This window comes from Varanus komodoensis, unplaced genomic scaffold (assembly GCF_004798865.1).
Source record: "Varanus komodoensis strain SLA01 unplaced genomic scaffold, ASM479886v1 scaffold126, whole genome shotgun sequence".
Classification (NCBI taxonomy): domain Eukaryota; kingdom Metazoa; phylum Chordata; class Lepidosauria; order Squamata; family Varanidae; genus Varanus; species Varanus komodoensis.
This window is the reverse complement of record NW_025335363.1, coordinates 1-112,275: the sequence shown is the minus strand read 5'-3', so window position 1 is coordinate 112,275 and position 112,275 is coordinate 1. Positions and strand designations below refer to the sequence as shown.

General features: G+C 46.2%; 6 protein-coding genes across 17 annotated transcripts; 4 read left to right on the top strand and 2 right to left on the bottom strand.

Moving 5' to 3' along the window:
- The first annotated feature begins 4,026 nt into the window (after positions 1 to 4,026).
- LPCAT4 (lysophosphatidylcholine acyltransferase 4) lies at positions 4,027 to 26,977 on the top strand. 3 transcript variants are annotated; one of them, XM_044422373.1, is made up of 14 exons: positions 4,033 to 4,199; positions 15,984 to 16,126; positions 16,245 to 16,465; positions 18,187 to 18,299; positions 18,404 to 18,464; positions 19,176 to 19,234; positions 19,889 to 19,923; positions 20,042 to 20,096; positions 20,503 to 20,585; positions 21,792 to 21,917; positions 22,821 to 22,962; positions 24,096 to 24,194; positions 25,621 to 25,774; positions 26,418 to 26,977. In XM_044422373.1, exons 1-14 carry the CDS (start codon positions 4,101 to 4,103, stop codon positions 26,573 to 26,575), a joined length of 1,548 nt encoding a protein of 515 aa, XP_044278308.1. In that variant the 5' UTR covers positions 4,033 to 4,100; the 3' UTR covers positions 26,576 to 26,977. The 3 variants fall into 3 exon arrangements, with proteins under 3 accessions (XP_044278309.1, XP_044278308.1, XP_044278310.1); XM_044422374.1 differs by lacking the exon at positions 26,418 to 26,977 and having other exon boundaries at positions 4,027 to 4,199; positions 24,286 to 25,757; XM_044422375.1 differs by lacking the exon at positions 4,033 to 4,199 and having other exon boundaries at positions 15,999 to 16,126; positions 16,250 to 16,465; positions 26,418 to 26,974.
- A 1,138-nt stretch (positions 26,978 to 28,115) lies between these two features.
- Positions 28,116 to 38,627, bottom strand: NUTM1 (NUT midline carcinoma family member 1). Its single transcript, XM_044422370.1, has 6 exons — positions 38,523 to 38,627; positions 34,184 to 34,312; positions 33,918 to 34,051; positions 33,278 to 33,567; positions 32,061 to 32,177; positions 28,116 to 30,767 (listed from the first exon to the last, which is right to left on the bottom strand). Exons 1-6 carry the CDS (start codon positions 38,534 to 38,536, stop codon positions 28,374 to 28,376), a joined length of 3,078 nt encoding a protein of 1,025 aa, XP_044278305.1. The 5' UTR covers positions 38,537 to 38,627; the 3' UTR covers positions 28,116 to 28,373.
- A 1,439-nt stretch (positions 38,628 to 40,066) lies between these two features.
- Positions 40,067 to 42,731, top strand: NOP10 (NOP10 ribonucleoprotein). Its single transcript, XM_044422418.1, has 2 exons — positions 40,067 to 40,222; positions 42,345 to 42,731. Exons 1-2 carry the CDS (start codon positions 40,169 to 40,171, stop codon positions 42,483 to 42,485), a joined length of 195 nt encoding a protein of 64 aa, XP_044278353.1. The 5' UTR covers positions 40,067 to 40,168; the 3' UTR covers positions 42,486 to 42,731.
- Positions 42,732 to 46,083: 3,352 nt separating this feature from the next.
- On the top strand, positions 46,084 to 82,373 carry SLC12A6 (solute carrier family 12 member 6). Of its 7 annotated transcripts, XM_044422348.1 has the most exons (26): positions 46,110 to 46,207; positions 46,991 to 48,061; positions 66,438 to 66,482; positions 69,828 to 69,922; positions 70,590 to 70,721; positions 71,154 to 71,300; positions 71,870 to 71,924; positions 72,448 to 72,578; positions 72,769 to 73,010; positions 73,423 to 73,637; positions 73,800 to 73,958; positions 74,352 to 74,450; positions 74,625 to 74,682; positions 75,185 to 75,359; positions 75,461 to 75,579; positions 75,654 to 75,752; positions 76,067 to 76,186; positions 76,787 to 76,891; positions 77,113 to 77,281; positions 78,350 to 78,545; positions 78,628 to 78,797; positions 78,927 to 79,058; positions 79,530 to 79,637; positions 79,734 to 79,918; positions 80,521 to 80,654; positions 80,765 to 82,373. In XM_044422348.1, exons 2-26 carry the CDS (start codon positions 47,815 to 47,817, stop codon positions 80,854 to 80,856), a joined length of 3,429 nt encoding a protein of 1,142 aa, XP_044278283.1. In that variant the 5' UTR covers positions 46,110 to 46,207; positions 46,991 to 47,814; the 3' UTR covers positions 80,857 to 82,373. The 7 variants fall into 7 exon arrangements, with proteins under 7 accessions (XP_044278286.1, XP_044278285.1, XP_044278281.1 ...); XM_044422350.1 differs by having other exon boundaries at positions 46,093 to 46,207; positions 47,925 to 48,061; positions 79,530 to 79,918; XM_044422346.1 differs by having other exon boundaries at positions 46,100 to 46,207; positions 47,815 to 48,061; positions 79,530 to 79,918.
- Positions 82,374 to 83,232: 859 nt separating this feature from the next.
- Positions 83,233 to 87,911, bottom strand: EMC4 (ER membrane protein complex subunit 4). 3 transcript variants are annotated; one of them, XM_044422355.1, is made up of 6 exons: positions 87,813 to 87,911; positions 85,752 to 85,843; positions 85,525 to 85,639; positions 85,221 to 85,374; positions 83,907 to 84,067; positions 83,233 to 83,552 (listed from the first exon to the last, which is right to left on the bottom strand). In XM_044422355.1, exons 2-6 carry the CDS (start codon positions 85,835 to 85,837, stop codon positions 83,517 to 83,519), a joined length of 552 nt encoding a protein of 183 aa, XP_044278290.1. In that variant the 5' UTR covers positions 85,838 to 85,843; positions 87,813 to 87,911; the 3' UTR covers positions 83,233 to 83,516. The 3 variants fall into 3 exon arrangements, with proteins under 3 accessions (XP_044278290.1, XP_044278288.1, XP_044278289.1); XM_044422353.1 differs by lacking the exon at positions 87,813 to 87,911 and adding an exon at positions 87,621 to 87,709; XM_044422354.1 differs by lacking the exon at positions 87,813 to 87,911 and adding an exon at positions 87,380 to 87,428.
- A 97-nt stretch (positions 87,912 to 88,008) lies between these two features.
- On the top strand, positions 88,009 to 95,407 carry SDR39U1 (short chain dehydrogenase/reductase family 39U member 1). 2 transcript variants are annotated; one of them, XM_044422417.1, is made up of 7 exons: positions 88,009 to 88,092; positions 89,749 to 89,855; positions 90,279 to 90,361; positions 92,321 to 92,442; positions 93,289 to 93,432; positions 94,190 to 94,647; positions 94,829 to 95,407. In XM_044422417.1, the coding sequence occupies exons 1-6, from the start codon at positions 88,077 to 88,079 to the stop codon at positions 94,609 to 94,611; spliced, it is 894 nt and encodes a 297-aa protein (XP_044278352.1). In that variant the 5' UTR covers positions 88,009 to 88,076; the 3' UTR covers positions 94,612 to 94,647; positions 94,829 to 95,407. The 2 variants fall into 2 exon arrangements, with proteins under 2 accessions (XP_044278352.1, XP_044278351.1); XM_044422416.1 differs by lacking the exon at positions 94,829 to 95,407 and having other exon boundaries at positions 94,190 to 94,760.
- Positions 95,408 to 112,275: the final 16,868 nt, after the last annotated feature.

Genomic DNA, 112,275 nt, shown 5'->3' with positions numbered 1-112,275 from the left:
GGGGTGTGCACCAGGGTAGGGTTAGGGTTAGAAAAACGTGGTGTCCTGGCATGATTTTGATGGTTGGAATGTGTTTAGAATGGGCAGAAATGATGAGCTGGCGGAAAAAGCTACTAAAAGAAGGCTTTTTCAAAATTGCCCTCTTTTCAATGGAACTTTAGCCCTATATTAGGGTTAGGGGTGTGCACCAGGGTAGGGTTAGGGTTAGAAAAACGTGGTGTCCTGGCATGATTTTGATGGTTGGAATGTGTTTAGAATGGGGAGAAATGTTGAGGTGTGCAGAAAAAGCTACTCAAGGAAGGTTTTTTTTCAAAATCGCCCTTTTCAATGGTATATTACTCCCTTATTAGGGTTAGGGGAATGCACCAGGATAGGGTCAGGTCAGTGATTGCAAACCTATGGCACACGTGCCACAGCAGATATGCAGTGCTCTCTCTGTTAGCACGTGAACCAAGTCACCCCAGCACAGCCCCAGCAGCCGAGCATCAGATAACGGCGCACATAGGGGCCATGCACAGGCTAGGAAAGGAGTATCAGTGCCAGTCGATGACGTCATGAGCCGCAACTCATTAGCCGCGACTCGTCCGAGCTTTCGCATGACCAGTCAGTGCCCTGCCAAGGATATATTTATATTTGCTAGGCCTGGCTGTGAGGTGTTTTTTCTAAATGAAAACCTCAGTTTTCAGGTTTTATTGTAGCGTTGGCCCTTTGCCATAAGTGAGTGTGGGGTTGCAGTTTGGGCACTTGGTCTCTAAGAGGTTTGCCATCACTGACCTAGCCCAGCCCCTCATGCAGTACAGGAATATGCAGCAGTGTAGATGACAGACGGCTGGCCCACCTCTGCTGAAATACGGGGCCACCTCCCAAGGCATTCCCCATTCAAGGGGTCATACCATTAGGACGTTGGTCTGAATCTTTAATGGAAAACTCTTCCCTAGCTTTTCCACATGGTTCTGTCCTGTGAACAAGCCATGGCAGGGGCCGGATGGTCCATTCAGCCCCTGCTGTGGTTAGAAGGTTACACCTCAGTGGTAGTCCTAAACAGGCAAAAACTGAGGGGAATCCATGAGGGGTGGGGTAGCTTGTGGATTTCATTAAAGGCCTCACTTCTAATCTTCCAAACCGAACCAAGGGAAAATAAGAACCAGATGTCCAACTCTTTGCAGTGGTTTGTCTCTACACTGAAAAGGAGGCTCGCAACCAGCCTAAAATTTCAGGAGGGCGGGCTGCCAAAAAAGGTAACGGGCCAGTTCATCGGTTCTGCAGGCCTTTTAAAGGCAAATTTGTAACTTAGAAATCAATCAATCTATAAATAAAAGGAGAGACACAAAAATGTAGGTGGGACAGCCCACCTCTGTCTACCCTGGTTACATACTGCTCAGAAGATCAAAAACATGGGATTGAAACCACAAATGGGATCTGAAAACAAATGGCGGGGGACATCCATCTTGCTAAACATGCATCTCTTCGTTTGAAGGAGGTGAGTGGAGGAAATGGAGCCATTCCATCGGCCCTGCGGCAGACCACCCCCAGGCAGGACCCCTCCCTCGGATGCCTCCACCGCTGGCCCTTCCAGAAGGCTCCAGCAGGAGGAGACGCAAGGATAGGAAGGGCATTTCAGCCAGCCCTGCTAAAAAGATTTTTTTTTTTGTCCCTCTTCCTTCCCCATTCCTTCTTCCTTGTCATGTCCCTTTCAGATTGCAAGCCTGTGGCAAGAAACTGTCCTAATGGATTGTGTGCTTGATTCCCTGAGATACTTTTTGGCTAAGGAGCAGTATAAAAATACTTCTCATAAATGAATAATTTCAAATAATGAAATGTTCCTGCCAACTATTCTTCGGCTTCACTGAGCTGGTTCATTCTGCCCTGTGTCTGTGTCTGTGTTTTTGGGAAAGGGATTATTCTTTAAAAAATATTTGCTGTTCTTCTACCCATACATGCACCCCTCCTTGCCATGCAAAAATACTGATAGACCCCCCTCTTCGTTTCTCTGTGGAAATTGTTTCTGTTCATACTTAAACCCAAGTTCATGCTGGTATTACGTATGTCTGAAATCGGTCTCTTCACTGTGGTTACCAACACAGAAATAAGATTTACTCTGCTGGACCAGACGATAACATCTAGGCCAGGATTATATTTCAATCAGGGATCCTTTGGCAGAACTGAAGATGTGCTACATTGTTATGAAAACGGCAGTTTTTCACCTGAGGATAAACTTTTGCTCATGTATCATGAACAAGCCATTCTTCATGAATTACCCACCACCAAATCAGTATTTTTTACTCATTGTGTGAGTCGTCTTGGGAAGAGGGAGAGACTTTCACATTGAGGCTGGAAGGGTAAATATTAATGTTTGTCCTTGTGAAATTTATTTTTGTTATAAAGGGCACTGCAATCTCTCTTACCTGCAGAGTAACTTTTGCTGACCACACAGCTGTTTTGCAAATCTGACCAAATTTGGACTGAGTCATATGTTTTTCAGCAAATTTGAATCAAGACCACAATCCTGTGGGCACCTATGGAGGTTTACACAGAATAAAAGGCTTACAACTTCCTGCCTATACTTCCATAAAGAAGCAAATTAGTAACTTTCAAACAAAAGGTGTCTTGTGCTGCACCTTGTTGTTGTTGTTGTTAGTCGTGAAGTTGTGTCCTACCCATCGCGACCCCATGGACAACATTCCTCCAGGCCTTCCTGTCCTCCTCTATCCCCCGGAGTCCACTCAAGCTCATGCCGACTGCTTCAGTGACTCCATCCAGCCACCTCATCCTCTGCCATTCCCTTCTTCTTTTGCCATCTATTGTTTTTACACATCTATTGTCTTTTACACAGATCAAAGAACTGCCTTTGCGCTGTTTACACAGATCAACAAAATCGGCAAAGGAGTTTATACTGGATGCTCTGTGCAGGCAGGGACTTTTATTGGCTTCCAGGAACTGGCTTGGAGGTCAGGTGGTGCTGCATAAGTAATACTGTTTTTCCTTGCTTCTAGCCCTCATGATGAGGGTGGTGCTGTGCTGAGGCCGGGTTGCAGTCATGCAACCTCTATAACCTTCTCTCGCTCTCTGTGCATGTTGATCCACTGCAGTTCTCTAAGCACTGCAGAAATGACCCATGCTGGGACATCAAGCTCTTTCTTTCTCCCACCTCTGGTGTATGCCAGGGGTTGTAGGCCTTCGTGCCCTCCAGAATTGCATAGGATTACACCCTGAATCCTACTAACTTCTTGTGGGTTTCCCACCCCTCAGCTATGCGGGGGCACTAGCCCAAACATTTGGAAGGTCATGAGCCCCCCCCCCCGCCGTTGTGTTGGTCTAATCTAGGGGTTAACCGGTACATTTGGGGTTCTGGATGACGCTGTCTAAGGAAAGAACAAGCGAGCCAGCTCAGGTCGTCTTCTGAAAGCTGAGGACCTGGGCTTTCCTGAGTCACCAAACGCTTCGGCTGCCTCGCATCACACATCCGCGGTCTCTGCACCGTAGCGCCCAAAGCAGCCTTTCCCGAAGTATAAAGAAGGGGAAGGCGTCAAAGACTGCAGTGCGAGCGAACGGGAAGGCGGGGAGGAGGCGGGGCGGGGGGAGGAAGGCAGACGGGACGACGTGATCTAGAAAGGCTTCGTGAGGTTTTGTGGTTGCTCGTCTGATGAATCGATTAGTTAACGCATTACCGGCGCATCCCTTCCTGCCGGCGGAGAGATGCAGGCAGCCGAGGCGGGGCGGGGGGAATGACTTGACGCCGGCGGGGGGCGCAGCTCGCCGCCTTCTCGCCTTCGCCTGCTCCCTCCTCCTCCATCCGGTCCCTCCAAACCGAAAGTCCGTCCCCTGCTCCGTGTCGCCGTGACGACCGCGCCGTGGGCCCGCCTCCCCTGCCTCGCATCTTGGCTCCCTCCCGCCGCGGTCCGGAGCCGGGGCGCCCGTCCAGCCGCGGCTCCATCCACAGCTCCGCAGCCCCGCCGCCCGCCCGCCCATCCATCCGTCCATCCATCCCCGCATCCCTCCTTCCGTGCTCTCCGCCGCTCCTCCGCGCCCACCGCCTGGGCTCCGGCCTTGGGGATCAGTCCCAGGCTGGAAGAGGGGCAGCCTGGAAGGGGGGGACGGCCATGGAGGGGGGCTCGAGCCGGGCGGGCCCGGAGGGGGACACCGCGGCCCCCAACCCCTTCGTCCACGAGCTGCGCCTCAGCCGCCTGCAGAAAGCCAAGGTGAGCCACCGCCTGCGCCGGGGGGGCGGCGGCAGGATGGGGCGGGCGCAGAGGGGCGCACGGGGCGCCGGAGGGTCGCCCGCGGGTGCTCTTCGAGTCTCCTTGAAATCGGGGGCGACTGCCCGGGGGACGCGGCGGCGGCGGCGCTTTGGCGTGCGCACGGCGCAAGGAGCGCGTCATTGGAGCGGGGCAGGAGGGTCGCCACCTGGTTATGGGGCTTTCCGCGAAGAGGGGGGTGCTTGGGGGGCGGTGGTCGACGGCGCCCTGGCGGGGTTGGCTGATCTCGGGGCGTGGAGGGAGTGTCTGGACGGACTCCCAGGATGCCTGCAGGCGCCCTGGACGGGCCTGGGCGGGCTGCCCTTGGCGAGCGGCGGACCCATGGGGAGGGTCCGGGGGCCGCGAGATGCAGGAGGCGCTCCGCGTCGGATTCCCGAATCCTGCTATTAGGCCATTCCATTTCAGGCTGCAATGCCGGACGGGGGTTGATTAATCGCTTATCTGGGGTGGGGGGAGCGTGGTAACCCTGTTTTCGTTGGGCCTGCTCGGGTCTTCCCGAAGTGGGAAGGCATTCACTGGGTTGACTGGGAGAATGCGACTGGGAGGTGCTTCAGGGAGTAAAAGCTGATGAGGAGGGTGCAGATATATTGATTTATTAGCACCCCATCTTTCTTGCCCACCCCCAAAAAGTTGCATTGTAGGCAGCTTGCGATTGCACAACAAGCTTAGTGGAGAGGGCAGCCCATCCCTCCCAGGGTAGCAGGGGGTGCGCCCCACATGTTCGAGTCCTGGGGGGTGCCCCATCAGTACCTTCCAGGTGGCTGGATTGCTCTGGGGCATGTCCTCAGGGCCCCTGGGCTCGCTTGGCTGGACTTCTTCACATCTGAGGGGTGCTGGAGGTTGGGTGACCTCTGGGATTCCAAAGAGCAAATGGAGTTTCGGTGCAGCCCCTCTGGAGAAGGATGTCTTAAAAGATATGGGATTAAATGGCCAGGGTAACACTGAGGTCTTTGAGAATATGGGGCACCAAAAGGAAGATAGGATTTGTGACCTACAGAATTTTACCAAAGGTTTGGGGCAGGACATATTTGAAGGAGGGGCAGGACAAGCCGGGTTGGGAAGGGGAGGGTGTGCAGTGGAGGTGGAGTGTTTCCAGATTTATAGGGCCAGGAAGGGCCAGGGGTTCTGTGGGGGCTGCTGCAGCCTATTGTGGGTGATGATGTGGTTCTCCTTAGTGAAGGTCTTGGAAGGTTTTCAGCAGGGCTAGCTTTTCAAGCAAAGGCACAGTGGCTTGGAAAGCACAGACGATAGGAAGCCCATGGGACAAATACGGGGTGCAGCACGGAGGGAGGTCTTTCGAGACGGGGAGGGGAGAAGACAGGCAAATGACTCTCCACCGCTTTTGCTTTAGCCATGCGGCAGTGCGGTGGTGCGGGGCGGGGGGGGGGGGGGGCAGGGAAGCAGGCCGAGCAGGAAGTCAAAGGCCTGTGGGACCAAACTGAGCTAGCTGCCTTTCCAGGTCCCCTGGATATGTTTGGTTCTAGCCAGAGGCTGCAGGAAAAGAAAGCCTCGGGGTTAGAAGGCAGGTGAAAATTGGACCAGACAGGAGCCGTAGAGGATCACTTTTTTCTCAGTGGCTTCCACCACTTGATTCCATCTTCCTTCTCTTTCCTCCGGACTGCAACTGTGTTTGGTTTTGCAGTCTCTCTACTGGCAACAAAAGGGAACTAAGAGCCCTAGGCAGGAAAAATTGCCCCCAGTCTTATGCCTTCTCCTTTGTATTTAAGCCCGCACCACCCTCCCTTGCAATATCTCCATTATTCTGTTAGAGTCCGTCTCCCCCGCCCCCACCCTGCAGCGAGGCTGGTGCTAAATATTCCTATTTGTATTTGTCAGCGGAACCAATTTAAGCTCTGTGTTTATTTCCCACTGCTGGGAACAGGAGACTGGAGAGACGGTTGTTGCCAAAGGCTGATCAACAACTGTATTTATACATTCCTGCGTCTCTTGTACCTGACTATACTAGGAACAGGGAAAAGAGAGAAGATGCCAGCCACGTGTGTGGCATTCTGCAAAGTATGAGAAGACAGATCCCTGCCCTGAGGAGCAAACTATCTAGAAAAGTGCAATGCATGGAAAATAGCAGAAAGTACTAGCTCCCTGGGGGCTGGCAAAGGGGGCACAGAGCTCTGCCCGTCCCCTGCTGGTCTGCTGCGTTTCTACTCAGGCCTGGAGGAGAAAGAGGCTCACATCCCTTTTGTAGCTCCTCTGGTTTCTGTGTTAGGCCCAGAGGAGGCATGGAATACTCTGTCCTGCCTCTACCACTCCCCCACTTGTCTTTATGTAATCCCATAAGGGGCACCAAGCACTCTGTCCTGCCTCTACTAGTCTGCAGGTAATCCCTGGTCACCAATGGCGACCAGGTGAGTGCTTTTAATACAAGTCTAGGTTAAATGTTATTTCGGCAAACTCTGGATTAGTTGCAGTCAGCTGTGTTGGAGCGTCACTCCTAGCATCCCTCTGGCAGCATGGACAATGTTCAGCAATGGTGGCGTTGAGATCAAAGACCCCTGGAAGGTTGAGGGAAGCAGGGCTAAGCCGTGGGAGTGGGGGTTGATTTTGAAGAAAGGCATATTGGGACTGGAAAGTTCATGTTGTGCCTGGTGTGGAGAGAAAGAAATTACTTGGCTCTCCCAAACTATTTTGTCACCTGGTGAAAATGAAGGGCAGCCAGGCTGGGAGAAGTTACTGGATTTACACCTTCACAGAAGACCATATGGCCAGTTGCATATACACTAAGCCGTGCATTGCTGACTTCTGGCTCGTTGTTGCTTCTAAATGCGTCCCCGTAAACAAACCATGGTTGGCTAACTAGCTGTTAGCCACAAATAAACCCCATGGATTCCTGGCATACGAAGTTTGTCTTGTTTAAACCTTAGCTGTCCTCATTATTGGAAGCTATCAGCATGGCTTATCTCAGCCTCCGTCGTGTTGCTGAAATGGTGGCGCCCAGCAAGAGCATTCTGAAAATGAAACTGCTCCCAAGGCCTGCAAAAGGAGTGAGACAAACCAGAAACAGGAACAACAACCAGGGATTCGTTTGCTCATCTGCAAGACAAATAATGGCTAATGCAGTAAACCCTTGTTAACATAAATCATGGTTTAGGATTATGGTGAAGATTGCTGGTTTGTTTTTGGGATTCACACTGTTAAAAGGAAGGGATACCGATTCATGGAGTAAGGCCAATTGACAGCTCTTAGCTAGTGCCCTAAATGGAGCCTCTGTGTCCAGGAGCAGTCTATCTCTGGATGCCACTTGCAGAGGAAACAAACAAAAAGGAAGGCTACAGATTTCCTGCTTGCTTGTGAGCTTCTCAGAAAGCATCTGGGTGGGCCACTGTTGGAAACAGGATGCTGGTCTCCATGGGGTATCAGCCCATTGCCTGATCCAACTTCTGACATTCTTAATGGCCTGGGAGAATGAATTTCTGGCTCCCTGTCTTCCGAAAGCTTGTGACATGGTTTAATTTCCAAAATGGGTGGATGCCAGGACGCAGATCTGTCTGGAAGGCATACAGTGTGACCTAGAAGGTCTGTATCTAAATCCTCAATCTCTCAGGCTTTGTTTGCAACACTGCTCAGCAAGGGAGGTTGGCAGGATGGATGAACTGAAATGAGCCATTTAATTCCTGGTTCAGCTCACTACCGTGATTATCATTTGTATTGGGTTTCTGCTTGAAACTTCAAATTCCTCCTTTTTTTTAAAAAAAAAAAGTGATGCATAATTCTTGGTTGGTCTAAAACATGCTAATTTACTGAATATGCAAAAGAATTTCTTTCTATTGGAGCTTCTTTCACTTCTCTTCTATTCCTTGCATTGTACTAATTCCTGTCCCGCATCCGTGTAACACTTGGAACCTTTTGTTGCTTACAGCCAGGATGTGGGGGACAGCTACTTGCAGTTATTTCTTTTGTAACAACTCTGAAAACAGAAATAAGGGCAGTGCTCTTAGTTTGCAGAAAACAGAAAGGAACCACCCTGTTTGCTGACCGAGAACTGAGGCAAACTGTAGACCTTGGAGAGTTAAAGAACATAACCACAGGAGCATATAAAAGTTTATCCTGAGAATGATTGCATCTCCTGAATTCAGAGTTACTTATGAAAACATCGCAAGTTCCTAGCCCTCAGGATGCAAGCCTATAACAAGGGGACGTCTTGTGCCATATCTGCCATGCTTAACTTTACAAAGATTTGTCTTGGATCCTAAGATAAGTTAAGGAAGTCCATTGAAGGAAATTTTCCTATCCTTTCCCCAACTCTGCAGAAAACAGCAACCATTCCCAAGCCTATCCAGGGGATTCAAGGGGCTTGAAATATTGCAGGATGAGAGGGAATTGCTGATGGGAGAGGATACAGGAAACCGAACTTCCTTATCATGGGATCTAAGCCAACCTTGTGCCTTTCTGACTTGTTTGGACTACAACTCCCAGGATTTCTGGTTGATGGCCCATCTGGATAGGAATTCTGGAAGTTGCGGTCCAAATGCCTCTGAAGGCCACCAGGCTGAGGAAGGCTGATCTAAGCCATCTCTCTCCTGGTTCTTTATTAACACATGAGAGACAACCGTTAACTCAGTGGCTTGGTTGGGACATACATTTCCCAACTTCCCTAAGCAGAGAATGAACTCCTCCTCCATTGCCACTTGCCACGTCTCCTCCTCCTCCTCTGTTGTCTCCTCCAGTCCCTACTACATCCGAAATAAGCTAGCTGTGTTGCAGTCCTGTGAGTAAGCACCCATGGACTTCAGCAGGGCTTCTGAAATGACATGCATAGGAAGAGGCCGAGTAATTCACTCCTACCTACTCCTGACGCTTGCCCTGCTTGCTTGAGATTAGGCGTGCTGGTCATGGTAAGTGAGACTCCAAAGGCTTGTATTTGGGGTGCTACTTACAAGTGCTGCTGAGTGATTTAGTCTTGCTTGCTTCTGATAGGCTTGAAATCAGTATGGAACCCATTTCGACAGCCTAGTTTGCCTGTGGCCCCATCCACAAGTGGAATGCAAACCCTCAGACCTTTTCCAGATTGGAATTTGGCTGCTGGACAGGAAAAGGTTCTCCATCTGTACTCCTGCTCTCTTGGATCGTGAGCCCTGATTGTCTTTATTTACATATCTTCTTGTAGACCACGGGCAGCAAATCCAATTCTCCTTGGGGAGTTTTGCTATGAGCTGAGAAGTTACCAGGAGAACCCTAGCCATCCAGTTCAGGGTCCTGTACCATGGCCAGCCACATGCCTCTGGGAAGCCCACAAGCTGGGCACAAGGGCAACTACCCTGTTGGTTCAGAGCACTTACTATTCCATGGTAGACTGCCTCCAGAATTGGAGGCTCTACATAACCCCCATAACTAGCACTCACTGATAAATCCATTCTCCGTGAATCTACCTAATTTCCCTTGGAACCAGCCAATGATCATCACTCCATTGTGCGGTGATGGGTTGCATAAGCCAATGGCTGCATGGGTTTATTTTGATCTGATCCAGATCACCGGCCAGTCGGTTCCATCAGTGGACCGGAAGTGATTCTGTTATGAGAAAGAGAGCGGAATCTCTTTAATGAGAGCTCTTCATTTTTCTTCTTCCAGTCATGAAACTGGAAGGGGAAAGAGGAAAAACACACACCCAAAATGTTATCGCAAAGGCATGAGAAAGGTCAAAACAGTTCAGCTCTCACCCTTTTGACCTCCTTGCAATTCAAACAGAAATGGGATCCCTGCTTTGATTTCCCCGCCCAACTCTCATAGTTTGCTTCTGTCTCTGAGCAAAACAGAGCAAAAAACACAAGAGGAAGCCAAGGGTTGTGTAGCTCCAGGGCTCATGAAGGGACACCTTTATTTGCTGTTGGAGAGAAGCTGCACAAGTCAGAGTTTTCACATTGCAGGTTTAGAGATCCAGGATAACTGGGTCAAAAGTATTCTGCTGTAGCTGTGCCATCTTTTTCCCTTAAGGGTTCTTCCTGCTCACCCCAGTGGAGGGGAAAAAAGGTAGAAGTGATGAGCAGACACTGGAGAGCTAGAAGTGGAAGGTGATAAAAGCTGGAGACCCCCACCTCCACTCTAGTTCGAACTCTGTGTGAAGCAATGTGGCTGTGCCATAGAAGCATCATCTGCAACCACACGCCGTGCAAAGCAAGACCATCCCTGCTTGAATCGCTTAATATGAGCATGAACCGAGTGTACCGTGTAGAGCACAACTCAGAATCCTTTGCGGTGCTCAAGCCCTTGTGGCAAGATGGCTTCTCAGAGGAAAAGTCCAAAGGAGGCTTGTTGCATCGCAGGCCTGGGGACTGTCTCCGGGGCTCCAGCCGTGTCCTGAGGCCCTCCTTTGGGACGCATGAATGGCTCGCCCCTGTTTGCCAATCTTCCAGGGCACAATTAAGGTCCCCACTCTGACAACAGTGGTAGAGCTAAGGTACAAGTCCTTGTAAATTATCTGAAATTTATCTAAATTATCCCACTTGATCTGAAAGAGGGAGTGTGGGGTGGGGATGAAACGTTGTACGACCACGGCTCTTCTCCTTTGCTGCCCCAACTTGCTCTTCGTGGTCCCACGAAGGCCTTCCTGACCCATGTGCCAAGACACACTAGGCCCCAGTGAGGAGTCTGTTCATTGCATAATGGAAGAGCCTTAAGTGCTCGCTTATGGAGGAGGTTACCTGTTGCATTTCTGAATGAGTCTGCAGTTTGACCTTGCCAGCAGCCTCTCAGGGGCAAATCATCGTACTGCACCTGGACCAGGGGCGATTGAATCAGTCGTTCGCTCCCAAGTGCCCTGTGAGAGGAGTCTGCCTATGGGCAGCCTGGCTGGGCCTCCCCTCTGTGCTTGTCTCCTGGGTCCTCGAAATCCTACTCAGAACAGTGACTCATACAGAGACTGACAGGAGGCCCTCAGCTGAGAGTGGTTCATTGTTTCTCTTCCTACTGCAAAAGAAAATCTTTGTGGGGGTTGCTCAGTGAGCCTCTCATTGTGAGAGGTACAGGGCACTGAGAGTGGGAATTTTTTCTTTTTCAAATCTGATCTCCCTCCCACTTCTGACATCCTGGAAACACATTTCCACCTACTATGTTTTGAAGCATGCTCGCACTCGCTCGCTCGCTCGCTCGCTCTCTCTCTCTCTCTCTCTCTCACACACACACACACACACACACACACACACAGAGCAGATTCTATGCAGCTCTTTTTGCACCTTGTGCTGAAGTCCGCAGCAGGGTTGAGTTTTTTTGTGCGGGGAAGCCAACCTGTTAAAACAGCATCATTCCAAATCCACCCTTTCTAGATCCCCACACTTTCCCTTCATCCTTAAATCCTCTGTCTTGGTTGCTGATTTCTCCTTCCTTTCCTCTCACAAATAGTTCAGCAAACTCCAGGCCATAGGGTTACTAGAGGTCAATGCCTCTTGTTCACTGGAGTATTTATGGCAAGAGAGGCCCAGAAGGGGAGTCCCAAGTGGGACCAGTTCTTTCCTGCAAGCCAGGAATTCCAGCAACACGGAGAAGGCCTGTTCAGGGCTGGCCCTGGTCTGGTGTCACTGTCTCTGTTGGAAAAAGAACTGGAGTTGCTACTGTTCTGGCCTCCGAGAATTAGCCCAATTGTTTTAAAGCGGACCAGGAAGCACTGAAGAGTGAAACGGATTCATCAATCCAAGCTAGGGATGGCTCAGGAAAATTCATTTGGATTGCATTTTAATGTGAACAGATCTTCTGCACCCTTTCAGAATTAGCGCATTGACACAGCTCCTCTTTGGTTTTTGTGGGTTTTTCTGAAATCTGCAATATGGTTTCCTGGTTGGGAAAATGTGTGTTCAAATTGCACGCTAGTGGATGCAGGTGAAGCACTGAAAGAGAAGTATGTTAGGGGAAAAGGCTCACAGGAATGCAGGGATGGGGCAAATGGTGTGAAAAATCCTACGGATTGCCATGTGGGGGCTTTTAAAAAGCACAAATTGATGTGGAAACAGGATGGAACAAATGGATGCTTAGAAGAAATGAGAATGCTTTAGAAAAAGAAACAGGTTTGCACTGAGCCTGATGAATGGCTAGGGCAAATTTTAATTGTCGAGCCATAAGTGTTTCCCCTGCCTCTTTATTTTTGAAGTTCTTTTGAGATGTGCAGATTAATGCTGAAGAGAGCAAAAGATCACAAGGTCATCATGCTGTTGGTCTTAGAGTCAGAACCAAGTGCAGGGTCCGTCCCCAGTGAGGATTAGGACCATGGAGAGGGCTGTGGGAGGGGGTTTAACCCTTTGACCCTCTTGCTATGGTCCCAGTCCAGATAGGGGCAGGGCTGGTTGTTTGCTTCCAGAGGAAAGCTTCCTTTGGTGCACACACAGGCATGTTTGATCTGGCGGGTACTCCAATGGAGAGCAGGAAGGGAGAAAAGTCCCATTTGGACTGCAGCCTTACACGTAAATTTCAGTATTTCACACTGTGTTGCTCATGCTGTTGCTAACTACATGAAGCTTCTCACTTTTATTTATTACATTTATCATGCCTTTTTTTTTTTCAAGGAACTTACATAATTTCCCTCCTCCTCTCCACTTTACTTTCACAACAACCACCCTGTGAGGTAGGTTGGGCTGAGAGTCTGTGACTGGCCCAAAGTCACCTAGTGAGCTCCATGGCTGAGCTGGGACTAGAACCCAGAACCCCTGAGCCTCAGTCCTGCATGCCTAACCACTACACCACACTGCTACATGCACACTAGCATCAACTGCATATATTCTAATCCAGGCTTTTTAGGAAGAAATAGCCTCTCCTGCGGACAAAGGTAGCAGTCCGCTCTCAGTGACAAAAGTGTCCATGGGCACACACGTGCTCTCTGGGTGCCTCCGCACTGGGGTGCCGCACCCGGATCCGAGATGCTCATGTGTGGAATGCGCTTCCCAGAGAGGTCTACCTGGCGCCGTTGTTATTTGCTTTTCGGCGCCAGGCCAAGACCTTTTTATTTAAACGTCATTTTAATTGTTGAATTTATTTATTGGTTTTATATTTTTGCCGAGATGTCTCCAGACTTTTTGTATTTTTATATATTCATATTGTTATTTATTTGCATTGGAAGCCGCCCTGAGGCTTTTGCGAATGAGGCGGCATATAAGTGTTCCGAATGAATGAATGAATGAATGAATGAACGAACGAACGTGTCTGGACAAGGGAGCTGCGTTCTTCCTGTCCACAGAGTGGCCCAGAATTCTGCCCATGCTGGGCAGGAAGAATGAGGTTTGTCCACAAGTTACCTAACATAATGATACATCTTCTTAAGTGCAATGCAAAAAAACATGCTATTATCTTATTTGCCTTAAGGCAGAGGTGGGGCTGGCAATGTTTTTTCTCTCTTCCTGTTCAGGGCTACATTCCCTGGAGTTAGAATCTAGTGGAGCTCCGGGCAGGTGGTGGACAGAATCTGGCTCTCTTTCTGTCCCTTCTCTCTCTTTCTGGCACCCCATTCTCTCTCTCTCTCTCCCTCCCCCCACCCCCCGCTTTTCCCTGCCTAGTGGGCTGCCAGGGGTATGAACCGCCTGCATGAAAATGACTTATGAAATTAGGATGAGATCAGCATGCCATGTAGGGGTCAAAGTGTATGGCTGCAAAGATGGCGAATAAAAGAGCAGATAATGAATGAGGCAAGACAAACAAGGTTAGGATTGATGTGTCAGAATCCAGCAGAATTTGAATTTGCTGGTTTTTCAGGGTGGGTGAAACCCCATCTGTGAGGTTGAGACACACCTGCATCCTGGGATTGTCCTTCTTGTCAGCAAACACTGACACCTGGCCAAGCGGAGGAAGAATTGAAATCCATCACCAGATTCTGATGGATTGCAGCAAGGACTGCTGACAACCAGGCCAGCGATAATCTAGGATGTGTCCTGGCAGATGCTGGCCTGCCGCCTGGGCTGTAATCCGGGTAAATCGGGGCTGGTGGTTCCCCGAGCAGCACATGTGATTTGTCTAACTTGGGACCAACTGTCCAGCTAGGCTGGATGTCAGAATGTGAGATATTATTAGACGTCATTTCATCTGACACTCTGAATGCAGAAGGCCTGCAAGGGAAAACCATTATGACTTTGTTACTGGGAGGCCCTGGCCTGAGCTGGGCGAGTGTAGCACCCCTGGGTGCTGACTGCAGCCTGGTAGTTGTCTGTTGGTACGTATCACCTTGGGTTCCCCACCTGCCCATTCCTCTGGCTGCTGGCTTGTGTTAGGTGTGGAGAATCGCCATCTTCCCTTGCCTCTTCCCCAGTCTATGAGTGTAAAGTGCCTTGGAAAGGATGATCCAAGAACTTGCAGCAGGGTGGGGGCAGGGGGGGCTCTGTTTCCAGTCCTGCAGCAAAAGCAGAGACCCAGTATAAGAACCGGCCTGGGTCTGGGGAGGGAGTTGGATGCTGGGAAATGATGTAGCCAGGCATGTGACTCATATCGGTCGGTAACCCCAGCTTGGTACCAGGTTAACCACAGAACCCCACCTGGCCCAAGCCTTGAATGTCACGGCCATTTTCCGTGATGCTGATAGGATGGTGCTGGAGGAACCAGAGCTGGAAGGAATTAGTATGATTCCCTCAAGTCTCAGGGAATCCACAAGGGAGCTACAACAAATAACACCTTGCAGGTGCTGCAAAAAACAGCTCAGGGCCAACCTCCACCATTAACCCCTGCATACCCAGCCAGATGTATATACGGCTGAGATAATCTATGCAGGGACTCTGGAGCAAAGGGAGACCCCACTTCCTGGGTAGCATGTAAAAATTCTAAGTTGCTTATCCTGCCGAAATATTCTCCTGGAATTGGTTGCAGGACCAAAGAACTGCACTGTTTTAAGAAAAGTTGGGTGCATGTTTATATTTCTTCAGTATTTTGGTGATCCATCCTTTCTTCGATTTTGGAATGGGGGGAAGCTGACAAATAAGATAACCATAAAATATAGGTGACAGCTGATTTTAAATGAGCAAATGGGTCCGGCTCCGCCTGGACTGGAATAGCATCTATTTTTTATTATTTATTTAAAACTTTTCTAAATAGCCCATACTTAGATGTCTCAGGATGGTTTACAAATTAATTCTAAAAACAGAAATAAAAACAGAAATAAAAAAGAAATAAAAATAACAGTTACCCAGCATCCAGTGTTATGGACTGAGTGGGAGGGGAAACAACCAGCATGGGCTGCCAAGAGATGATATATCCAAGTAGTGCTCCAGCCTCTTTCCTTCCTTCACCCTCCGGAAATTTAGCACAACATTGCAAAGCTTTTAAGCAAGCAAATGCAGCTGTTAGTTGGACCCCTTTCGCCTCCCATGTCTGAGTGGATCTACACCACCAGCGCCCCTAGACACAGGCCCTGCCATGGCTTGCTGCAGGAGGATGGGCTATGCCACACCATTCCCTGGGGTGGGGGTGTCCGTCTCCCAGCCAGGGAGAGCACTCTAAGCCTACCCCTTGGCCTTCTACCCCCGCCCCCACCCCGGCATCTACTCTTTTTCAAATCATGCACATGAACATTGACGCCAGAACTTTGCAACAGGCCCGGCCGATACTATCAGTCACCGCGTCACCCATTGGCCCCTTTTAATAAGCAGAGCCGGCCCCTTGACTCCCCACTTAGGACACTGGTGTGGCATCTCCTTGGGACACGAGGCTCAGCTCCGATGACCTGGCATCTCCACAACATTCGCATGTCATCTCCTCGATTGTCCTGAAAAGCAAACCATGACGCCCCTCCCACTGGGTTTGTGCTTGCAGTTCTACGTGCTGGGGGTGGTCTTGGCCCCGATCCGTGTCGCCCTGGCCTTTGTGGTCCTGTTCCTCATCTGGCCCTTTGCGCTGCTCCAGGTAGTGGGCCTGCAGGAAGAGACGCTGCAGGAGCCGTTCTCTGGGTGGAGGAAGTAAGTATTGGCTACTTCCCCGCGGGTCCCCCTTGCCCTTTCGGAACGGCACCTCTGGTCCTCCTGACACCCCTTCTGCTTTGTCCCCTCACCCTTCTCCATGCCCCCCCATCTTCAGCACAGTTTCCCACAGCTCAGTGTACGTGCTCAGCCGCCTGATGTTCTTCCTGCTTGGTTTCATGCGGATACGGGTGCGGGGACAGCGGGCATCGCGGCTTGAAGCGCCCATCCTGGTGGCAGCGCCTCACTCAACCTTCTTCGACCCGATCATCCTGCTGCCCTGCGACCTGCCCAAGGTGGTCTCTCGCACCGAGAACCTCCATGTGCCGGTCATTGGGGGTGAGTGGACCTGGCCCAGCCATGGACAGAGGGGAAGGTGGATGTGAGCTGGGACGGGATCGTGTTGTGAACCTTTCAGAGGGTTGCCCCGAACAGGAGGGCAAAGAAGACTCCAAGTGGCGTTGTGCTTGTGCATCAAAGCTATGTGTGAAAGTGCAAATTCAGACATCTTCACCGTTCCTTAAACAGAAGCGCTAGGCATCTCCCCATGGTGGGGGTGACTGATCTGGGTACACATACAGTGCTGCCTCCCAATGGGCAACTTTGAGGCCCTTCTCTTCTCTCCCTCACAGTTTGTTTGACTTGAAGACAAACTTGCACTAAGCAGTTCATCAAATATAGCAGTGGTTTTCAACCATTCCACAGCTGGGGATCAGCGAAAACAGGAGAGTGGCCTCAGGGACTGCTGAGGCAGAAACAAAAAGCACTATACACATCATACAATAGTCTGTGTATTAGTTTCCAAACACAACTACCCCGCCCCGCAAAAAAAATAAAAAATGAAATTCTTCAAAACAACCAGAAACTGAGCAACAAAAAATGCCAGCAAAAGAACAAAATACTGCAATCAGTGTGGAGTGGCTCCCAGCTGGTTCCCACTGAGCCGTCTCTCCCCGCTCTGGCCCCCACTGGCGGCACTGGTGCACCCTGTGTGAATACGATGCTGAGCGAGGAAAAGGTGATGGAGCACAGCCAGCCCCCATGCTGGTCCGCGGTGAGCGGAATGTGGCCCTCAATGGACTGGGAGGAAACCTCCCGCAGACTGGCACCAGTCCATGGACCAGTGGCTGAAAACCACTGAAATAGAGGACTGTCTTATGCAGCCTGTTCTCAGTCAATAGAACACCTGGAGAGCTGAGCAGCCATTGCTCCTGCTCTCTGCTTGTGGCAAGAATCTCACCCTTTTTTGTTACGAAAACCCAGCATTGCTAGAGTTATAGGAGGATTGGGACCGCTGCACTTGGGTGGGGAGGAGGATGCTTCCCCGCTCCACCCAAATTCTTCATGCACTCTTGCCATCATCTGTATGGTGTTGTAAAAAGAGAGGCCAGTGGAGACCCTTTGAGCCCCCTGCATTGTGGCAGCAGGGTGGGGGGCAGAATGTCAGGACACAAGTGGGAATTGGGTGGCAAAAGGTTTAATCCTCCCCTCCCAGGACATGGTGGGTCTGATCCAAATTGGACTGTGCACATTTACTCTGGAGTAAAAATGAGAGCGAGCTTGAGAGGAGGGCAAATAATGTAGTGTGCTGTTTCATCCAAAGGCAGCTTTGGGTGCCCATTGATTTAATTCCCGATTTTCAGAATTCCAGGGGGCTTTTTGTAGCAGGGTACTTTATTAAAGTTTGTGCCCAGACTTTAATTTCAGCAAAACAGGTGCTTGGGAGGGAAAGGTCTGGGAAACCAAACTGTCTTCCTGGTCTTCAAAAAAGCAGGGAAGCTGCAAGAGAAGATGACCATAGGCTTGGGACCTCTGGTTGTCCTTTGCTGGGAAGTAGGACTGTGAATGTGATGAGCTTCTGGCTGGAGGCTCTCCTTAAGTTCCTCGGAAGTGCTCCTGCCAGTTGCCAGGGTTCAGACATGCACAACAGAGCAGATTTAGGAAAGGTTTCCAAGGCCAGCCATGCTGTGGAGGGGCTGGCCAGTGATGACTCAGAAACGCTCGTGTGATCCTCCTTGCTTCCCTTTCCCATCCCTGAGATTTGCCCATCTCTCCTTCAGCCCTGCTGAGGTTCAACCAGGCTATCCTGGTCTCCCGCCATGACCCGGCCTCTCGCAAGAAGGTGGTGGAGGAAGTGAAGAAACGGGCCACTTCCCAGGGAAAATGGCCACAGGTAAGGTCTGGGGACTCCCCAAACAATTGAGTCACCTTGGGTTAATATTGTGGAGCTCCTGAGCGCTTCCTTATCCTCTTTGTTTCCCCTTCTGTCCTTGCCAGGTCCTTTTTTTCCCAGAGGGAACCTGCTCAAATAAAAAAGCCTTACTCAAGTTTAAACCAGGTAAAAAAGAACAAGTCTGGTCAGAGGGGGTGGGTGGAGGTGAAGATTTACCTGTAAACAGAACTAGGTGGGAGGACCTTTGAGCTGAGAGGCAAGATCTGCTTTTTCCCTACATCACTTCTCCACCACTTTTATTTCTGTAATGTCAATATTCCCCTACTGGCTTTTCTCTTCCTCTTTAAATAGGTTACCCGCCTTTTCCTCCTCCTCTCGAAAAAATTCTTCAAGTGACTCACATTTATCTTTTTATAGTGTACGTGTTGCTATTTAAACACTTCAGAAAGCCATTATATCAGTCGCATAAGCCATTGACATAATAGCTTTCTGAAGCACTTAAAGTAGCAACACACAGAGCATGAGCAAGGTATACATACCAGCCATTGACATAATGGCTAGGCAATGAGCTCAGTCCATCATGAAAAGGAGGGTGGTGGTGGTGGTGCCACCCTTTATGATTGACAGAAGAGGCCAGCCAATCAGTGTTGTATGCAGCATGCTCTGAGAAGTGGGTACATCCCTTTGCAGTTGACCAAATGGTCCAGCCAATTAGCGTTGCACAAATCCAATTCCTGCCCATCACTGGAAGAACAGGCCAAAACACTGAGAGTCTCCTGCCACAATGGGCTCACCCCTAGAACTACATTGGATCTGAACACAGCCTGGATTCACCGTCAGCAATGCATCTCAGGGGTGTGTTTTCTGTGTCTACAGGTGCCTTCATATCTGGCGTCCCTGTCCAGCCAGTCCTCATTCGATACCCTAATTCTCTGGTGAGTTATGTTATGAATGTTATGAGAGGGCCACAGCCCAGCAGGTGGAGCATATGCCTTTCATGTAATAGGTTCCAGGCTCAGTCCTCAGCATCCCCAGGTGGGTGTGGGAAAGACCCCCCATCTGAAACACCAGAGAGCCACTGACAATGAGTGTAGGCTTGAGTGGACCCAGCAGGAGTCCAATCCAGCCAGCCTGGGATTCCCCAGAGGGCAGCAGTCCCTCCTCCCAGCTTCTTCCCCCAGCTGCTGGGCGGATTCCTGGCTTTGGTGCAGCTTTTTCCTTCATTCTAAAAGATAAGCCTTTCCTAGGGTTTTGTTATTAGCAGAAAGAAGTTCAAGCTAAAAGATGGCAGTGTGTTTTGTGTGCTCTTCCTGTTCCCTTTTGACCATGTCCCTGCGTGCTTCCCTAAAAATTCAATTTGGTCCTTGGGCTAGAGGAAATTTGATGGCCCCAGTGTAGGCAGCACTAGGACTAGGTGGATCAGTGGACTAGCTTCACGCAAGGCAGGTTCCGAGGTTCTTAAGAGCAGGGATGGGAAGGCGACTGAAAACTCAGCTTCTCTTCTGCCCATGGACACACACACAGCTTTGCACCTGCTTTGGGGGTCATGCAACCCCCTAAACGTCACTGAGGGTCTCTTTCCTTTGCAGGATTCAACAACCTGGGCATGGCGAGGACCTGGAGTGTGAGTTCTTGACAGTGGGGTGGATGAATTAGCAGCATGGTGTTGCACACATTCATTTGGGGTTGTTGCGCTCATTGGGTGTGTAGCCGGAACATCTCCTTCTGCTTATCCTTTTCAGGTTAAAAGTCATCTGGTTAACCGCATCTCAACCCTGTACTACTGTGGAAGTGGAGGTAAAGACAACAGCAACAACTTCTACTGGGGGTGGGGGATGAGGCGTTTTGTACCACAGATCTTCTTCTGCCATGCTTTTCCATGCAAGTACCAAGCCATTCAAACTTTGCAGGATTCAGTTTTCTGCTAGCCTCCTGCTCCACTTTCTGAGTGTGGGAGGATCTGCAGTAACTTCTGAGCCTCCCTCCTTGCTACCTGTGTCCTATAACTCAGTCTCCCCCAGCCTGGCCTCCCCCAAATATTGTAGGCTCTGACTCCCATCAGCCTCGGCCAGCATGGCCAAGTGTTGGAATCCTGGGAGTTGTAGTCCACAATATCTAAAGCTTACCTGGATGGGTGAAGGCCCAACCTTACAACAAACTACTTCTCTTTGATCCAATTTGTTATGCTTCTTGCCCTTTCCAGTTCCTCCCAGTTTATCAGCCCAGTCCTGAAGAGGCGGAGAATCCCACACTATATGCTAACAATGTCCAGAAAGTAATGGCCAAGTAAGTGTAAAATGGTGAGAGGTTTTGGTGGGGAAAAAAGGGAGTTGAAGGTGGGCTGAGGCCTATATGATGGAAGATGTGTAGGATGTATTGTATGGGGCAGCCTGATTCAAAAGAGCCAGGCCTTCAGACCGATCCCATCAAGCCAAGCTGGTGGTTGTGGGCAGCATTGCTGGGCATCCCTTGATGCCCACCTTCCAGCAAGTGGTACCAGCATTGCTTTTTTCCTCTTTGTTGCTACTGTTTGCTTTTTTTCTTCCTCTGGGGTGCAGATTCAGTGCGGAGGGAAAGGTTGAGTGGGTGGAGGCAGTGAGGCTGAGAAAGAGGAGGATCATCTCTGGTTAAAAGGTGCCAGAGCTGCTGCAGGACTACAGGTTAATGTGGAGGCTTTGAGAAGGTGGAGCAGAAGCAACGTGACACAGACTTGCAGACTACCAAAGGAAATGACCAGGCAGCTCTTAGTATTTATGCCAGCCGGGCCCAAAAGAGAAACTTCAGTCTAACTGGGTTCAGACAGCATGGTAACTCACATTCAAGGCTTGAGCATGGGTTGAGTGGGTTGTTGAGCATGGGTTCTCATGTGGTCTGCTCCCAGCTGTGCTGACAAGCCATGGTTTGTTAAGAATGAACAGCCCAGGAAGAGAACCCATGTTGGCTTGTAAGCAGACAACCTGACAAGCCGTTGTGGTTTTTTACCATTGTTGGTATGTTATATGGTCCAAACACAGGATCGTGGTTTCCACCATACTGGCATGCAACGACCAGGGTTCCCCTGGAATACAGCACCAACTGCAGGATTTATTTGTGGTTAATAAAACATGGTTTGTTATCATGGCTCAGTTCAGGCATGTTTCAACATCAACCCATAGTTGAACGATAGCCAACACTCAACCCATACTCGACCCTGAGTGTGGCTTGCCTTGTCTGAACCCAGCTGTCTCCCCGTCACAAGGCTGACTATTGCATGCCTCATTTCCCTTCTCTACCTGCAGAACGTGCTCAAGCCTGATACACACTGTCCATGCTGGCCTGACAGATTGCATCTCATTCACATATCCAGGCTGCTAGTTGGGTCCCTGAGGGGATAATAATCCGACAAGAGGGTTGGGCCGTTTGGTTTGTTGACTCTGGTTTGTTGACTTTTGCTTTGCCGTTGTCTCCCTGTCATCTTCTTTCCCCTCTATGCTGCTGCCCTCCTTCAACCAGGGCTTTGGGGATTCCTGCAACAGAATGTGAGTTTGTGGGCAACCTTCCAGTCACCGTGGTGGGGCGCCTGCGGGTGGCCCTAGAGCCGCGCATCTGGGAGTTGGGCAAAGTGCTTCGGAAAACCAGGTAAGAGATCACTGGACAGGGGCACTGCCTGAGAGCTAAATGCCATGTTGGAGAAGCTCTTGGGGCTGCATTCCAGTGGACAAAAATGGATAAATGCTCGAAGACCACCCAGTGATCAATGCTTAGAGGAAAGAGGGCAGGGCCAGTGGAAGGGGTGATAACCAGGCTCCTCTGGGAAGTTCCAGAAGGCAGAAGGGGACTCCAGGTAGGGCTGGATCACACCCCTGCCATAAAGGCACCGAAAGAACGTTACTGGATCAAAACAGAGTTTCCCTCTGGTTTGGTACTCCATGGCTGGATTCAGACATGACAAATCATGGGTTTCTTTTCACCATTTTTGGTCTCTTTGCGCTTGAACCTAGTTGTGACAGTTCATCATGGTAAGTCTGGTTTTTAGAAACTATGATAAGAAACAATGGTTTGTTCTATGGTTTCCTCTGTAAGAACACGGCTTGTCATATTGTCTGAACCCAGGATTGTGGTTTCCACAGTCCTGGTATCCAACTACTACAAAGTCCCCTGGGAAGAGTGGCAACAGCAGAAGCTGCTCCAGCTACTCTGTGTGGGGACCAAGGAGGAAGAGCCTCGTGATATAGGCAGGAAGCCATGCAACTTGGGACGGAATTTCAGGCACAGTGGCTGATGGGATACATGCCAAAAGTGGGAGGATGGAAATCATGATAAAGTAGAAATCACTTGGTTGTCTTTCATGTAGATCATGGTAAAAAAGAAACCCTACAAACCATGGTAGCCATGGAGGGTTGCTTGCTTTGTTGTGTTGTGAACACAGCACATTTCTCACAGGGCCGGCCACATTGCTTTGATCAAATCCCAGCAGACAAGACTGAATCAAACTGAAAACATCTTGCTCCTTTTCAATTAGGCAATTACCTCTTCTTGCAGGTGCCTACCAGGCAGGTCCAAGTGCCGGCTGGATTCAGATCTGGTTGGGACTTCTGGGAAGCTGCGGCCAACAGAGCTGGCTGACTGGCTGGGGGTGGACAGTCCAGAGGTTGTTGAAGGACTCCGTGTCTATTTCCAGCAGGTGAACTGGAGGAGGGCAGCTTGTTAAATTCAAAGAATGAATAGGGGCATGTTGGAACAAGAGGATTTTTTAAAATGTCTACAAACATCCAGGGGCTGCTGCAAAAGCATTTCATAAAAGTTTTAATTGTTAACATGCTCTGGAAGACTCTTGGAGGCAGGACGTCCATAATGGTGCAAAAGTGTTTGGGTGCTAAGAATGTGTCCCAGTGGGCTAGAATTGCCCATGTGGCTGTTAAAAAAGTATGGCCCAGATTTGGGTGGGGTAAATGTTCTGGGGAGGTGGTGCTAAGAAAGCATTGTGAAAATATTTGATAGTTAAGGAACTCATTGACTGACCAAGATTGCCCATGTGACTAGCACAGGATATGATGTCATGGATCTCGTAGGCTTCATTTGCTCTTACTATGGTTTGCTCACAACCAACTCTGATAAGCTTTGTAGTCACACCCAGTATGTGAGCATTGAATAGCTGGGATCATATAAGGAAGAATGAGAGAGAAAAGATGATAAGGGGTAGGTGAGGGAAACCATGGTACTGCAGAGCTGCAAAAAAGGCAATATAAAGCAGTGGTTTTCAACCTTTCCACAGCTGGGGACTGGTGAAAACAGGAAAACCACCTCAGGGACGTCTGAGTCAGAACAAAAAACACCATACACATAATGCAGTATTCTGTGTTTGAGTTGTCAAACACAATACCAAAAAAAGAAAGAAAGAAAATTCTTCAAAACAACCAGAAACCGAGCAACAAAAAAATGCAAACAAAAGAACAAAATACTGATATTGACACAGTGTGGTTCCCAGCTGACTCCCAAGCCATCTCTCCCCTCCCTGCCCCTGGCAGCACTGGTGCACCCCCATGAATGCAATGCCAACCGAGGATGAGGTGGTGGAGCAGAGCCAACCCCTGCAGCGAGCGGGATGTGGCTCTCCAACAGACTGGCAGGAAACCTGCCGCGGACTGGCACTGGTCCATAAACCGGTGGTTGAAAACCATTGGTATAAAGGGTTGTTTCACCCCAGCCCAAATTATGACTTGTGAAGTAAAAGGTGAACCGGAAGAACATCCAGTTAAGTGTCAGGTGCGACTCCAGTGGAAGCAACACCCTTTTCTTTGTTGTGTCCATTCCCAGGATTCTGAAGGCAACATGGACTCCCGGGAAGTGGCCCTGGCATTGGAGGCCCTGGAGGCTGAGCACAACCCACAGGAACTCACGCGTCGGGCCTTTGAGGTACCTGCAGAGGTTGGGTGGGATTAGGGGTGCAAAGAGCAGGCCAGAATCCGAGTTTCTCGTGCTCACCAGTCTTCTTTCCTACGCTCAGCCTAACCCTGGCCAGGAAGCAAGCCGAACTGAGATACAGTCCACGAATGCTCAGAAACACAAGCAGCTTCTTTGTGTAAAGTATGCAAACTGCATAATTCTTTGCACAATGTATGTAAAGCATACAGGTCAAGGATGCAGAAGCAGAACTCCAGTTGAACTTATTTCCTGCCAGGTGCCCATACAAATGCGCAGTGTGAGGCAGATTTAGGGAAAGCAAGCTGGAGTCTGGAGACCCAAGCAGAGGAAACTGAACAGATTCCCAGCCCAAACTGGTGTGATGGACAAAGAGAATGGGCTTGCAGGGAGTCCATCTAGATATTCAGCAGTGACTTGGATCTGGAAACCTACCTGGATCTGGAGCATCTATATGACAAGGGGAAGCATGTGATTTGGAAGGGGGTGGGGTCAGATATTGAAACACTTTGTTGTGTTCCTAGGAATCTTTGTTGGTGAAAAGCAGCTGGAAAGGGAAGGGAGCACAAGGGAGATGCAAGGGCTAGGGAATGGTTAAGCACGACCTTCTGGCCACTGCGTTCCTCTTTCTAAATTGCACCATCCCGTGTTGGTTTTGGAAAACTGTGATGAAGACCCAGGTCTGCACTAAGAGGGATGGAGTAGCATTTGATGTGAAGTTACAAGGAATTTGTATGTGTGATTTAGATGGTTGGGGGAGGAAATATTCTTAGACAAATATAAAATCTGGTGTGCCCATTGAAAGAGTGATACACACCAGGAGCCCCCAGTCTTTCCCATAAGACCTTGACTCCCTTTCAGGGTTTTCCAGCTTCCAATCAGCAGCTTGAATGCAAATAAAGGAGCAGGTTTGTGGCGAGCCATTTTTAATCCAGGAAATGGTGAACATAAAACACCTCTGCCAATAAGAAGTTGGAAAGTATGAAGGGGCTTTGAACACAGAAGGGATGGGGAACCTGAACTATGGAAGATGAGAATGTGGTTGTCTGTCTAGGTCAGCTATAGCCAGTGTGAAGGACCCCAGGCTTGTGGAACAAATTACCCCTTTCCCCCCAGTCACCGATTGCTTTGCTGTTTTCCCACACTTGCAGGGCTATCCTTCCCTGCACCCCATTCTGAAAATTTGAAATGCTTCTCATAAGAGTTACTGACTGGTTGAAGGAGTTGAAGTGAAATTAGGGGGGTATTTTGGTCCCAGGTTCCCTGCTGGGATGCAGCCTCCAAGAGCTTTCCTAAAATGGAGCACGGCCCTGAGGCTGAATGCAGTTCTACACCCTGGACAAGCCAGTCACAGTCAACGATTGTATTTGCAATGTATATGTGTGTTTCTTTTGTATATACACAACCACTATGCTACCAGCTCTTCTCAGAGGTGGATGAGACAGGGGACCTGCGTCTGCGCCAGGATGGCTTGTGCGCTATTTTGCGCCTCTTGCTGGGGACACCAAGTGCTGATGGGGCTGAACTCTACGGCCGGCTCTGCGGGGACCACAGCCAGAATGGACTGACCCTTGGTGAGAGCCCTGACAAATGGGGAATAGAAGGAAAGGGGAGGATCAGGGCTGTTGTGGGTGTACCTCTGCTTATGGCCCATGTGGGTGCCTTTGTTTGATTACGGGTACAGTAAAGAACGGATTGTAACATCAGGAGCTGAGGCGGGAGATGTCTTTTCCTTTGTCCCATTTCTGTGTGCGGGCCAGCAAAAGATATTTATTTATTATTTCTATTTCTATGCTGCCAATTTGCCCAAAATATATCCAGCAAGTGATGGGAAAGAGAAGGGGTATGAGGTGTGTGCGGGCAGGAGGTGTTTTTGATCAGCTTGGGGGAATGAAGAGGAGGCACTATAGAAAATTCGGAGGAGGGAGTAGGCCCTCTGCAAAGCATAGCTGTCATACAGAGGCAGGAGGAGAAGATATTAATGTAGGCCGGGGGTAGCCTCCAGGTGCCTGCCAGATGTAGTGGGCTATAGCTCCCATCATCCCTGCTGCTGATGGGAATCAGAGTTCAAGCCATCTGGAGGGTTTTGGGCTGCCTAGTGTTGATATAGGCAGTCTCTGTGCTGATGTGAATTCTAACATCTGGGACATTAATTTGGACTGTGTTTATACTGATGCTCCTCTCCTCTCCTCTCCCCCCCTCCCCTCCCCTCTCCAGATGAGTTCCAGGATTTTTCTCTCCGCCACCCTGACTATGCTCGCCTGTTTAGCACGTACCTGTGCCCACCTGCGGCCTGCTCGCTCTCCAAGCCTGGCCTCCCGCCCACCTATGCTAATGGTGCCCCTGCTGCCCTTCCCAAGAGCAAGGCAGACTGAACACCCCAGAGCTCTTCAGCCATGTGCACACAACGACACAGCCACAGACCGAGACACACACAGCCATGCCACTCCCTTGGCCACGCGAGACCCTGCCCCTCCTGCTCGCTTGCTCGCCCCGGCCTCCACGGTGGTTAGGCAGAGGGGGGCGGAGACACCCCCATCTCAGGGCAATGGTAACCGGGGGATCACAGCCACAAATTCTTTGGGGATTGGGGCTTCTCTCCGTTTATTTTAAAGTTTATTTTTGTTATGTTTTGATTGTATCATTTAAGTTGTTGATTTGGGGTTATTATTATTTTGTTGAGGGGAAGGAAAAATGGAAGGACGAGATACTGTTGCTTTTTCATTTTTTGTTTTGTAAGATATACAGAAGTGCTATTTTATATATAAAATAAATATCTATATCTCTATAATAAAAAGATGTGTGTATCATGTTTTAAAACACTGGTGATTCCTGGGGTTGTGTCTCTCTGTGTGTGGGATTAAAGGTGCTTAATGGAGAACTGATGCTCCCACTTCCCACCTTCCTGAAACTCTCTGTGAATGTGGGCATGTCATGAGTGGAGCTGGCTGGAGCCGGGGTCAGACTAGATGGCCCGGGAGGCCCCTTCTGACTCGCTCTGTTTCTATGTTAATGTTCAGTAATGCTGAGGAACTCAAATCTGAGGTTGGTTGACCCAGAGTACCTTATCGTTACAGATCTGGAGGTTGGGGAAACTAGAGGAATGGAAGGAGAGCAAGATTGTGCTTCCTTTCCTTCCTCTTGAAACCTTCCCACAGAATTCAGGCATCCACTCCCCAAAAGCCTAAGCACCCGCTTTGAGGATACTATAAATAGGGGCTGGAGAGAACATGGGTGTGGATATACCAGCAGATCTCTGGGCAGTATATCAGCACAGATTTCTAGCTCCTACTTGGTTAGTAATAGCAGCAACAAAATTACTGTGCTTCTGTAATAGCCGAATCCTATGCATGTTTTGACAGAAGTCCTCCTATTCCCAGTATGCCCCAGCCAGCCATGCCAGCTTGGGGGGAGGGGTGCTGGGAGTTCTAGGGCTATTTCCTGTCTAAACATGCATAGGATTGTGCATGGAGTGCTGTGCCTTTTGCACTGGATTCCAATCGGTAGATTTTGAAATTCAAGTGATAAACACAGGAGACTTGGCATGCCTCCCCGTGCTGTTAAGCAGACACGTTCTTCTACCGCTACCCTCTTTTTTGCTTGTTCCCCAGGTTGACACCTACATTTCATAGTCTTGGAGGTCTCTTTGGGGTGGAATAGTGCTTTGAGGAGAGGGGGGTTGGTTTTGTTTTTAAAAAAATTATCTGTCACTTTACTAACTTGGACACTTTTGCATAACTAGGGAGTCCTCCCAAGGATGCAAAAATCACCATCTTTTTTTTTAATGTGTTCTCCATTCTAGAATAGGCACGGGGCCAGCTGAGTTTGGAAACAGAAGGAATTAGGGTGATGGGTGTTTCCGCAATAAGGCAAGACGGTGGAGTTTTCAGAGTCAAATCTGCAGGGCCAACCAAGTGTGATTCAAAACATCTTTAATTTGTTACAAACTGGGAAGAAATGGCTCTCTGCTGTTCCATGAGAAGTGCATCTAGACAGAGTGCAAACCAATCCATGCATTCTAGCACAGTTGTCAGCTGAAGTATTTGTGCAGTTAGAGTGGGGCTATGAAGTCTCAGGGTGGTGAATATGACAGTACTGGGAGCAGCAAGGACAAATTTTGCTGACGTTTGGCAGCGTTTGCTAGCGTCAGCCTCCTGCTGAAAAGAAGCTCAGTTATTGGTTGCGAAGGCGCTTGCTCCTCCGAGGACCTGAGTTACTGCTTTTTCTCTTGTGGCTACGGTGGGCTGCCAGGTTGGATTCCTGGGTGTTGTCTGGTAGAGGAGGAGAATTCTGGGGCATCTGCCCCTGGATGGAATGCCTCATCTTAGAACTTTGCTTCCCAGAATCTGTGGGAGGAGAACGCTTTGTGTCCTCTCCACCTGTTGTGAGAGGTAGATGACAACCATGGGGTGAGAGGCTGAGTTTGGAGGCAAGCAAGGAGGAGAAACTGGATAACTCTTCATCCTCTTCCTCCTCCTCCTCTTCCTCCTCTTCTTTAAGAATGCCTTCCATACTTCTTGCAGGGAGTTCTGGAAGCTTTTTATTACTGGCTGCAGGGATGCTCTCGAGCAGATCTCCTCTCACCTTACTCAGGTTTTGCATGTCTGACTTTGAACGCACTGGCCCCTGGTAGACTTTGGAAGATGGCAGATCACTAGACTCCAGTCTCTGGCTGGATTCATCATTTTCATGGTTGGTGCTGTTTTTTTGAAGGCTGAGTTGTGGAATGCTTGCTACTTCTTTGCTAGGAGTGGTAGGAACACGAGTGTGATCACTGGGACTGCAGCTGGCTCCATCAGTCTCAATCATGATGCTGCAGCCCGAAGGATTTAGAGTGGACTTGAGGTCCTGTTTGTCATCTGGTAGGTTTTCAAACAAAGGAGTGTTCTTGCAATGGTCCATGAGTACCTGCCGAGACTTCTGGGAGCTCTCAGAGCCCTTCTGGAAATGAGAAGATGAAGACTCCTCTTCAGAAAAAGTGAAACACGGTGGCTTTTCAGGACCAGAGTCTTGTGGTCGCTCTTCAAGCACCTCTACCCCACTAGAATGAGCTAAAGTCAACTGCTGCTCGTTTTGTCTGCTGAGTTCAACATGCGACTTTAAGTTGATTTCCTGATCAGTTACCATCACAGGTGGGTCAGTTGATTCATGGCCATCTCGCTTAGTGGCCATTGGCTGTTTGTGCAATGCAACCTTATCTTCAGAAAGCTTTCTACTCTTGTTTGAGCTGTCATCTTTTAAAGATGCAGTCTTTGCTTGCTTCCAATTGACTTGTGGCTTCTTCTGACATTTGACTTTTGCTTCTTGGCTAGCAAGTTCATTTCCAGGTCGAGGAAGGGCCAGTGTTAGACTGTCTTGTGTTTCTAAGCTTTGGCTGCATGGGTGCTTGCTTCCAAATTGTGTTGCAGTTCCATTACGTGTAGAATTAGGCCATGCCAAAATAGCCTGGACCTGATATATATCTTTGACCTCCTTGCCTTGACAACCATCTTGGTTTGCACATTCAAGTTGCAAGAGCTCCTGACTACCTTGTTTACCCTGCTTGTCTCCTTTTTGTCCCTGCTCCTTACCCTGACAGTCAAGTTCTGTTTCATGTGTGGTATCCTCAGATTTCCTACTATCATGAATTTGGAATTGATCTATGACCTCTTCTGCAATGTCAACATTTAGATCCTCATGTCCATTCAAGGAAAGTTTTAGAGCCCTTTCACCTGAGGCATGCTCCCCTAATAGTATTTTGTTTTGGCCTTGACTACCATTGTCGGTCTCTTTTGGTGCAGCTACCTGTACTTCCCAGGTAGCCTGAGACTTCTCTGGACATTTGTTCTCTCCTTGTTGGCTACCAACTTGCTTTCCACATTTTTTGTGGTCTGATTCTAGGTTGGTCCAAGATAGCTGAATTCTGTTCTGGAACTGTGCCATGCCACCATGGCTGCCCTGTTCTCTACTTGTAGGAAGTTCCTCTTGACCCTTGACCTTTCCTTCTTGACTGCCATCTTGCTTTGAACATTTCATGGTATAAGGTACTGAAATTTCTCGTCCTGCCTTGCTATCCTCTTGTGCCCCAAAGTTCTTAGTCAGACTATTTCCTGTTTTGTTTGGAGCAGCTTCCAAACTGACCCATTGGACATGAGGAAGAATTTGGTCGATGTGACCCTGGACCTGGGCTTGTCCCTGGAAGCTCCTGTTATCCCCTTCCTCTGTGTTCCTCAGGGAGCATGGCAGATTTCTTTCCTGAGAGTCATGACTGCCTAGTTCATGAGGACATGAACTCGTTGCATCTCTGAAACACTTCTGTGGAAATTCTCTATCTCCTAGTTGCTGGTGCGAATGCAATGCCAGCGGAAAATTAATGACTGGTTTGGACAGTTCTGGCTGACTGCTCCTAATGCTCTTGTTAGTGGAAGGCTTCCTTATGGCTTGATGCGAAGGGTCTTCTCCTTTGCCATTGCCACTGACCTCATCCTCTTCTTCAGACTGAGAGGGGGTGGAGTCGGAATGAGAGGTGGGGCAGACAGAGGGCTCCCTTTCTTCTTCAGAAAGGGCCAGAAGTCTCTTCTCTGTTAGCTGGAGAGAGAAAGGAAAGTGGGCCTAGAGAGGGGACCTCCACAGTGCAGAGTAGCTATGGAGAATGCTTTGCTAGCAGTGCTCAGCTACATCAGTGCATGATGTGCAGCTGCCAGCAAAAATGGGAACTCGCATTTCAGGACACCACCAATGCCACTTTATGCAGCGAAGTGGCAAAAGTCGAAGGCAGGCAGGGCACGATGCCCCCAGGGCACCTGATGCTTCCAGCAGAATGTGACGATCTGGGTGGTGATTAATGCCAAGCAAGCAGGGCTAGTAAGGCAAGTGCTATTGAGATGAGGGGTTAAAGTGTCCCTGAAGATCCTCAGGCCTGTGGGCCAAATCTAGTCCACACGCAATTCCTATTTGTCCATGCCTCTCTCCTTTGACCCTACCCCAACCTCCAATCGTTAGATGGTTTTCCAGTTTTGGCACAAGTTTTTCCCTGTTCTTAAAGCTTGAAAGTTCTTTCCCAAGGTTTAGTTACTGGCAGTGACTGCTTCAAGCTACATCATCATCTTCATCATCATTACAATTATACCCCACCTGTCTTCCTTTTGCAAAAGATCTAAGGTGTCATACAAGGTCTTCTCCATTTCATCCTCACTACAACAACCCTGGGAGGTAAGTTAGGTTAAGAGGCTAGGACTTGCCCAAAGTCACCCAGCAAGCTCCGTGGCTGAGCGGGGGCTAGAACCCAGATTTTCCAGATCTTCAGTCCAACATTGTTTTTTTTTTTTTTTTGGGACCAGCCCTGCCCAATTTGTCCTCAAGCACTGTGCACCACTGGGATGCAACTCCCAGGGGCTCCTCTGAAATGGACAGGTCGTTCTATGTTCATCAAGGTATTTATTTATTAAGGGTGGCTTCCAAATGAAAACAAGAAATAAGGAACGTATGCTACTCATGGACCAGGTTTGCATGTAACTGAAAATGTATTGATTTAAAAACTGATCAATTGTTGTTCACAAGAGGTGTGCCCAGCTCACCTGCTTCAGTGTGGAACCAGATAGATTGTTGGGCTGTTTAGAATGTAAACCCAGCAGTTAACCCATGGATTGCTGGATTAGGGGCTAAAAACAGTTTGGACATCACACTGCACAACCTATGATCAAGAGTTGTGTTCTCAAGTGGAAGAGGTGGCTTTGCCCACTTGTGCACAACAACCATCTCTGTTTGAACCAGTGGGTTGTTACATGTGGATAAGTCCACAAATGTAATGTGATAAATGAATAAACAAGCCTTCTGATTCCCCCAATTCCTGCACCACCGATTTCATTCTCTGTGTTATACCTGGTTGGGTGTTAAGTTGAGCTCCTCTGCCAATTCCTCCAGCAGATTCAAGGGGTCTTGGCTTTTCTCTGGAGACAGTAAGTCAGCCATAAATTGTGGGTGGATGACTGCTTCAACCTGTTAGGGAGAGGCAAAATCATGGTTGGCAGTGATTGACCCAGGCTGAATAGGGACAAAGTTCCCCACACCCGACTCCCTTTAAAAGGAATCTATGTTCATTTCTTCGGGCTGAAAAAGTCAGACATGCAGGCTGAAAAAGTCAGACATGCAGGCTGAAAAAGTCAGACATTTGTCAGAGATCCAAACCAGCATAGCAATGCTTGGCACTGTCACAAAGAGGAACAAGAGTTTGCGATGCAGACACAAAAGAGCTGGGTTTGGACTGTAAAGACCTGAGGTTCGGGGTCACAGTGCTAACCCCATGTCTGCCATCACAAATGGCAGCTGTGGGTTTGGCTCCCACTCACTGATCTCTAGTACTGCTGTCCATATATAATACCACAGACTACTGCATCCCCCAGTCCTCCATCTACCTCCACTGGACCCAAACATGTGGCAAGGAGAGAAGATGACAGAGAATATTCTGATCCTACTGGATGCTAAGTGCACAGCTGCTGTTTTTGACAGAGGAGGAAGCAAGGAGGAATGTCTAGCATCCTGTGCCTTTGGGGAAGCATGCAATCTGGGTGATCCAGGGCAAGTTGCTTGTTGTAGTCAGCTTAACCTACCTCACAGGGTTGATGTGAGGCTATGGTGGGCTTCCCCCCTCTTCCCTGGCTGCCTTCTTCCTCTTCCATGCAGGAAGACAGCAGGATTTAAAAATAAAGTTTAAAGTCTGGGCCCCAATGACAAAACTGACACTGTTCTCAACTACTCATGTCACTTTCAAGCAAGGAGATTTGGGAACGGTAGTTTTGTGAGCATGCTGAAAATTCTCTGGCAACTTTTCTGATGAGGTGCTGAAGGCAGGAAAGTTTAGAGCAGCTTCCTCAGCCTAGCTCCCGCCAGATGCTTTGGACTAGAACTCAGCATTCCTGCCCCTTGGCCATGCTGACTGAGGATGATGGGAGCTGCAGTCCAAGACATCAGGCTGAGGAAGATTACCCCAGAACATTCACTAAACAAGGTACAAGGATAGTCAGGGAGGGGTTGCAATCAGCTTTCAGTTCCCTCCAGCACCGCAAAGCCGGCTTTCCCCTGCCATGTGACCTTGTTACCTTGCAGACAAATTCTTCGTTGTCACACAACTGATCAATATACTGGAGCAGGGCGGGATCTGGAAATACCACATCGTCCTGATCTTGGGGGCCTCTGCAGACCCCTGGCTCCTTCCTCTCCTCCTCCTCTTCCTCCCAGCTAGTGTCCAGGCCTTCCATGATCTCAGCATACTGGTGCACTGCCTCAGCAGGGATCTCCCGTGGTGCTCCTGGGACAGAGGCACTGGGTGGGCGACGCTGGCGACGCCGGGGCTGGCGGCTCCTGGAGGCTGACTTCTTGGGGATGTAAACTTGAAGGAAGACAGGAACCACAGAGTCAGTCTCAGCTGAACTCATACATGCATACATACATACACCTATGTGTGGCACGCAGGCCAGACCTGGAGGGAACTGAGCAGGGTGTACAGTCGGTGATGAAACCACAAGTGTGCCCCCTCTGTTGCGATCTTTGCCTTGGCCTAAGAAAGGCATTGCCCTAAAGTGGATTTTGAAACCCAGGGAATAAAAGCAGCAAGCCTACGAACATATTGGGTACCAATTCTCCCTAATGTCCTCTCCGTGGCTCTTTGTATAGGCCAATGGTTGCTGTGAGCAAGTAAGGTTTTTGCTCAAGCTGAGAGGAATGGCAGGAAGATGCTACCTTGTTGTTGCCCAGACTCGGGGGCAGGGGATGTAGGCATCTTTGTGGGTTTGGGGGCCTGGAACTGGGAGCAGCTGGCCAGGAGCTTCATCTTTTGGATCTGCTGTTCCTCTTCTGCTTCAAACTCCATGAACCTGAGAAAGACACATGTGGAGGGCGAAGCCAGCTCAGGAAGGGGCAGCCTTCTCCCAACCCTGCTACTGCCCAGGCACACATGGGGCATCTACTGGAGTGCTACCAAAACCTGGCTGTGGGGAAGCTCTTACTTTTCCGCCATTTCATAGAAGATCATGCGCTCAAAGTTGCTGCTGTGCTCCCATTCTTGCACAGCACGGGGGACCCCATCCTCCAGGGTCATGTCAGGACGAAGACGGGCCAGCGAACGGAGGACCGGGCTGCAGGGGCAGGACAGTGATGTCATGTCAACAGTCTGAAGTGGCATCTTCAAGGGAATGCAAGTCCATCCCACGATGCTCGTCAGCATCGCCCTCCCCGCCACATGCACACATTCTCGACCATCAGGACTCCCGCTGTGCCTTCTCCAACCTTGCTCAAGCTCCTTGACCTCACCTGGCAACATTGTTCCAGTGGTTAAAGCTCTCTAGCAGAGGGCCAGTTTACAAAATTACAAAAAGATGAAGAGCAGCAGCCAAAAAAGAAAGCTCAAACACAATACCAAGGGATAGCACAATTAATGCTGCTGCTCTGCTTCTGACAATCAATGTTGATAATGATTATGTGTTGGCTTGAATGCTTTGTATTCATCTTTTTGCCTCTACAAACTGTGTGACTGAGAAAGAGCTTTGTTAAATATATTGGGAAACTTAGATGTAGTTTTTCTGGCACATGTCTGGAAGAGCTCATCTTGTTTTTTGGATTGATTCAGCTAACAGAATGACTTGGTGAAACCATTTTTCCTTTGGACTGTTCCTCTTCAGGCTGCATGTTAAATAATGAAATAAAGAAGTTCCTGAACATAGAAACATGTCTACCTTGCTATGTTATTTTTCTGTGTGCAGGAAAGGTTAGTGCAGGGATGGGCAACTTGTGGCCCTACAGTTGTTTTGACCTATAACCCCCATCAACCCTGAGGTCCAAAGTCCAAAGCATCTGCAGCATCACAAACTGCTCATCCCCAAGTTAGCAGGTAGTGCCGTGTGTGTGTGTGTGTGTCTGTGTGGTTTTGTTCTGCATTAAAGGAACATTTAGACATGCACACTCACACTCGTTCCTGCAGTCTCAAGTGGTCCAGTCCAGGGAAATCTTTGCCATTTGAGTCTGAGTGAATAAACTGCCTCTTTAGATTCATGTGGATGCAAAGTTGAATTCCCAGCTTATCCATTTCCCCTGGGCTTAAATTAGAAATCACTACAAGATCCTAGGCTGTCTGACTATATGGCTTAGTAGCCAACTTTCATCACAGTTTTCAGGCCTTGCAAAAAGGGATGCAAGATTTGGAACTCCTTAATCCTTATTTTGCGTCAAACAGGTAATCCAGGATTGGCTATTGTCCTTATCTCATAACTTGTATCTCTATTCCAGATCACCCTCATCTCCCAACCAATGGTCCTTGCCACCAAGACCCTCACATGAAAAAACAGGCGAGAGCTTCAGCATCAGGCGTGGCCGGGAAATGGCGCCTAGCCAGGGCCTTGTAGCGTTGCCAACGCCGGTAATTCTCATACACCCCCTTGGAAGTACAGGCAAAGGAGGTGTCACTGGGAGGGGGCCCACGGGCTGATGGGACAGTCTCTGGTACTCTTGGTTTCCTGCCCCCTGGATCCTCGCCAGCTTTGGTCAGCAACACTGTCCGGACACCAGGCCCTGCCGGCCCCTCCCGGCGCTGAGCAGCCCAGCCCAGCGGCATCCCTGTCAGAAAGAAAGTCTGTGTACGGGGCATTTCTTCAGCCCCTCCCACCATGGGCCCCTCTCGTTTCAGCTTGATGATCAGCTTGCTTCCGGGGGCATCAGCTGAGGTCACCAGTAGAGCAGCCCCAGGGAAGGCAGGCAGGAGCAGTGAGGGTGCACTGGAGGGACAGGAAGGGAGTGCAGGGCCTGGGGGGTGGGCCTGGGAGGTCATGGCCCCCAAAGGGAGAAAAGTTTGGGAGCAAAGAGCACTGTTCGAAGCAACTGAGCTCCTATCTCTGTGGTCTGTGAAGTCCTGTTGTAAAAGTACGGCCAGGAAAGGATGAGGAGCAGGATCTTCTGGGAAATTCACCACACCGCCTCTTGGTTTCTAAGAAGATCCTGCATTGTTGACACTACTCTAGGAGTGAGGGTTGAATGATAACAATTCCAGAATGTGGACACCTTGAGGGTTCCAATAAAGGGAAGGAAGTTGCTACACTTTCAACCTACATCTGGGCCATTAACAACATTTTGATCTGCAGAAGAGATCTTCTTGATCTCTGCTCTCTGGAAACCTTAGCTTTGGGTGGATTAGAAGTATAATCCATAAATCAATAACACAGCCTTCACCTGATGAGGTTTCCATTCCAAGCTAATGTTACAATGGCAGTGCATTTTCCCCTCATCAATTGGCAATTCTACCTCTAATTGTCAAAATATTTGAAAACTCACAGACATGGGAGATCTTGTTAGAACTGGGATGCAGCAGGTAAACAAACCTCTCCCAACACACCTCCACTGAAACGATGCAAAAGGTGGCATGTGCCCAGATCTCACTAAAACTGAAATAGCAAGGTGTGGACTACAGTAGCTGTTTGTGAGGTACCACTTGACCTGTGCTGTCTGCTTTGACATCGAGCACTTGATGCAGGTGCGGTGTTACCCCAAGTAACAAGCATCTACACTACTTAGCAAGCTTAAATCAGTTTGAAAATGTTCAACGGGCATGCTAACACCCAAGGAACTTTGGGAAATGTAGTTTTGTGAAGGCACTGAGAGGAGAGTTTTCTATCAGGTGTGTCCTGGGAATTGTGACCCAACTCTGGGAAGCCTCCTGAGGCAGAGAGTTGGCCTGGTGTGTCTTTCCAAGAACAACCAGTTCGAATGGCTCTTCAGAAGGTGAAGAGTGGCTTGATTCCAGGAATAAGGGGGACTACACACATGCGAGCCAAGCAAGGTTTACGTGCAGTACCCACCCATGTCATGCAGGTTCCTAACTTGTAAACTGCTGATTAAACATTCTCTTCCCCCTCCCTCTGCTCTGCTCATTGTTCTAGTGGCATGTTCTTGTTCCAGTCTAGCCTGGCTACAGCTCTTTTCAGCTGTCCCATCCTCGCCCCTCTCGGTATTTGGGAGGGGCTGCTTCCTTCGTTTACACAGGAGTTAGCTGTCATTGTATATGAGACGAGTTGGAATGCTGCAGAGCTTTGCAGTTTATGATTAGGTTGTATGTGTCTATCAGAATGAAACTGCTCTGGTCATAAAACAGCTCCTTCTCACTGCAAAGGCGTGTCCTGTCTAAAGAATGATTATGGAACAGAAGTTCAAGGGTATTATCTATGGTGCTGCTGTCAAGCTTTCAAGAATCTATTTTGGCTTTTGGACACTTGGAAAGTTAATTACATTATTGAACCTTGATAAGCTTCTCAGCCTTTCTTTTGGTACAGCCTAAAAAGTAACACCAAGTGTGGTTTAGGGACTAGACATTTTATGTGCTCCTGATTTAAACTCCTCTGCCAATATCTTTCCTCTAATGCCTCCTCTATGAAAAGTGAGGTGGATGTGACCAGATAATGGCCTTCTGGAGTTGATACTTATGGAACACCCTCTCCAAAGAGTCTTGCCTGGCACTGGCATTATTTTTCAGTACCAGGCAAACTTTTTAATTTACCTAACCATGTTAAGTACTGTTGAATTGAACCTTTTTTTTTTTTTTTTTGCCTTTATCTGCTAGATTTTAAGAATTGTTTTCATTTTATTGTTGTATCAAATTTGAGATTGCGGATCACCCTGCTGGAACCCAGGGCTGATATATATACCTGGCACCTTTGGGCAGCTGAGAGGTAGTTATTTTATAGTGGCTAGAGTGCTGGACTGAGGAGATCTGGGTTCTAGATCCCATTCCCCTATGAAACTCACTGGGTGACTTTGGGCCAGCCTAACCTACATCACAGGGTTGTGATGATATAAAATGGAGAGAAGACACAGATGACATAAGCTGCCTTGGGTTCCTTGCAGGAAAAACCCAGGATATAAATATACTAATAAACTGCCAAGGCCCCTGAGCACACCCATGACCAACACCTGCCCTGGGGATGCCCTTAATAACACTCTGACCTGATACTCCCACTAGCACTGGCTGAGTGGATCTTGCTGAGATTTTAATTTTCCATGGGGCTTCCAAACCAACATCATTCAAGTGTATTTCAGGGCATTTCAATGGCACCCACCCAGTGCTACTGCCCAGGAAGCCATTCAGCTATGGCTGATGAGGTCCAGGGCAAGGCACCTTCTTTCCCCCCCTTTTCTTGCTTGACCATGAATGCCTTCCCGGGTAGTAGCTCTGGGTGGGTGCCATTGAAGTAGAAAGGAATCACCAGACACCAATCTGCATAAAATGTGAGTATTCTTGTACAGATTATTATTTGAATGCAAATGTGATTATAGTATGTAACACCATAGTGAGAAAGGCTCTACCTGTTGGACTGCATGCCTTCCTTAGTCAGCTGTCCTGGTGCTGTTGATGGGAAATTTCAAGTCACAGTTCTTTCCTTCATCTTTAAATGGCTCAGCCATTCAAATAGAAGGCATCTTCTGAATAGAGGAAAAAGGGTTTTCTGTAAAATAAAACATGCAAGTCAGACTAGCTCTGGAATTGTCCCCACCAGATTCAATTATAATGAAGGGTGGTATGCAAACATTTTAAATAATAAAAAAAACCTAATAGGAATGAAAATCTGTTAAGTTCTATATCAGTGCTGCTGCTTCTTACGATGTGAAAGTTAATGTGAGCAAACTAAGGCATATGTATGTGTTTGCCATGGGGATTATTTCTACTTCTAGGTTGCAGTTATCTGGGAGTAAATTCCAATGGATTTAATGGAACTTGGTTCTGGGTAGACATATATAGATTGCATGGTTATCCTTTTGAAGTTATCATTTGAATGGGATCAAAACAACAATTGTTTTACAGAAGATTATTGCATGCCATCATTTTTGTATCCATAGGCAGCATTATAAACATCCTGGATAAATGGCATGACTGATATATCTGTACATGAAATACTTGCTAGTATATTTGATTAACTTTGCATTTTCTCCTTGGCCTGTCTTCTACTGTCATGGGCAATAAGCAAGCAGTGCTAACGCCTAAATAAAAACTGTGAATTTGCATATGCAATTTGCATATGCAATATAAGGCTTGTTTTCACTCCCAAGTTGGCCTTTTTAGTACAAGCTGTCCACCTCCCCACAAACTGACATTGCACAGATGTTTTGCACTACCACTCCAACACTGGCCAGAGCTGAAGGAGGTTACAGGCCAAAACATCTAGAGGGCCACAGGCTGCAGAAGACTGATTTACTACAGATATGCTTCAGTTACACAGCAAACATTTTCTGGACATAACAATCTAACCTAGATTTACGATGAAATTGTGAATTATTATAGCATTTTAAGCTGTTCGGAGAATGCTCAGGTTATGGGGCAGTATATAAGTAAAATGAAATAAATAAATAGATAGATAGATTCAGGGCATGTACTTCACTACCACTAACCATTCTAGGAATCAAAACAAAAAATGCAGTTTTTAATTAAATATTTGGCTTTTTTGAAGCTGGCCTGAAAGTGTGATTGTATTTGTCAAATATTTTTTATGAAAAAGGAACAAAGTGGCCAACTTAGTTTAAACAATGCACAACATCTATTAATCTATAAATCTATCTGGAGGGAGGGTCCTGAATGCCGAATGAAAATGCAGAATTTCAACAAGGGAAACCAACAAGGGAAACCAACCCACCTCATCGCCTCTATACGGCCTTTGCACCTCTAGAGGCTAGATTTGGTGTAGTTAAGGGACTACACTTCCCAGGATACCCTGGGCAACTCTCGGGCCTGCGCTGAGGCTCGTGCGCCCCCTAGCGAATGAGCATTAACATTGGAAGACTGCAACTCCCAGAATGCTCCATTTCGCTTGAGCTCGTTCATTGGAGGATTGAGGGACTCCATTGCCCAGGAAGTGGTGTAGGCCGTGCATGCATGAGGAACGCGAATACCGTCAGCGGAAAGGCAGTCAAGTTGCAATAAACCTCGTGGCAGCGTTAGCTTGTGATCTCTAGCAGCAATGTTCTTGCAGTACTACCTCAGTGAGGAAGGGGACAGAGTTTACACCCTGAAGGTAAGGATATTGCTCCCATCCTCCGTAAACCCCACCTCTGATTTCTTGTCCCCTCTCCCTTTCCCGGCGATGCCAGATTGTAGCCTGCTTTCTTCATCTGCCCTTGTTTTCCCACTTCAGGCAGTCCTGAGGTGCCCGTGCAGAGCCGCAGCTCAGGGTTTCTCCTTCCTTGGGTCAAAAGCGAAATGGACTGTGGAATCTTTGCTTGTAGATGAATTAGTGGCCCAGAATTTAGCATTGCAATACAGCTATTCGCCTAGCGCGCGTGCAGACACACGCATGCATACACTCTCTCTTAAACTGAGTAAAGACATGTTTCTAGTTCTTGTGGATGTGTGTGGGGAGGGGAGTTAAGAAGAGCCTGGAAATGTGCAGTTTGGTGAAAGATCATTAGCAGGGGGTGGGGGACTTCGGATTACAGCGTTCATGTTATCCCCTCCGCCTACAAAAAAAAAAAAAGAAGGAAATGCAGGGACAAAATGGTCAAAAGAGAATGCAAGTTTATATAATATTGGCATATGTATAGTTTACATGTCGAAGTAACTGTACTTCAAATACAAATATAGGATGTCTCATCACAGGGAGGAAGACTGGCCAGCTGCTCTGCATGCTTGCACAGTCTGGGTGCCAAAATTCATGGGCATCTTCTGTGAGTTCAAACCAAAGAGAGAGGCTTGCCAGTTCATCAAACAGAGGGCTGTCCTCGGTCAGCCCTTTAACAGGATTGTCAAGATCAGGACGTGGGGTCTTGCTTTCTATCAAAATGTTCCTCTTAACATTAAAGACAACAGCAACAACAAAGAGTCTTGGAACACATTTGTTTTGGTGATAGCTTTTCTGGACAATGTCCACTTCACAAGATGACTTCATGGATCTGGTGATGTGAACAGTGTCTGTGAATGCTCACACCAGACTAAATTTGACAGTCTTTAAACTGGCCAAGTACTCCTTTAAAAAAAGAAAACACTGCAAAAGGGTAAAACAGCTACTCTCCTCAGCAGAGGGAGGGGGAATGTAGTCCCTCCCTACAGGTGTGGAAACTGATAAGACATTTAAATTAATGAATGTTTGTTTAAGTAAAGTTAGGCTGATAAAGATGTAACTTTTCTAACTCTGCCCAGTCAGTAGAAAAAGATAATCAATTCTGAAAGAGATCAGGGCTTTAAGTAAAACTTAAGAGAATGCCTCTATTAGTTTTGCTGGCCAAACTTGGAATACCAATTATTTATGTAATATTATTCTTGCAACATTTTGATTTTCTAAGAAGCTCAAGACTCTCACTCCTTTCCTCCCTATTTTTTAAATGCAGCAATTTAGTGAGGTAGGGAACATTAAGAAAAAGTGACTGGTCTAGGATCATCTGGGAATCTGTGTGACTGTAGAGGTAAGGGAAGCCCAGGCTTGCTAGCAGTCCTATCTGTTTATTTACATTTCTAAACTGCTGTGTATTTTTAATTTCTTTTTCCTTGAGCAGTAAACCGTAAACACAAAACACAAATGCAAAAGAATAAAACCTTAAAACGAAGGAATACCAAGAAACCTGTGGCTAGCTATCTAGGGAAAGCTTATTCAAAGAATAAATGTATTTAGCGGACTCGGGATAGCAAAGCAGTGTCTACAGCTCCCTGACATTGACTGGTGAAGAATTCCACAGAGAGGGGGAGCCAGTGCACTAAAAGATGTACTCGGAGAGGACTCTAAGTGGACCTAATCTGATGTTCTAATTACTGTACTAACTGTTGATATCAGATGGTATCATTAAGAGGATGCAGTCTACTGATGCTAGTGATAACAGTTACACATTAGATTTAACTGACCAGAGCTCATGTTTTGCCTGGTTTAACCTGTTGCAGGCTGCATCAGAGATCATTTGATCAAAAGATTGGGATAAGTATATTGTTACATTTAATATTATTCATCAAGAATAAACCCATTATAATATGATTCTCTGCAGAGTAAGATACAGCTAAGCCTGTTGTGTCTCACTCAGCTTGTACTGCATTATGGGGCAAGTTCTGGATTTATAAATTAATATATATACATGGCTTTGAGGATTAGTATATTTTTGCTAAAATTAGCATTTGTGTACAAATGGTTTTGCCTTTTCTTCCCTGTTCTGCAGAAGGTAGATCCCTCCGGCCAGCCAACATGTTCAGCCCATCCTGCCCGCTTCTCCCCGGATGACAAATATTCTCGACACAGGATCACAATCAAGAAACGCTTTGGCGTCCTGATGACCCAGCAGCCTCGGCCGGTTGTGTAAACTGTTTACCCCATGTCAGCTGAGGCCAACATAAGCTTCTTCCAAACCAGCCTTGAGGAAGCTAATGAAGCGTAGCAACAGCAACAGAACTGCTTCCTGCATTCCACCTTAACCCTAGAGTTTTAATTCCTTTAGTGTGCTGTAGAAGCAGAGAAATGCCTGCATTTTGCAAAAGAGCTTGAATTCTTTCATTTGTGCCTATATGGTTATATAATTCTAGCAATAAAATTAAATTTCCATTTCTGATTTCTGAGCAGGTAAATGTATTATTGTAAGGATCACGGAGGAATCCAAGGAGACTGGTTTTGACCGATGTGTTCAGTGACCTTTCCACCTCATAAGCATCATAATTCACATGATCCCCATTTAACTTTAAAAAAAACTTTGGTAGCATTTAGTATTTTATAGAAACTATGGAGAGCAGGGATCATTTTGTAAGAATTATTCTGTGTGACACAGTTGTAGGTGTGTTGCAGGGACAACTTTTGTGGTTGAGTGGAAAAGCAAAACAAAATGGCACTTATAAATCCTGAACAGAATGTCAGTGGTTTTCTCATGGGTCATTTCATACTTTGTTACCCTCAATTCCTTTTACTTCAAGAAAAATCACCAATCCTTTTGGAAGGTAACATGTAACTGTTTCAATCTGTGCTGGTGTGCTCAGGGGAACAGGGATTACTTAAGCTAAAAAGTGATCAGATACAAGTAAATTGCCTGAGACAAACTCGCCTATCCTGTCATATATGAGGTGAAACAGAGCTCAACAACTAGCAAGATCTTCAGAAACTTAACTAGCTATCTCCCTATGATTGCAAAAATAGCCTATGAATCACTTGGCAACATATTGCTGTTAGGCAATGTTAATCTTGTTAGGTCGCACATGCAGTGTTTTAGGGTGCAGACCTATAAATCTTTGAAAAGGAAGAGAATTCTATAACTCATACAGCCAGCATGGATGGCTGGGACATGTTGGGAGTTACAGACCTTTTTTGTTGTCTAGCACAGGATTGTTCCTTTAGGCTGTGAAGTCCTGTTTTCCTGCTCAGGCTGGACTCAACAAGATCTTGCCCCATACCTTTAATACTCTTCAGCATATGACATCCTATTGTACCCCAGATCAGAAGATAGAACCGAGGAATTCTTGTTGAATAAAAAAGTCTTTGCCAATGAAGTGGCAAATGAACTTTCAGACTTTGAAATAAATGTCAAAGCAATGAGAATGAAGTCAAGAATGTCACTTTCAACATTTATATTGGGAGGACAGTCATCCCTAATCTCTTCTCTATAGGGACTGTGACTAGATGGATGGTTGGGGTATTCTCTAATGGACATGAGCTCAAGATGGCACATTGTATCTTTCAGAAAGTGATTCTGGAAACATCTGTACAAATTATTTTGACATGTTCCCTCCTTGTTTGCTATGTTTTAAACATAGAAACAGCGCGAGTCAGAAGGGGTCTCCTGGGCCATCTAGTCTAACCCCCAGCTCCAGCCGGTTCCACTCATGATACGCCTACCATGTGTATGTCTTAGATATATTTGCATGGTCTTGACACTCCTAGAAAGGGGATTTCCCCCCCTGCCTTGCTGTGTACCTGAGCATATAACCTGATATTCAGCAGTTATTCAACAGCTGTTTGGATGTCAAAGGTGCTTTGGAAAGGGGGTGGTTAGCTAATTGCAGCAGCTGTGTTTTTGTTTTTTGTTTCTGCTACTAGTATAGCAGGGTTCCAGAGGAGTAATAGTAACATGGCTTGCTCACTGTAAATTCTATTTTGTATGATTGTATTACCTTGGTCCATTTCCTGCCTCAAATTGGAGTTCTTTATGGCTAAGCTGAGTCAAGGGCAGCCCTTTGAAGAGCTTCTTGCTTGCATCCTGCTGCTGAAACCACAGCAGAAGTGGGGAAAGCCAGTCAAAGGCAATAAAGCAGAAAGGCTGTTGTTGCTTGATTTCACGATGTGAAAGCCAGGGTGGAAGTCATGCATGACACAAGTTAATAGTTCCCAAATTAATGTTCTTTTGTGCCATTCTGCCATTTTTTCCAGCAAGGGCATGTAAATGAGAAAATGTGTGTCCTCGAGCAAGGAAGACTCATGCACGCATATGAGTGCTTGTGGAGGCATGCCAGAAGCTGATGGTTGCTCATAGTTCAAACATATGACTATCTTATTATGGTCTGAGGGGCCCATCATGTTCAAGTTTTTCCACTGCAGTATACAAATAAGCTGGAAATTTAGTGGTTTTTATTATATGAAGCAATCTGTTTGTTTTTCTGATAATTTGGCAGAGAAATAATAACCTCACTAACAATACTACCAAACTACTGCACATGCGGTGTGGTGTAGTGTTTAGAGCAGGGGTGGCAACCTTTTTCAATCAAGAGTCTAATTCAATTTTGGGGAAGCTCCTGAGGGCCAAATTCTGGAAGGTGGGGGGGGGGGCAAGCTTGAAATATCAGTGAATTGTAGCTTGAAGTTTTAACTGCTAGTAAGTAATCTTAGGAGAGGTTTTTAAAAGGGATGGTAAAGTAAAAAGAAGTCATGTAAGATGTACTGGGGCTCATGCTGACCTACATTGTTCTGACAAAGCCCTGACCCATATCCATTCTGGATACATTTCTGTACAGAATGTGTTTACTTGGGTCCTTCCTACATGTTCAGAGGCACTCTTTTTTTATGGTATCCAGTACCTTTCACAGCCACTCTTTCATAACTCCTCTGTTATTCCTACCCTGCTTCTCTCAATAGCATCAACATTAGCTACAGGAGAAAAAAAATCCCTAGAGAAATTGTAGGACCTGCTTCCCCACCCCTGCCTAAAATACACAAAGGGTTGTGCCTTAATTTCAAGACCTGGAGAGAGGAAAAAAGCTGTTCTCCTGAAGGAAATCGACCTATAAAGAGACTCGCATGCATTCTGAAAGAATATGACATTACAGCGGGGTATATTTCAAAGCGCCTGGTTTACTTCAGTGTTGCTGTGGCCCACAGATGATGGGCTTAGTCTCTTAAAAAGTGCTTTTGGGGCCAAAACAGGAATTTAAAAGCCCCTTTAACCTACCCTGAACCAATAGTAAGGGCGATCCATAGAATAGAGTGGCTGACTGCGCGATCTTTCCTCACGTCTACTCGGAAGAAAGTCTCTCTGGGTTCTGCTTAACGGGGTATCCAGGATTTCGGCCTCGGTCGTCCATCGCTTCCCTAAAGTCTCCCCGATTCGGCTGTCGTATCAAAATCTTCCTCCTCACAATTTATAACCATCAAGTTGGCGCCCACCTATTTTGGCATCTATTTGCCCCATTGCCCCCTCACCGAAGAGAAACTACAACTCCCAGCACCCCTCACGCGCTTGTAGTTCGCCCCCAACGCGTCCCCATTCGCCCCCCTCGCTGGCCCAGGCAGCCCCTCCCCCCTCCTAGCGGTTCTTCGGAGAGAAGAAAGCCCAGCAACAGTGGCCGCTACTCGCTTCCGCGCATGTGCAGAAGCGAAGGTGGCCGCGCGCGGGGCGGGGGGAGGATGAGGACAACTGAGGAGAGAGTTCTGCTCTTTTTCCCTCCTCCCACACAGCAGCCGGCATCCGAGATAGCGGCGCGCGGGCAGGAGCTGCGGCTGCCGCCGTCGCCGCAATAGCAATAGCGAAAGCAGCAGCAGCAACAGCGCGCGCCGGCGAAGTCCGCGCGCGGGACCCTTCGGAACGTCGGCAGGCGTCGCGCGCCTCAGGTAAACAAGCAACGGCCACTCACGGCTCGCCTTGGCTTTTTCGGGGGCTGCACATTGAGGGAGGGGGCGGGGGCGAGGGCGAGAGAGGGAGAGGGAGAGACGAGACGGGGCCGCGCACGCGCACTTTTGCCGCCCAGCTTCTGCCCGTTGACTTGGGCGAGGGGGCAAGACCCGCACCAGTCCCTGTTCGCGGCCCCCTCTCCCGCCTCCAGGGCCATGCTTGCACGCTGCCCGTCGTGAGGCAGCACGGAGGAGACTTGTATGCATGGCCAATGCGCTGGCTAACACGGAAGGAAAGCCCTTCCTAGCGCTGGCACGAACCAGCAGGCTCCTCCAGCACGTTGCATCTTGCCTGGCGCGCTGCGGTGCTCTCATCGCCGCTTCATGGCTTGGTCTTTCTCAGCCGACTTCAGCCCCTCGAAGAGCTTGCGGCTGTTTTGTAGAGTCCTCGTGTGCCGTTACCTGTACGCTGATCGTCTCCATGAACGGAACGTGCCCCCGTTTCTGTTTGCAGGGGATGAGTCCCGCCCCACTCTGCGCTGGCTGTTGCCTTTTTGTTAATGTGTCGCGCGCTCAGATGCTTCTGCGCTTTCCTTTCTGGAGACTTGCTCACAGTAGCAGTTTTGAACCTGGCTGGAATCTGCATGGGACGTATGCCCAAGGATGGAGAGTTTGGGAAAGGCACATGATGCACCAAGGGACCCTACATAGAAATGACTCATTTCTGCAGTTTCAGTTTTGTGTGAGACATTAGAGTTACATATATGCACTCTGTTTTTCCAGGACCCTGTAGGAAACACGTTCTCTTGTGCTTTTGAAGGGCTGGAAATTCCCTTGTCCTAGGCCCATCCAGTGGTTATCTTCTCTTGTCAGGACTTTTGAAAAAATCACCTCGAACCTGTGGAGTAATTGGGCATCCTACGCTTTCTCCCCCCCCCCCCCCATGTTCTTGCACTGGGACACTGTGACATTTCTCTCTTTTGGTTTGTGATAAGAAGCCAGAACCACAAGGAAAGCAAGTGGATTATGATCTTACTTTTAGCAGGAATCCTCTAGCCTTTTTGCGCACCTTTCAGATCTTTGCACTTGGATTTTCCCAGGTGGGAAGAAATTACCTCTATGCATTTTATTGTGCCAAAAAAAGAAAACCCCGCCTAAAAGAAATTTTGACCAGGATCTTATAGGCGCATGTAATGCCAGAAGTGTGTGGTGCAGTCCTTTGGCAGACAAAGATTACAAGCAAAGCCACCTTGCTTTTGGATCTGCAGGTTGTCTCCGGAAACAGAAAACTGCCATATTTGCCTGATAAATGGAAGGCTTTGAATGATTCATCCATGAAATACTAGTCTGTGAAATCATGGGATATCATCCTTGCACCATCTTTGGCCATGCTTGCGGAATATGCACCTGATAATAATTAATATCTAGAGAAAACATTGTGTCAGTTTGTGGATTAGTGCTAGACATGAATCTTTCTCTTGAGGGCAGCTTTGGTAACACAGTTGGCGACTGTTGCCCTTCTTCCTTTCACCTGCTTAGCACTCCAGTGAACTCTTGGGTAAACTAATCACGGAAGTAATTTTTCCCCTTCCATTCCTGCTGCCAAGATGGCTTCTGTCCGATTCATGGTAACCCCCACCAAAATTGATGATATCCCGGGCCTGTCTGACACCAGCCCAGACCTCAGCTCACGCTCCAGCTCCCGTGTTCGCTTCAGTTCCAGAGAAAGCGTGCCTGAAACAAGCCGCAGTGAGGCCGCCAGCGACTTTTCCAGAGTGACCACTTCACTGGCCACTGAGGCAGTCGAGCCAGCCCTTGACAAGACCACCAATCCCTGTGCTGATGTGGCTGAAGGTAGGTTACCTTTTGGTATCTTGCGTGGGAGAGGGCACAACTGGAAGCTGAAGTTACTATTGCCAGTGAAGAATTCCGGCATGCCGGGTGCCTTGGCAGTCAAGGAGGACTTCCAGATGTGTTGGATATGGATCTCGTTTGAACAGCTCATTGCAGGAAGGACAGTTTAGTTCTGGACTCTGCCGCAGATATCCCTGTATATGTCAAGTGACTTGGAAAAAGGCATGGTTGTGTTGAAGGCGGCAGTGGATTTTGAATGGATTTATTTAGTTCATGTACCTATTTTGATATATCAGCCACTTTCTGGTGGATGGTGTTTTCTAAATGTGGCTGGGTTTTCTTACCTTCTGAAGTACCTTGATTTATTCTGCTGCTTTTGAGTCAAGGGCTTGACCAATAGATGCTTCAGGCTACCACAGAGGGAACAGTTAACTTCCTAAATTTCCTGAGCACTCAGGCTGTGAACAGCTCTTGGTTTCTCTGTTTCTAAAAAGGGCAGATGGTATTTTCTTCATGTGATGGTTTCTCTTTTGAGGTTATTGGCATTGCTGATCTGTCTACTTTTTCAGTGTTTTTTGCTTGTACTGGGAAATGCTGAGTAAGTCTCATGGGGAATGACTTGGGAAAATTTCAGTTCCCTTAATCTTGTTGATTCCCTTGTCTACTGCATTTTAAAAACAGTAAAGAATATCTGAGTCAGCCAGGGCCTTGTTCAGTAACCTCTGACTCAAAGTCACATCTTTGGTGGGGCTTCTGAGTGGCAGCATGGAACCCTCAGCAGTCTTTTTAGAGTCCACCGATCACCTTGTGATACTTACTTTGCATGCTCTTGGGGTTCTTCCTTTTTGAGACCCTCTCAAAAGAAGCACATAGCCAGGTCACACAAGTTCTAAAATGCATCTACCATGAATTGTGTTAATTGTTAGTTAGTCTGTGATAATATCCCCCCCCCCCAAAAAAAAGAAAGTTGAGGATGATACAGAACTTTTTATTACTAGATAGTGAAATAATCAAGTGAGTTAGAGTGGATATAAATGGGAACAAAGAATGGTTATACACAATGCTATATGTAAGGGACTAAATACCATGGGTACAGGCTTGTAAATAACCCTTCTCTGCTCAGCTAGGGCTATACAGAATTGCCTCTGCAAAATTGGGCAGGGAAACTTTTGTAAACTGATAGTCTCTTGACCTCCATCTATCCAGGTTTATCAGTGTGCCACAAGTTGAAACACAGGTACATATTTGCACTAGCTTAGTTTTGTTTTCAGTACACCTTTTTGTGGTTGTATCTGTAAAGATATTGTCAGTGGCAAGAGAATGGTGCTGTTGGTGCTTTTCCTTCATAGGATGTGTTTCTGTGTGTATATCTGTATATGAATTTATATCATACCATAGACAGACAAAAAGATCAATTTGCTACTTCCTCTACCAAATACCCATAATCACTGAATGGAGTATTGTTCATTTGTTTGTTTCTGTCTTTGCTTCAGTTCTTAGTTTAACCAATATGTATGCCTCATTCTTCCTTCCCTAGCTTGCATGTTTTCACCCAGCAAGTTTTTAAGTGAACTGAAAAAAAGGAACTGACATCTATAAACAGAGCCTGTACTCATTCCTATCAAATCTCAGAATAGGCTTAAAATCCTGAGTTCAAATTAGCACTGGGATGTTCACTTTACTCATTCTTCGGTTTTGGGGCATGTGTGTAGCATTTTAAATAAAAGTCTGGAGCTATACCTTGGCTACATCCTCTGATCTAGTTTGCATGACATAATGGCAAAATTGTGGCTTAATTAACCTATGATTTGCTGCAGTGCATGCTGGTTGCATTCCTTTGCCATTTTGAATATTCACCTCCTAGTTAGGGTGATGAGGGATTGCTGTGTGATGTCCAAACTCAGTCACTATAGGTTAATGATGGATTAAACAACCTATCGTTAATTTATTATCACGGCCTGTTCATACAGAGCAGAAACTCATAAGTTTGAAAACTGATGAGGTTGTCCTCTACACCCACTGCATCTGGTTTTACTGAATAATCCATGATGGGCACCTTTATAGGTTGCTAAGTGTCTCATCCAAACAGATCACTCAGTTTTTTAATGGTTTAAACAACCCAGTGGTTAACCAAACAACAAACCATTTCAAAGTGATACTTAGCAAACTAAAAAAAAAGAAGCAGCCAATTGTGGGTTAGTGGGTAAAAGCGGAAGAGGGTGGTATGTGTGAGCCAGGTTTTAGTAATTAGATTAATTGTGGGTTGTTTAAGTCAATCTACATTGTCCCAGTTTGGCATCCCTCAATCCTTGGTTGAATATTCAAATAGCTGCAGAGTGTGGTCAGGAGATGCCATGGAAAACAATAGGTTACTAATCCAACATTTGTTTCTGTAATGTGTGAACAGCCTCTCTGTCTGTATATTTTAGCAGGTCTCCCTCCATGGCTGATCAAGTTCCAGGCTGTGATTCTAAGCCAGGCTTGTTTGTGGCAAACCAAGCAATATGTAGTCTTCTAATTATATATTGTGGTCTGCCATGTCTTTGAAATCTCTACTAAGTTTTGTAGCTGTAGCAGTAGAAATAGGTGGTTTCTTGCAGGTCAAAATACCAATGGGCTATGCTCAGTCTGACAAGTCACATAATTTGAGGAGGGTCTGTTGTAAGCACAATGAAATGATGTTAAGTTTGTTGTTGTTAGTCGCGAAGTCGTGTCCGACCCATCGTGACCCCATGGACAACATTCCTCCAGGCCTTCCTGTCCTCCACCATCCCCTGGAGTCCACTCAAGCTCAGACCAACTGCTTCAGTGACTCCATCCAGCCACCTCATTCTCTGCCGGATTTTAAGTTACTTGCTCCTTTTGGGTTTTCTGTTGGTTATAACAGGAAACCTTTCCGAAGTACATTCTGTTGTTGTTCTTTTTTTGTTGTGGAACGGTATGTCATGGATTGCATGCACTTATCTTGGTAGCTTGTAAATGATCCTGACCTCTGTTAGAGGATTGCACCAAGTGGCTTTAATGAATGAACGTTCAGGCTGTTTTCCTGATGCATTCTAGCTCTGCTGTTTTTGCAGTATCTGTAGAATTCTCCTCCCCCACTTGCATCCAAGTAAATGTGCTCAGGATTGAATTTTGAGTTACCTTGAAATGTGAACGTTGTCAGACCCTTTTCCTCCCTCTTGGCTTGCTTGGTGCTTGACCAGCCTAGCTGACATTGATTTGTACAGACATTGCAGACTGTTATGGATTCAGGGTCTAATGCTTCAAATTTAAGAAAGTATTTTTATCATCTGCTGGTACTGCATCTCCAAAGCAGTTTCCTTCCACTCATTATAGTCTTCCACCATTCTCCACATGTGTTCTCACTCTTCCATTGGCATTGGTTTACGTCAGCTATTTACATCCCACCTTCCCCTTTCCTTTTAGATTATGTTCACATTATATGCAGATCCATGCTGTAAATGTAGGCCATTCCATAATAACCATGCTAGTTTATTTAACATGGAGCGACACAATTACCTGAAAAATTTGCCTGTTTCCTCTTGCAGTTGAATGCCCTGTTGTTGGGAGTTCCAATTTCTCTAAGGTTGTAAATGAAGCCGGCAGGCCTAGGTCCCTTCCCTCATCTCATCTGTCCATGTAGGAATATCAAGGACGATAGATGGTGTAGTTAGCTAGCCAGCCAGGGCCTCAGAAAGTTGCAGGCTGTCAGATTCTAGCAGAAAATGCCTCTCTGCTGCTGTGTCCTTGTAGTGAGAATATAGGTGACCTGTGGGGAACCTGACAGTGGTGTGATGATTCCACAAAGCAGGCGTATGTGAGTGCAAGAAAGTCACAGACGGGATTATATAGGCTCTTTTCTTCTCCTGCGCCCCTTCACATACATCAGTACACATTGGCACTTCCAGGAGTGTTGCTAATTTCCTATACAAACGGCTCCAGGGAGTTCTTTACAAATACAGATTTTGCTTTCTTATATATACGCACCAGTGTAGGAGGCAGAAATATGCACAAAGCAAGAATGCTTTAAGCACAGCGCCTGGTTTGTCACTAGATTTTTTTCCAGATGCAGGTTTTCAAATCTTTATGTAAAGTGCTCTCTGTTTACTTTTCCTTTTAATGTGCATACCTGCAAACATGAACTAAGGTTCATACGAATGGATATTCCTGTAGGAGTTCCATGGGAGTGTTTTTGTGATGTGCAAACCTTTGTCTGCAGTGTTTGCTATCTTTGTGCTCCTATGCATACATCCCCCCTTTTTCCCATACAAGGAAGCTCACCTTTGGCAAAATCTTAATTGGAATACCCAGAGATTGTTATGGCAGGGAGGAAATACTGGTTTCATCCTGGTAGATATCTTGGATTAGAATGGGAAGGGCCCAGGTGGCAGATGGGTGCACTTGTCCGCGTGAGTGCTAGCAACATTCTTTAGTAAATATAAAGGTTGAAATACTCAGAATTCTGCTTAATTGCATGACTCACACATTAAATGCCAGTTTGTCTGCGACCTAATCATGAGCACATAATATTTCCCAGACAACAGCATCTGGTCTGCTGAACTTCCTCTGTTCCCTTGTTGTTTATGCCAGATAACAATCTGCTTTCATCCACCATTTTTGTGTCTCCCCCCTACTCCCACCATTGATCTTTAACAAGAAGCTCTTTTGCTCTCCCTGCCTACGCATGCTTCATTTCATAAGCACAGCAGAACCCCAGAAATCCTTTTGTTTCACACATGTGCAGTTTAGCCCCCAGTCCCCGCCATTCATTTGGATGGTCCACAGGCCTCTTTAGTCTTGCCTCTTGTATAAATAAGGTGGGGGAAAATTCTCATGTAGATAAAGCAGTATTCCAAAAAGGTTTAACCCATCCACTTCCAGCATTTTGGGGAATATGTTCTTTTCAATATTCGTTGTGTGCTCCCACTGCCTTTCAGTACTTAGATTAAATGCATATGAACATGGTAATGTTGGATAACCAGACACAAGGTGTATCCTAATTCAGTTCTGCTTGTATTTAGATGTTTAGAGGCTCCCAAAATGAACTTAGTCCAAAACTGTGGAATTGGTAGGAAACCAATGGATGTTATGATTTCAGTCATGAGGCAACTTACCTAGGTAGAATCTTCTTTTCAGATCCCTGAGAAGGAGATCCAGCTGTGAGCTTGTTTTAAAAGCCAGAATCAAAAGATGTAAGACACATATTTAGGCTTGAAGAGTGTTCTGAGCTTGAGGTTTCTGAAGGAGTGGTATGTGTGCACATCTTTGTGTGTATGAGGGAATGAGTTTGGCATGCACAACTTGGAGGGCTGTTGCTTTTCCTAATAGCGAAACGGCATATTTCTCTAGTACTGGAAATAGTACCTCAAATTGTTTTATGTGAGCATGATGTCTTTGTATTCCAGTATAGTTAGGAAGTTTCTCCTGGCTAAATTGGTACTGCACCAACGGGGAGAGGTTTTGATGTCCTCCATGGACAGGGCAAAAGACACATACTTCTGCAACATCTTATTACATTTGTAGACATTCAGTGTACTGTCTCCTCTTTCTAACACATTGACCTGGATCACACAATCAAAATAAGCAGTGATGACTTAAATGATCCTACAACACCCCATGGATTATTGCAAGCTATGCTACCTGGGTCTGGATGACATGACAAGCTACACCCAGGCAATGGTAATGAAAATCACACCTGTTGATATCTAGCATGTGCTGTGATTTAAATAAGTCACAGCAGCATTTTATTGGTCATGTAAAATCACCCACTGTCTTTATTTCCATAAACTAAACCATTAAGCTTTTTTTTTCTCGTATACTTTGCCTTGTTTTCAGGGATACCCCTAGTATTTATTTGGTTTATATCTCACCTTTTCTTTTTTAAAGAACTCAAAGTGGCTTACACTGTACTCCTCCCACTTCTCTCAGTCTCAGCCCCACAAGAACAACCCTTGTGAGATTTGTTGGGCTGAGAATCTGTGACTGCCCCAAAGTCACTCAGTTGGCTCCATGGCTCACCACACTGGCTCTCATTAGTAGGTGAATCACTCTGGATCCCTCCAAAACCCGGTTCTCTCCAGACTTGACTCTTCTCTCCATTGCACCTAGATATATTCAAATTTAAGTCAAGTGGGAATTTGCAGTGATAATATCTAAGTAGTGTACATATATAATCTACAAAGCTGGCCTGAAGCCCTAGACAATCTACTGCAATTATGGATTTTCTGGATTAGTAAAAATATGACGCTCACCTGTTGTCACTTTCCTGTAGTACAGGATTTTGAAGTTATCTGAAGCATTTTAAAAAGATTCATCCATTTTCCTATGAAAAACTGAGTAGGTATAACAAAAAAGCCCTCTTTTTGCTACTAATTAGAACACTTGTGGTTCATCATTAAAAAATGGCTGGTTTTAGATCTGTATCTTGTACAAACAGAAGGGATTTGCCTTTCCTGAAGGAGTTACATTTTTAGAAAAGTATTTCTACTTGGTCTCAAACCATTTAAGACTTGAAAGGTTAACAACAGTACTTTGAATTGGTTTCAGAAAGACAAGCATCCAGTGCCTTTGCTGCAAGATCAGTGTTACATGTTCCGACTATCTCGTGTCCACCAGCATCTGGGTAGCTGCATTGTGCACTAACTGAATTTTTTTAAACTATCTTTAAGAGCAGCCACACCTAAAATCCATTAGAATAGTTCATCTTGGATGTAAAAAACATATGGGTAACTTCTAGCCACATCTAGAGAATCTAGAATCTAGCTGGCATATATTCTAACATCTTAACCCTGCATATTTTACTTGGCAAATGTTCTTGCAGTGCTGGAAGGATATAGGTAGGTTAGTACATATTATCTGCAGTGCTGTACAGTGGCTTATCAGCAGATGTTTTGAGCTTCTGTTTTAGTCAGGCTCAGCCAGTATGGTCAAGAAGGCTGGGGGCCATGTCTAAAGGGCAGCAGGCTGGATAAAATCCCGGTTCAAATTATCTTTCGGCTGTGAGGCTTAGGGGGTGGTGGAACTGGGATTTAACTGTGTCTCCAGCTAAACTATGTCACAGGGTTGTTGAGAAGATTAAACAGTGCTCTGAGTTTCTGGGGGACAGGTAACACAAAATTCTAGTATGGGGATAGGTGCACTAGGACAGCGAGTTTTAGGATTTGTCTAAACCTGGGCTGGTAGGTTGGCCAGGTGGTTGTTGTAGCTCAACAGGTGTCAGAGAAGCATCCATACAAGTTTCAGCACAATTCCTTGAAATGATTTATTTCCTCATCTGGCCAGTTTGGATGACAGGATAATTTCTTTGCCTCTTAAACATGCCCATTTTAATTACATGTTGATATGAGAGTGTTCATGTGACAAAAGGCATGGGAGTGAAATGGCAAAAGGCAAATAAAGCTCAGCAATATGACCCTCATAGAAATGTAGGTGGGTGACCTCTGCAATGGGTAACATACCTTTGTTTTAGCCATTCATCTTTTAATATATTCTGTTTGGACAGAATCTACACAAATCCTTTAGCTTTTCTTCATACAATTGACTTTTGAGATGAATGTCATGTAGCTTTTCCCCAAAGGCTGCAGACTCCGAACTGAATGCAAGCTTGTGTTAAAATCTGTAAGGCTATTTAAATGGCAAGCCAAAGTCAATCCAACAGAGAATCCCCTTGTAAGTACAGCAGCTTTCCATTTCTGACTACTTGCTGTAATAAAATTAACCATTGCAGTCATTGAGGGACTTCTCTGAGGTAAGCAAGCATTTCATATAGATTATTAGATTTAAAAACTGCCATATAGTATGGTGTGTGTGTGTCTCAGGCGGTAGTAACGTCAGTGGTGGACAAATGGATGGGTAGGATAACTGTGACAAAGGAGGAAGTAGGTATTGATAAAATATTGCAGATTGTATCATGTTTTCAATAAGGATTAAGTTCTTGGGTAGAACAACAAAAGGATCTTGTAGCAATTTGAAGACACACATGTATTTATTCTGGCATAAGTTTTCATGGGCACTGTCTACTTCATCAGACGCAAGAAGTACCAACCTCAGATGGTTGATCTGTATATGCATGCAGAAGTGGTACTGCCAGAAGGAGCTGGGATGCAGAACCATACAGAACATGTTGATAATTTTAAGAGGGCCCAGTCACAAAATGATGACTGCAGTAACATAGACATCATTACAGGGGTAAGCTGATTAACCTATCGAAATACAGAATAGAAGTGCAAAGGGTTTTTTGTAGGGAGCAGGGTTAGGGGGAAAAGACTTTGGCTTCAGGGTAACTATTGCTGCATGTGAAATGTGGTAAAATAGCTGGGGTAGATCTTATCTGATATTTGCATTTGTTTTTTCATGCCATCAAGACTGTATTTTTGCTAGATACATTAGCAATTTTTGCATGTGAAAAAGAACCAGTATGACTAGATTTTATGCATTTAGGAGGTTGGTTTATGAGACTTCATTTAGTAGTTTCCAAAGAATTTTAATTGTAAGACTGGAAAGAAATGATTAAAGGGTATTTGGAATATAAGTAGTTGTGAGTACATTCTAGCACAACTGAACACATACCACACTTTCTTTTTTCGAAGATGTACAATATTTGTATTGTTATGTAGATAAATACAGAAGGTGATAGGAGAGGAACTTGCAGGCTAACATTCCAGCTGGACAGGGCTTTCAGCTTTAGCAAATGCAGCAGTCAATTTAAAAGTTTACAAAACATAATATAGGAAGCATAGCTGGAGGACAGCACATTAGAACATCTTGCTTTTTAGAGTTATTGGCATGAAACATGGTGGGGTGTGATTTAATTGGTGCGGACAGGATCTGGCCCCTGCTTCCTTGAGAGTTGAGAGGATCATCTAATTGAAACCCATGCTGTGGTAAAACTTTCAGAAACCCATACTGTTTATTCTCCCTTGGCATGTGACATGTTGACCTCATTCTCCTTTCCTTCCACTTCATGGATTTAGTTTAGACCCGTGCTTATAGAGCTGGGGTGAAGATCAATGGAGGAAAAATGGGAACAGTGAGGACTGAAATAGCAGATGAGGATGTGGGCAGATAATGGTTGAAGGGTATGTGTCATGATTTCAAAATGATGTGTCCAAAGAACATGCCAGTGGATCTTAGGAGCTTCAGCATTTTCAAAGGAAAATCAGGATATAAATTGAATAAATAATCCCTAAATAACAAGAGCATTCTATTGGAGAAACAATGTGAGAATCAGTGAGTGCCACCAAGTAAGCCATGTGCTTGACCTTCTGAGCCCATTCTGCTTTTTGAGGGTAATATTTTTCCCTCCAGTTCTTCTGAAGTCTCTTTGCCAACTTTTGACCAATGTTTAAATTCATAAGAAAGGACACAACTCAAACATGCTTAGGATGCATTATCCAAAGCTGATGATGTCAGGAAATGTAGACATGTAGGCACACTGGATTTCACCTGTCTTGCAAGTGAAGTGAGGCTAGTCTGATGAGGGATAACCAGGTTCTCTAGCAATGCAGGCTACTGAAATGGATTCTGAAGCCTGTTATTATCCATTCTTGACTTCAAGTGGTCTATCATGTAAGATAGTTGGAGATTCCTATGCTGCTTCCTAGCATAAGACCAATGTCATTTGGCAAAGGTTCAAGGAGGACTTTTGGATCCTCAAGGTATTGGCTTTCTTAACTGGAGATTGTTATGCCGGGGTATTCATGTTTTGATTTTTGCATCTTCTAAGGTGGAGCTTTGCAGTTATGGAGACTGGATTCAAATTAAGTCATGCTCAGAACTCACTTGCATGCTTTGAAAGTGTGCTATGTATTTTGTCAGGACTTCTGCAATTATATTCTGGCATTTTTGTTTTTTGACAATACATTGTTATTGTCATTGTTAATCATTTTCTTAAAATTCTATTCCAGTTTATTCCTGCTCACTTTTGCTGCTCTTTAGCTTTCATTTTTGGTAAAGTTAACTCCCTCGGGCCCTGCACCATTGCTTCAAACTGCCTCCCAGAACTTTTGTGCAAAACCATGACTCTTAATGCCTTCAAAGCCTATGTCACTATCTTGTCTGTGAAGCCTTTTTCACAACCCTGCAGTTCCTGTGACTTATTATAACTAGTCCTAACTGCATATGATTGAAATAATAGAGTGTTCTTGTGTCCCTTGTGTTGAATTTAAAATTGTAGCGTTCCTAAGAGAGACCTGCTATCTTGAAACACACACAGATAACACTTTATGCTTATTTATTTATTTCATGTACCATTTGGATCACAAGGGTCAGAAAAAATGAAATTCTGTTATCTTTCTGTTACCATAACATTTAAACGGCATTAAGCAAAAAGCTTGAACAAGTGTATTAGGTATTGTTTATGTTTCATTATGTTTGAAATACACCCTGTTGAATAAACATTCTGAGTTTTCACGAACAGGCGGCATTCAAGGCATTGTAAGGATTCTGACGCTCATTTGGTGCCATAGATTTTTTTTTTGAGTATGTGTTTATGTTTGGCCAGATGTTACTGGTCAACAGCTGTACAGGAACAAAGAGAGGTCTCTGATTCAAATTAAGCTTGAAGCTGTTCTTCCCACTGTCCTGGATGGCATTATTGGCTCAGTCTTTTTGCCAGAACTTCAGTTGGGTATGCCTGTCTAGATTCATCCTTGGAGCCAAATGTGATGGGGATGGTTCCAGTCTCCTTGATTCCAGCATGTCCAGTGCTTGTAGTGACCTGTTTGCAGCAATGGCCTCAAGTTCCCAGTTTAGCTGGCTTTTAAGTTGATTATGGCCTTGGTCCTAATCTCGGCATCTTGAGGGTTTAAATAGCATGGGCAAGATTGCTAGAAGCAGAATTGGAGCAACTGAACTGTTCTAGATTTGGATCACAGCCTGTACTCCTCTGACCCACTAGCATGCTGCTACTTTTACTAAAGGGATATATAGCATAGTAAGATAATAGTAAGGGGCTGTACAAAAATACAGCAGTGATTGATATCTCTGGAAGGTGTACAGGAGAAGTTGTGGGAACAGAGATCACTGATTTGACCAGTGAGCGTTCTGTGGATTTAGGAAAAAAAAAATTGCTGAAGACATGGATTTTGAGAAAGTGGTTGGAAAAAAGGCTTAACTGGCTTGTCAAATAGAAAGGAAGCGTTATTTCAGTGATAGTCCTTTTATCTCACATCTTTCTTTCATCGTCTTCTACTCCTACTAAAACAGCTTTCCCAAACACTCAGTCCTGGTTCCAACTACTACCTTTACTGGCATACTGTATCTTCAATGATTCAGAGCAGATTTTGAAGCCGGTTGGGGCGTCTCTGCCCCATACAGCCTTATGAGCGGTGAGTCATGTTGCAGCTCTGAGGAAAGGAATGTTGCCTTCCGGTGGGGAGTTGCTTTGGTTTGCTCAAGTTTTACAGAACACAGTTCTTGTCTCACAGACGTTGCTGGTACGGCTACACCTCACACCTTCCTGTTCTTTGCATGATAATGCTTAATAGTTACTCAAGCTCATGTTTAATTACACATTAGTTCCTACCCTCAGGTGCGTGACCTTCAGAGCTCCTCCTGACTTTCTCGTTCCCGACTTCTGAAGTACTCTCTCTGTGGTATTGGGCAGTTGCTAACCGGCTTTTGTACCTGCAGGCAGGCTGCATTTCAGCAGTCAGTGGAAATGCAGCTCGGTTGAGGCTGCTCCCCTTCAAAGGGGCTGCAAATCAGGGCTGTCCATCTCCCTTCTCCCTGTCCTGATGCAATGAAGACACAGTACACGTGGAGGGGATAATCCTCTTACTGCCAGTCCGGTAAATGCGCTTACGGGCATGCGTACCCTTGGACACACGCACGCACACACCTTTGGAGGCGTGTCTCTGAACACTGTACACATGCATGCACACACCCTTTCCCTCCCCTTCCCTGGGGGTTGCCTGTCACCTGATCCACCCATGCTTTCAGTTCCTCGCTTCCTGACCCGGGAGAAAGTTTTTCCTTGAACATGCCTCTGTTCACTGTGACCAAAGTGGAAGATGATGACGAGGGGGATGTAGAGGGAAGCTGGCAGAAAAGAGTCAACTCAGAGCAAATCGGGAAACCTAATGAGACTGTGTCAGGTAAGCAAGTTAGAGTGGATGGATCCTCTAAGGTGATGGCTCCTCCCCTTCTCTCCACCATCTCCCCTCACCTGCAGCTTTTCACAAGAGACGTTGTGATATGAAAAAGTATGTCTCAATCTTCGTTACTCCTCTGCTAGCACACAGACTTTGTGTCTCCTCTGCTTCTCTCTTCAGCTCTGCTATAATTCAGATCACCCCTTACCAGTGCCTCTATGCTCACTGGCATTCCCAATAACCCCCTTTAGTTCCCCTCCTACCTGGCCCTGGTATAATGCTTTGGTAACCTCCTTTCTCGAGTTCTGTGGTTTGACCTTTGGTTAAACAGTAATGGAATGCCAAGGGTCTGGCTACTGAGGTGGAAGAAAAATGTGATCCAGTGTTACGGGGCCTAGTGAGGCTAGGAACGAGGTATCTTGAACTCTGCTGCTCACTCTTGGAAAGAAAAAGCACCCACGTGGTCACAACAGGCAACCTAGATCTCTGGTTTCAGCTCTGGGAATCTTGAGCCATAGGGAAAACAACTAGAGTTACGAGTTCTGAGCTCTGAGTTCTCTGGAGAGTTTCATCCAGTGGTCAGAGCAAAGCAGAGCAGAGCCACATGGTTCCCTGATACCATAAAAAGACTTCAAAGTTTATCCTCTGTGTCTTTCAGATTTTTTGTTTTAGACAGAAGATTAGTTGTAATAGTCTAAATTAAACCTTGGAATAACCCCTTCTTTCCTGTCTTGAGTTTCCATCCATTCTAGCGTCTTTGCACATCGCATCCACAAACATTGCATGTATCTGTGCCATGTTTCCTCCCTAGTGGTGGCTAAGTACCAGTCCCAAACAGGTAATACCTGTGCAGTACTTCCTAGGGCATGGTTTGAGAGGCACCTCGCTTGCCTTGTGCTTTTCTGTAAGCCGCACTACCTGTCTGCCAGTATTCACTCTCTGGAGATTCCTGTTTTAATTGTACAAGTGGGACCTGCAAGAAAACAGCACAGAGTGGCCGATCCTTTTCCGAGTTCCATCCAACTAACCGTGCCCTCTTCCAGGACCTGCTATTTTGTTTTCTAGTTCCCTTCTCCAGTGTTCCTCTAGCATTCTGTGGCCACTAAGCTTGTACAGTCATCATTAGGCTACCTTCCACCCCCGCCTTTGGTATTTCTCCCCAGCCATGCTTTTGCGTTTTACTTTCTGAAGGGGTTTTTTTGAGGGGGAGTGGCATTTTGCAAACCTTGGAGTTCCCACTGGCATGCTGACATCTTTCTCTCTTGTGTTTAGATGATACCTTATTGGCTATTTAAGGATTCACACTTGAGAATCGACTTTGCTATTTGTAGATGTGATGTGTATGATTGTCAGCTACAGCATTCAGCAATCACATAAAATAGAATTATGGGGGTTTAAAGCCCATTTAAAAATGACCATAAGCCCTCAGTTTCTGATAGTATTTCCACCAACCCATTTTCAGTCAGGCCTTGGTTTCCCCTGGGTGGGAATTGGCTCAAATGACTTAATCTTCAAATTGTTATCCTGCTATCAACGTGAACAAAACTGTGGTAAAAACTACAAAACAAGATTTATAAAATCTTATTCCCAGAGCTTTGTGGATTGTTGGAGCTGGTCTGTGAATTAAAATCCCTTTCTACATGCCTCATGAAAGTCTGATTTGTGCTGGCTTTGGCCTCAACCTACCTACATTTTGTTCTGGATACCAGGGGAAAAGGTCACATGGGATGAGCGAATGGGATGGTGACAACTTGTCTTTATTTGTTGTTGTTGGCATAGCATTGGTGATCAGCATGGCTTGGCAAAATGTTTTGTCTCTTTCGTCTGTCTAATAGCCCAATAAGGTAGTTCACTGTGATGCCCATTTTACACACAGGGAACAACATAATGCTTTCTCTAATAACTATATATTTAGAGTAGCTAAATTAAAAGGGATTAAGAGAGAGCTCTAAAAGGATCTCTCCAAACTGAGTGAATGGACACTAAAATAGGCAATACTGAAACAGACAACAAAGCTCAGTGTAATGAAGTGTAATGTGATACCTGTGGGGCACCCCCCCCCCCAACAAAATCTCAAGCACATAGATGCCAGTGTGATCTGAGCTGGCAGTAAGATCTTGGGGTTGTGACGGTTAGCTCAGTGAAAATGTTGACCCAGTGTGTGGCCTCTGTACAAACAGCAAATTCCATATTGGGCACAACTGGGAAAGGAACTGAAAGCAGAACTACCAGCATTGTATCACCCTTGATGCAGCCACATGTGGAATACAGAATAAAGAGAGAAAGCACAGTGATCAACGGCCTGGAGCAACTTCTCTACAGGAGAAGTCTACAGTATCTGGGCCCATTTAGCTTAGAAAAATGGTGTGGAAGGGGAGACATGATAGAGATGTACAGAACTGTGTATGATGAGGATGAAGTGGTCAGGGAGGAGTGTTCTTCTCTCCTTCATTACTTTGCAACCCAAGGTCATTCCATGAAGCTGACTGGTGGGAGATTCTGAGCAGATCAAATGAAGTACTTCTTCACTCAGTTAAACTATAGGATTTAGTTCTATAGATGTATAGAACCCCAGGATGTCGGGTTGGCCACACATTCTGATAGCTTTAACATGGGATTAGACCATATACTGGAGGATAAGGCTGTCCATGGCTATAGGTCACGACAGCTGTATACTGTCTCCAGATTTGGAGGCAGCAAGTGTCTCTATACCAGCAACTAGGAAGCATAAGCAGAACAGTGCTACTGCACAGTGCCCTCCTTGTGGTCTTCCCACAGGCAGTGAGTTTAATACCGTGTGAACATAACCCTGGGTTAGAGAAGCCTGTGTTCTGATCCAACATGGTTGCTGTTATCTCTTGCCCTTCATCGTTTGCCTCAGTTTCTCAGTCTCTCTTACTGAAAACATAGTTCAGACACATCCTTGCTCCACGTCCTCTCCAGTGAAGATGAAGGCAAATTATTCATTCAGCTTTTCTGCATTTTCTCCATCCTCCTTCAGCGCTCCTGAAGCTTTCTTGCCATCCAACATTCCGTAGCTGGTTTCTTGCCACTGATGTATTTATTGTTGCTCTTCGCTTGCAGCTCAGGATAGTTTTTAAAATCTTTTATTATTGCATTTCCTCTGTTCATTTTTCTTCTCCATATCTTGCCAAGTTTTCTGATGGAAGCCTTCTTTTTGCTAATAGCTTCCTTGACACTTTTTAAAATTATGCTGGTGATCTCTTGGTGTTGAAGTGCAGCACACATTCTAACTCAGCTTCTGTTATTCTAGCTTGGAGCACCCCCAAGGATTCTGGAGGAATTTGAGCCTCTTGACTTTCCCTTTCTGCTTCCTTTTTACAATGCTCCCCCCACCCCATTTTAGAGAAGTCTCTTCTTTTGAAGCCAAATATGTGTTGAACTTCTTAAGAAATTTTCCACTTGAATATAAGTGTGGTTACTGTGTTCAAACAATTTACCAGTGCTTCCAGCTCACACGAAGTCCTGGGTGTCACTTTGGGTTAGGGGTAAAGTCACCTTCCCTCTCCTTCTGGTTGATTCTATGGACAAGAGTTGTTTAGAGTATATAAATATATAGAGTATATCCCTGGAAATTCAGGGATATTAGCAAGTGTGGACTCTTCAGATTATGCTTTTATTTTGGATGTGGCAGTCCTGAATGACCACCAGCTCTGGCATCCATAATCCCTATTACACAGATTAAGTTCACTATTCTGTACAAACATTGATTTTAAGATGTGCTTCTTTGTTCAAGAGCAAACGAGCCTAATTTAAGGCGTGCTGTTTTGATGTGAGGGTCCTTTGAAGGGCAAAAGTTAAAAAACGTGGGGGACAGCTGCTTCAGGGTCTAAGGTGTGGATGCTAGAATAGAAACTGAAGGATAGCAGCATGCATCTTAACCCTGGATCCCCTAGGCTGAATAATGTGTTTTATGATCTCATTGTGAGGGTCCTAAGCCAAAACCTTTTCCCTGACTTTCTGAAATATTCTTGTACTGATGATCATGGGGAAAAAAGTCACTCCTAGACTATGAACATACACCTTTCTTGTTCAGAAATGCCCAAATCCCTGCAGTTTCCAAATAATCTCTGTTTATCCCTGGCAGCTTGAATCCATCTAACCAGACAGTGAACAGGAACAATGCCCTGTGTGTTGGACACTGAGCACGGATTCAACAGGCAAAGGATCCTTCTGCTACTGGAAGTCAAACTGTGTCAATAGGGCAAGGGAACTGGCCAAGGCTAGGGCAGTTGGCAGTAGTGGGGACCAGCTGGTGAGCAGAAGTATATTCTCCGAGTTTGATCCCTCATCAATAGGCCTCACTCCTGTCTGTCTCTTCCAAATGATCTGTTTATTCTGGCATTTCCTACGTATTCACTTGCAGACCTTTCTTCACTGGAAGAAAACAACCAAACCACTTTTCCTCCCACATCCCAAATTTAATTTAATCATTGTTTCTATCATTCTTTTTTCTCTGTCCTGATTTCACCCTTTGATCTATGCCAGACCCACAAGCTGTCTGGCAACATAAAAGCATGGCATAAGAATAAAACACAACAGTAAACAATTTTAATCCTCAAAACAATAAAACCAGCAGCATAAAGTGCAGTGAAATCAGGGCGGCAGGGGGAGGAAAAGGCTCCTCCGAAGCCCGTTTAGACTAACAAATCTTTTGGAAATAAAGAATGCCTAGACACTATGGGTCAGTGCCTGTGAAGCCTCCTTTATGGAGTTCCAGAATTTATATCCTCAAGAAGTTTCAAATTGGTTTATTAATGCTTCTCTGTTGCTTTTTGCAAAATACTCTGAAAACGTTAATGGATAAGTGTATAGGCACCATGCTGTTAATAGCTTTGCCAAGCATTATTTCAGAGGTTGAAACCCGTTTTTACCGCATCACTTCCCAATGTTTTCAGCCAGCATGGCCAGTGGGCAGGGAAAATTGGATTTATAGTTCAACATCTGAGCTCCCAAGCTTGGGAAAGTATGCTCTAGGGCATAGAAACATTTCTTTTGAGCCTGTTCTGTGCTCTGCTGCTGCTTCTCTGCTCCCTTCTGTCTTTGGACAGTATGTATGATGTTACAGAAAATCAATCTTTTGGTGGTGTTTTTTGGACCTTGAGCCTCTTGTGTTTTTGTTATAGACAATTTCTCCAAGTATAATTAATATAAAATACTTTATCACAGGGTCAGGCAGACAAATTAAAAAAGAAGTTAGCTGGGCACCATACAGAGTCCCCAGGATTTTTTTAAAGGCAAGAAATTGGGGAACAGGTCTCCAGCACTCCTTCAAGTTAGCAGAAAGGTCATGTAAACTGCACTGATTAAGAAAGAGAGTAGGGAAAGATGACCATAATTGTGAGTCATGGTTAACTTGATAAAATGTGCAGATGTTGTGCTTGTATTTCTCTCAGCAACAGTTTGTGCCCTCATAGTAACATCCTCCGTGCATCTCTAATCCTAAACAAAGTAATGTTCCTCTTATAGAGACAAAGATTGCTTCAGTCTACACTGTGATAAGAGTGTGAATGTGTTTCCCCTCCAAACAATGTTTACAGTTTTGAAGGACCTCAGAGTTTCTATCCCGTGTTCCTGATCTTGCCATTTCCCTGCTTGTCTAAAAGCTAGCCTGCTCCAACAGGCAGCCAAATTATCTATTCTACAGAAAAGCAACATCATTAGGTAGCTACCCAATTCGATCTGGAGAAAATAACCACAAATATGGTGACAACCCTTTATATGAAACAGCTCATTTACAAACAGAAGCTTAATCAGCATCCCTTCATAGGAGGACTGGTACTGATCTTTTTCAAGGTTTCCCCCTTCTGCAGAAAAGCCAGAGGGCTCTAAATTGGAAATACCACAACCCTGTTCTTCCAATTGTCCATTTACTTAAAGCCTAAACCTTCTGATGAAAAAGAAAAAAAGGAAAGAAATCCATTATCTCTCTTGTTTTGTTTTGTTCTTTGGATAATAGAGTGCTTTCAACTATGTGTGGCAAGGAAGGGGAAAATATTTCCCTACAATGTTTGAAAGAGCTCTGAATATTTCTTGTCCTCCCCCTGGATTGCAGCTCTGTTTGATTTCGAAGTGGCAGAATAAAGACACCATGATCTTTTACTCCATATCCTTTTTGTTGTTGGTCGTGATTATGGGAGGGAAAACATTTTTTTTAATCCTGAGGAGGTATGGGACAACCCTGGCCTATCACTTTATTCCCCCATTCTCTCTTTATTTTGCAATTCATTTTCTTTCCCATCTTCTGTTTGATTTTTCAGATGTGAGTCAAACTTCCATCACAGGGGAACAGTATCAGCTCTTAGGTACAGTATTGCAGAGGAGTCTTGTATATGTTTGCCTGTGTGCAGTTTATATGTCTGTGCTGTCCATCGTTAAACAATCAAGGGGATGTGTGTGCATGCAATGCCTGTTGTTGCCTGAATCTGAGTGAGTGGACAAAGGAAAGACTAATTCTCTGTGTGCGCAAATTCCTAATAAATGAAGTTGGATGTGAGCAACCACCTCATGCTGAAGACACACGTCTTCCATTGATCTGGTCTCACATAGTTACGGTCCCTTCCATTTAACATTGATGTGAGAGAGTGGGTATGATTTCTGTGACCTGCCCACCTCTTCCATTCTTACTTCATGGCCCATGGTCAGTTTTTTCATAACTTGTCAAGTGAGACTGCATTGCTGGATTTTTAGAGGCTAAACAAACTAGTGTTAAACTCATTGTTGGTTGTTAATAGCTGGGTTGATGAGCGTGAAACAAAACAGCAGTCCAGGTTCACACGTCATCCTACAAAGGAGCTGATCATGGGTTGGGGAATTACAGGCATAAGAACCCATCTGTTTTAAAACAACTGAGCTGCTGTTACATATGAGTGTTCTTGGGGAAGGCAGGTAACTAAGCCTCTTACTAGTTGCCTTTGGCAAGTACTTTGCAAGCAAGCAGGACAACTTTACAGCTGTTATTCTTTGTTGCTTGTTTATACTGGTGCTGGGCCAAGGTATTTAGCCAGCATTTGGGGAGACTGGGCAATCAATCTTGACTTTGTCTTCTGGGAAGGGAGAACTTTAAGAATGTTCAAGGTATCGTCTTGCCTGACCTGTGAGGTGGCTGGTGGTTTTCCATGGTTTTTAAAAATGTATTTTATGTTAAAACAGGCAAGCTTCAGGCACAGCTTTGCTTCCTGCATCAGTCTAGCAGTGTTCTTGCAGTATCCCCAGTTACTGGGGATAATCTTACATCATGACGTAGCCTGGCTCCCAGGTGGATTCTGCCCCCAAGAACCCTGCTGGGCTGTTGTGTGGTAATTTTCCACCATGTATTTGCATTTTTATTATCAAAAGAAAGTGGGAGAAGTAAACCCCTCTCGACCATCCTGTTTTTAAGGTAAGCACCACCACTTGAAAGTTCTTACAATTTCAACTTCTCTCATAAGCCCCCAGTGAGCTCTCCTTGCCCCCCCCCCCCATGTCACAGGGGGTGAGTGGTCCCATGAAAGGAGAGTCGGATATGTGAACTGCTCAGAGAGCTTTGGCTATCAGACAGCACAAAACTGTTTAGAATAAATATGAATAGAGATTGGGCCCACTTTTATTTTATTGCCCATACATTTTATAGGGTGTAACATTTGAACAGGCCAGTAAGTAACATCCACAGCTTTTCTGTGAGATTGTTTTAAGATATGCAGTTCATACTTAATTTGTATAATCTGTATTTTTTTACTATGTTTGTTTGTTTGTGCAAGCCGTCCCGAGGTGTTAAGCGATGGGACGGCATACAAAAACTCTAAATAAATACATGCATACATACATACATATTGAAATGCCTCTACATTTTTGTAGCATTCAGGTTCAGTGAAATTGCACCTCTGGGCAGCCACTGCCTTTCCTTGTATTAGGTAGAGGCAGGTGCAGCGTTCTCCTATGCATAACAAGTTTGTTTGACGCCTAGATGCAGAGCAATGCCGCAGTGCTATGTAGGGACTCACTTGCTTTGGTTATCTGAAAAGAGCACTTCTGCTTGAGCTCACTTCTACTTTTTATACATTTGAGGAAGTGAATCAATCCACAGGAGTTCAAAGAGAGTGAGTGCTCTTTGGAAGGAGCCGGGACTCTTAACTTGCCTCTCCTTCAGTCTGGGATAATTAAGTGTGTAAACAGTTGCTAGATTGTTATCTTTGGTATGTTGGAGTGCATGACAGGGTTTGCTAGACACATGGTCAGCAGGGGCGTATGGTGGAAAGGCCCAGGAACTCTCTGTTTCTTTACACTGGGGATGTTGTCTCAGGATAGGACATTCAGAGAAGCCTCATAACCCGAGGTTGGTAGCAGGATGTTGGGGGTCTGAAGACAGGATCCCACAGCCCCTTCCCCAGGTTCCATTTCATGCAGCCCTTTGTCTGTTCCTGCACACAAAGAGCTATTCCTGTGGTATGTATCAGCGCTGCCTCCCTCATGTAGCCAGAATGGAAAGCAGCATCTCCTGAGCTTTATTACCCCTTTGTTCTGGTTGCTAAGGGAAACAGGGTGGGGTGTTAATCCAGCCCAGGCGGATGCCCAGATTCCATGCCTAAGGGTTCTTGGGTAGGGCCCAGCAACAAAAGCTGCAGTTGTTTGCTGGAGGACAAGTCTGTCTCTATAGGTTCTTCCATTTAGAAGATGGCCCAGTCCTCCTCGGAATCTGCTTGCTTATCTGCCTTTTCTGAGGCAGAGTTGGAGGTGAGAAAGTAATATTCTGTTGGAACAGATACATATAAGGACTCAGCCCAGCCTACCCCACAGGGTTGTTGTGAGGATAAGAGTACAGGGAGGAGGAAAATTATGTAAGCCACCTTGAGTTCCCTGGAAGGAAAAAGGCAGGATATAAAACAAACAAGGGCCAACATGTTGGTGTTTGTGATCTGGATACTGGGCACTAAAGTTTTGTGGTTATGTTTCTGGAATTGTGCATGGGGAAATGGTAAGGGGCGTGAAGGGCAACTTGTTATATTTGGGGTGCAAGAAGAGGTCAGGAATCCTGGATACCCTTCTTGCATATGAATATGTTGTCCTGTAATTTTTCCCTTATCAATAAGGATTTCTTTTTGGCAGGGGTGGGTTGCTCTTCAAGGTATTAGTTTCTAACCTTCATGGATGTAGGAAAAAGTTTGGAACAACTGGAAAAATTGCAAAACGGACTGAATAGGAATAACACAGCTCTTATATTTGTTGCAATGATTAAGTCCCCACTCCACCCATCAAGGGCTGACAGCTTCTTTCCACACCTGAAGCACTTTCACAGGAAGAATCACACAGGAAGAGTGCAATCTGTCAGCCACCCTTAATTGGGCATGTGCCATATTCTTAAAAATGACATTTTAAGTAAGAAACTCCGGCTTATCCCTGAAACCATTTTCTCGTTGGTGAATTGATTGGTAAATGACTGCCTTTGGGGAAATCTTGCCCAGGAAAGGAGGACGCAACAGCTTTGCAAATTTGCAAATGTGGTGGTGGGGCTCCCTCACTTATCTCTTTGGCCTGTAAGGCGAGGTGAGGGACAATGCCGTGTTCCTCTTACTGCGGCCAGGGTACTAAGCACAGATATGCTTCCGATGGCCAGTGTTGGAAGACATATAAGACCGTGTCCCTTCCCTTGAGCTCATGCTGTCTTGTTACAGATCCAGGGCACAAGAAGGATCCCCATGCCTATCTCAACAATATCAACTATGAAGATGGTGACGAATTCTTCGACAAGAATTTGGCACTCTTTGAGGTGAGATCGTCATGCCCTGCTAATGGGGTTACACTTCGTGCCTCCCCTCCTCCCACTTTTTGTCCACACACGGATCCAGTTTTCGTCTTACCTTTCCATGGCATTCATTGAAAATGTCTCGTGCATTAATTCCAAAGCTCAGCACGTGCTTCCAAATGAACACGGACAATGAATTTAAATTCTATACCTTGAACCTTTTTGACTTTCTTTCTTTCTTTCTTTCTTTCTTTCTTTCTTTCTTTCTTTCTTTGTGGACACTTTTAGCTCTCATACCTGCAAAGACAGACATAAGAGTACGTGGGCACTATTTGGTGAAACTGCTAAAAGACAGATGGCGTTTCAGTAAGATTTCAAATAGACAGTAAACTTCAGTACTCTATATTATCACTGCCCGTTTCCACATAATTAGAGACTGACTTACGGAAAATAATTGACAATCTTGTTTCATTTTTGTAATTTTTGCAGCCAGCCATGCATATAGCATGTCCTTTTTATTCCCAGATTGCACCTTGTTTGTTTATAACCAGCCCCTGTCTTAATTTGCCGCCTTTGTCTCATCACTACACCAATCTTCAACTCTGATCAGGGCATTTTGTCTTACTCCTCTGGAGGGGATTTTTGATACGAAGTGGCTTTAATGTCAGCTGCCTTTCTTCCTGCTTTGCAGGAGGAGATGGACACCCGGCCCAAAGTGTCCTCTTTGCTCAACCGCATGGCCAACTACACCAACTTGATGCAGGGCGCCCGGGAACATGAGGAGGCTGAGAATGTCCCTCCAGGCAAGAAGAAAACTACCAAGGTGAAGAGCAGGAGGGCTGCTTGTTTGCAGCAAAGAGTGTGGGCAGTTGGATGTGGGAGGCAACTTTGTCTGAGGGAGCAGAAGTGCTGGAGGCTAGGGTGGTCATTTAATTCTTTAATTCTTGCCCATAGCAAATTCTTGGCTTCATTCAGAAGTAATAAAGTACTTTGAGTTTGGCCAGGACTTGAGTTGCTGGGCAGCCCTCCTGTGTGTTTTGTTCCCCCAGTTTATTTTTATTTGACATCTTACACGGGTGTCTGGAATTTCTAAAAGTGGCAATGATGGAGATGGTGGGGAGGAAGGGAACTCATGGTCTGAGGAGCAGGGATTGCAGGTTGGCCTTTAAGAGAAGTTGGCCCAGTTGAGCAAGATAGCCATAACAAGGTGCAGAAGGTCAGTCTGGTGACCCTGCTTGTCCTTTCTGTGTCCCAGACTCCACAGATGGGCACATTCATGGGAGTGTACCTGCCCTGCCTGCAGAACATCTTTGGGGTGATTCTTTTCTTGCGACTCACCTGGGTGGTTGGCACGGCCGGTGTGCTGCAAGCCTTTGCCATCGTCCTCATCTGCTGCTGCTGCGTGAGTTCCCCTCTCTTGCCCCCTGAATCGCATTCTGGAATTGTGGTTTCTTATGCTCTACAGAGGGTGCTTCCAGGAGAAAATGTCCCCAACTGATAACAATTACCTATTCTAGCAAGCCACAGCCGTGACGCCAGCGTAAAATTACAAATTAGCCTTCACAACAGGATCCAACTGTGTGTTGAAACCAGTGATGATCCTGCTTCCACAACTGTTCTACCTTTTCTTTGTCTGAGCTATTGCTGTCTTTCTGGGATGTTGCCTGTCCTAGCTGACTAAAGTATTTTCCCTCAACCCAATGAAGGAAAACGACAGTTCTGCCCTGACATCATAATCGCTTATAATAATTTCAGCTAGGAAAACCTCATGGTGCTGCACAGTGCCTTGACCCCCTTTTATGTGAAACTGACCAGAAAGGAAAGAGAAGCATATTAAGAGCTGCCAAAACAGCGCACCAGCTTTAATGTCTCTCATGCTTACCACATGGCAGCATAAGCGTAGGCAAAGTTCTCTGTTTGTGCATCTGTCTTCTGAATGACCCTGCTGTTGTTTCCTCATCTCCTCCTCAGACACTGCTAACAGCCATCTCTATGAGTGCCATTGCCACCAATGGAGTTGTGCCTGGTGAGTACCTAACATTTAATGAATCACAACCTGGCATGTACCAACCTGCCCACCAGTTTTAGTCATCATCAGAACCTCTGCTGATTGCCTAAACCATCAGAAGTTAGGCAAGATAGCCATTAGGCAAGAGGTATTTCCCAGTTTCACACCACAAACTATGAAATTCTTCCCTTAAATGTGTTCACTTCCAGATGTTAGCCCAAGTGCATCCATTTATCATGCTTTTAGTGACATCTGATGTTATTTAAGATACTTTTCAATACCCTTCAGCCTGTTATATCTTGTCTGTTATCTGCTGATTTTATTCTGTTGGTCTCAGGCTATTATTGTAAGCCACTCTGAAGTGGTCCTAGCAAAAAGTAGTGTATAAATGCACTTTATTTATACACAGTATAAATGCACAGTAGTATTGTTTTAAAAATGCATTCTTTTACAGCAGCAGGTAAGATGTGTGGGAACTGCAGACAGATTCTTTGCTCCTCTGCCCACTCTCTCCCTCTTCCCTGCCTGCCTCTCTCTGCAGCTGGAGGGTCATATTTCATGATCTCACGAGCATTGGGGCCCGAGTTCGGAGGAGCCGTGGGACTCTGCTTCTACCTGGGCACCACCTTTGCTGCTGCAATGTATATCCTGGGAGCCATTGAGATCTTCCTGGCAAGTATTCAGCAGACCATAATGAGTGCTAGAAGGTCTTGCATTTGCTAAGTATGTTCCGTGCGAGTCAGCTGCGGCCCCTCCGGAGTGCACCCAGCTCAGGCCCAATTGTGCCTTTCATTTCTGTTCTTCTAACCAGGAAATGGCCTCTCCTAATATCGATATCTGTCTGCCTTCTGCTCCCTCCCAGATGTACATTGCCCCCGAGGCAGCCATCTTCTATAGCGAGGATCCGCTGAAAGAGTCAGCCGCCATGTTGAACAACATGCGGGTGTATGGCTCCGCCTTCCTGGTGCTCATGGTGCTGGTCGTGTTTGTGGGCGTGCGCTACGTGAACAAGTTTGCCTCGCTCTTCCTTGCCTGCGTCATCGTCTCCATCCTGGCTATCTATGCCGGTGCCATCAAGTCCTCCTTCGCACCCCCCGATTTCCCGTAGGTCATCAGAGTATTTGGAGACAACTGTGATGTCTCTTTAAATCAGTCTCCAGAGCAGAGCATGCCATCCTGCCACCACCCCCTTAAACAATGCTGGGTGCTGTAGTTCTGCCACAGCGCTTGGGGCCCTCTGTTTAGTGAAAGCGCTGGCTATTTTATATTGTTATCTCTTGTATTTTAATTTATGTTGTGAGCCGCCCCGAGGCTTCGGCGAATGGGGCGGCATAGAAATGTTTTAATAAATAAATAAAATATCTCCATGACGCATGTGAAAGACTGCCCCTTCTCGGCGCGTTCAGCCCTCGCACAGCCTTGGGAGTCGGCGCTCTCAAGCTGGGTGACCTGCCTGTGGGCCCCGGCCCCACAGCAGCCGTCACCACCTTGCTCCTCTTTCTGTGTCTCCGCTCAGCGTGTGCATGTTGGGGAACCGCTCCCTCTCCCAGCACCACATTGACAAGTGTGCCAAGACTGAGGAGCGGGACAACCTCACGGTGCCCACTCGCCTCTGGGAGTACTTCTGCAACAACAGCAAGCACCTCAATGCCTCTTGTGATGACTATTTCCAGCACAACAATGTCACTGTTATCCAGGGCATCCCAGGGCTGGCCAGTGGCATTATCGCTGGTAAGGGAGAACTTTTTTCTTTTCTCTGCTGTGTACCTGCTTCTCCAGTGCTGGGGTGGGGGGGTGGTTCAAGAGTTGCCCCTGCATGCTGTCCCAATAAACATCTATCAGGACGGGTGAAATACACACACAAAACAATGATGTTCCTGTTGATAATTGCAGAAAACCTTTGGAGCAGTTACTTGATGAAGGGCGAGATCATTGAGAAGCCATCACTGCACTCCGCTGATGTGGGGGGAGCCCTGAACCCGCATTATGTGCTGGCCGACATCACCACTTCCTTCACCCTCCTTGTGGGCATCTTTTTCCCCTCTGTCACTGGTAAGAGCTATGTTGCTGCTCGACATTGTTCTGGGTGTGTCTCTCAAGCTGGGGAGCATCAGACGGGTAAATACTTGGCCTTGAATCACGGCAGCTGACCCCTTCCATGGACTGCTGCAGATTTCAGCCAAGTCTGCCATCCTTAGGTAAGGTGCTGGGCTTCCCTGTTGCTGTTTTCCTATACTGGCTCTGTCTGATGCACGAGGGCATGATTTTTATGACGCTGCTTATCATAAAACCAACTTGTTGCCCACATATCAAGGTAATGGATCACCTGCAGAAACAAGGCTGTGCGAAGAAGCAACTTAATTGGCCACAGAATTTGATGCTTGTACTCTCTGTGGCACTGGAGTCACAGAGCTCCTCCATACTCCTATCCTTTTGTTTCCACAGGGATCATGGCTGGTTCAAATCGTTCTGGGGACCTGAAGGATGCCCAGAAATCTATCCCAATTGGTACAATCCTGGCCATTCTCACCACCTCCTTTGTGTGTATCCTTTGCAGCAAACAAATGAAGCACTATGTAGTCAAGAAGCAAGGAAAGGATAAGGTTGCAGTCAATTCATGGATGCAAGGGAAGGCTGGCTGATTTTTTTCACTGTATTCTTTCTTGCACCATGTTGTATAATGATGTATTTGTATTCCTTGACTGCTTGACACACCAGATCTTAGCAACGTGGTGCTCTTTGGGGCTTGTGTGGAAGGTGTTGTACTGAAAGACAAGTAAGTGGCAGCACCGCAGTTTTCGAAGACAAACCAGTTATGTAAATTTATTCTGGATAGCAAGCTTAGATTACCTTGGTTAATTGTGTGGGCTCCCTCTGGAGGCAGAATTTGAGCCCTTGGGTACACATTTCTGACCTATCCAGTTTTCTCCCCTTCCCCTCTTATTTTGTGAGATTACTTGCTCATAGTTGACTCTCTCGCTTCTTTTTATAGGCTGAATTCAGACTAGGGCTGCAATCATATACGCACTTACCTGGGAGCAAGCCATGTTGAGCTCGCCTCCAAGCAGAGGAGTATAAGATTGCAGTATGACTGAGTTGCCTTTATTTCCCTTGAAACCACCGGGATGCAAATACAGCTGATTTAGTCTGGGTCCAGCCTTGTGTCTTCTCAATTGTCTACCTGCTTTGGAAGTCTCTTTCAACTGGATCTCTGCCGTACTTGTCATTAGTGCTGGAGCCAACAGTCCCTTGTCTTGTGGTTTGCTTCCATTGGATAGGTTTGGCGACACAGTGAAGGGGAATCTGGTGGTGGGGACACTGTCCTGGCCCTCTCCCTGGGTCATCGTCATTGGGTCATTCTTCTCCACATGCGGAGCCGGGCTGCAGAGTCTCACTGGTGCACCTCGACTCCTCCAGGCCATAGCGAAGGATAACATTATACCCTTCTTGCGGGTAAGAGTGCCTCAGCATGCGGCACGATCCCATGTTCATTTCAAGCATCCCGCTTCTAAGATAGAAGCGTGATCTCCCTCTCCCCACTCTCTCTCTCCTAGGTATTTGGCCACGGCAAAGCCAACGGGGAGCCCACCTGGGCCCTGCTCCTTACAGCAGGAATTGCGGAACTGGGGATCCTTATCGCCTCTTTGGACTTGGTAGCCCCCATTCTTTCCATGTAAGTGCCATATTTATCATGGAACGGGGCCCCTCGGATGCACACGCCACTGACTACTTGCTGCCCTCTCCTAGGTTCTTCCTGATGTGTTACCTCTTTGTCAACCTAGCCTGCGCCTTACAAACCTTACTGCGCTCTCCCAACTGGAGACCCCGCTTCCGGTACTACCACTGGTAAGAGCATCACACTCACTCTTGGTCTGGAAGAGGGAAGGATATAGGTGGGAGTGCAGAGTGGGAGGGGGTGGGAACTTGGGCCTGGAAGTCCTTGTGTCATTTGTGCAAGCGGAATGCAGTCTGCAGATGAGAGTGGAACAGGGGAACTGGAATGCAGCAAGTTTGGGGCAGACTCTTGGCATGCCTGCTTAAAAGGACAGAAGTTGTTCTCTGGAACGGAATTCAGCATTCGGAGAATCTTGGCATTTAAGTAACAAAGACAAAAACTCCTCTAGCTTTTGTATTCCGAAGCCATCTTCCTTCCCTTGCAGGGCGCTCTCCTTCATGGGCATGAGTATCTGTGTGGCACTCATGTTCATCTCCTCGTGGTATTATGCCATTGTTGCCATGGTGATAGCCGGAATGATCTACAAATATATTGAGTACCATGGGTAAGTAAGTACCTCAAGGCCCCTGGGGGTTTAAGATCCAGACCTCCTTTCTTAGCCTCCCCTCTCTCAACAAAGGAGAAGCGGGGAACATTCCTTGTAGTGACACCGATTCAGCCAGTCTCAGTGGGTGTGAGTAGAATCCTTGGTGGTCCCATTTTGCCCTTGACAGTCTTGCAGAGTTTGTCATGTAATGGTTTGGCTGTGGGCCCCTGTCATTCAGCCTTTGGATTCTGCGTTTAACTCTGGGAAAGAGGTATCTGCAGCCACAGTAGACTTCTATTTTCAGTAACAGGACAGAGAAGGCTACAGTTGCTGCCTTCTTTCCACCATGGAGGGGAATCAATTGTTTTCTTTGTAAAAAATGCAGCACTAGGCAGAGGATGCTGAGGCTTGGAGCCAAGACCCCTTGGACCCCCCTCTTTGAAGGGTGAAAAATTTAGAACAGAGTATGGATAAGGACGGAGACATGACACCTGGCCACTTTCTGCCTGGTTTCTGCATGGTCACCTTGGCACTGTTTCCTCCTCAAGCAACCATGTGTGTTTCTTTGCCCTTCTAAGCCTCTTGCTTGGCTGATGGTCCTTTGTGCATTTCCCCCAGGGCCGAGAAGGAATGGGGAGATGGCATCCGGGGCCTGTCCCTGAGCGCAGCCCGTTTCGCCTTGCTGCGACTTGAAGAGGGGCCACCCCACACCAAGAACTGGAGGTAGGGAAGAGACTTGCTGCTCCTTGATTCTGCTGTCACGCCATGGGTTAGGTGTATAATGTGCGGAGAGCTGGGGCACTTGCGTGTATCTGTACTGTGAATATACATGCTGTGCTTTTGACCGCTCCATCTGTGTACACAAACGTGTGCTTCCCTGTGGCCGCCTGAACCCATCTGCTTTCACCCCCATATGTGCATTTTGGGCATCCTTTTCTCCCTAGGCCACAACTGTTGGTGTTGCTAAAGCTGGATGAAGACCTGCATGTGAAGCATCCACGCCTGCTCACCTTTGCCTCCCAGCTGAAAGCCGGCAAAGGCCTCACCATTGTAGGCTCTGTCATGGTGGGCAACTTCTTGGAGAGCTACTCTGAGGCACTGGCTGCTGAGCAGGTGAACCACTGCCGAGATCCATTCCAGATTACTAGGCTACACTGGTTAAGTAGGAGGCTTAAGCTGCAGCGTGCCAGGCCTGGAAACACACTGAGGCCCATGGTGGTGATACAGGCACAAAGGAAAGGTTTCCAATAGTCTTTTTGGTGCACAGAAAGTGGGAAGCTGGCATATATCTGGCCCAAGAGTGGTCCAGCGAGGCTGGCGCTGTATCGTCCAAACTTGCAACACAGTCCCAGGAACTGGGCTACTTTCCAGCCTGGCTACTGCAGACCTTAATTTAGAGATACTGGGATCGAACCTCTGGCATGCAAAATGGGTGTTCTTTCCCTTTGCTGTGGTGCCCCCTAGTGGAGATTTGGCTTCTGTAGCCAAGCACTGGCCTCTTGAACAGATCCAGGGTTATGAACAACTAAGGGCCAAGCACACACAAGTTGGGGTTAATGTCTAGCCATTAAAAGGAGCAGGCGGGATGGGAGGAGAAGGAACTGTCGCACCTCTTCCTAGAGTATCAGGCAGGCAAAAAAGACAGGTTCTCCCCAGGTGCTCCTCTTAATTTAAAAAGGCAGCACTACTGAGCAGGCATGTGCCTGGTTTGGCCACATGCAGGCTCTTGTAGCTATGTGGCCTGGCCATTTTTAAACCTGCATAAATCGTGGAGGGAATTTGCTTGGATTAGGACTAGTCAAGATCTGGGACACATGTTCATCCTGTGTCCGAGTATTTCTTCCAAACAAGACTCGCAGCTTCTATTAAGTGTGTTGCCTTAGGAGTCAGAAGGCAGTTGCCTTTCTTTAAAAGGAGGTATTTAACGTATTGATAGCCCACATTTTCCACAAGTGAGTTCTCTTATTTGATCCCGTCACAGAAACCTCTGGAACAGTCATTTTAGGAAACCGTCCCTTCAGTGATTCCTCTGTTGCCAAACGACGTGCCGGCCCAAAGGATGGGCTTTAAGACCTGCCTTCTTGACCAGATTTCCCTGTGGCAAAGCATTCTTCCAGCAGGGGTGTTGAGCAGTGCTTTGGATGCTAGTGCCTTCAGGAAGCCTTATGTCTCTTGTTTCAGACCATCAAGCACCTGATGGAGGCAGAGAGGGTGAAAGGCTTCTGCCAGATCGTGGTGGCTGCCAAGGTGCGCGAGGGCATCTCCCACCTCATTCAGTCCTGTGGGCTGGGCGGCATGAAGCACAACACTGTGGTGATGGGCTGGCCCAATGCCTGGCGTCAGAGCGAGGATGCCCGTGCTTGGAAGACCTTCATCGGTATGGCCCCTTGCCTTGGGGGGAAGGGGAGGCCTCCCCACTAGTGAACGCGATCACATGATTTTCCGTTCCTGCCTTCCAGGCACTGTCCGTGTGACTACGGCCGCCCGCCTGGCCTTGCTTGTGGCAAAGAACGTGGCCTTCTTCCCCGGAAATGCAGAGCCCTTCTCTGAGGGGAACATTGACGTCTGGTGGATTGTGCATGATGGTGGCATGCTGATGCTGCTCCCCTTCCTGCTCAAGCAACACAAGGTGCTGCGGGTGGGGGTGCCCCTTCCTGCTCAAGCAACACAAGGTGCTGCGGGTGGGGGTGTTACCGGGGAGGCAACTGGCAGGAGATGCTAAGGTAGCAAAAGGGACCACTAACTCTCCTCCTTCAAGGTCTGGCGCAAGTGCAAAATCCGCATCTTCACAGTAGCCCAGCTGGAGGACAACAGCATTCAGATGAAGAAGGATCTGGCAACCTTCCTCTATCACCTCCGCATTGAGGCAGAGGTGGAAGTGGTCGAAATGGTGAGAGAACCGAAACTCTGGGGAGAAGGGCAGGGATGGGTTGAGGGGTGCACAGAAGGTCCCCCCCGACAACGCTGTAGTGAACTGTTTTAAATTGGGAAATAGGAAATGAGTTGAAGACTTTGAGGTATTCTGAACTCAGGAATCCCACCTCTGCTTCATACATCTTCATGCTCAGATGAAATGCCGTTTCTTCAGTATTCACCAGTTAATTGTTGACATTTTCCCTCCATAACTAGCTACTCTGATCTTGCTTCTTTAACACTTCTACAGAAGCCACTGTAATCTGCCTTCTAGGCCATAGTACTCCATTTTTCAAGATGTGTCGTAGCTACGCAAGCTCCTAGAGAAATACGCACACAGATCTGCAGCTTATTTCAATAGGAAGAAATATGGGCATCACTGTGTGCTTTGGAAGCCTTGCTTTGGCTGAGGCTTTCAACTCCTTGCTCTTCCTCTTTCTTTTGGCAGCATGACAGTGACATCTCCGCCTACACCTATGAGAGAACTCTAATGATGGAGCAGCGCTCTCAGATGTTGCGGCAAATGCGTCTCTCCAAGACAGAACGGGACCGGGAGGTGACGTGGGCTAGGCCAGGCGGGAGGGGAGAGGTTAAAAGATCAGCAGTTTTGGGTTTCTCCTTCACTGTTCCACCTGGGCTTGGTTCCTCACAGGCTCAGCTTGTGAAAGACAGGAACTCTATGCTACGTCTGACCAGCATTGGTTCAGATGACGACGAAGAGACTGAAACATACCAGGAGAAGGTGCACATGACATGGACCAAGGACAAGTACATGGCATCCCGTGGGCACAAATGCAAGACCCTGGAGGGGTTCCAGGATCTGCTCAATATACGGCCGTAAGGACCTGCCAGTTCCTTGAATACCTTGCCCCTCTTCTGCCCATGTAACTTGCTCTTAAAGACTTGTCCTGTATTCTGTAGCTTCAGGAACTTTCTTGAATAGTGACACAGATTATCTCATACCACTCAGAACTAATGTGTTCTGGGTACATCACATTTCTGTCCTGTGGCAAGATCATCCTGGACACCTCGTACTTTACACCTGCACGGCAACTTGCCTGGCAGCAAAAGTGGAAGATAAAAAACTGGTTGCCCCTTTTCAGTTCATACATTCAAAAGCTCTTCCCCTCCCCCCTGCCTTCCTTCTGGGAAAGTGAGACCATTTTGTTTCTCTTTCTGTCCCCTATCTATCATGGCCAGTAGTCCCTGCTGGCACCTTGCTGCAACTATTATGCCATTAACTCTTTTTTTTTTTTTTGGGGTGGGGGAGTCGATGCACTGTCCCTCCCTCTGCCCCCCAGTCCACAAATACTTTAGTGTCATTTTCATTTCCCTACCTTGGAGTCACAGAGTAGTTATCCCGATTGAGCTTTCTGCATGTGTACATCTACGTATCTGCTGGATATTGGTGATGATGTCCTTCTCCCACCCCAATCTAGGGACCAGTCCAACGTGCGTCGCATGCACACGGCTGTCAAGCTTAATGAAGTCATTGTCAACAAGTCCCATGAGGCCAAGCTGGTGCTGCTCAACATGCCAGGCCCTCCTCGAAATCCTGAAGGTGACGAAAACTGTATCTTTTTCTGCAGGGGGCGGTCCGCACGCTGGGTCCCCAGAGGGATTGGAGGTGGTACTGGATGCTTGTTCCTTGCTGCTTGTTCCTTGACAGCCCTCCCCTTGCAGATATGGAGTTCCTAGAGGTCCTGACAGAGGGGCTGGAGCGCGTGCTGCTTGTGCGGGGTGGTGGCAGTGAGGTCATCACCATCTACTCCTAGTGGGGAGGTAGGAGGGCTTCCCCCGAAGGACTCTGTTCTGTCAAATCAGCCTTTGCTTCCTGCCTGTTACCACCTGCCACTTGATCTCCTGAGGAGAGCAGCTATCAGTTCCAAGCCTCCTTCGCTTTCTTTTCCCTCTGGCAAGTCTGGTTCCACGGTTAAGGTGGTTTCCCCCACTGGGAGGATGGAGGGCCCACACTTTCCTTGCCACCTTCCATAACGTTAGAGGCACATGCTAGAAGCGGCATAAGCTTGCCACAAGAGGGAACCAGACTGGAGTGTGGGTGGGAGATGGCTTTGTCTTCCCCGATTGGTATAGGAACAGTGAGGCAACTAGTAGCTTTGGAGGGGGTCAGAAGGAGCAAACAAAGCAAAAACCCAGGGCTGCTTCCACCTTAGTGTTGCTGCTGCCACCAACACCTTCTGCTGGCCATTACATCAGTGGACCGACAGGGTCCATCAGTTGGGATTTGGCAGGCTTGGAGAAGCTGGAGAGACTGTTACATGTCACTGGTGTATCCAGAAGATCGAGGAGAGCAAGGGGATGCTGCTGAGAGGTGCGGAGGGAGGGAGACGCAACCTCCGTCGTGCCGTTTCCTTCGGGTCGTTGCCAAAGTCTTTCTGCTGAGCCTTCCAGCAAAATCACAACGAGGACTATTTAGAAAGATGGACCTTGGTTTTTATAATAAGTATCTTCACTCTTATTCCTTTCTGAAATTCTGAGATCCAAATGGATTGTTTGCGAAAAGGGGGTGAGGGGCAGAGAAATGGTGGACTCTTGGGCCAGTACTGTGTGATCGTGGCTGCTGCACAGTGACTACCTTTCCTGTTCCTTTCTCCACTGGCCTGCGTGCTCCCATTTGGGCAAGGAAGCCAGGAAGCCCAGTTTTTCCCAGTCTTTATAGGTCTTCTGTAGAACTAGTTGATTTAGCGTTACAGGTGGGGAGGAGGAGAGGAAAGCACCTCTTTTCCTAAATGGTTGAGCAGGAACCAGAAGAACAGCATCCTCTGACTTCCGTAACTGTGCTCTCAAATGGCTGCTGCTCTCACACTTCCACCCTGCGCAAGAGGGAAACTTAATATGCCAACAGCAAGATCACCTCCTTTCCAGGATAGGCTTCTCAGTAGTGAGGACCCCACAGCTTCCAGTTTTTATAAGTGTTGGGAAATGAGTTCTCCTTCCCCCACACAGGCACAAGCCTGGGGAAAGGTGCTGTGTCTGTTGTGTCCTATTCAATTTCAATAATGGATGTCTAAATCTCCTGCTGCTCACACCCCTTCCTCAACAACATGGTACAAGGAACACTCCTGTGGGGTACCCTTAAAGCAGACTCATCTCTAGCCTCTCCGCCCGTTTTGTTTTTAAAGGGAATTTCACAAGACGTTTCTCATCTCTCTATTTTGGGGGAGGCCTTTTAATTTATTGGGGTGTGACCTTGTTTACATAGCATCAAGTTTTGGAGTATGATTTTTTTGCTTCCTCAATTATGTGAAGAATAAACATTTTATATATAATATTTCCATTGAGCAGCTGTGCTTAAGTGGCTCTGCTAGTGCAGTCTGTTCACGGATCATGCATCATTCAGCCATGGTAGCTGAATGATTTCCCAGCTATTTTCATTACCTTTATGGATCTGTGAGCCGAAAAAGGCCTGGCTTGGTCTTTTGCTTTATCAAATATTCAAAACACTGGTAAAGAGAAGTTGCATTTGGTGGCCTGGTTAACAAATACATGGAAAGAGCGATGGAGTAACTAAGCCACTATGGTCCAAGCTTCCACCTCATCAGCAGTGCCTGAGTGCACATCAACAACTGGAAAACTCAAGTGATGGAAATAGCTCTGTGTCTGTTCTTTATTAAGCACATTCATCCACTTTCCACAATTCCTGCTAATATTAGGGTAGAGGGCAAAGTTGGAGTTCTGCAAGGTCTGAAAGACATATTCTACCCGCAGAGCACTCAGCAAACTCTCCCCAGCCCAGCTTTGGAGTCTAAACAGCCAACCATGTTAGGGAATAGGTAGATGGAGGAAAATTGCTTTCTACAAGATCACATGATTTAGACATCTGCTCTACCTTTGGCTCTCTAGGAGCTCAGGAAGAGGTCTTTCAAATCATCTGCTATATCATCATTTTTAAGGTGAAGATAGTAAGGCACGGGCAATAGGGACCACCAGTCACAACCACCATGATAAAAGGTTGATGGGAGCAATGGGCGAAAACTTCGGAAGGCCACAAGTTACCCACCCCATGCCAAATTGTCCTTCACCATCTGTACTGTCACTGAGTGTGAAATATACATAAATTATATGAAAAAGATGGGTTCTCAGCCTGTGGAGTAGCTCCTGCCCATTTCAAGAAAGCTATGAGAAGACTGTTAAAGTATGTTAACACGTTTATTGTACAGTCCACGAGAAGTAAAAAGAACTTGTGATGAGCCATCTGCCCCTCCTGCCACACAACACTTCAGACCTTTGTATTCTATTTCCCTTTTTGTCTATGCATGTCCATCTGTAGTTCTACAAAGCAGCGACACAGACTTGGGATCCAGGATTTTTGGAGTTAGGTAGCGCGAGGGAAGAAGTAACGACTATGGTGGTGATTGTATCCACACCCCTAAAGCAGCAGCGAGCTTCATGATCTGGGTCAGGTCAGGTCAGGTCATAACACTAGACCACCACCTGTCAGCTCCATGCGCTGGGCATAAAAAGAAAGGAAGCGTCACCAATGAACCAAAGCAAGCATCTCAGTAGTTAAGCTGTCCTTAGAACTGGCTCCTCACTAGTGAGACTGAGCAAGACTGTAAATGCAACAGTACTTCTATGCTCTTGTAAGCTGCTTTAAATATCTGCTGCTTAGTTTTCGTGCAGTTCAGAGTTTACAAGCGCTGATCCTTCCCTAACACTCAGCCTCCTCCCAGAAATATGTTGTAGACAGTTGGGACATGGCCGCTGGGTGGCTGTGTACTTGCAGAGAGGGAGAGAAGGCCCCCTGTGTTTCTCCATGAGACAGGATTCCTCTTTAAACTTTCCCCACACATCTTACACTCACCTGCGGTGGCTCAATAAAAGCCAGCCAGTCAGAGGCATGAGTTGGCAGCAGTCCCATTGACTGGCACTTGTATACAGCCAGGGCCAACCCTAGGAGGTTGCCAATTAAATACACCAGGCCCTGAAGGAACTTCTGGCTTGAACTCTCGAGCAGCTTGAAGGCTGTGGAGACAGCAGAAAAGGAGTTTAGAGACCCAACAAACGGCTGCCCACTTGGGCAGCTCTGGATGTGAAGGCCTGCCTGGATGTCTTCTGAATAATAAGCCACGAAACATGTTACCAACGACAGAGTTACCTTTCTAGCACATGCACAGAAACTACCTACACTTCAGGAAGAGGCAGGGTGGCATCAAGTCACAACAAACCTAGCCCTGAATTTCTCCTTTAGAGGATTTAAGAGGTCTGTTGACAATGTGTAAGCCCAGATAAGAGTTTCGTACTATTGAGAAAAGGGAAAAAACAGTGAGTAGATGAGGTACTAGAGAACCCATTCCACTAACTGGCAGTTCAGTTAAAGCTGGCAATTTATAAATTTTCTGACCCTTCATAGACTCCTTAGCTTTTTCCTCTGTAGCATGGAATATATTTCCCCGTAACATCTGGCATGCATACCCTACATTCTTATAATGCTAGGACCCAACCACTTGGGGATTATATAACGGAATACTCCATGAAAGAGGGGGGATACTATTTGCACATACCAAACTACCAAATCTTGTTGCTGTTGTGTAGGGTTGTGTAAAGAAAATGCCTGCTTCCATGCAGGAATTATGCAAGCTCCACCTGAACCCGGAAGCAGTCTAGTTGAGGAACAGTCTTGCCATCCCCTTCACTGCTTACACACTCAAGACTTTCTGCTGCTAGATTTCAGCTGCAACAACCTTAGATTCCTACTGTGGCCACAAGTGCTCTGTGTGCAATTTCCTTGTATTATAGATTTCTCCATGGTTCTGCAGCCTCTCATACTATCTGTACTTCCTGATGTAAAACAGCCTTATAGAAGGAATTGCATCTTGATGTCTTCCTTTGGGTTTAATTGAAGTGCACAAAGCTGACAGAGCTATAGGTCTCCAGAGAGATGACTACACAGAGAAAAGCAGGACTCTTGCACATTCTCCTCAGCAAACTCCTGGGAAAGCCACACCCAGCTCCTGATCATTTCCTCTAAAATTTCTTCACCACAGAATTTCTTTTCAAAAGCTGTCTCTTTGCTATTGAATGGAATGAGAAAAAAGTGAGAGAAGATTGGGGCATAGTGCTAGATAAAGGAGCATGGAGCAAAGGGACTTCTTGAGAGAGGCGCATATACACTTACTGGCAGAGATGGACATGAGTGCTTGGATGGGTCTCCAGGCCATCATACACACCATCATGGTGGGGAATATGGAGATTGTGTTGCCTGCCATGTACATGATGAATAAGTTCATAGGAATTTGCTTCAGAGGACCCAGGGCGATATCCCAGCAGCGCTGAAAGGTTTATTGTAAAAATGAAAGGGCAGAATTCAGGAGGCAAATTCTACACCCCCCAAAGCCATCCTGTGTTCGCCTCATGCTTCCCTCAAAACCCACACAAAGAGGAATCAAATAGCCAGCCCTGTCCTTCCACACTTGCACTACCTTTTCCACCAGGATGCGATCTGTCTCCTGAACACTTGTGTCAGGCACCTGCTTGTCTGAGTAGCCTATAGGATAGAGGGTGTCCCCCTGGCCACTGCTCCGGTCACTCCGGCCCCTGGCAAGAAGAGGAATGTTCAGAGCTGAGTCAAAATGCAGATATACCCACCTCTGGATCAAACCAGTTGTTACAAGGGAAATCATATGCAGACTTCCTTCTAAGTACATACCTACTACCACTCCCTGGACCACTCAGTTCAATGGCCCATTTGAAACGCCGCCCACGATTTGTCACCAGTCCTCCCGGGGTGCTCATCTCTGTCTGCAAAAGAGAATCCCAAACAGACATTAGAAACCTGAATAGCTTGAACTCCTCTCAATCCATTTATTTTCAGGGATTGCCAGGAAATCACAGAGTTTCCCCAATGCCTCCAACCAGGTTCCCACAAATCTGTACCATTTCATACTAGTGGTTAAATTTGAACCGGAATCCTGGAAGATCCTGGGTTCGGCTACGTCAGCCACAATTCATTAAATGGTTTAGGATTAATTCCCTGCTCTCAGCTTTACTTCCCTATCTACAGCAGAGTGACAAATATATTGGAAAGATACAAAATCAGCGCCACTTGGGACACTCCCCCCTGCAACATAGACTGACAGTACTATCACTATCTCCAGTGTACTGGTATGTTGGCACAGCTACCGACTCCATCCCTGTTCCTACTCATTCATTTGTTTCAGCTGCATTCCCAAATCATTTGCTGTTTTTCAAAACAGGTAACAAAATGCAAAATAGGACAAGATTTACTTCTCAAAGCTGTGTGCAGAAGAGGGAGTTTCAGCAGCTATGGCTTCTGTGTCAAATGCAATGCAGTGAAATTCTTTCTCTGGTACATCTATTAAAGTTGCAGAAGCTCTCTATCATCTTTTGCATCTGGTTGTTCTACTACCAAACCAACCAGCATGTAAACTAGCCTTCCCCAATTAGTGCTCTCCAAACAAGTTGCGGTCCAACTTCCAGCATCCCCTAGCTGGCCATTAATGAAACTATAGATTAATCCTGCCAGAACTCACTTTAAAGTCATAAAAGTTGTAACAAGGATCAGACCAAGGTTTATTTAATCATTTTGCCCATATAGTGGTTAACCAGCTGCCTAAGGAAACTCACAACCCCATCAATGCAATTGCATCCTCCAGCCAATAGCAGTTTCTTCACAACTGCCAAGCACTGAAAGCCTTATCCACCAGGAATTTGGCCAATAACATTTTAAAGCCAGACTACAGGCTTGTAGAACCTACTTGATTTATTTATTTTACTAGAAGACCCAATACTGACTAACAGAAGCCTGGTGTAAGAGACATATATTGTAAAAGACATATACTCTTACATATAACATGAGAAGGCCAATCCCAGGAATGGATTGCAGTTCAAAATCCTTATACCAAAATAAAATAAAATTCCACTGCATGTTACCCCAAGCTCTTGTAATTTTCATGTTAACAATTCAGAGCTGGAAGCAAGCCATTTCATCGCTGCAATGGCTGAACAACAGGGAGTCAGAAACCCCAGCCAGTACATTTCGAATCAGCCAAAGAGCTACCAGGAGGTCCAGTCCTGGCTTCTGCCCATTCTGACCTAGCCCACCACAATTCGGGTCTGCTACCCTAATAAACCCGGATGAACTGAGGGTCTGAACACCTGCGACCGTCTCAGTGCCAGCCTAGCCTAGCGCTCTCCAGATGCTAGTGTAGTGCAGTGGTTAGAGCGCGAGTCTAAAATACAGGCGATCTGGGTCCTAGTCTCCGCTCGGTCACGGAGGCGATTTGGGGGCAGTCCCAGGCTGTCAGTTCGACCTACCTCACAGGGCTGTGGTGAGGATAAGACCCTGAAAGGAGGAGAATTATGTAAGCTGCCTGGAGTTCCTTGAAAGGAAAAAGGTGAGATATAAATAGGTATGTGCCCTGGACTACACCTCCCAGCCTCCCCAAACCGGGAGCGGTAACCCGACACATCCAGACGCCCCCTCTACTCTAATCGTCTACGATGACGAAAGGCGCTGGCCCCGCTGACGCTTTAACCGCCTTCCCTTCCGACTCACGGTTCGAATCGCGCCCCGAATCTCCTCCGGCCGGCAGCGCCGCTATGACCTCTTCCTGTCTGCCTCCAGGCTTCCCTTCCTGCGACAACTTCCGCCCGCGTAACCATGGGAACAGAAATCCCCCCCCCCGATTCCTATTATTTCACGCTTTTCCAACGCTTTCTGCTCCTATACATGTGCGCCCGCCCATACCTTGTCCTGAGTGCAAAAAGAGCAAAAGAATAGAGTCCGCGCAGTCCCTCCGAGTACTAAAACTGAGACAGTCGTCCCACTACAATTTGCACGGCCCGCAAGGCTAGAGCGGCGCACCCGGCCTCCGTAGAAGGCGTATTATCAATACGGCGGAAGGCCAGCCGTGCCACTCTCTCGTACGCAGCCACTCCTCTCTATGGTCTTGAACTCGCCGAGGAGGGGGGCACGCCTCCGCACGCACGCGCAGTATCGTCCTATGCAGCAATGAGAGTGTTAGTGGGTGAGTGGGTGTCCCGGGGACGCGAGTTCGAAGCGTCCTGGATGGACCGTCAGTGGGGCGCATTGCTGCTGCTGTTGCTGTTGCTTTTTTGGCTGGGGTTGTGGCTTTGCACGTGGGGCAAGTGTGCCTGCATCGCAAAGGAAGCGGGATCCCCCCCTTTTTTTCCCTGTGACCTTGCCTTGCAGACAGCCTTCCCATGCAACCGTGAGATCCCCTTTGGGGGCCACGCGCCCGTGAGGAGAAAGCAGGACAGACCGGTGGTCGGTGTGGCCGTGGGGCCCCTCAGCCACTGCAGTGTTTGCACTGAGCTTTCATGGGAGCTGTCCAGTGTGCTGAACGCCCTCTCTCAAATAAGATCACCTCCCTGGGTCGCTCTGGGTGGTCCTTACAAAGCTGCAAGGAGGAAGAGCCCCTCTCACCTAGGAGTCACCAATGTCCCCTGGCCCTGGACATCACTTGGTGTCCCTTCCTCTTGGCCCTGAAGAACCACTTTGAACCTTCCTTCTATAGCAATGGAACCAATTCCCTAGGGAGATGGGGGCACTCCCATGCCAGAGCCATCTGAAGAGGATTACTTATCTTGGAGTCCTGCACTGAGCAGGCGGTTGGACCTGAAGGCCCTCTGGGCCCTTCCAACACTACAATTCTATGATTCCCACTGTCTCTGCTTCCCAGAAAGTGCACCACAGAAGGAGCAGAAATTGGTTTCATCTTTCCCTGCCGGAAATAACATGGTTAGGACCACAATACTTCTCGGAGTGCCTCTCCCAATTGTGATCTACCCAATGCTCAACCTCAGAGGCTGTCCTTCAAGTGCCAACTCTGAGGGAGGTATGGAGGGTGGCAAAAAGGGGAAGGTCTTTGGTGGGGTGTCTCCCCCACCCCCATCTGTAGAATAACCTCTCCACTGTGGCCTAGGTGGCACCAAATCTGTCAATTTTTCAGGACTAGGTAAAGACAGCCCTCTTTTCTCAGGCATTGAAAGACTGAGAAACCCACCCAGGGAGCCTTATGGCTAATGGAGAGGGTTAGAAACCAAATAAATACAGACTTACTCAGTCACTCAGGGGCTTGAGGGGGATCGCCTGATGTTTTGCAGAGTCACTCTTCTTTTTTTCCTCTGTTTCTTGTTTCTATTTTTTCTTTTTCTTTTTTGTTATTCCTTGTTAGGGTCTATTTGTATTATCTGTTTTTAGCTGTTTTAAACTTTTTAATTTTTTCTGTTTTCATGATATTTTCATTGTACTGTTATCACCTGTTTTTATAGAATGCCCAGAGAGCTTTGGCTGTGGGGCAGCATAGAAATAAGCAAACGGCACCGATAAGAGCTTTAAAACTAAGCTGTGCCTGTGTCTTTCCCATCCTGCACCCCGATTCCATTTCCTTCGTGTCATCTCCTTTTGAGTTCAACCCTCTGCTATTGCAGGACACTAAGTTAGACCATCCCACTCAGATGACTGTCCAAATGGTTTTTGAATGTCTCCAGTGAGGGAGAGCCCACAACTACCCTAGGTGGTAGGTCCCATTGTTATGCTCTGCTCTGTTGTACTGCATGTCTTTCATCATCGAATGAGTGCATCCTGTGAGTTCCCTGGAGACCCGTGGTTTAAAATAATAATTAAGAATAATGTGATTAGAATTCCACCTTTGATTTAGGAGGTGGGACCGGATTTATTGGCAGAGCCTTGACCCAATTGCTGAGGAGCCATGGCCATGAGGTCACACCTGTTTCCCGCCGTCCTGGAAAGAACCAGATCACTTGGGTACGTAAACTTAATTAATTTTTGCCCCCGCACAACAGCCAAAGCAGTCCTATGCATGTTTAGACAGAAAATGACCTTACAGCATATCTGAGGAGTGATGGGAGTTGTAGCATTTTCTTTTGTCTAAACATGAAGTTGTAGTATTTTCTTCTGTCTAAACGTGAATACAATTGTGCCCTCAGTTTGCTTGGGTTCTGGAAGTACCTTGAATCGTGTGTCAATATTTTGGTGGTTTTCCTGGATGTGCCTTTAATGTGGATGAAGTTTTCTCCTCTGATCTGGAGTGGGAAGGACAAGCTTGCATAATGGAGGAATGTTGACACCGTTCCAGTTTCAATATGTTATTGCTTTTCTAAATGACCTGATACCCAAAGCTCTTGGAGTGCTTAGTGTGTACAATCTGCCATCTCCTCCTTCCACCAGGACGAACTCTCCCGCTTGGGACTCCCTCCTTGCGAAGGGGCAGTCAACTTAGCTGGAGAAAATGTCCTCAACCCCCTTCGGAGGTAAGTTTCAGGGGCTTGCACAAGATCTGTTGGGTGTGATGCATAGGATTTCCAAACAGCCCCACCTCCAAATTTGGTCTCTGTTTGTAGCTGTGACAGCAGTGGATGAAGGAAAAGGAGCAAGAAGAGTGCCCAGGGAACAGGAAGGGCAAGTGCAAGAGACAGCCATAGAGGAATAGAAAGACTAGCCCACTTGGTTATTTTTTGGAGGGGGTCACATTGAAAATGGGAGAGAAAGTGGATACAGCAACAGTGCCTAGCTACAGTGACACACGCACTGGTTACTTCCCACTTGGATTACTGTAATGCGCTCTACATGGGGCTGCCCTTGAAGACAGTCCAGATACTTCAGATGGTGCAAAATAGAGCTGCCAGGATGTTGTTGGGGACTGGTCGTTATTCTCACATAACTCCAGTCTTCTCTCAGCTCCATTGGCTTCACATTGAAGTCCAGGCTCAATTCAAGGTGCTGGTTATTACCGATAAAGCCCTAAACAGCTTGGGACCAGGATACCTAAAGGAACGCCTTTTTCCCTATATGCCCTCCCACTCCCTAAGATTGGCAGCAGAGGCCCTCCGGGAACCCTCTTTGAAAGAGGTCAGGAGACAGAGGACCCAGAGGAGGGCCTTCTCTGCAGTGGCGCCCTGACTCCCTAGAGAGGTCCAACTGGGGCTGTAATTATATGCTTTTCGGCAACAGGTCAAGACCTTTTTATTTGACCAATATTTTAACATAAAGTAATTTCAATTCTATTAGATTTATTTAATTTATTTTAAATAGGGTAGTTTTATGCTCAGTTGTGGAATAGTTTATTTTATTTAGGATTTGAAATAATGTTGTAAGCTGTCTGGAGACGACAGTGATGGATGGCCTACAAATTTTCTAAATAAATAAATAAATAAATAAATAAATAAGGTAAGTTTTAGGGTGAGGCAAAAAAGGGGCTGCCCATTAAGGGGGCATTGTAGCACCTGCTTCAGGTTTGATGGCTTGGATCCAGAATAAAAAGGAAAGAAAAGACATGCTGTAGGACCATCAAAGCATTTTCAAGCCCAGAGGCTGAGTTCTGATTCAGGAAACCTCTGAGGAACACATTCCAGTGGTGAAAGGGCCCAAAAAACCAAGGGGCATATCCTATCTTGATGCTCTTAGTGCTAATTCAGCCTTAAAGGAAGCATTTCAGCCTTTTTGGATGAGGCAGAAATCAGCACAGAGTCTAAACTATCCAATGATTGATGTGCCAACAGAAGGGGATGTGGTTGTCTGAGGAACCTTAAGAGGGTCAGATTGGATCCCTGGGCCTGAGATTTTGTACCCTGGTGCTGGATCAGACCAAAGACCCACTGCAGGCAGCAGCCTGTGTTCCTGGCTAGCCACAGGCCTTTGGGAGAGCTGGGAGTGGTCCATGCATGCAATACCCCTGGCCTGTTTCCCCTCCAGCACCTGACTTCCAGGTATCGCTTTTGTCGTTGCTGCTGCCACTTGTCCATAATTGCATTGGGAAGCTACTTCTGTGATGGGTTTGCGCCAGCTGCAGGCTAAATGTAGACTCCCGTCCATGCAGTGCACTGTGTCCGGCAGTTCGCTGTTCCTGCTCCCCCGAGAATCGCCCAAGTGGGAGGTTTAACAGGCTCGAGTACTAGGCCCACTGTGCTACATCTGACTTGGTTGGTCCTACGCTGCCCAGGAAGGTTCCCGGGAGTGCCTTGAGCAAGGGAATTAGGTGTTCTCCTTTCCTTCCAGTATTCTATGCAGGAAGCAATGGGGCCATTGAACTCCGGGAAAAAGCATTTTGCAAAGCGTACACAAACAGCAACATCTTTGTCAGGAACCTTTCTTCCCTTGCGCTGTTTCTGGGAGGAAAATGTAGTGGACTTCTCGGGCCGATGCCAGTAGCCAATATGGGTAGGAAAATCAATGTGGGTATGACATACTGGTGACTTCTGTTGCTGCTGCAGGTGGAATGAATCCTTTCGCCAGGAAGTGGTTGCCAGCCGGGTGGAAACCACAAAGGTTTTGGCAAAAGCCATTGCAGAAGCTGAGCATCCACCTCGTACTTGGGTCCTGGTCACCGGCGTAGGTATTTACCTCCAGAGCTATCTACTTGGCCCCCATTAATAGTAAAACAGCTGTAAAGTGCAGTCCCTTAGTCATTGTGGGAATGGCCCCAGCACAATTAATGTGAGAGAAAGTGTAGTGCCTTCCCCACCACTGAACAATTTTCCTTGTGTCATACAGCCTGTTACTTGTGTGCTTATGGGCTAATCCAGCTATTGACTAAGCTTCAGTGCTATGGAACATTCCAACTGCCCAGGGGAAGGGTGTTGATCATCAACACAGGTGATGTAAATAGCTGCTTTAGATGGAAGACAAAATTTTCTTGGACCTGGGAACAAAAAGCAATGACATGCTGTTAGCAGAAAGTGTAGTATAATGGCAGGCTATCTGAGAGGGAAGAGGGGAAATGAAGTAGGGGCGCACAGAGCTCCTGTGGCTGGAAGCAGAGTAGGCAGTGGCATTCATGAGGACTTAAAGGGATTTTAAGAATGACTTCAGAGCAGGATGGGTGGGAAAGACAGAATCTTAAGAGAAAAGCATGCAGCTGATGAAACAAAACTCCAGTCAGAATGACCAGGTTAGGGAAGCCTTAGGCGAGGTGGCAGGAAGGGAACAGACAAACAAGGGAACTTAGAGTTCATGGGAAGGTGGCTGTGACCTATGAAGTCAAGGAAGAAGAGGGGAAGGAAGGGAACTGCATTTAAACTTGGCTTTTACTCGAGGTTTCTAGTGTGAACTTTTATCATTTTACAAAATCTGCTTTATTGACAAATAAGTATAATTCTGATGCAACGAGGGGCTAGATAAGTCACATCATCTGGAGTAGAATCCTGTATCATCGTACATTGCTGTGTGATGTACCTTCCAGGGTACTACCCGCCCAGCCACTCAGCCGAATACACAGAAGAGAGTCCTGGGGGAGATTTTGATTTCTTCTCTCGCTTGGTGAGCCATTGGGAGGCAGCGGCTAAAATCCCTGGTGATGCCACACGCCAAGTGGTGGTGAGATCTGGTAAGAAGTGAAGCACGAGTCTCTCTTGAAGGCACATACAGTGGGATGGATAGGGGTGATAAACTGAAACGGCCCAAACCAGGACTGAGCGATTTTGCAGGTTGGATGAGTGTCCAGAGGGGTGGCAGGCCAAGGGTGAGCTCAAGTCCCCTGGCAAATGTGGGAAGAGACATGAGCAGCCTCTTCCCATGAGGCTGCTCATGGGAAGAGTAGCAGCTGCTTATAACTGGACAGGGGGCGCCTGTGGACTGAAGGCAGATCAGGCAGCAGCCTTTTGAAGCTGTGCAGGTCTCAGTCTGGTCAGTGCTTGCATGGGAGACACTGGAGGCCTTCATGGGGAGCTGGACAGCCACCTGAGAGGGAGGCTTTAGCTGGGAGTCTAGCACTGAACAGGGGCTGGACTTGATGGCCTTCTGGCCCCTTCCAACTCTACTATTCTGTGATTTTTTGAAGTCTCCCCACTACTCTTTCCTGAGTCTTTTCCTCATCAGATCCATTGTTTACACCCCAAGTTGCAGTTCCAGGGGCAACCTACCCATTCCCCAACCTTCCCAACTTGATGCTCTCCAGATGTGTTGGATCCTCAGCTATCAAGGCCATGTGGGTTAGGGAGGATGCCAGGTATGGTCTGGAACATCAGATTGAAGGAGGCCAGGTTAATCTAGAAGCTAACTTAATGGATGCCAAGTGTTTTGAGTGCTCAGAGTGGCTCTGTAAATTGCTGTGGTTATGCCTAATCCTTCTCTTTGCCCCTGAGGTGTTGTGCTGGGCAGAGATGGTGGTGCCATAGCCCAGATGCTGTGGCCCTTTCGCTGTGGCCTGGGAGGGCCCATCGCTTCTGGCTGCCAGCCCTTTCCGTGGATCCATGTGGCAGATCTGGCAGGCATCGTGGCCCACGTGCTGGAGCAGGAGGGTGTTGGCGGGATCCTGAATGGTGTTGCACCCTCAGCGGTGAACACTACAAATGGGGACTTTGCTCGGGCCATGGGATCTGTGCTCCGACGGCCCGCCGTGTTGCCTCTGCCAGGCTTTGTGGTATCTGCCATCTTTGGAGCTGAGCGGAGCGTCATGCTGCTCGAAGGGCAACGAGTGGTGCCCAAGCGGACTCTGCAGAGCAACTACCAGTTTGCCTTCCCTGATCTTCACTCTGCCCTCCAGGATATTTTGGCATCACCCTAGCAGAAAGAGTGCGTGCACCTTATTTCCACTTTCTCTGTAAGTAAAACCTACTCATTAGACACAGAAACATACACAAATAGATTCTAGGCCAGTGGCCCTGTTGATCTGCTGTCCTCAGTGCAAATAAAGGAATTTTCCAGCACCTTAAAGCTTTAACAATTTTTCTGTAGCAGAAATAGTCCTTATACTGTTATCTTTTGCATTTTTCCTAATGCAGGTGATCCTCTTGCATGCGAGACAGGAGCTATGTCGTTGATTCCATGTTTTACATGCAGAACATTTAAGCCAGTATTTTTCCTAACACAGAAGCCTTGGGTATACTGTAGCAGCTGAAGTAGGATTGGGGAAAGTGATCTTCCTCAGCCACGAAGATCACTTGGGGTCAGTTAGTGACTTTGAACCTAGTTTATCTCCCAGCACTGTTGTAAAGGTACAGTTGAATGGAGGTGGATCATTGGATTGACAGACATAGTGTTGTACAGACACACACACACAGAATGAGATCAAACTATCCAATATTGTCTAGTTACTGGTCCACTAATTCCATTCATATTGCCCTCTTTGGCATCAATATGTCATGCACAGGATCTTTCCCATCACTTGCCTGATACACTGATTCAGTGCTTTTTTTGTAAGAAGAAAGGTGCCGGAACTCATGAAATTATTTATCTTTTGTATGTAGTCAATCACTGTACACACACCCATACACGTCAGTTGTGTACTGAAACATAACTGTCGCCGCCTGCAGTAAGCACTCAGTGCGCGACCACACGACCAATCACAAGCCGAGCAGCGCCATCACAACCAGTGCGGACAAAGTATGCATGCATCGGATTCGACACACAAGCAGCCTGCATGCACCGTTGTAATGATTTTGCCGCCAACCTGCTACACTCGACAGGGCGATTCAAATCCACGTGGACCAAACATCAAATTTTCAAAAGTTACTTTTAAAACTTGGAAAATCTGTTGAAAAAAGGTGCCGGAACTCTGTTCCAGTGCGTTATATGACAAAAAAAGCACTGCACTGAAATGGAGATACTGAGACTCAAAGCTGGAACTTTCTGTAGGCAAAGCATGCATTCTTCCACGGAGCTCATACCCAAAGAGAACTCATTCCACACCAACCTGTTAAGCAAAAGTTATTACCCATAGCTGGAAAGAAAAGCCTTCTCTAATTTGTTGTCTATACAAGTAAGAACCTGTTTTTGTCTTTCATTGATTTAAACTGGCTCACTTGGGTGAATCAACAAAAGCTTCCATTGATCAAGCTGATTAAAGCATTCTTCAGTAGCTTTGTGGAAAATCTGGAGCTTGGGCATGGTTCAACCATCAGTTTTTGGGGAAAAAAGTGCATTCGAGTTTTCATTTTAGCAGCCAATGGAGAAACAATGAGACTTGTTAACACTCTACATAGAGGTCACTTTTGGTACAGACAATATTGCAGCATTTCAGAGAAGGGAGGCTCTTTTCTTTTTTCTACAGAATGTTGCTTATGGCCCCAGTGGCTTGGACAACATGAGGTCTGGCAGAAATTTCCTCATTCTGGGATTGTTCCAGTAGTTACAGACCTCAGCGATTTTCTTTAGCTGTTTCATAAAAACATAAATGACCAAGTGAATTGAAAAGCCATGTTTGATCAAGCTGAAGGTTCATTTAGGCCACCATCTTGTTTTCTCACACTGGCCCACCATAGGCCTGTGGAAACTCATAAGGTCATTAACTTGCTCCAGTTCCCCAGTAGCCCTCCCTCTAGGTGCTTCAGATGACAAATTCCAGCAGGAGTGACAATGGTCCAAAACATCCCATGGGCACCCTGAGATGCAGCCACCATAACCAGTAGCCACTGGTATCCTTCTCCATGAATTGGTCTAAGTTGCTAGTTGTTGTCACACCTTGAAGAGGTGAACTGCATAGCTGGATTGTGCTGTGTATAAAGAAAGACTAAGAGCCATCTAATCCTCAAGGTGCATGTTGATGAGGAAATCAGGATCTTGCTGAAAGAGAGGGCTGGAGGGGGTGTTTCAGTTTGGATTCCACTCTTTCCACACCTCGAGAACACACCTCTAGCTCAACTTTGATTCTGCAACCCGTTTTAATAAGACAACTGTGTTTCTCTCACATTCTCAACAGCAGATTCTCTAGATTCTCAACAGCAAATCCCATAATTTTTCAAAATGTGAGAAAGTTCTTTCTTTAGTCCCAGGGTGGGCAGCTCCCGCAGCTCTAGCTGTTTTGCTGCAGAACTCACATCAGACCTAAACAGCATACCCAAAGATGAGAGTGGATGGGTATTGCAGGCCAACCATTTCTGGAGTATCTGCTCCTGGTTTAGTCTGTCTTGAATCTCCTACTTGGCTGTTTCATAGACTGAGGGGAAACAGTATATTTTCTGTCCAATTTACATACACCATACATAACAATATAAACCTCCATTGTGTGCACTCTCTTAGAACATCTATGTAATTTTGTTACTATCTGACTAATTTTTGCATATCAGGGTGGGGAGAATACATCTTTTAATAAAATGGACTTCAGCCTCTTTCTTATTTATACGTTTAACACTGATGTCTTGCTCTTAATATTTAGTTAGGTGGGATCCAGTTGAAATGACCCAGTTGAAAGTTGAGGAAACCCACTGAATTCAATGGGAGTTAAGTCATGGGTTCATTAAAATGATGTCTGTCTGACCCAAAAAACCTTAGTTGAGCAATTCTCAGTTTCTCATTATTAATCTAATAGGTGAATGCACATAATGGATAAAATCATTTTTAAAACATCCTTAGCTCTCAGAAGATGCCCCATATGTCACAGGAGATCCCATCTTTAAAGAAGAATTCTTCCTTGGGGAAATTTCTATCTGGGAATTCACTGATCTCGCTTTGTGGGAAAGTATCAAGCTTTGCATGTGGGAAATCATATAGAGCCATTGTGATCTCAGGATACCTGGAAGGAGCACTAGGGTTTGTGGAACTACAAAAAGTCTTAAGATTACCTAAATATAGGCACCCTGAAGTGCAGCCCTTCATAATGCAACTTTTTGTCTCAGACCCCACCTACTTGGTGCATGAATCTCTGCACACACATGCAGTGTTGAGGTATCTGGGAATCTGATATGGTGCAGAATCCTTTAATGCATATCCATATGATGAGCATTGGCCCTATTGACATACAGCACACACACCAGCCTGCCTTGGTCTGGATGGTGGTTGGACAAAAGTCTTCTGGAGATGAAGATGGTGCTCCTACAGCAAAGGCATACCAACATCAGATGGGAGGCCCAAGTGGAAAAAGGCTTGCTTTGTCCCCCAGTAAGCTGGATGGTCAGGATGGTGTGGATCATTTTGCAATAGGAGACTAGCAAAATCAAAAGACTCCTATAAAAAAAATCAACTGAGGATACAAATCAAGCCATTAGAGAGTGGAAGAGTCAAGCTTGTAGGCCTGACATCTCATTCTTGCTGCCTACCATAGATGCTTCTCTCCATCCATCCACCATCCTGACACTGAGTCTGAGGGACATGGAAGGTGTCAAGGAGGATGGTTAGGGAGCATTGGGAGAGAAAGGCAAATTTAACTTGAATCATGCAACAGTTTCCTAGACTGTTCTCTTAATTTCTTCTAAATATTCTATGGTTATCCAGAGGAAGTTGTGAAAGCAAAGGTATGCAACACAGTAGCCCAGCAATTGAAAACCACATGCAGAAAATCTCCATTACCACCATAAAAAGTTTAAGGCTGCCCTTCATACTTTAGCTGCCCTACTGGATTCAGCCTAAAGCTGGATGATCAGGCTTCACCATGGGCTCAGGCACACACAACTAAGATCAGAGAACCAAGTGCACCAGTTCTCAGAGATATGCAGCAATGAGAATGCTGTAGGCAGTTATAGTGGGTGGCAATCATTCCAAGTGCTGATTGGGATCTAGAAAGCCCTCTGTGATTGGAAGCAAGATTGTTAGAAAAACTGCACCAGCCCATACGGCCTGCTCAAGCTTAACTGAACAGTCATTCCCAAGGAACAGAGAATTTCCCCACTCAGTTCTAAGCAAGTTTTTTCCTTACAACATGCTGTCGGGTGTTTAGTTCAGGCCTCAACAAAATGATGTATAACTTGGGCAGGAAGATACAGCCCAGTAAGGCAGCTCCAGAGGCCAGGAGGGAGAAGACCTCCACAGCCACCATGTACTTCCCCTTGGTGCTCAGGTAGATGGGCACAAAGGACACCCAAACGCTGCAGAAGACCAGCATGCTGAAGGTGATCAGCTTGGCTTCATTGAAGGTATCAGGCAACTTCCTGGCAAGAAAAGCCACCGTGAAGCTGATAAGTGTCTGCAGCCCAGGACTGTGTAAAACATGGTGTCTTTGCTTGCATTGAACAATGATCTGACTGATATCAGAGTGCATGTCAAACTCTGGGAAGGGGGGAGATGTTGCCAGCCACACAGCACAGATGACAGCTTGAAGCAGAGATGTTAGAAAGATGACGAATGCAGCCAGTCTCTTCCCCACCCATTTCCTCATCGTGTTTCCAGGCTTGGTATCCATGAAGGCCAACACTACCATGATGGTCTTTGCTAACATACAGGACACAGCAGTGGAGAAGACGATACCAAAGACGGTTTGCCCCAGAAGGCAGGTCAATCTTCCAGGCCACCCAATGAACAAGAAGGAGAAGAGCAGCAGAGACCAGAGCAGGGCCCAGGTGATGCACCTGTTGTTGGCCTTGACAATGGGGGTGTTTTGGTGCTGAATGAAACTGCACATGACCACAGCTGTTATCCCAGCAAAGAACAGTGTTGTGGATATTAGGACTACTCCCAAGGACTCTTGGAAAGAGAGGTAGCTTCTTTCTTTGGGGATACATTGTTCATGCTTCCTGTCTGAATAATGATCTTCTGGGCACATCACACACTGGTTTGCATCTGAAAGAAAGAAGTGAATCTGAGTATTTACAGAATGCACAGAACTTTATTTTTCATTGACTCTTATTTTGCAGTAAATAAAATAGATGACACATCTCCCCTTTTATTGCAACAGTTATGTTTGTTGTTTTCTCAGGTGGTCTTCTTTTCAAGGAAATACAGTCCTATATGTGTTAACAGGCAAAGGAGACAGGAACTACCATAAGTCTGGTTTTAGGACTCCTGGATAACCTTGCAAATAGCCCTGGGTCCCTCCACTTACCCATCTGTGTTGAAATCCTCCCTATGGGACACTGAAGACAATCATAGCAGGACACCGGCTTCCCCTCTTGGGTGACCATGCTCTACCCAGGCCGGCACCTCTCCACGCAGGTGGACCTGGGCATTGTCCAATGGTAATCCAAAGGAAGGACATGTCAGTTGAAAATGGACCTAACAAAGCTTCTGAGATGTTCCCTGGCTTTCAGCAAAAGGCAGATGCCATTTCCCAAGGAGGAAACTGCAATCACTGATTATTTGGTTCCAGCAATAAGGGCTCTGCCCCTCTCACTACAGTCACCAAGCAGCCATTTCATCAACTACTGTCAGAGGGCCCCTGTTTCTTTCATCTCCCTTCCAAACATTCTATCTTGGTGGCCCACAGAACTATTGGGATATAATTTTTGCTCATTGTCCCTATCTCTGCTGCAGTTCTCATCTTTAAACAAGAACAAACAAGGACTCAGTTCCTCAGCATTCCTCAACACTATGCAGTGATATATCTGAAGAGATAGAATAAATGGATCTAGTTTGTCTTTAATCTTGCAAATAGTGTCGGAGCATTTTTGTTCATCTGTATAAGAAATAGATGACCCATTGTTTCTAATGTAGTAGCATTAAGATTTCAGGATCAGGATTTTCAGATTTTCATTATTTTTCAGAATCTCTGCTAAGATCCTGAAAAATAAGCAATTACTCCTGGAGAAAGCATTAACAGGTTTTGTCACTTGGTGTGATTCTGAAAGATCAGTGAGATTAAGAAAGGGTTAATATCACAATCCAAAACTTGTAAAAGAACACGACGGGGTGAGGACAGATAAGGAAGGGGAGCCCATTTACTGAGCAACAGAGGAAAATATACAAGGTAGAAAAGAATACATAGTTATAATTCACTTTATCTGAAAACATTGTTTAGCTAAGTTAAGGAGCAATTCCAGAAAGTCATTTTGATGTGAATAACTTATTGCCTCCCTATCTAAGGAAAAGTAAGTCACCTTGAAGGACTCTGAGACCCAGGTAGCAGCTTCCTACAGGTAAAATAAAGGCATATTCCATTGCCTTCAACTTAACGGACTCAGCTAGTTTTTCTTTTCATATATGATACTAATTTTAATTTTAATCATATTTTGTATTTATATAGACAATGTTATTAGTTTTATATTGTTGTTGTATACTTTGTTGTAAAAGTATATTTTGTAGCTTTCTTAGGGTTTTTACAACACTTACTGAAATTTATTTCATTAAACTTTCATTAAACTTCGTTAAAAACTTTTCATTAAAGCTGTAATTGAAGATTATAACACGTAATAAAATGCAAGGCATGCCCAGCATATTCAATGAAGGTATCAAACATCCTGGGTATTAGTACTTGGAATGCAATTAAAAACCAATATTGATACATATGTTGAAAAGAAAAGGCATCATTCCCACCTGATTGAACTTGTGATTCCACACAATGGCACTTCTCTCAATGGTGAACCCATCCTCTGCAGTGGCCTCGGGGTCCACCCTTCCAACTAGGACTCTTTGGAAGGATCCACTGGGGAAGGTGACCAAGTTGATGAGATCGTATGCACCATGTATGTCTCCATTGTCATCAAAAAATATCTCTTCTCTGGCGTTATTATTAAAGTGGATCCATCTCAGAAAAACGTGCAGCAGGATTGGAGAAAGGGAAATGTTTAGAATGCTTCATCCTTTTGGGTAGTTGTGGATAAGCTGTGCCTATGTATGCATATGTCTTCGTTGAGAATTCTGGACAAACCAAATCTGACTAGCTCTGTCAAATGCTCCAGTGGAAAAGGAGGCCTGAGTCTCTCCAGTTAGCTGTCAAAACTTCTTGCTCCCATTAATGGCGTGGCTCAAATAGAAAGGTTGCAATCCATCCAAGTGCCGTGGCCCACATCCTCCTTTCTGCCATTTCTATCCATCTGCCCAGGATAGATGCCAGAGCACAGCCTTGAAACTTAAGCAGCAATGATGGAGATATGAGACCTTCTGCACTGCAGCTTGGGCAAAGTGTTTCTCCAACTAGGAGACATCAGTCTACCTACTTCCAAAGGAGAGCTGGGAAAATGTGAATCTGCATCAGAAATGCTGCTCTTGCCCCCTTCCACTTGAAGGTGTATGGGACTGCTCTGTTAGGTAAAGCAAACAATGAAAAGGTCCCACCTTAAAAGCTGCAAAAATCTGCTGATTATAAAACTGGCACCTGGTCAGCAAATAATGTGAAATCTGCTCTAATGATCTATTTGAAACATTTGGAATTGTGCATGACTGCAATAATCCGACACAAATTGCACCCACTGAAAAGCTGTTGAAAATGGAAGCATTTGTTGTTTCTACTCTAGGCTGCAACTAGGCATAGCATGGATCTCTTTTAGATCTTGTTGAAAATTGCCTCCTACCCACTCTCTCTCTGGTTACAACATTCTAGGTTTTCTCCCAAGCTGCAAATAACTGCCATGGCTGAACATTACGGAGGTCCCATCTTCGCCTTTCTCCTCTTAAAGTTTCTTTGGCTCCGGATTCATGCATGGCATGGAGAGCATGGGCAACAGCATAGATAGCATTGTAGACATTGTAGCTCTGGGCAGACATGCCCACTTCAAACACAGCTCTAGGAAGGCTTCCCAGCTTCTTTTTCCCTGTGCACATTTCCAGGTTTCTGGGGGAAAAATCACCTTCTGGTAATAAACAGTGAAATGCAGCGAACCAGAAAAACTTCATGAAAGGAATATTCAACTGGTATGGATTTAGATTCTGCAGAAAGTTCTGAAATCCTGACACCACATTTGTATGGAGCATGAATGACAAGGTACCATTGAAGGATCGAGGGGTGAATTTGCTCCCAGCAAGTACAGCTGTGATGTCCCATTCTGCTGTTGTTATCCACACTTTTTCCAAAGGGCACATGTGCAAAATCTCATTATCGTACAAAATTAGTCTTAATCCCTCCAGAGACTGATTATCACCATACACAAGAATCACATTGATTTCACTCAGTAAGAGAGTTGATTGAATTGGTCTTATTTTTTCTTGGTATATTTCCACCATGGTATATTTCCACCATGAATGTACTGACACAAATGGGATCACCTGCATCCAAGCAAGGCAAACCTTGCTCTGCAAAAGCCTCGGTCTCAGGGCTTGAAGGAAGGTCTCTCCACTGTCATCATCGGAAACAATGAGGCCAATCCAGCTCCACCCAAATGCTTTAGGAATGGCACAATCCCAACATATTGAAGATCTTCATTGGGGACCATCCAATAGGAAAAAGGAAACTTAACTTTGTCCCTTAGCACTGGATCAAAGGAGCCATAGCTGAGCTAATGGGAAAGAAACAATGGTTTTTAATGTGCATGGGGTGGGGGGGGGGAATACTTTCATCTGAATCTTAAGCTGACTTTCTAGAACTGCCTGACAAGCTTAAAATCTTGATCTCATTGAAGAAGGATCTTCTTGCAATGTGTTTTTCTGACATTCCAATCTTACACTTCCAACTGAGATTTCCTGGTACTATCAATATCTGGGTTATTCTATGATTCTATGCAGGATGTGAAAGAACCTGACTGGCACCATGCACAACTTCAACTACAGTCCTATAGAAGCAGGACTGAGTATACAAATGCAGGATATTTGTGGGTTCCTCATCCCATGGATCCCCACAGATGTGGCCATTTATGAGATCCAAACCCAGACAGATTCATTCACCCTTCTCACATTTGATGTGCATGCAACCACTCTAATTGTGGTAGGCTATGTCTAACTTTGCATGCAAGGCCCTTGCAGGTATGCAAGAGTTTGTCCATCTGGATGGAGTTTTGTGATACAAGGCCTCCAAGAGCAGCCTCTAATTCCTGGCATAATTATTAGTGAAGAGATATTTTGAGGGTTCTAGCTTAAATGTCATGACTCAAAGGCATTCTTATAAATCTTGGACCCCAGCATGGTTTTTTCTTCATCTGATTCTAAGCATGTACCTGGGGGACCTTGTAGGCACTTAAAATATTGGCCATTTGGATGGAGTTCTGGGAAGTGAGAGCACCAATGGCAGCTGTAACTGTTTCTTTTGCAGCACATTTGTAATTGGAAGAATTCCCATATCCACTGGAGAGGATAGTCAGAGTGTTCAGAGTGGTTTCTCTGGAATCAAAGGCACTGTTATGTATTTGGAATCCCAGTGTGGTGTTAGGCGACAGTTCTGCATCCCTGTTTATCTCGTCAATGGCAAAAAGAAAGGCAAAAGCATGCTGGTAGTTTTTCGAGAACATGCTGCAATGACATTGGTCTTAAATCTTTACATCAGAGATTCATCTGTACTACGGCTTGCTTTGTCATTTGCCTATCTAGCTATTTCCACTCTATAGAAAAAACTTCCCCACATGAATAACAGTGATGGTGGTTTCATTTCAGTACAATTTTTTCTGTTCCCTTTGTGCCATGGGACACTCCACCTCTCCTCCCCTACCTTTTCCACTGCTTCTAGCCTTACTGAGACATCCCATCATGTGCTAAAACAGAGTGTGTGAAGAGAGAGCGCTCACTAGCCCAGCTCCCTCCATGGCCATGTTCAGCATCTGCTACTCATGGAGGGAAAGCATCTAAAATGGAAACCCTTTTGTATCTGTGAGGGCTTGTATCCTGCAACCAGGAAACTAGAAAGCCAGTGGGAAAACGCCATGGATGGACTGGTTACAGTGTCATCAGTTTGAATCCACAACATGTATCAACGTGTTATGTAGCTGGTATGTGCTGTGTACACCTTGTTAGCACCTCTCTGCAATCAATACTGTTGCAAGTGTAATCTTACTGGAGATTCAGAAATAGCTGCCAGCTGCTTCTTCACTTGCCCTCTAAATACTAAACCAGGTTACTCTTTGTCTCTATGGAATTTCCTAGATTTAGGAAAGGATTGAGTCAAATCTCCAGAAAAGGGAAAAGGCAGGTCAGATTCTGAGTACACATCACTCTATGGTTTATTTTCATTTTTACTGCACAAGCAATAGACAGTTCAAGAAGGTAATTAGTGGGAGACAACAAGTGAAGGGAAAGAATACAAGCTAGCTAGTAATGCCCTGTACTAAGCTGCCTACTGGGATCTTAGAAGGCTGACTATTTCTATGGCAAAGTTCTCCTGAGAACAATGGCAGGATTTACCCCTTTGTTTGGGGAACCAGTATCGGAGAAACATTTAGCAATCCCTTCTAGGCCTGCCTCCTGATCCTTTCCTTCTTGGTATACTTCATCCTGGCATCTGCATTGGAAGAAATAGATCCTCTCACACCCTTCCTTATGTGGTGGAGCACCTCTTTGAGTATCAAAAGACTCTCGTCTGCTGATTGGCCATTAATGGCTATCTGCAGCTATGAGATGAACCAGTGCAGCTCCAAAGGAAGGCCAAGCATACAGAACACATAACTTCGCCACACCATCTAAGCATTCTTCTGCCTAGATAACTGCTTCCTGGTGTTCAGCTCAGGCCTCAGCATGATAATGTAGATCTTGGGGAGGAAGATACAGCCCAGCAAGCCAGCACTGGAGGCCAGGATGCAGAAGACCTCCACAGCCACCACGTACTTCCCCTTGGTGCTCAGGTAGGTGGGCACAAAGGATACCCACACACTGCAGAAGACCAGCATGCTGAAGGTGATCAGCTTGGCTTCATTGAAGGTGCCAGATAACTTCCTGGCAAGGAAAGCCACCGTGAAGCTGATGGTGGCAAGGAAGCCCATGTAGCCCAGGACAAGGCAGAACACGAGAGTTGAGCCTTCGTTGCAATGAACGATGACTGCTTCCACCTGGGAGTGCAGGTCAAGCTCTGGAAATGGGGGAGAAGTTGCCAGCCACTCAACACAGATGCCAGCTTGAATGAGCAAAGAGGGAATGATGATGGATGCTGCCAATCTTTTCCCCACCCATTTCCTCATGGTGTTTCCAGGTCTAGTGGCCATGAAGGCAAACACCACCATGATGGTCTTTGCTAAGACACAGGACACAGCAGTGGAGAAGATGATACCAAATACGGTTTGCCTCAGAAGGCAGGTCACCCCCCCCCCCAGGCCTCCCAATGAACAAGAAGGAGCAGAAGAAGCAGAGCAGAAGGGAGGCGAGCAGGGCACATGTGATGCTCCAGTTGTTGGCCTTGACAATGGGGCTGTCCCAGTGCAGGCTGAAGCTCCCAATCACTATAAGCACCATCACAGAAAGGACAAGAGCGAAGGAGGCCAGAGCTGCTCCCAAGGGTTCCTCGTAGGAGAGGTAGCTTATTCTTTTTGGCACACATTGATCCTGCTTGTTGTTGGGATACTCATCTTCAGGACACATCTTACACTGGTCTGCATCTGAAAGTAAGAAGCCAATTTTCAGGACTTCCAGAATTCACCAAACCTGAATTGCAAAGTCAGGAATACTCCTCCAAATCACTGTGGATTCCTTCACTTACCCATCGGGGTTGAAATCCTCCCTTGGGGACATGCAAGGCAATCGTAGCAGCACACCGGCTTCTCCTGCTGGACAACTCTGCTCCATCCAGGGTGGCAGCTCTCCACACAGGTGGTCCTGGGCATTGTCTATGGGTACAAAAAAGGGGGAGCATTTTTTTGCAATGGCTCTAATGCAGCTCCGCAGTGTTCTCTGGGACTCAGAAGTCTCTTAGGGATTCAGGTAAGGGCAACTATCCTTTGGTGAGATGGGAAGCAGGCTATTGGAGGAATTGCTTCCAAACTCATGACATTGGGGACCCAAAGTCTCTAACTAAAATCACCTCGGCAGCCACCTCAGCAACAACGATAGCATCCATTTTCTCTCATACTGTTTCCAAAAATTCTCTTTTGGCTCACTTCAGTACAATTGGCATGCAATTCTTTTCCCTAGAGAATTGTGCCAGCTTTGTTCTGCTCTCTCTGATAATTGTCAGATTTTATGAGCATTATGTCTTGTCCAGTGTATTCTGAGAGTGTATGAGGCATTCAGGATACCAGTATTCTATACAGATGGGAGATATAAACGAATAAATCATGATGATGCCATAGAGGTGCTGATGCAGATAATGAAGAAGATGAAGAACCTTCCCACTTGATTAAATTTATGATTCCACACAATGGCACTTCCATTAATAGTAAACCCATCGTCTGCAGTAGCCCCATGGTCCACCCTTCCAGTTAACACTCTGTGGATTGACCCAATGGGGAAGGTGATCGAGTTGATGAGGTCGTATCCTCCTGACAGCTCCCTGTTGTAATCAAAAAAGATTTCTTCTCCAGCACTATTGTTAAAGTGGATCCTTCTCAGGAAGGAGTGAAGCTGGATTGAAGGAGGAAAAATGCTTAGCATGTATTGTTGTCTTGATAAACCACCTTTTGTCACCTCAGATAACGGATGGTCAGTCAGTGGGTGCATTCACATGTAATGGCAACCCAACCTCTGAACAAGCTATGCATATGTAACTACCATTGCTCGAGAATAGGGTGACCAAGCTGCCAACAAGGACTGGCAGATACGATCATATAAAGCCAATCCTGTACCCCTTCCGTTTCTTCCCTACAGATGTCTGGGCCCAAATCAAGGTGTTAATTCTAGTGTTTAGTGCCCTAATCAGCTTGGTCCAGAGTATCTAAAGGAGTGCTTTTCCCCATACAAACCAACGCGGCCCCTTAGATCATCATTGGAGGCCCTTCTGAAGGAAGGTTCTCTCAGGAAATAAGAAGGGTGGTGAGAGAAGAAAGGTCTTTTTGGGAGTGACACCCTGACTTTGGAATGAGCTCTCCAGAGAGACTCGCCTGACTCCCTCTTAGTATTCTATTCTGTGCAAAGCCAAGGCCTTCTCTATTTTCCTGGTATTTTAATTGTTGGGGAAAGCAAAGTACAAAACAAATCACTTTACAACCTATCTGGGTCAATATCCATTGTGGATGCCCAGTGAACGCTGACTGCAATCACTTTCCATGATATTGCTCAGGCCAGGAGGCCCATTTTGCACCCCTCAATGTGTGCAAGTGCCCATTTTTACAAGTCAGACTATTGCACAAAAAAGAAACCACCAAAGCATTTTATGGCATTTGGAGCACTGAAAAAAAAAAGTCGTGCCAAGTCAATGAGAACCCCTTCAGGATTCTGCTTGGGCACATCTCTGCCCCTTTTGCACGCCTCATTTCCTCCTCTCCAAGGACCACTCAGGGCAGCCACGTGAGTGCTGAGAAAGGCGGGGCAGGAGCAGGATGTAGTCAAGAGCTGCATTAAGAGCTCCCTTCGAAAATATGGGGATTTCATTTCCCCTGATTTCTGTTGAGAGATCAATTCTGCCAATAAGGGTGCCTCCAAGGGATCCCTAACATGTTGCTGTCAACTTCCTCCAACAGGGAGTGGAGGAAGGAACAAGTGCAGCAACTAACCTTGACTTGGTACTAGGCAACAAGGAAGACCTAGTGGGCAAAGTGGCAGCTGCAAGAACTCTGGGGGAAAGTGACCGTGTCATACTTGGATTCTTGATTTTAAAGGACACAAAAGCCAAATGTAGCCAAACATGTACCCTGGATTTTAGGCAAGCCACATGTACTTAATTCCGAATAATGATAGGTAATGTTCCCTGGCAAGGGACTCTAATGAGAAAAGGAGTCCAAGAAGAGTGGGAATTTTGTAAAAAGGAAATTGTAAAGGCACAATTACAGATAATTCCAACAAAGAAAAAGTGTAGAAGACAACAGAAGACGCCCACGTGGCTTCACAACAAGCTTTGAGATGATCAGAAAAGAAAATGTACATGTATTGAAAGTGGAAGGAAGGCCAGACTGCAAAGGAAGAATAAGAGATGGTAATACAGAATTGCAAGGAAGGCATCAGGAAAGCTAAGCTAGGAATGAACTCAGGCTAGTGAGGGGCAACAAAATAGCCTTCTTCAGATATGTCTGAAGTAAAAGGCAGAGGGAAGAAATGTGTGTTCAACTATGTGAATGGCGAAAAGATAACAGATGCCAGAGAAAAGGCAAAAGTGCTCAGGCTTCTCCCAAAAGAAGATTAATGATCTTCCTGATGAAGGAGAGGTACAAGCTGAAGGAGCAGGAAGGCAGCTCCAGACTGAAAGGGAAATGGCTAAAGATCATTGAACTGGGTTGAATGAGTTCAACTCTCCAGGGCCTGATGAATTCCGTCCTAGAGTCATCAAAGAGATAGAAGAATTCTCAGAACCAAGATAATATATCTTTGGGAAATGACAGGAGAAATGCCAGATGACTGAAGAGGGGCTAAAATTGTCCCCATCTTCAAGAAATGAAAAACAGAAAAACCTGGGAACTACAGACTGTTCAATTTGACATCAATCCCTGGAAAATTCTGCAGCTGATTATGTATTTATTTGTCGCATTTGTATGCTGCCCCATAGTCAGAGGCTCTCTGGATGGCTCATAGTTGATTGGAAAAATACAAATAATAAATAGCAATAACAACCAAAACTATAAAACAAAATAGGATTAAAATACAATATAAATACAACCGTATAAAGAGAACAGGAGGAAATAAACCTACTATAACCAATAACAACCAATAAAGCAATAAACAGCAAACCAATACCCCTGGCCTACAAATTTTGGGAAATTATTGATCGCCGAGATAAAATGTGTTAATTCTTACATATTTTGATTAGATCAATTAGAAAACAGGTGATAAAGGTGCTGGTTGACTAAAGTTTTCAAGATATTTCACAATAAATATTTATACACAGGCAAATATATTTGCCAACAAGGGAGGGAGGTGTCTCATGATCATGATGCTTTGTAACGTCTCAACAAAGTACAATGAAAATGGTACCACATGGAAGTGTATAAATTTATCCTCACTTTGAGACTAAAGAGTATTACCTAACTGTAATTTATTGTTCTTTTATTGCAAGGAACATTTGTCTTGGTCAGATCTACACATCATACAGTTACATCTGGTGGCTTGTGAAAGTGTCATTGCCTGACATTTCCAAGGAACAGTTGTGTGATATTTTCTCTCAGAAGCCAAGATGCCTCAAAACTGTGTAAACAATGCAGGTAACTTGTGCTACATTTGTGGTGAGGTTACATTTGCATCTCAAAAGTGCAGTATGATGGCAGTGGTAAAAAATGAATACCACCTATATTTTGGATGCGAACTAGGGGATCAGGACAAGAGTTGGGGCCCTCATTATTGTTGCATTACATGTGCAACTTACCTGTGTCATTGGCTAAACAAGAAGAAAAAGTCCATGCCTTTCGCAGTCCCAGTGGTATGGAGGGAACCCATCAATCATAGTAGCAACTGCTATTTTTGCATGGTTCCTCCAATTGCTAAAGGGATTGCAAGAAAGAAGAAGTGGACCACAAAATATCCAAACATTCCATCTGCACTGCATCTTGTACCCCATGATGAGGACTTACCAGTTCCAGATCCACCAGAATCCTACTCTCTAGACTCAGATGATGATAAAGATGATGAGCAAGATGAAGCTGATCCAGGGCCTTTGATGTCAGCGGACCCAAACTTTAGCCCACCATATGCTCCTCCTGTACCACATCTTATTTCACAGAGTGAACTAAATTTATAATGATCGGTGTGGCACCATTCTCATTGCTCTATCACATTTTGCAGAAAAGTTATGGAGCATAATTGCTCATCCCCCACGTAATTTTGAATTATTTTGATGCAATTTTGACCTGAAGCTGTATTTTGGAAACTGGAGCAAATTAATTCTCAGGACTTAATTTTCCTTTATTAGTGACCCAATTCTGGTAAAATTTAGCCAGTTTCATTTCTGAGGCTTTCTCCTTGTAGACCAGTGTAGTCCAATTTAAAAACAGACAACACTCATTTCTGCCTACACATGGAGCATGACTCCCTTCATTGGAAAGCCTCATTCACCTGGGGACCTTCCCACCTGAGTTTGTTTAGCACTGATACTCAAATTGCCCTGATTCTTTGGAAAGAATAAAGTGCCTTCAAGTGACTTTTAAGAGGAAGATGTTTCTCTCTGACAAATTCCTAGAGGCAAAAGTAACTAAGTTAATGAAATATCTGAGATGTAACTGAATGCAATTCTGTATATTAAGACATTAAAGCTTCTGTTGAAATAATTTTCTTAATAAATAAGTTCCGTCAAAGCTTTCTCTTAATGTCATTGCTGTAGCAGTAGATGAACATGGTTACTCAATAAAATGCATAAGCAGCAGATTTGTGATGCTGAACAGAAGTCCCATGTCATACAAAGCTTTATTCAGTTTTGATATTCTCCATCTTAAAAGGCATTAAATGAATAGAGCAAAGTTCCCATCAAATTCTCCCCTTCTCTCACCATTTCATGAAGAAAGTGAGATCCTCTTTTCACTAGAGCCTAGAAAATTTTCCTTCCCTTTGTGAATGATGGAGCTATTTCCTTGTATTTTTATTTCTCATTCAAATGAACCATTGTCAAGGTACAATGTGTTGTGGATGATGCATAGCTGTGATTACCTGCTGAGGCTTAATTCGAGAAAGGTTCTGTCTTTGCTCATTTCTTCTTGAACTGTGTTTGGCTCTCACCAGATCCCTGGTGTGAAGAGAATGGGCGACCAGATAGAGGGCATTGTAGATATTGTAGCTCTGGCCAGACATTCCCATTTCAAACACAGATCCTGGAAGGCTCCCCAGCTTCTCTTTCCCTGTGCACATTTCCAGGTTGTCAGTAGGGAAACCCTCTCCTGGGAAGAAACAGTGAAATACAGTGTACGAGAAATTATCTATATAAAAGAAGATCTAACTGATACGGATTTAGTCACCAGAAAGTCCCAAAATCCTGGCAACATTTTACTATGCAGAATGAAGGACAAGGCACCATGGAAGGCCTTGTAGGTGAAATTCTGCCAAAAAAGCTCAGTAGTGATATCCCATTCTGCTGTTGTGATCCACACCTTTTCCAAAGGGCACATGTGCAAAATCTCATTCCGGTGCAACAATATCCGTAATCCCATAGATTGATTGTCACCATAGACAAGAAACACACTAATTTCACTTCGTAGGAGAGTTGATTCAATGGGTCTCATTTTGTCTTCATATGTTTCCACTGAGGAAAATGCTGACACCAAGGGGATCACCTACGTCCAAGCAAGGCAAATCTTGCTTGGGAGGAGCCTTGGTCTCAGGGTTTGAAGAAAGGTTTCTTCACTGTCATCATCTGAAACCAAGAGGCCAATCCAGGTCCACCCAAAATGCTTGAGGAGCTGAACAATCCCAACATACTGAGGATCTTCTTTTGGGACCATCTGATAGAAAGATGGAAACCAGGTTTGGACTCTCAACACAGGATCAAAGGAGCCATAGCTGAACTATGGGAGGAAACAGGGATATTATTAATGTGTAGGAAGCAAGCCTTTCTTCTCAAACTTAAGTTGACTGTATAAAAGATGGCCGGGTTACAGCCCTGATCTCCTAGGACTACGAATAGCTTTCCGTTCCCTGCTGTAAGTGACTGCATCCCCATTTCCAGTAA

Coding starts and splice junctions, on each gene's coding strand:
- LPCAT4 (XM_044422373.1), top strand. CDS start 4,101: ATGGAGGGGGGCTCGAGCCGGGCGGGCCCGGAGGGGGACACCGCGGCC. Junction 20,097..20,502: donor GTACTACTGTGGAAGTGGAG/GTAAAGACAACA, acceptor TGCCCTTTCCAG/TTCCTCCCAGTTTATCAGCC. Junction 24,195..25,620: donor TCACGCGTCGGGCCTTTGAG/GTACCTGCAGAG, acceptor CTATGCTACCAG/CTCTTCTCAGAGGTGGATGA.
- NUTM1 (XM_044422370.1), bottom strand. Junction 32,178..33,277: donor ACGAAGAATTTGTCTGCAAG/GTAACAAGGTCA, acceptor TCTCCCTAACAG/GTTGAAGCAGTCATCCACCC. Junction 30,768..32,060: donor TCAACTTAACACCCAACCAG/GTATAACACAGA, acceptor TTCTCTCTCCAG/CTAACAGAGAAGAGACTTCT.
- NOP10 (XM_044422418.1), top strand. CDS start 40,169: ATGTTCTTGCAGTACTACCTCAGTGAGGAAGGGGACAGAGTTTACACC. Junction 40,223..42,344: donor ACAGAGTTTACACCCTGAAG/GTAAGGATATTG, acceptor CCTGTTCTGCAG/AAGGTAGATCCCTCCGGCCA.
- SLC12A6 (XM_044422346.1), top strand. CDS start 47,815: ATGGCTTCTGTCCGATTCATGGTAACCCCCACCAAAATTGATGATATC. Junction 75,360..75,460: donor ACATTATACCCTTCTTGCGG/GTAAGAGTGCCT, acceptor TCTCTCTCCTAG/GTATTTGGCCACGGCAAAGC. Junction 75,753..76,066: donor CGCTTCCGGTACTACCACTG/GTAAGAGCATCA, acceptor CTTCCCTTGCAG/GGCGCTCTCCTTCATGGGCA.
- EMC4 (XM_044422355.1), bottom strand. CDS start 85,837: ATGAGCACCCCGGGAGGACTGGTGACAAATCGTGGGCGGCGTTTCAAA. Junction 85,640..85,751: donor GGTCCAGGGAGTGGTAGTAG/GTATGTACTTAG, acceptor TCTTCTTGCCAG/GGGCCGGAGTGACCGGAGCA. Junction 84,068..85,220: donor ACTCATGTCCATCTCTGCCA/GTAAGTGTATAT, acceptor CTGTCTCCACAG/CCTTCAAGCTGCTCGAGAGT.
- SDR39U1 (XM_044422417.1), top strand. Junction 90,362..92,320: donor GTCCTCAACCCCCTTCGGAG/GTAAGTTTCAGG, acceptor TTGCTGCTGCAG/GTGGAATGAATCCTTTCGCC. Junction 93,433..94,189: donor CCAAGTGGTGGTGAGATCTG/GTAAGAAGTGAA, acceptor TTTGCCCCTGAG/GTGTTGTGCTGGGCAGAGAT.